The sequence below is a fragment of the Leguminivora glycinivorella genome, chromosome 24 (genome assembly GCF_023078275.1).
Source record: "Leguminivora glycinivorella isolate SPB_JAAS2020 chromosome 24, LegGlyc_1.1, whole genome shotgun sequence".
In the NCBI taxonomy this organism is placed as follows: domain Eukaryota; kingdom Metazoa; phylum Arthropoda; class Insecta; order Lepidoptera; family Tortricidae; genus Leguminivora; species Leguminivora glycinivorella.
In genome coordinates, this window is record NC_062994.1 from 35,437 (window position 1) to 157,332 (window position 121,896).

Sequence of the window (121,896 nt, forward strand, 5' to 3'; positions counted from 1 at the left end):
GGAAATACAGCAAGTAAAATGAACTGTCATTGTAGAGGTACAGTCGACCACAAAGAGATGTATCCACTTTTTCACCTTATTGCATTGTAATAAGGTGAAAAAGTGGATACATATCTTTGTGGTCGACTGTACAGGTTAGCTGCGTGAGTTAGGAATTTCTGTTTACATGTCAATCTGGTAAAGTGGAAAGAGTTATTGACAAGTTACCGCAAATAACGCGACTCGTGTCACCGCAATAACGCAAGTGCTCACTTTCCCTACATCATGCGGGCGGTAAATTAAATAATATTAGTACCTACCACAGAAAAGAAACTTGATAGCTTGATACAATACCGAAGTTATTTTATCTGTAGCGCATGTAAAGGAACGTCAAGTTATGCCAAAACTAATAATTGCTCAGAGCTACGCTGAGCCATAACTGCCACGCACAAGAAGCCATGATCGAGCGAAGCGAACAGATTATCGCCACCACTGGTGTTTAATTATTACTTTGCCATTACCTTACCTTCCTTTGCTTTTCGGCAGGGCTAGCACATGAGTCCGCGACATAGAATTACTCGATCTGAGAAAAAGACTTGTGACCTATGTCGCGGTGAGATACTGTCGCGCTAGTCGCTTCTTCTTTATCTAAACACCAACCTATTATAAATGTACTGTTCTGCAGTTTATCTAAACACCAACCTATTATATGTGTTTATAAGCAATATTTATAACATGTCAACTGGGGAAAGGCTTGGGCCGGGGCGAGGTCGGTCAGTTGCACGCTACGTAGGTACAGACAGGCGCACCTAATGTGCTTGAACTGATTATCCATATGTGGCTAACACAATCTATGTATAATGACTAATGTGTTGTGTTGAACACAGACTTAAATATTGTCCAACTAGGGTACTCCGCAGTAATTGTGATATCACAGTGACAGTCCATCGCCCACATTACAATTGTACCCATATCCCACAGTCGACTTCTCTGACACGGGGGAGAAAAGGTGTGGTGAAATCCTTAGCCTGTCACAACTCGGGGTAAATTTATCATTCCTCTTTCTTAATCGAATAATAGGGACAGATAAGTTCAAATGAAAATTGTCTCAAATATCAGAACACGCCTCTATTGTTAAGACGTTAGTGCGTTTCAACATTATCCGATCCGATATCGGATGTAGGACCGATATTCTGTACATAAAAGGCGCCATCTTTGATTTTTGCCTTTGAAATCCGGAAAAATCGGATCGGATAATGTGATAACGCTCTTAGAGCGCGTGTTCCTATATTTTTGAGAGCTTTGGCAGCTCCGATATATCTGACGACTGTACTAAACCCCGCGCACTTACAAATTGTACCGAAGTGGAGTCCTCGTCTAAGAAATATCGATTGTGTACATTGGCGGGCTATTTCGGTTTTTGACGCATCACCCACTCCCCCCGCTCGACTCGGGTCAAGAACGAGTCGCGTTTCCAATACTTCCATTGTTTTTTTACCATTCTCATTTCAAAATGTCTACTTATTATTTCCTGGATGCCAACTACTTAGAAATTGCAGGCGCAATTCTGCCGTAACTTTTTAAAAGGCTTCTTCTTAGAACATTTTCTTAGATCTTTACTACCTTCACTATTTCGTAACCTCATTGTAGGGCCGATATAGACGGACTGAAAATCTGCAATTTTGTATGGGACTTGCACCGGCCCTAGACTTACGGCTTCGACTGCTATACAAATAATGTCGTTTAAGCAGTCTGATTGAATCTACTTTTAAGCAATGCCGTTTAACATTGGATGTTTATCAGATACGGTTATTAAACTGTTAAACAGTAATTTACACTCCATTTTCCACCAAAAATACGAAAGTTTGAAGCCCCCGAAACCGTGAAAACTTGTTGCTGCGAACTTATCAAAGGCTCATTATTTGGAGGACTTTAGGAGTGTCTCGCGAAGCTCATGAATCATGGCGGCCCTAACTGACACGCACACTTCTACACACTGTAAAACAACACCTTAACACTACTTAATACGGTTCAATTTACATAAATAACTGGATAGGTCGTTATCGGTCATGAAAAACAAAAGAGCATCGATGAATTCATCGCTCCGTTCTGATTTTCAATCTAATTTGTACGTGTATAGTGCCAAAACAGTATAGTGCCAAAAATATGTGCAGAGGATTTTATTGCCTGAACACTAAAATAGTTAATTTAAAAGTGGAAAACTACTGCCTTGGGTGGGACCCAAGAGATCGTGAGTTCCAAGTTCCAAGCAGCGATTTTCCACTTTTACATGTTATTGTAAGCCTGGTAGCATCGACTGCAAGGCAAACGTTTCTGCTTCTCGAAAAGTAGGTACTTAAGGTTGCGAATCCACTGGGCCTAGTTTGGGAGTAAATACGTTTTAGATTAGGAACGGGAATGTTATTAGGTGTAATAAAATTTGAGTGTTATTTATAGTGGTGTAGGGTTGGTATTGCGGTGGGCGCGCGGCAGGTTGGTTGTCACGCGATGCCAGGGCGAGGTTATTGAACAAATATGACAAGACATGCCTGTGTACTTCGATTTCAGGGAGTGGAAATACATCCTAATGTAAGCATCACAATGAATAACATTCTGTATAGGTATATAGCCTTATACTGATCGTAGCTCATCTGTGCATGGGCTTAACGAATGTCAACAGTAAACGTCAGATTTGGCGGCACTTCACTTTTAGGTTGTAATAGTTTTTTGTACGGATTGTGACGACTGATAGTAGATGATTAATTGATATTATATTCCTGATTAGTAATTGGCACTGTAATTGGAACAATCAATGTAATAAAGCAAATTTCATTTCATTTCATTTATTTCTCACATATAAGCTAACAGTGTTTCACCAAAACGCTTACACGGTATACAATAAAAGACTAAGAGCTAAACAATTATAAATAACATGCAGGAGATATACAATTATACATTTAAAAAAATATCAAAATAAAAAATGTCAATAAAATTATCAAGAATCACTAAGTATTAAATAATATCAGGTACCAAATTTATACGTTATAAGTCAGGACAAAAATAACAATACAAGTACAACTACGCAGAATCAAGTACCGGCATGACAGCTTTTAAAAAAACACCTAACCGGTCAGCAAATATGTCGGCATCCTGGACCTGCATTAATACCTCATTTATTAGCGAGACGGCCCGGGCGGACGGCGCATTCGCAGCACGCACAGTACGCGTGACAGAGGCTGCCAGTAGGCGTCTACGCCTTCGAGCAGGACGTGCACCACCCGAAACCGAATCTTCCCCCAATGGGCAAAAACTGGGCAGAGGAACAGCCAGCCCTACGCGGCCCAACACACTGGGATTGTCGACCCTACCCCAGAACAGAGAATGGTAATGCGCTATGAGGAGCTTTTTACGCCTGAGTTCTAGAGAGTCAAGGCCAACCATCCCTAGGACGAATTGGGAAGGGTACAGAAAGGGATAGTATCCATAAACCTTTTTATAGGCAAACCTTGCAAATTTGCGCTGCACCCTTTCGAGCATAAGTGTATACTTCGCCTCGTGTGGGTCCCATACCATAGCTCCATACTCCAACCGACTCCGGACATAAGCATAGTACAGCGCCAACGATGGCCTGAGACCTGAAAATTGGGCAGATATTCTTAGGATAAATCCTAAAGTTTTGCACGCAGTTTTACAAGTCACCGTTATTTGCTCACGGAAATCAAGTTGAGTATCCATTATGAGCCCGAGATCCCGTATCTTACAAACTCTTTGCAGCTCACAGCCATGTAGGTGATAGGGATTAATGATAGGGTGTTTTGCCCTAGAGAAAGTGATCACTTTACATTTGGAGATGTTAAAGTGGAGGTGATTTTCTTCACTCCATGCCACAACTGCATCAATATCACTTTGCAATTGTTGACAGTCAGAATCACCTTTAATATCTAAAAATAATTTTAGATCGTCCGCAAACAATAAGCATTTGGCAGCACTAACGACCTTCGGCAAATCGTTGATCATAATTAAAAATTGTGTTGGGCCGAGAGTGCTACCTTGGCTTACTCCAGAATGCGTAAAATACGGCCTAGAGCAATAGCCTGCCAGCCTCACGAATTGATTCCGATTACTCAAGTAGTTTTCAAAGAAGCGCAACAATTTGGGAGAAAATCCTGCCATGGCAAACTTTTCAAGAAGGATGTCATTATCTACGACATCAAAAGCCTTCTTAAAATCAAAATAGGCAGCGTCCACCTGGCGTCGGCCATCCATCGCCATCGCGACATAGTCCACAAAGTTGCTAAGGTTAGTGGTAGTAGAGCGACCTTTGCGGAACCCATGCTGGTCATCGTCGAGCTGGGTGGATATCTGCCGAGTTATTTCACTGTCAAGGATTGTCTCAAATAACTTTCCAAAAACAGGCAGCACAGCAATCGGCCTATATCCCGTGACGTCCGAGCCTGAACCGCTTTTAGGCACTGGGGTAACCCTGGACCTTTTCCAGCATGCAGGGTAAGTCGCAGTTTGCAGGGAAAGGTTATAGATGTGCAGGAGTGGAACTTCCAGAGCCGATATGCAGTCCTTAGCCAGAAAAGGAGGAACCGCATCGGGCCCAACCGAAGAGCGAGGTTTCAGCTTTCGTGATGCTTTGTGCAGCTCCGAAGCACCTACACTGTCAATAGAGACACACATTGCATCGTTCTTGCTCTTATGTGCAGCCTTGACTGGATCCAGTTGTGGCTCCTCCGTCTGGAAAACACTGCAGAAATAACTGGCAAAAGCATCAGCGGCATCTTGCCCCGTTACTGTAATATCCTGGTAAGTATACATGTTAGATTGCAGTCGGTCATTCCGCTTGCTTTTGATGTGTTCCCAGAATTTTTTAGGATCGCGTGTGATGTCATGTTCAATTGTTTCCTTATAACGCTGATACTCTTTCTCTATTAAAAATTTTGCTCGTCCTCTGTAATATTTATAAAGTTCGCGGTTGTACATTGAACCGGTTTCTTTATATTTTTTAAAATGCGTAAATTTATTTCGGATGTTTTGTATTATTTCCTTAGTGTACCACTTAGGATAACAGTACTTACAATTATTACTTGGTAGCCACTGTTTCTTTATGGGGACAAAGTTGGAAAAACAAGTTTTTAACTTATCATAAAAAACATTACAAGCCAAGTCAACTTGTTTTTCCTGACATACTTCACTCCAGTCAATGTTAGCAATCGCTTCGTAAAGTGCTCTGAGATCAGATTTCCTAAAATCCCATTCTAATTCAGGTAAGGGGTTAAAACTTAATCGTCTTTCGACCGACTTCTCACGTCGATACAGCTTAACCGTGGCCGATAATGGGGGGTGGTATGCGTCAGGGGGCACCAGTGCACTGACGTCACCTGACACACCCACACGTTCAGGACACAAATCACTCAATACTAGGTCCAGAATACCTCCATATGAGTTACATATAGAGTTGTACTGACAAAACTTGGTAAATTCAATAAACATATCATATTGTCTTTTAACATTGGCACTGCAAGAGTTTAAATTAAAATCGCCAAAAATTAAAATATTTAAGTTAGGAAATTTACAAGGAATATCTTCCAAGCAATTTAAAGTTTGAATGTAAAGACTATCACTAATATTAGGGGGTAGATATATTACACAGCAAACAAATTTAATATCTTTCCATCTCACGATTGTAACTGTAGCTGTTAAATGTAGCTGGAAGCAGTGGTTTAAATGATAAACCCCTATACCGGAGCTCGATGGCCATGCCATGCCATGGAGTCATGCCCTCAAATGTAACTGGAAGCAATGGATTAAATGATGGACTACTGTAACTGAGCTCTTGAGCCTTTGCGTGGCTCACACTAATAATATGCGGCGTTCCATGCCTGAAGAGTCTTCGTGCTTCGTGTGTAGGAAATAGCTTTATAAAATAAACATATAAAAATAAAATGCATTTATTTCAGACTACTTCAGTCCATAATTTTGTTAGACATTTACAGTCAATCTAAACATAAATGTGTAGCTGAGACCAGTATTTAATTAATGACCACTGTTTATATCAGGTATATCAGGATTTATGTATGTGGAGCATTTGGATATGGAAGGTAGGGTTGCCACTGTTGCCAGATGGCCGAGATTTGGTAGGCTTGAGGTGCCATAATAATAATGGTCACTTAAGTATGTAGGTCACACATCAGTCAAAGTTTCTTATCGTTTCGCCGAACATTATCGCAAACAACGCAAATGTCGTAAGTGTCGTAATCGTAACTGTATTGTGCGAGCGACTGTTGCGAGATGTTACCGACATCGCGTCATCATAAATAAATGACGCAATGACGATTTGGTGATTTACGAAGTACTTTCCTGTTGGAGCAAAACAATGCGAGTTTGTGAATTCAAAAGAAGGGACAAATGATACTCGTCACGAACTGGTGGAATTGGGCCAAAATTCAACTTTGATTTGACAGTGACTGTACCTATTACCTTATGCTGCAAAGTTATGTGATCCCCTCCCTCCCTCATGAAAGCAAATGTAGGGACACAGCTACGTAGGCGGTAGGTGCATATTCCCCCACCTCTAAAATTGGAGGGTAGAAGTTTGTATGGACAATCCACAATTTTCGAATTTAGCGAGCGGAGCCGCGGGCAAAAGCTGCTATTTCTTAAAGCAAACGTTAATCAAAACCAACACAACACAACTATCAGACATAGTTTAACTATGTTGTTTTATGACCTTTCCTACCTCCGCGCGGGTTGTTGACTCCGGGAAAGTGAAACCGCTTATTGCAACACTTCAGATACAAAATGGCGGACACTGCACGAGTTGAAGATGGACTTACGTTAGCGTGCTGTGATGTGATATGATACGTTCGATGTATGAGTGACGTATGATGTAATGAGCATGTTAGGTTGCTTACATGCGGCTAATCTTGTCTAATTACTTGAATGGCATATTCGTATACATATGTTTTCTGATAATGAAAAGACAAAATACCTATACGTACTACGAATACTTCGACCGATGCTGTGTTGGTTTGAGTTTATTTTTAGCCAAAATTTGTATCCATCTTATCTTATCTTAAATCTGCCGAGGCCCTTACGGATACACTTCGACCTATAGTACACTGGTCAAAAAGAGAAATAAAAAAACAAAGTGTGATGTAAAGCTGCATTTTTGGTATGTTATTTGGGGTCCTTGGGGGAATGTAGGACTATATTTTGCAAGCAAAAAAATGGTGTGCTAACTTCGTAATTTAAAAAAAAAAGTAAAAAAAATCAGACTTTTTTTGGTTTTTGCCGTTTTTTAAAAAAACCATGCATTTTTGGTCAAAAGTTGCTATGTAATGTTGAAAGCGCATTAAATTCCAAACAGTTTGACATCTTTTTTATCAATGTACGTCAAATATTTTTTGAGATATGAAGCGTCAAAAAAAGAGCATTTTTCTCCTTTCTATGAAAATATTCGTTTTGCTAATATTTTGAGACAGATATCAGCAAAACAACTCAGGCTATTTCATAAATTGTAAAATAAAAATGAAGAATATTTCACTAGCTTTCATTTAAGATCAAAAGAGTGCCAGTTATTTAAAAAAATAGGATTAGTCTAGTATAACTGGATCAGAAATAATCGGTGGATGATAATGGCCAAATGGGATAGTTTACATATATTTACAGGAGGCGTAGCGGAGAACGAATTATTATTATTTGGGGGCTGTTCAAGTATTACTCAGACACATATTTGCGTATATCATATCAACATTTATTTAGTAAGTTAAGTTTACGGTCAGAAAGACCTCAGTATCGCCGCTTGGCGGAAAAAAAAAATTACGAGTAGAAAACCCTCATTAATTGAATCAGATTGTTCCGAAATTGTTCTTGTACGGACTGGTTTTTAAAGCATATCACTGAGGGTCAATAACATCGATGCAATCTCACGAGCGTTGTCGTGGACGTGCCCGAATCATAGTATTCTCCGTTTAACGAAATATCAGTACATAGTACGTGTTGTATTGCACGCGCAGGTCTCTCACCGCCGCGCAGGTGTAGTCGGACTATAACTCGACAGTATACACGCTTGTACAAACACTGAGGAACAGCTGTCTTTTTACGCTGTCACTACATTTGGCGAATCTTCTAGCCAACATGATGTTTGCCCTTACTGCGGTGGCTCGCCTCTGCCTCTCTATGTCCTCCTGGTCTTTTAAACTGGACAACAAGATGTGGCCAAGATATTTGACTTCGTGTACTCTCCGAAATTGAACTCCATCAAGCAAAAGAGGTGGTACTTGTGTGGGCATATGTGCTGCCCCCATGAGCATAAATTCAGACTTGTCCGGATTTTATCTCATGTTATGCTGGCTGGCGTATCTCTCGCATTCTGCAAGTAACTTACGCATGATGAGTGTTCCCACAGATGGTGCTAGTAGGACCATATCGTCTGCATATGCGATGTGATTTATCATTTGCCCATTGATGGAGCAGCCAACCTCGGTACTGGTCAAAGCCTGCGACAGCCCATCTATGTACAATTGTACACGCTGTAGAGAGCCGGAGACATACTGCCTCCTTGTCTCACGCCACAGTTTAGCCCGCTGGCTGTGGACAGAGTTGACTTCCATCTTACTACGTTCTTCTGCTGGGAATACCACTTCTCCAGTACCTTAATAATTGGCGTGGGCGCTTTCCGTTCCCGTAGTTTATTCCACAGCAATTGGTGGTCAAATACAACTCAAGTGGACTTTCTATCACTACAGGAGTTGTGCCATCAAAATGCAGAACCAGGACCCTCAAAAAGGAAAAAGTAAAATGTAACTAATTCTGTTTTATTTTTCTAATTTACTAAACTTCAAAATTTTACTGTATTTTATTTCTTCATTAGTAATAGTCCAATCGATGCAAAGTTAGTTTAGACAATTTTTTAAGATAAACGGATATCAAAGAAAGTAAGATCGAATAGATAGCACTTTCAACCTAAAACTTTTAGCGTAAACTATTTTACCTTAACCAATCTACCAGACTCTTGGCTTCTCTATTTATAGATTTTTTTTTGTTTACCAAAGTAACTATTCGTCTTACTGACCTTTATTTGCACTAAAACTAAAGCAAAATAAATTTTATAAAATGTTATATTGCAATATATATCATATCATGAAATATTTTGCAGATATTTGTCTATAAATATTGGCAAAACGCTACATTTTATAAATGCGTCAAAAATTAACCTTTTTTGACGCTTCATATCTCGAAAACTATTTGACGGACATTGATAAAAAAGATGTCAAACTGTTTGAAATTTAATGCCCTTTCAACATTACAAAGCAACTTTTGACCAAAAACGCATAGTTTTTTAATAAAAAAATAAAAACCAAAAAAAGTCAGATTTTTTTACTTTTTTTTTTTAATTACGAAGTTAGCACACTTTTTTTTGCTTGCAAAATATAGTCTTACATTCCCCCAAGGACTCCAAATAACATACCAAAAATCCAGCTTTACATCACACTTTGTTTTTTTAGCCGATTTTCATGTAAGATTTGACCGGTGTATAGGGATCTTTTGTGTAATTACCTCATTTACCCCCCACGATCCTAAGATCCTTCAGCTATTCAGGAGCTTCTCGACCATCTCCACGTATCGGATGATGAGGCTCATGGGTACTTCTCTGAAGTCCTTTGGCACCAGGTAACCTGCTCCAAAGTTCTTCATTGTTTGTCTGAAAATTTGAGTCCATAGATGTGATTGATATTATTTATGACATACGTATGATTTTATTTATATGAGATGTAATTCATTTCCAATCGGAATTTCCAGACGCACTGCAATCTAACTGCAACTGATATGAAAACTGCATACCGACGTCCGGCAAGTCATATGTATCGGCCCTAAGATAAGATAAAGACACTTATGCATAACGGCCTTCAAGTTCGTAGAGCTTGTGATTGATAGGAATTTCACATCCTTTCTCTTTAAAAATCTCTAATCTACAGATTTACAGAACCATTAATATCCAAATCCGACTCAAGCTGATCCACTGTTTTGCATAATTATCGAAACATCGTGGGAAAGCGTTCCCAAACAGTCGCTCAAGCATATTGAATATCAAATACATAACAACGAATGTTTTAACACGGATCACACGGACATAATTGACTAATCATTTATCTACCTTATCTCTTCGCACTTAGAGTTAATAGGAAAGGTCAGTCTTATGTCTACCATGCGTGTTGAAATCTGAACTTTATCTTGATATAGATAGACTTACGCTTGCTTGATGGTTTATTGTTTTAAACGTTTATTGATCTATTGATAGCCATTAGCCATTGATGTAATATCAACATGAACCGCGCGTTACGATAGACTTAACTTTATGTAACACATACTAGTATTTATATTTGATGTTGTATGAATGATGGCCGTTATGGGATGGGCGATTGTTTTGAATCATTGTTCCTTGACCTTGACTGAGTGATACATCGCTATTTCCGTGTTCGATTGATTCCCATATGGCAGTACAGTTAGTTACCGAGTTTATTTTTAAACGAAGACGAACTAGGACCGGTCGATAGGACGAAAGAGGATATGAGAAAGGAAGAAGTGATAGAGGAGAATGGAAGAGGAAGCCAAGTTGTACCGACCCCGCATAACGTGGGATAAGGGTAGGAAGAAGACGAACTAAGATCAATTGAAAAGACTCATTTTTTTTTTTATACTACGTCGGTGGCAAACAAGCATACGGCCCGCCTGATGTAAAGCGGTCACCGTAACCTATGGACGCCTGCAACTCAAACAGTGTCACAAGCGCGTTGCCACCCTATTAGAAACTTGTACACTCCCTTTTGCTGTGTTAAGTACACAGCAAAAAGGAATGTACAAGTTCTAAGGAGGGTTCGGGTTGCCGACGACTCAAAGGACAATAGACGGAACAAGTTAGTTCCGTAAGTCCTCCCGTCATCAGCACACCGCACCCTCGTTGAGCTCTGGCAGCCTTACTCACCGGCAGGAACACAACACTATGAGTAGGGTCTAGTGCTATTTGGCTGCGGTCTTCTGTAAGGCGGAGGTACTACCCCAGTTGGGCTCTGCTCTAGATTCGAGCGAGACGATATCCGCTGTGCTGTGCCCTACCACACAAAGCGGAATATCATTCGCTATGCCCTACCTCCTCTCCTATGCCCTACCTCCTCTCATATGGCAAACATTTTCGTATTTGAGTTTGAAATAGACACATTCAAAAAGGAAGAACTTTGCTGCTTTTGTGTATGCAAATGCAGGATGAAATAAAATAACTATTAGACGGTCTTCCTTTGCCATATTGACCTTCCGGGGGTTGTCTATTGTTTGCCCGACAGTCATCTAAATATATAAAAGAAGAAGACTGACTGACTGACTGACTGACTGACTGACTGACTGACTGACTGACTGACATATCAACGCACAGCCGAAACCGCTGGTCCTAGAGATTTCAAATTTGGCACGTAGGTTCCTTATATAGTGTAGAGGAGCACTAAGAACGGATTTTCCAAAATTCGCCTCCTAAGGGGGTCAAATGGGGGTTCAAAGTTTGTATGGGGAAACAAGATTAGTTTGACTATTTTATTCGAAACTTCACAGGAAGATTCCTTAAGACATATGACTGAATACGTGTTTCAGGTTTTTTGAAAATTTAACCCCTAAAAGGATGAAAAGGGGGTGATAAAGTCAAAAAATCAATATGGGTATCGTTTTTATGGTTTATCGGGTCGCTGATCACGATAAATACGACGTTTTTAAAATCGAACGAGGCGGAAGTGAAATACCTTCTCCCCTGTTGTGGTGCAATGGGGTTTAAATATCAAAAAAATATATAAAAGAAGATATTGACTGACTGACTGACATATCAACGCATAGCCGAAACCGCTGGTCCTAGAGATGTCAAATTTGGCACGTAGGTTCCTTATATAGTATAGAAGAGCACTAAGAAAGGATTTTTCAAAATTCGCCTCCTAAGGGGGTCAAATGGGGGCTCAAAGTTTGTATGGGGAAACAATGTTAGTTTCACTGTTTTATTCGAATCTTCACAGGAGGGATCCTAAAAACATATGACTAAAGACGTGTTTCAGGTTTTTTGAAAATCTAACCCCTAAAAGGGTGAAAAGGGGGTGATAAGTCAAAAAACTAATATGGGTATCGTTTTTACGGTTTATTGGGTCGCTGATCACGATAAATACAACGTTTTTAAAATCTAACGAAGCGGAAGTGAAATACCTTCTCCCCTGTTGTAGTGCAATGGGGTTTAAATATCAAAAAATATATAAAAGAAGAAACTGACTGACTGACTAACTGACATAATATATCAACACACAGCCGAAACCGCTGGTCCTAGAGATTTAAAATTTGGCACATAGGTTCCTTATATGGCGTAGAGGAGCACTAAGAAAGGATTTTTCGAAATTCTCCTCTTAAAAGGGTGAAATGGGGGTTCAAAGTTTGTATGAGGAAACAAGATTAGTTTGACTATTTTATTCGAAACTTCATAGGAGGATTCCTAAAGACATATGACTAAGTACATGTTTCAGGTTTTTTGAAAATTTGACCCCTAAAGGGGTGAAAAGGGGGTAAAGTCAAAAACACAATATGGGTATCGTTTTTATGGTTTATCGGGTCGCTGAACACGATAAATACAACGATTTTAAAATCTAATGAGTTGGAAAAGAAATTTTTATGGGTATCGTTTTTATGGTTTATCGGGTCGCTGAACACGATAAAAATACAACAATTTTAAAATCTAATGAGTTGGAAAATAAATTTTTTCCCCTGTTGTTGTGCAATAGGGTTAAAATATCCAAAATAGCCATAAGTATAGGTTTAGTTTTTATCTATACTTCTGGTTCAAGAGATTTCATATTGACACGGAAGTTCCTTAGAGGACCACTAAGAAAGGATTTTTCAAAGTTCTCCTCCTAGCATGATAATTTGACAGGTAAAGGGACAGGAACGGGATAGGGTTAGGGTTAGGGATAGGTATAGGGATAGGGATAGGGATAGGGACGGACAGGGACGGGACGGGGACGGGGACGGGGACGGGGACGGGACGGGGACGGGGACGGGGGGGGGACGGGGACGGGGACGGGGACGGGGGACGGGGGGACGGGGGATAGGGACGGGGACGGGGACGGGGACGGGGACGGGGATAGGGATAGGGATAGATAAGGATAGGGATAGATAAGGATAGGGATAGGAATAGGGGACGGAGATAGGGATAGGGGAGGGACGGGGACAGGGACGGGACGGAGACGGGGACGGGGACAAGGATAGAGATAGAGACGGGGATAAGAATAGGGATTGGGGTCGGACTAATCGGTTGGCAATCGATATCTAGGCAGTGTAAAATGCAGGTGGCTCAGTGCGAAGGGATTAGTAAGTAGGCATCGGCGAGTATCCTGCATCCGTAATAACTATTTGCGGTTTTGTAGTTGTCGTTTTTATTATGTAAATATATATTTAATTTATATATTATATATGTATATATTTATGTTATTTGCTATTTGTATAGTTGTATATTATGTATTTATTCGTATATATTGCATGTTAGTGTAAGTTATAATTTATTATTACCTAGAATCCGTTTCCTGCGCCGTTTGTACTGTATGCCTACCATCTCCAATTCTCCCTCAATTGCTCAAAGGTTAACTGGAAGAGATCCCTTAAAGGGATAAGTTCGCCTTTGTACTTATAATAAGCTCTTTTTCCTGTGTGTTGTATTATTTTCTGGTACAATAAAGTGTTTTACTACTACTACTACTACTACTACTACTACTATTACATTCAATGTGCTGTAAGAAGATCGTTGTTTGCTTGCCTTTTATATGTTTACGTTTGCAATAAGTATAAGCAAAATGGAAAAAATTGTAAGCGATAATGCAAGGAAGTACTTTTTACCCTACCGACCATAGCGTCGAGATACTGGCTATGTGGGTTGTATGAAGTTTCCCCAGTATAAATATTTATATAGGTAAAATAAAAACATATTCGTACCTACTACCTACGCTGTGGTCGCTGTGTAACAATTCTACAATCATTGCAAGAATTTCTTTTAAAACAATAGTAATATGTGTAAGGTACAGTCAGCCAAAAAAGTGGTTTACCACTTTTCGATCAATAGAGTCGAAAAGTGGTAAACCACTTTCTTGGCTGACCGTACAGCAAATAGATCAGTTACAATGGCCCCCCAGGCGAGAATTGCCCCACTTTACCTTAATCGAAGTAATCGCGGACAGATGTACCTACAAAGAAACCTACTGATCCAAATGAAAATCTTATTTTTTGTAAACGTTTCAATAAACCTTCCAAAAAAGTGGTTTACCACTTTTCGATCGATAGAGTCGAAAAGTGGTAAACCACTTTCTTGGCTGACCGTACAGCAAATAGATCAGTTACAATGGCCCCCAGTCGAGAATTGCCCCGCTTTACCTTAATCGAAGTAATCGCGGACAGATGTACTCGTACCTACAAAGAAACCTACGGATCCAAATGAAAATCTTATTTTTTGTAAGCGTTTCAATAAGAATACTTTTATTACGCGGGCGAAGCCGCGGGTAAAAGCTAGTTTAACATAATATTCATTTGCCCGAATCTAACTTGCCTGAATTTCATTTGCCCGAATGATTTGTTTACCATAAAAATCATATGACATACTCGTTGTTTATCCGAATATTACCTTCCATAATCATACAATGCCATACTATTTGTTAGCCATATTATTAAGTGCAATAATATGGTTTCATAGAATATTCAAACGCCATAAGCAATTATTGCCATATTAATTGTTGCCCATATTATTACCTAACCTAACCTACTTTCTGATAGCAGTTTCATTTTCCAGGGGTCACAGTTCTAACCTAACCTAACCTACATTTCCAGCAGTTTCATTCTCCAGGGGGTCACAGTTCTAACCTAACCTAACCTACTTTCTGATAGCAGTTTCATTTTCCAGGGGGTCGCAGTTCTAACCTAACCTAACCTACTCTCTGATAGTATTTTCATTTTCCGGGGGTCACAGTTCTAACCTAACCTAACCTAACCTAACCTAACCTAACCTACTTTTCAAGCAGTTTCCTTTTCCAGAGGTTCACAGTTCTAACCTAACCTAACCTACTTTCTGATAGCAGTTTCATTTTCCAGGGGGTCACAGTTCTAACCTAACCTAACCTACTTTCTGATAGCAGTTTCATTCTCTAGTCCTTCTAGTACCTATTATACTAATTATATAGTAGTTTTCGATTCTGCCAAAGCACATTATGGAAATTGACTTTTCTGGACGCTAATTTGTATGACAAATGATGGTATGGAATGTGGTAATTACGGATTTCGATGATTCTGACAAATGACATTATGGAAACTGACTTTATGGGAAACAAAGTTTCTGGCACTAGATTAATATAGTAAACAATGATTATGGCATAAGATGTTATGAGAAACAATATTATGATTGTTGAATAGGATGGCAAATAAAATTATGGCAAATGAAATTCTGGCAAATGGGGGTATCCCGTGCTCATCTCATCACACAAATAAATGCCCTTACCGGGATTCGAACCCGGGAGCGCGGCATAGCAGGCAGGGTCACTACGCGCTAGGCCAGACCTGTCGTCAAAATAATAAGAACATTTTTATCAATACTTCATATGGAAAGGACTTTTATTACTAGAAGAAAGGGTAAACCTCGTAACTATAATAGGTATATCCATATCCTGACATGTAATATAACCATACTGTTTTGTTTGTTACAGGGGCGCGGAGCTGGGCGATGTCAGCCTGCTGCGACGGATGCCAAACGTCGAGGTGCTAGCATTCAGGTAACATACTTGAAAGAAGCTATTTGACTTCCTTTGCTTTTCATGTTTTATAATGAGTGTTTGCCACCGTGTGAATGTGATATAAAAAATGGAAACTCGGAAACCACAGAATTAGATTTACGTAGAAGAAACAAAAAACGTCATTAAAAATAAATATATAAATCATTAAAAACGTCCGGCTTGAAAATTTATTTTTACCTATCTTACTCCTGGTATTTTGGAATAGCAAATGTGTGCCAGATTGCTAAAACACACGTCGATAGTATATATTTCAGACAAAACTGCATTTATACCCAGAAAAAGCGTCACAACGAGAACGCAATGCTCCCGGTTCGCAATGACAGCCGTCAAAGCCCCTATCACAACAAATATAACTTTTTAACAAAAAATAAAACCGCCTTCAAAAATAAGCGCGTTACAAAACACGGAGAAACTAAAAAGCAAAAAATAATAAACCTTTGAATTCAGATTTCTTATCGTATTGCAATAATCTAAACATCCAAATTATAAACAAATCAATTATTTTTGTAGTCGGTACCAGACCTGTTCGTCGCCTTGCTATTGCCTGTTTGCCCCACCCAACCATACACAGGCTGGTACCGACTCCAAAAATAATTGATTTGTTTATAATTTGGATGTTTAGATTATTGCAATACGATAAGAAATCTGAATTCAAAGGTTTATTATTTTTTGCTTTTTAGTTTCTCCGTGTTTTGTAACGCGCTTATTTTTGAAGGCGGTTTTATTTTTTGTTAAAAAGTTAATTTATTTGTTGATTTTTAGTGGTTCCTAGTGATATTATATGTATCAGTCCGAATATATGTACAGTAGTGAAAGAATTATCCTTTAACTCCTAACCATTGAGGAGTTGACCTTCCATCATCAGCTCAGCCACATAAAATTACTACCGTCAGGCGTAAATACTGGTGTACCTTTGAAAAATACACCAAAAAACATTACATGTGCCTATAACATTTGAAGAGTTCCCTCGATTTCTCCAAGATCCCATCATCAGACCCTGACTTGGTGTCAATGGGACCATCTCGGGGTTATACCCGTTCGATCAAAAAAAAAATTTTGAAAATCGGTCCATGATTCTCGGAGATATCGAGTAACATACATACAAAAAAAAAAAAAACATTCAGTCGAATTGAGAACCTCCTCCTTTTTTGAAGTCGGTTAAAAATAATTGATAAATAAATAGTGTTTATAGCGAGTATACAAAGCTGTAAATCTCATTTTTGTAGTGTATCTGCTCAAGCGGTGTGCTTGCGATTTAAATCCAATCTATATAAGTTGGAAGTGGAAGTGGAGGAATCGACAGAAGTGACCTTTCTGCCTAAAAGAACCCCTGCAACTGCACTGCAGCACACAGCGGGGGCCCAGGCCCGCTGCCGCTGCGCCTGGGCCCACGGCAGGGAATCAAGCCTTAATTTTTTTTTCTTTATACTTTTAGTTAATTATATATTTAAGTGCTGTTTAGATTTATATTTAGTTTAGTTTTAAGCATTTTATATATATAATTTTTTAAGACCAGTTATTTGCTGATGCCTCTTTCTAACTCTGCTCCACCTGCTGCATCGTCAGAAAGCTATGTTCGTTGCCCAGAATGCACAAAACCCAACTACTTTAAAGGCTCTAGGGGCCTCAACATTCACATTACTAAAAAACATAAAAAAAACAGCCACAGCCAGCCTGCACCTACGTCGTCACAGCCTAACATCGCCGCCACGCCACAGGTCTCTACCTCTGATTCCCAAAATATAAATGTACCTTTTTGGAAGACTTTAAGTGACGCAAAAACCACGCGGCCAGTTCTAAAACGCGTACCTCGTGGTGCACGCGTGACTGTGGCTAAATTCCTCTCTGAGACAATCAAACAAATTATTTCGAACAATTCCGTCCACAGTTGGGAGAACCTTTTGATGTTTACGTTCAAAGTCCTCCATATTAAACCTGATAAGAGTAAAGAATCTAAATCACTCACAAAAATTATAAAACAAAATTGCTGCAGTGACAATACAAATAATCACCCTGCGGATAGTTTTAAGCGCCCTAGCGGAAATTTGTTTAAAAAAGTGGAAAGCAAAATCTCTGACGGAGACATCAAAGGAGCTGCCCGTCTTTTGTTTTCTGACGATGCAGTGGCACCGGCCAATTCAGACACCCTCGCAGCTCTTCTCGCTAAACATCCACCTTCAGACCCGAACCTGGATCTCCCGGATCCCCCTCAACCTGATGATCCCACTCTAATTGCATCCACCGAGGATGTTCTTGGAGCCATTCTTTCTTTTCCCAATGGTTCAGCAGGAGGCCTTGACGGTTTATCTCCACAACACCTCAAGGACCTTTTGTACTGTGGCTGCGGTGACACCAAGGAAAATCTCTTGAGGGACTTGACGGCTCTTGTAAACATCATGCTTGCTGGTCAAGTCCCTCTAGAGATCACAAACATCTTATATGGTGCAAACCTATGCGCCTTAACTAAAAAAGATGGCGGCATCCGGCCCATAGCGGTTGGCTCCACTTTGCGCCGCCTTGCAGCAAAAATAGCTTGTCGCTCTATACTTAAAGACCTAGCTCCCGAACTTCAGCCTGTGCAGCTCGGTTTCGGGTCCAAGAGCGGCTGCGAAGCTGCTGTCCATGCCGTACGGACCTATATAGAGCGCCAAGCAGGAGAGGTTCTTCTGAAGGTGGATATCTCCAACGCTTTTAATTCAGTAGACAGGGGCGCCTTGTTGACACAAATTAAAGATAAAATTCCTTCTACCTACAACTTTCTCTGGCAGTGCTACAGTTCCCCTTCTAAATTGTTTTACCAAACTGACCCTTTGTTTTCTTCCGTAGGTTGTCAACAAGGCGACCCTCTCGGTCCAGCAATATTCAGTCTCGCCATTCATCCCATACTTAAAAATCTAAATTCTAAATTGAACATATGGTACCTAGATGATGGCACCCTCGGAGGTGAAGCGATTTCAGTTCTAGATGATTTAGTGAAATTAAAAACTGATCTACAACTTATTGGCTTATCCCTTAACTTTTCAAAATGTGAACTCTTTGTTACAGAGACCTGCTCTAACAAAGAGCACATAATACAACAGTTCGAACAAGTAGCTCCAGGAATCAAAATTATTAATAAAGAAACGCTTCAACTCCTTGGTTGTCCCATCATGGACCAATCGTTTAATCGTTTCATAGACACGAAAATCGAAATTTTTAAAGCATCATCACATCGTCTGGCTAATATTAACATACATTCGGCATATTGCATCATAAAACACTGTTTATTTGTACCCAAATTCACATACATCCTTCGCGGCTCACATTTCTGGAAGCATCCTTCTCTGATCTCAAATTTGGACAATTTAGTTTTGGAAACTCTCACCACCATCTTCAATATTTCCTTTGGCGAAAGATCATGGACCCAGGCTAGCCTACCCATCAGGTTAGGCGGCTTGGGCGTCCGTAAAATTTCTAGTGTGGCGCTGCCTGCGTTCTTGGCTTCGGTACACGGTGCTCAAAACCTCATCGGGAAAATTTTAGCCCCTTCCATTGGGGTCCTAGAGGCTGCACACTGTACCGAGGCCAAGAATGTTTGGCAGCTAACATGCCCAAACACAGACCTGCCTGTCAACCCATGTTCGCAAAAGCAGTGGGACGGGCCTCTCTGCCATCTAACAAGGGACCACCTCCTAGAGACGGCTCTTGATTCGGCAGATCGGGCTCGCCTCCTCGCTACCGCGGAATGGGAGTCAGGTCTGTGGCTACATACACTCCCATCCACCACAATAGGAACATTGCTGGACAACACCACATTCCGGTTAGCCACCTGTCTCAGAATAGGGGCGTCAACAAATGTGCCCCATCGCTGCCAGTGCGGAGCTACAGTGGACAGTCTTGGCCACCACGGCCTCTCATGCAGCCGAAGTGCCGGGAGAATTCCTCGCCACGCCATCCTCAACGACGTCATCCGGAGGGCCCTTGCTAGCGCAAAAGTGCCGGCCGTCCTCGAACCCAACGGCCTGGCCAGGGTTGATGGCAAGCGGCCTGATGGAATGACGCTGGTGCCTTGGAGTATGGGTCGGCCGCCGCTCGTCTGGGATGCTACATGTGTAGACACCCTAGCTCCGTCCCATATTCCAAGCACTAAAGTTGGTGCTGGTGCGGCTGCATCCTCGGCTGAAGACCTCAAACGTCGCAAGTATGCCAACCACGGCAGTAGCTACATATTTGCGGCGTTTGGGGTTGAAACCCTGGGGCCGTGGGGGCCTAGTGCGCGTCGCCTCTATGAGGAGCTGTCCAAGCGCCTCATAGACGCATCTGGTGACCAGAGGGCTGGCCAGTATTTCGCTCAGCGGATAAGTCTAGCTATCCAGCGGGGCAATGCGGCCAGCCTTCTGGGCACCTTACCCACTGGCGACGATTTGAGCCAAATTTTTTATTTGTAGTTAAGTAGTATAAGTTTTTATTTGTAAGATTTTTAGTATAAGTGTTTAGTTGTAAGTTTTTACTATGTTGTTGTTTTGATGATAATTAATGAATTGGTTTTGAATAAAGTATATTTTAGAAACAAGTTCATCTATTTGTATGGCGGCCGAGCGTGTCAGATTTTGTACTGAAGTTGTTACTTGCCTGTGATTTTAAATATGTCTCAGGCCCTTGAGTGTTTATAATTTTTGTGTTGTATCAATTAAATATCACGTAACGAGGCATTTTTAATGTTTATATTGACTTCAACTTACAAAAATTTACGCCCGAAAGCTGCAAGCTGCGATCAAAGACGGACAACTCAGTGGATTTCACTGAGTTCATTTGACACGCTAAGTAGATACATTTGCTTGATCTATGGTATACAGGGTGTCCCAAGACCATGGGACATGAAGGGAAAGTACCTAAAATATCACAGATAGGATATATTGCTGAAAGAAGACTTTATTTTATTTTTAAAACTTGGTAAAACTGCATTCAAAAAAAATTTTTTTTTTTTTTTTAATGTATGGACAAATTTTAAGGCTAAGGAGTCTGCCATGTAAAATGTTAAAATTCATGGTCTTCCTTTTATCTCCGACACTATGTTATTTAGAGAAAGATAATCTTTATGATGAAGCCTATCGATCGGTATGACAAAATTACAGGATGTTTTTTTTTTCTCGTGTAGCGGGTTTGATTCCCGGTTTAACCATGTAATTATTTAAAAATCTATGAATGGAGTTTTACTTAGTTTTAAAAATAAAATAAAGTCTTCTTGTAGCAAAATACCCTATCTACGATATTTAAGGTACTTTCCGTTCATGTCCCATAGTCTTGGGACACCCTGTATATGACATCTATGTCGGAAACTCAAACTTCAAAGTTGTTTAATGTCTACGTCATGTAGCTAAATCTGATGATCTTAATATAATCACCATGCCAACTCAGTGTACATACTAGATAGGGTTTCTGCTCGAGAGTCTCGAACTCGAGACTTCTCGAGACTTTCGGCTTCATTCGAGACGAGAAAAAAATGACAGGTACTCGAGACGTCTCGAGGCCCGAATGTAAAGTACGACCTGAAGTGAAATGCAACTTTTTACCTTCTGCCCGGTCTCATCGCGAGGCGGTGGGGACGGTGTCGAACGGCGGTCATAAATTATAACGAGATAAAGCGATCTAACCTCTCATTCCAACGTAAGCTGGCAGCGACTTTGGCTAGTTTTGACAGCCTCATGTTATTTAAAAGCAATTCGTCATTACAAAAAAGTCAGCGCGTTTATGTATCTTGGGTCATTGATAACCTGCGAAGAGTGCTATGGCTAACTTCGACAAGATTTGGAAGAACAGAGGAATCCGACATCAAAATAAAGTGCGATTATTTCAATAATCTCGATATTTATGGACTTGGACCCCGAAAAGTTTTGATGTGGCTAAGATTGACGCTATTGAGATGTGGTGCTGGCGAAGACTGCTACGAGTATAACTTGAAAAGCTAGAAGAACTATCAAACATCTCTATTTTGCAAGAACTGAATATCACCACACGGCTCTCTAAAATATGCCAAGAGCGACCCTCAGATTTTTCGGACACATTATGAGAGCACCAATGCATAATATGGCGAATTAATGGTAAACATTCTTGGGGTGGGGCTCGTAAGAGATGGTCTGACTGTGTGAAGAAATCGTGTGGCGACAGCGTATACTGTGCAGTCCACATGGCTTATGACCGCGTTCAATGGAGACACGCTACTTGTGGTCGCGAACCTCGGCAATGAGGAAACGAGGAAGAAGAAGAAGTTATTTTAAACGTTTAATTTCAATGACATTATGATTTAATACATGACATTTTAATTTACTTAACCCGTGCACAGGCGGGGAAGTTAAAGGATTAGGTATTATTTTCAAGACTATAATTGTAGTTTTCTTGTAAAAATTTGATTTATGTTTATTTCAAATAAGATTTTTATTGCTCTTACGCATTTTTTTATGATAGTGTGGTGCAATAAAAACTACTAATCATATTGTTGTTTATTGTTTTATCAAAATTTTACCATTTATAAAAAAAAACTCGAGACTCGAGACGACTCGAGACTTTGGGCTCGAGATTTCTCGAAACTCGAGACTTCTAATAGGTCGAGAAATCAGAAACCCTAATACTAGACTGCAAAGGGAAAACCTTCGAGACAGATGCTATTATCCGGAGCTTATCAGAAGCTAGACTGGCGAGCATCATGCCACATAATCCAATCAGCTGGTCGCGACCTGTCTGCCTTGCATACTCTACAGACTCGGACGGTTCGTCTGTATTATGTATCAGTCTTCGATAGTCGGGGTGAGTCTGCGACGTGTGTTTAAAAGGTGCAGTTCTTTCTCGGCCAAAACTAACTGATACCTTGTAGGAGGTAGGGCATAGTGAATGATATTCGCTTTGTGTGGTAGGGCACAGCACATCGGATATCATCTCGCTCGAATCTAGAGCAGAGCCCAACTGCAGGGGAAGTATCTCCGCCTTACAGAACACCGCAGCTAATAAATAGCACTAGACCTACTCAAAGTGTTGTGTTCCTGCCGGTGAGTAAGGCTGCCAGAGCTTAACGAGGGTCCGAGGGCAGGTGTCCATAGGTGACGGTGACCGCTTTCCATCAGGCGGACCGTAATATGCTTGTTTGCCACCGGCGTAGTATAAAAAAATCTGAATAACTAATAAAAAGACCCAGAATATGTATCAATCAAACAATACATCCACCATCCACACCTTGATTCAAACATTATAACAACAAAAAAACAGAAAACATCCACAACACTAATATATACATTAAACGATATGTATTGGTCTTGTCATTTTTCTTATTATAAAATGTAATAATAAACTTCTTTGCGAGACAAGCCATATCCTTCATTTCCACCGATGAGGTATAAATTTTTTTTCAAATATAATTTTTTCCTACATGAACTCATATGACGTCACGAATTCATTAGAGCACTCAAGTTCCCTCACGTTCCCTATTGGCCAAGAGCCTGTTATGATTGGGCAACGCCTTCCGCGCCACGCTCCGATTGCCCCAGCCTTGCCAGTTGCCGCCGCATGACCGCAGCCGCACGAAAGGGCGGAAGCTGGCACCGGCTACTTGGCTAGCTCAGACCAACCGTTCCATCCTCCATAATTTTGATATAAAATACCTAAGAGGTTTACTTTTGTGATATAATATATCATCACTTTAATGCAAATAACAATTCGATCAGTAATTTGCCGGCCGCTCCAGTCATTTATATGGTCTTCGTAGTTCACCTAACACGCTACTCCACGTTTTGCTCGTTGTCGCACCCATCTAGACCCTGACAAGTGATATCAAGTAATCTAATATCAATAAATATATGTCAATCGTGCAATTCGTGCATAGCTATCATTCTACCAAGCAAAAGGTTGTGGTTTGTGGTCATGAAAATTCATTTGCATAAAAGTGGTTCGCATGAATGACAACTTAAAAAAATCAATGATATGATTGAGATGGAGGGTCAAGATAAGATAAGGAGGTCATTTTGGAGGGCATGTACGGGTGTGAGTGAAGGTGGCCGGTAGCTGAGCTAGGGCTAGTAGAGCTCTTCCTTACGACCCGTGTTGGGTAATGCGCCACGCTCTAGTTAGTGGACCCTCGCTTGTTGCCACCCGACACCCGACGCATGCAGCATGCCGGCAATGGCGGAGGCTGAAAAACTGCGCTTCAACTACTCATTATTTCAAAGTCAGCAGAATATGAAACAATCAAAATTGCAATATATCCGCCTAGAAAAGATTCGGAAAATTTTAATTATTTTTGTATATTAAAAATTCGGAAACTAGTGACACTACTCACGCTGTATGCAGTTACGGGAACATTTGGGGAAAGGGAACGAGAACACGGCTAATATAACTTGAAACTTAAAATAAATGAATAAATAATTGAACCTACATTACATCCCACTGCTGATGCTGGTCACAGGCGTCCTCTCACACGGGAAAGGCTCGGGCTACCGTTTCCATGCTAACCCGTTGCGAATTGAAGACTTCACATAGTTCATATACTTACTTATACTTTTGGATTGATTGCAACTGGACACTAAACTATATTAAATTAATCTTGGCAAGCAAAAGCAAATAAAACTATAGAATATTGAGGGAAAATCGATTATGATAAAGTAACTAACGTATAATTTAAAACGGTGTGTTTTTGTTTCCAGCATAAACAAGATCCGCGGCCTCCAAGACTTCGCCGGCTGCCGGCTGCTACGGGAACTCTACGTGCGCAAGAACGAGATCAAAGACCTGCGGGAGATCAGGCATCTCAGGCACCTTCCAGCCCTCACGTCGCTCTGGCTTGATGAGAACCCCTGCACACACCACCCACAGTAAGTATTTAAAAAGCTCTTAATTATTTAATCCTGGCCATGGCACCAAATTGTAACAACCCCACCCTTCTAATAAGACACTTAATACACATAAAACTAGCGTTAATAATAAAATTACATTGCTACGAAAACGTTTGCAAAAAAGACATCTAATACCTGCGGGAGATACGTAATTTTAGATATCTTCCTGTCCTCACATCGTTCTAGCTCAATAGGAACCCATGCACTCATCACCCATAGTGAGTTTTAGTTTTTGTGTTAATTCATCCTGGTCACGGCATCAATTCGTTACAGGTCTACCCTATCCAACAGTTCAACAAGACACACACAATTTAGAATTAGAATAAATCATATAACTGCGATAACTGTACTTCGGCTACGACGGCAAGAACGTAATCAGTCTTGCGGTTTCGTTGACTCAGGATGACAATGGTTCATTTTACCCTTCTAGTTTTGGTCATATATATTTTTTGTGTTTCAGATATCGACTAACAGTACTCCGAAACCTCCCGCGGCTAGAAAAGCTCGACAATGTGGCCGTGCAACAAGAGGAGTTAGAAGAAGCACAACGACGCGGCTCACTCATAGATTCAGACGATGAAGGATATCCACAACAACAGGTAACTAACCAGTCGACTTTATGGGTCGATACGGACATTACGGACGAAGTGCAACCTAAGTGTAATTTGTATGGGGAAAGTTGCATTGCAGTCCGTTTGTATAGGTCCTATTCTTTGCAGTAAGGTCCATGACACGATTTCCCAGACAAGCAATAAATAATCGTTGCACTACCGGCCTGCAGAGTGCTCTGCTAGTCGCTCGCCACTTGTATTGTATTGTAGAACGGGCGATTTTCCGCAACTCGACGTCTAGCGCCTATTTTGCGTGATAAGAGGGAGGGGTTGGCTAGTCCTGCCATCCCAACTCCTCGAGAAATCCTACCAGACCCTTGATGTTGAGTAGGACCTCGGGGAGGTCTCTCGGAGATCCGAGATATTTTGCCCTGTATGGAGCCACCCCGCTGCACTCCAGCACCACGTGAGCAGCTGTTTCCTCTGTCTCCATGCACCCTCGGCACAGGGGACTGTCCGTAGCACCTGTTATGAAAAGATGTTTGTTAAATAGTCCATGACCTGTTATGACACTGGTTATCATTCTCAGACGGACCTTCCCTAGTTGAAGGAGCGTTCTTGTGAGTTTTTCACTGATGCTGGGCATGGCCATTTTCGCTTGCCTGCATCCAGTCTGGTTTAGTTAGCCAGTGTGATGTGTGTAGTTTCCCTGTATATGATAGTAGCATTGAGCGTACCTTGCTGAAGGGTATCGGGAGAATTGGTTCTGGGCCAATGGCTCCCGCACTCGACCCCTGTCTGGCTAGCTCGTCTGCAGCATCATTACCTCGGGATCCGCTGTGTCCCTTGATCCATTGTAGGATGATCTCGTTTTTATGACTTACCTCCATTAGTCGTTTATGGCATTCGTGTATGAGTTTGGATGTAATTAAATGGCTCCTTAAAGCCATAAGGACTGCTCTACTGTCAGAGAGTATGCGGATGGAGGATCCTACTACCTTCCTTGCAGTTCGCCACTTATTATTTATTAATTTATTAAGGATGATTAGGACCGACTGCCACCTAACTGTTTACAGTTAACAGTTTGTATGTCCCTTTAGAATGTTGTCGTACACTTTTTAAATCATAGCTATTTGATAGAATAATGTATAATTTCAGGAAGCCTACGCAGAAAGCGTGCGGAGCAGCGGCAGCGCGCGCCGCGCCGCCCGCGCGCGCTCCAACGACTCCAGCCCGGAGCGCGACGAACCCCACTACCGGGACCACAGGCCCGAGCCCGACTACCGGGACCAGCGGCAGGAGGAGTACCGCGAACACCATAACACCAGACACGAGCAGGACGCGTATCGGGATCATCAGAGACACGAACAGGTAACCTTAATAACATGTAAAGTGAGTCGATCTTGTTCGAGAGATCTCATTTACTATTTCCTTAACAGCAGCTAAACATAACTACGATTAATAGCATTTGTATGCCAGATGACAAAATTGTATGATTTTATCTATATTTGCTATGGATATTTATTATTTATTCATTTGTTTAACGTGTGTAACCCTGATAAAGAATAAAGTAAAATTATAATTGCTTGTATTTTTTTCGATATAAAAAAGATGTATGTAATTTTGTATGTGTTGTGAACTAACCATTGTCTGTCCCGAAGTCGAATTTGTGTTTCATTCTTTGTATGCTTGTAATTAGGGGAAATTTGTCTTTGATCTAAATACATCTACTTCGACTATTGTATGTGTGTGTGTGTGTGTGTGTGAGTGTGTATGTGACTAACCGGGGGGCATGTTGGCGACAGGGCAGCGACCACAGCTCGGAGGGCGCGCCGCTCGACGCGGAGCCCCGGCCGGAGAGACAAGAACAGCAGGTGAGAGTGGTGAGACCGAGGCATTTGATAAACGCGCTTCGAGTAAAAACCGGCTTGGATGACCATCATCCTGCCATTCCTGCCTTGACAGACATTAGTTCAGCAACACATTCTAGTCATTCTACTCGTAAAGCACTAAAACATTATCATTAATGAATAATGAGAGATTCAAATGATTACTTCTAATATAAAAATAATATACTGATGTGAATTTTACACCACTATGGTACTCATTATCCCATATACACAACCCTATCTCCACTACACCACCACCACAGTTCTATCACCCGTCCACTATCACTACAAAACTGCAAATGATCGGCTAACTAAACTAAAAAAAAACTAACTTCGTTGGTGTTCGGTAAATCCTGGTCACGGCACCAAATTATAACTGCACCAGCTTAGGACGCTTCATGTTTTGGTTCGATTCTTTGGTTTCCTGTTTATGTAACGTGACGCTACTGGCGGCTAAAGCGTTGTTTGGTCTCATGGATTTGTTCTAACATGTTTTGGTTCGACACGTCACATTCACATCGTTGTAAAATTGCACAAACTATCAGATCAAGGTAATTCAGCATCGATTTTGTAAAACTGATATTAACTTTGAAGCATGAAAAGGTGAAGGGTAAGATTGTAACATAGATGTGTAGTTTTGGGTTATAAACACTTCTCGCTTCGATTTATCGAGCGTCGAAGGAAAGCTTTTCTTTCGAAGCATTACATGTATATCAGTTCAAGAACTAATTTACCATGCATGAACCGGAACAGTTAAAGGAACCGATATTAAAATTTGCGTCTGTCGAGAAAAGACATGACCTTAAATCTCAAGTTTCGTGTGCAGAAAGCTAACCTATAGTTGTGTCGCAGTGTCCGCTGTCCCCCACGCGGCGCGCGCCCGACGACGAGCGGCTGGAACATCCCGCCGCCATGACAAGATCGCAGTACGATGTAAGTCGAAAAACTGAACTTACCCCACTCACACCCTTAACCATTTGACAGGTCCTTTCACGAAACCTGGCACGAGTGGAATTAACAAAGTTTTGATTACGTGTTACATCTGTATCGATATACAGTCGTAACTCTCGAAAGCCATTATTTTATTGGTTAATCGTTAATCTGTCACACACATGCATATTTTCATTCACTCATTTATACTATTTGTGCCAGATCTTGTGAATTGACATGTAAGTAAGCACCGGCGTCATACATTTGTGTGTACTAATAAGATAAAATAACACCAAAATCAGTAACACCACAGTATTTTGAGTGCATATCATAGTAAAGCTGAGAGTATATTTAAATTATTGGCTTTTTAAAGTTTTCATAATATTGTAAATTATAAACAGTCGTCAAATGTATGTTGTAGTAGTAATTATTTTGAATCATTCACGGTTAGCTTCATTAAACTTATATTGAGCGGGATTTAGACCATAATTACTGTTTTTATCTGTTTTGATTTTTGTTGAGTATCATGGACTATGGCACCGGTCTCATCAGAAGCGAGGAAGTTATGAGCTATCTATCGGCGATCAAAACGAACAAAAGGTAGTGGCTCCCGTGTTATAAAGACACGCGGTGATAGCGCGAGCGTCGCCGAGCTGCGAACTATAAATCACTCGTTCTCTCTTTTATTTACACTGGAGCCAATATCTTTTGTGCCTTTCTATCACCGATAGATAAAATAATATAAATAATAAATATTATAGGACATTCTTACACAGATTGACTGAGGCCCACGGTAAGCTCAAGAAGGCTCGTGTTGTGGGTACTCAGACAACGATATATATAATATACAAATACTTGTATACATAGAAAACATCCATGACTCGGGAACAAATATCTGTGCTCATCACACAAATAAATGCCCTTAGCGGGATGCGAACCCGGGACCGCGGCTAGCAGGCAGGGTCACTACCGACTGCGCCAGACCGGTCGTCGAAACTCAATCAATAGTCAGTGAATAGATAGGTCATAACTTACTCGTTTTAGATGGGGTCAGCGCCTAAATCCCCGCAAGTATAAGTTCCGCCGTAACCGCAGTAGCGTCGGTATAGTTGGTAGCTAGCGTAGAGCAGCAGTAAAGCAGGTGCGGTGTAATGTTGCAGCCGCGCTGGGCGCGCGAGCGCGACGCGCCGCTGCGCCACTCCGTGTCCGCGCACAGCGTCAAGGTACATATATACTATATCTATGCGTTTAAAGCTCGCCCACACATGCGCTTTTTGATGCGCTATCAAAACGGAGGCTTTACCGACGTATCAGATCCGACATTGAATGTAGGAAGGAAGAATGAAAGAACGCCTTTAATATGAAATGAAATGAAATATTTATTTTCCAAGTAGGCATATTACAATGCGCTTATGAACGTCAATACAATTATATACCTACATACATACCTTTTATAATACAGGGTGGAAAGATAAGTCAGGTCCTGGAGGCTCCTTATGCTGGCTCATTTTACTTAATGAAGACATTCCTTTATTTTTTAAACAGAAACGAAACTGCATTCAAAGATTTTGTTTATGTCTGTTCATAAAATATCGTTGTAGATCACACACACGCACACTAGCAAGCTTCTGAAGCTTATTCTCACATGCAGCTCACATTGAATGAATACCTACTAACATGTGATATGACACTGCACACATCGCTACATCATCGTTATTTAGTAACTGTACATATGAACGAGTATCTTTGTTCAAGAGCCATTAAAATAAGATTATAAATCACTATTTTGCCAACTTTAAAGAACTTTCTGTTTACTATTCATTCCTCAAACAAGATACAAAACATAACACTGTCATTTTTATCTGTTTTACTATTAGTAACTGTTTTCTCAGAAAAAAATTACACAACACCCAAGTCACCATACTCGGATTTATTAAATTAGTTGTAACAAATTTTACACAACATTAAACTGTTCAAAAATGTCATTAAATGAAATAAAATTATGGAAACGGATTATATCGCGTATAATGAATTTACAATTCATTCCGATGGTTCGAACACTTCCGTAAACCGTTTCCATAGTTTTATTTCGTGAGTAACTACCGCGGTAACCGCAGACAATGTCATTAAATGGTTTGTAATTTATAAATAGTATAATAATTATAATGATTTCCATTGCAGGAGTACGCATATGCGGTGAACGGCGACTGCAGACTCGGCGTGACGTCTCCGCACGAGCAGTACGGCGAGCGAGGCGACAACAGGTGCCTCTCCAAACTAATTCATGACATAAGGACGGGTCTGTCTCGCGGCGATGTAGCTCGCGCCGAGCATGTGCCAGCAGTGCTGTAGATTTACAAACACACATCTGTGATTCCACAAATATCTACAAGTATATGTGTCGTTTTGTTTGTCCGTCTTTCACGGCAAAAAGGAGCGACGATTAAACGTGATTTTTTAAGTGGAGATAGTTGAAGGGATGGAGAGTGACATAGGCTACTGTTTGTCTCTTTGAACCCCCTACTTCCCTAAAATGGGGGGAAGGGCATTCCGCAATTTTAGAAGCTAGTAAAATATATGTATAATTATGTTTGTACCTTCCAGATCGGACTACACCCCGAGCACGGTCGGCCGCGGCGACTGGGAGCGCGAGCGAGACAGGGAGCCCCCGCGCGAGCGAGACGCACATAGCGCAGCCTTCCCCTCGGCAGTCATGGGGGAGCATCGCGGGTTCACGCGCAGGCCGGTCACCAGGGTATCCACATTATTACGATCATCATTATTAACAACCCATGTTGCTAGGCAAAAGCCTTCCTCGATACACACACACATACACACACACTTTCACATACAGTCAAGTCCACCAATTGGAACACTAGGCCACTCTACAACCATGTCACCCCACATGGAGTACTGCTGTCACCTTTGGGCAGGAGCACCTGGATACCAGCTTGGACCCTTTGACTCGATCCAGAGACGCGCTGTACGAATTGTCGACGATCCCAAACTCACAGGCGGTATTGAACCCTTAAGTCTAAGGAGGGACTTCGCCTCCTTATGTGTGTTCTATCGCCTGTACAATGGGTTGTGTTCTGAAGAACTGTTTGACATGATGCCAACGGCCACTTTTCATCATCGCACCGCTCGCCATCGACAGGGCGCTCATCCACACACCTTGCAACCTAAATGGTCGCGCACCGTGCGGTTTCAGAGGAATTTCCTCCCACGAACGCTCCGGCTGTGGAATGAGCTCCCTGTCGAGGTATTCCCGATGAACTACAGTATGGGGTTCTTCAAAAAAGGAGTGTACAAGTTTCTAATGGGTCGGCAACGCGCACGTGACACCCCTTGAGTTGCGGGCGTCCATAGGTTACGGTGACCGCTTTCCATCAGGCGGGCCGTATACCTGTTTGCCACCGACGTGGTATATAAAAAAAAAAAAAATGTCAAAATGGCAGTGAGAGATTTCTTACAATCTGATTTATAACGTCAATATATATAATATGACAGAGCTCTACAGTGGCCTAGCTAGAGTTCCAATTGGTTGACTGTACAGCTTGGCAAAAAAAGAGTAAAAATGGCACTAATATTTTTACCATAGCAACACTAATATTAGTAATTAGTATACAGAAGCGACTCAGTAGTTGCCACATGCAAAACGGTTTACGTAGACGGTGGCGCCCCTAATATTTTGTACTCTTTTTTGCCAGACCCTCCAGTCTCTGTCAAAGGCGCCCAAGTCGTCCCTTGACGAGCAATAATCGAAATTAAGACTTACTTAATACTTTAGTATAGACTACAGATATTCACTTGATTAATATTAGATAGTCATGTAACAATTCCTTTTGGCCAGAACTCGAACCTGCTGTCGGCCGTGCTGTGCCTGGTGAAGGAGCTGGACTACCCGTCGCTAGAGGTGGCCGAGATGGCCGTCCGGTAATACACCAGAAACACTACTTTATAATACTTGTTTCTTTTCATCACAGAACGGCTACAAATTAGAGCGTCACTATCAACATTTCTGCTGAAATTCCAGATGGAAAGTCTTTACTACAGAACTGAACATTTAAACTGAATTGAAAGCAATAAGGTTTCAAAGCAAGTACTATTTTAATCATCCTCCTTGCGTTATCCCGGCATTTGCCACGGCTCATGGAAGCCTGGAGTCCGCTTTGACAACTAATCCCAAGATTTGGCGTAGGCACTAGATTTTACGAAAGCGACTGCCGTCTGACCTCCCAACCCGAAGGGTATACTAGACCTTATTGGAATTAGTCCGATTTGGTCACGATGTTTTCCTTCACCGAAAGGCGACTGGCAAAATATCAAATGGATTTTGCACATAAATTTCGAAAAACTCATTGGTGCGAGCCGGGGTTCGAACCCGCGACCTCTGGAACGAAAGTCACACGTACTTGCCGCTAGGCTACCAGCGCTTACCAGTAGTATTAATAGTTTTAAACTCTGTGATGAGTTTAAAGCGAAACGTCCGGAGGGTGTTACAATTTGGTGCCGTGACCAGGATTTTACAAGCCAAGTTATAATTTGTCTACATCGGTGACTTGACAGTGATAATTTGATGATGGAAGGTAACATGTTGCAGATGCCGCATGGACGAGCTCGCCAACGGCCAGTGACCCGCCGCCGCCGCGGACGCCGTGTAGCGTGGAGCCGCGTACAGTCCGACCAAAAAGAGTAGAAATTAAAAAGTGGCGACATTGCAGTGTCATCCCTTTCAAATCAATATTTGTGTGAGTAAACGGTACACTACGATGTTGCCACTGTTTAATTTGTACTCTTTTTGGTTAGACTATAACTGCGCCTGGCGGTGACGCTAGTGACACTGCGAGCGTACTGAACACTGTCAGCGAATACTTTCTTTGCCGTACGAATGATAAGCAAGCCAGACGAAAACAACTACTCCCAAAATAAAAGTTTATTAAGTTCATTAGACTCCCGATATTTCGACAGAGCTTGCATCATGATCACGGGTAATATCGGGAGCTCACTTTTTGGTGTAGGTACGGTCAGCCAAGAAAGTGGTTTACCACTTTTCGACTCTATTTTAAACTCATAAGGTCGAAAAGTGGTAAACCACTTTTTTGGCTGACTGTACCACGGCAAAGTAAAACAGTAGGCTATTTGACCACAGTGACATTGACACTGACAATTTAGTTCTTATTTCTGGATTGATAAGTAACATTGTTACTCAGCGTCAATATTTCCTGGTTGATCAGGTTATGAACGGCGAGGAGTCACTGTTGCGAAACAGCCCACTGGTAGCTGACAGCAGGTACACAGACTAGCCTGTAACCGGCAACATCATACCGAGTGTCACCACAAGTGCGGTGTGCGGTGTGAGTGCAGAAACGGACTGCGAATGTTGTGAGCGTCAAGTAGGTTGTGATCTACGTAACTACGTTCTCTACGTTAAACGTGAACTAACCACTAAATTTGTGTATAGTGAGCTAAAAATCTGATGTAATATGTGTGTACTATTGCAAATTGTAGTTCAACCAAAATTTCAGTTTCGGCACAAATACCACAATTTCTTCCAGAAATATGTTTGTGAAAAATTTAACCCTTAGATGCACATGGTATCAAAAATGTCTAAAAAATTATTGAAATCCACGTTAATTTTAATATAATATGATATAATATGACAAAGTCTCATATTGAATTATTGACGTCAGTCTAAAGTTATCATTTTGGTAGTATCTTTTAACCGCCGACGCAACGGGGTGTTATAAATTTGACGTGTCTGTCTGTCTGTGGCATCGTAGCTACCGAACGGATGAACCGATTTAGATTTAGTTTTTTTTTGTTTGAAAGCTGAGTTAGTCGGGAATGTTCTTAGTTCCATGTTTCATGAAAATAGCACCACTATGTCGGGGGTTTTTCCAAAATTTTAATTTTGTGGTTCGGTTATTATTTGATACATATGCATCTAAGGGTTACCTATTTCGAATGATACCGATTTTTTTCGAAACTTTATTTTTCCGTTACTATATAATATATATATATATATAAATTGTAACTAGTAACTACAGTTTCATCTACTTGAGGTAATAGATGTAATAATGTAAAAAGTTAATATTAAATATAGGTACATTGTAATTTGTAATGAAGTTCAAATTTCGTTTTTTCCATGCAATAGAGAATGCAGGTGCACTTTTTGAAATTGTTTTGTAACTTGTACTAAGTATTTAATTTATATTCCTTTTCTCAGTAACAATAATACTAACAATATGAAATACATATAAGTATCTTTTTATTAATTTTGACATGTCCATGAAATTATATCTACTATAAAAGGCAAATATTGAAAAAAGTACAGTCAACGTCAAATATTATGACTGACTGCACACTAAATATACTCTCGAGTTGGTTTCTTCTACACACTTCAAGAGTGAACAGGCATCTTCTGGGCGAGCTCACTCCATCGTAGGCCACGTCTTTGCCTTTAGCTAGTCTGTGGTCAAGAGTAAGCCCATTTATAATAAAAAAAAAAAAACTTCCGACAGCAAACATATCTATCCAAAGCGGGTCTCTATTGGTTTTGTTCCCATAAAGTTTTAATGTGTCGTTTGTCCACATTTTCGTTAGTCACAATTAGGTTATTCTCGGCAACGCGTAACTTTTCAGGATTGCCGTAAAACAAACCTAACCTAACCTATCTATAGATGATCTAAACGAAAACCCTGAAAAGTGAACCGTTACAGAATTATGACTAATGATAATCTGGCAGTCATTCCATAATATGACTTTCAATCATTATGTCAAACAAAAGGATCCGATCTAAACAGTGTTCAGATATTTTTGGTTGAGTAAATAAATAAATAAAAAAAAATAAAAAAAATTGAAAATTGCCTACTTGAGTTGTACATATTTATTTGACTTTGACTGTCCCAATTAAAAAAAAGTCAAAACGTGTCTTTACATTGTCATCAAATCACAGAAATGATTGAAATTATTCTAATCTGTGATGAGAACACTATGAAATGTGTTGTTAACTTCATTTTGTACGCGTGTTGTTACGCCTTGTTTAGCATGGTGATGAGTTTGTTATGTATTATAGTTTACATAGGTTTATTTTAATGTTTTTTACTTTATATTCATCGACACAGATGTAACACAGTGGGTTTATCAAATTGACATTTCTTTACAGTTTGTATCAAATCTGATACATTAATATATCTATGAGCTTGTTTTTACAAACCTAATACTGAAATTATATTTTGATTGCGTTACTTTTTTACCATTCTGTAAATTAAATAATACAAAAATAGAAAAATTAATATAATTATTCAATTTTATTATCAAAGTGTAGTTTTAGTATTGGAGATGTAGAAACACAGTTATAATATCTTTAGGCTGCCTGTCCACTGAGAAGCAGCGGAAAGGAGAATAAATTTGCTTCAGTGGTCAGACTGCATTATTAATCTGTAAGTCTAAAGCAACAAGTTGTTGCAAATGAGTAACAAATTAAACATACAAATTAAAAGTAAAAACACTTGTAATAAATACCTACAGTCAGCAATAGAATTGTTCCTAGAAGTTGATCTGAACTTTGCCTCCTGAGTCCCGGGAGCAATTATTTGTTTTTTTTTTTTTTAATTTAAAACCCTCACTTTTGTAACACACTAAAAGTTCAAAATAGATTTTGGATTATGTACAAAAAAAAATCTCGAGGACGAGGTTATGAGAAATGTGTGCAGATCATTTTAGAGAGTACACTCAGATTCAGTTGCTGACTGTACGTTGACTTGAACAGACTGGCTGTGTCCGGTTGAAATAAATCTACTTTTGTAGGCTGGCGCCCGTGTCAATAAACAAATACCCACACTTTTTGTTTTATTTTCCTTTACCCAATAACTCATCAAAAATGATGGATATGCTTATTAGTTATCACTTACAACATTTGGAAAGGAATATTGTTTTCAAAAGTGGCTAAGTCGATTCAATTACAAAGCACATTTAATTACAGTTATCAGTCAGTACTTGGTCAGTATTTCTTATTCTTCATGTGCCATCTCCGACCAGGAGGTCGGCGACCATATGTCCATATGTCTCTCTATTTTGGTCAGTACTAAAGGTTGCAAAATAAGATAAAAAAAAAATAGTAGAAAGTTGACTTCCCATCTTCCTATATGCTTCCCACTAAATATTTTCACGCCTTTCTACTGACAAAGTGGTTGCACCTGACTATAATTTACTAAGTCGATTGTGCTAATCGACGCCTGCTGTTTCCATAAAAAAATAAATCGTCCTAATGCCTAATGCCTAATGCAAAAAGGCCTAATGCCTCAGTATAGATTATAATCGATTATGATAAGAAACCGATTACCGATGTCTATTTCTGTAAGAAATAAGATGATTTTAATTTATTACAGCATTACTAGCCTAAAAAAATACAGTAAATAAGAGCTAAAAGCGCTTATATTAAGAGGACAGTTAACCGATTCGTTATGGAATCAATTGTATAAATCGGTTGTAATCGGCTCTAGCACAACGTAAGAGAACTATGGCAACATTGATCGCTGTCCGCCATCTTTCTTTTCGCTTCTGTCATATCCGTGATCCTCGCGATTATTTTAGGTTAGTGCGTGTTTTCCACAATAAAAATACATTAAATGACCCAAAAATCATTCTAAACAGTATAAAATTGTGCATTTCAGATAATCAAAATGCAGAACGACGCCGGTGAATTCGTTGACCTGTACTGCCCCAGGAAATGGTTAGTGTCATTGTTAGGTTATACTATCAACTTTTGCTCATGTATTTACGTATTTCTGAGCTAGTGAAGCTGTAAAAATGCGTAAAATACACACAAATATAGTTTAAACAGTGTGTTAGAAGTGTTTTATAATTGTTTACAGCTCGGCGAGCAACCGCCTGATCCACGCGAAGGACCACGCGTCCGTGCAGCTGGTGATCGCGGACGTGGACCCCGCGTCGGGGCGCGCGGCCGAGGGCTCCAAGATGTACGTGGTGTGCGGCGCCATCCGCCGCATGGGAGAGAGCGACGACTGCATCGTGCGGCTCACCAAGAAGGACGGCATTCTCACCAAGTAAGTATTCTTATTAAGTCTCTAGGCTCGTTTTATAGAGGTTTTGATGAGTACACTAAGTAATTTTGTTGCGTCTGTGTAAAGAATAAAATAATAAATAAATAAGTCGGATGATCGGACTGCAACACAAAAAGAGAAAAATATTGGGTTGGTAAGAAAGTAATGAGCGAATCATAACCAATATTGTAATTTTTATTTAATTTATTATTTTAATCATTTATCAAAAATATAACGGCCTTCGTTATCTACTACTTGTCTCCATCGTTCTGGTAAAGAATGAATAGCATCGGCGAAGAAGTTCTTAGGTTTAGATTCAAAAAACTCAGCTATGTACTGTCGTAGATGGGCTTGATCATCGAACTTGTTTTCATTCAAGGCATTGCTTAGCGATCTGAACAATGCGTAATCCGTAGGTGCCAAGTCTGGAGAGTACGGTGGATGAGGTATCACTTTCCAACCTAGCTCCAATAGCTTTAGCCGAGTCAGTTTTGCAATGTGTGGGCGAGCATTGTCGTGTAAGAAAAAAACTTTAGCATGCTGTGGACGATTCTGTCAGATTTTTTGGTTTAAATTTTCAAGCTGATTACAGTATACTGATGCGGTAACAGTCATTCCACTTGGTAGGAGTTCCCAGTGAATAATACCATGAATATCCCACCAAACGGACAGCATAACTTTTTTCGGGTGAGGCTCTGTTTTTGGTGTCTCTATTCCTTTTTCGTTTGGAGCTAGCCACTGACGTTTGCGTGTGTGATTTATATATAAGACCCATTTTTCATCTCCAGTGATAAGATGGTCCAACCAGTTGAATGTGCGGCGAAAAGACAGAAGTTGTATGCAGATATCGGCACGGCGGTTTAGTTGATCTCAATCAAGTTCGTGCGGTATCCAAACACTGTATTTGTAGTTTTTTCCCAACTCGTGTAAATGTGTTTCTATGGTGACATGAGAGCAGCCTAACTCGGTAGCAAGAGTACGACTCGTTAGCCTCGGATCTCCTTCAATTAAGGTTTTTAATTTGGCTACATCAATCTTCACCGGTCGACCAGACTTAGGTTGATCTGATAATAAAAAGTCGCCACTACGAAACCGCTGGAACCATCGTTTCGCCGTGGCCTCAGACACAACTTCAGGAGCAACACGCTGACATATATTACGCACTGCTTCGGCGGCTGAATGGCCAGACTGAAATTCATATAGTAAGCAATGCCTTACATGCACTTTTAATTCGTCCATTTTCTTCCTTATATTAGCTCGGCGACAGCTAGTGAATGACTGACGAGAAACTGTGCGACTCGCCCTTTATATACTTTCGACCATAGAAGATTCTAGAACTCTCAAAAATTTTATGTGGAATTCAATCGATCGCTCATTACTTTCTTACCAACCCAATAGTATCTTAATTCTGTCCTTTATTCATATTGATCAATTTTATTTACAAAAGAATGAAATTCTGAAGGGCGGCCTCACTTTTTAACTATATTTTAATTTGTTTCTCTTGTTTTGTTCTCAGTTTTCTGTGACTTTAATCAAACCTTACAATTTTGACTCACTTGACTTATATTGACAATGTATATTTTTGTTTGAACACTACAAGCAGTCATGGGATCTTGCAGCACTTTGTTAGCACTTTACAGAGATCTTTGCTTTTCTTGTTTTACCCCCCCCCCCCCCCCCTGTTCATAAACGTTCTAAAGTTGAGAAGCCATTTACACATTTGCTGCAGCATTGAGTTTGAATCGGCCTGATGTGTATGGATGTTAAGTTAACTAATTACCACAATGAATGTGTTAGTGATTGTTGGTCCTATTCCAGCATATTCATATGATAGAAATGGACATATATTATGATTATTTGTGTCATTATACAGCAAAACAGCCCATTTTGTGATTGATGTAAGGATGTCTTGGTAAAGATACTAGAATATTATATGTATATCATCCTTATGGTATCCGACAAAGTGGGACGTTTTACTAAACTTCTTCACATTTTTGACTTGTGAACTTTAATTATATTTAAGCACTAAATTCAAATTATTTTCGTTTGTTTCAGGAACTACTGATGCAGTTAGTTGTGTAAGAATAAATTTATAAAAAATAAAAAAAAGTATAAAATCTGACTTTGTTTGTTTTTATAAAATTTCATTCAATCAAAACCACCACCAGAAAAAATGTTTAACCTCTGGAATGCCTTGACAAAATTTTTCTACGGAATGAACTCGTCGTATTATTGCAATAAATTCAATAAATTTTTATCGTTGAAAAAGTGAACTTGACATTTAAAACAATAAATTAGAATTCCCACGCATTGCTCAGTACTTAGGCATACCAAGGGTAAACCATTTTGACATTTGTTCTACTCATTCGATTTTGAACTGTAATAGAGATGTGAAGTGTGTTGGGCAAGCAATTTTGCTGCTACCGATTATAAGGTTAGATTAGAAATATTAGTATTTTTTGAAAAAACCTTGTGGCCTGGAAAAGGGTTATTAATACATGCAGTGCCCAGCCACCATACCATGATATTTCATTTATTCAATATGGCAGCCTCGTGGGCCTTTGCCAATAACAAGTGTATTACATAGATATAAAAAACACCGATGTATGCAAGTAAGTGATTAGGCCTTCACGTTGCACTGGAGGATAGCTGGAGCAGCAGTACAAAGCATGATGGCGGCCGGGACCACGAACTGCCGAGTGATGTCTGTAGAATTGGATATTCGCATCTCCAAAGGAATTCTTCATCAACTGCACCCTTTGCGTAGGCTATTTACTGCATATTATCCTATCAAACATATACATGTATTAAACAGCAGAATGCAAAAATAAAAAATACATATTTGGAGAAGGATCCGCCATGTTCCATGGATCAATCGAAAGTCCCGTACCATGATACTACGCATAGATCATGCAAACGTATCTACTTGGCATGTCAAATGAGCTCAGTAAAATCCACAGAGTTGTCCGTCTCGTTACGTGCTATTTAATGAGGAGGCACACTGACATTTTATCCCGCCAGGCGGCGCCTGTGCAAGTGTCTAGGCATGTCACTGTCATTCATATGTGAGAAAGAGAAAAAACATCTCGCTCTCACGTATGGATTAATAGGGTGGCGCCATCTGTCATAACCTTTGAGTGTGCCTTATTGCAACAACACATTTAATTTAACACACACACAAAAATTATGAACACTCAAGGGCCTGAGACATATTTAAAATCACAGGTAAATGATAACTTCAGTACAAGATCTGACACGCTCGGTCCCTATACAAATTGATGAACTTGTTTCTTCTATCTAAATCTAGTTCTGTGGTGCCAAGTGTAACTCTATCATCACTTGAAATGTGTATACTACTACCACAGACATATGTAACTCCGTATAGACAGCTACAGTCTAAGAAAATCGTTTTGTTTTACACATCCGCTTCTGTTCCGGTTCTGTTATTTTTCAAACGGAAGTTATAGCGGATGTCGGAACCTAGCGCGACGGTGGGACATGAGCGGCGTAAGTAGATCAAAGACCAACAGGTCTATACCTGTCAATCTCTCATCTCTCCGCTTGCCACGTGCTGCGATACTAAACATCAATCGCTTTATTCCATTGCGCGCCAATATTTGTCCTGTCCACCTAGTTCTGTAGCGAGTGAACAACTATTCAGTGGTGCAGGGCATATCTACGGAGAGTTCGCCGCGAGCAGCCGTTGCGAGCGGTCGGGTCGAGCGGAGTGGATCGCTTCGTTTGCCTCGATACCTAGACTGTGTTGTTTTCCTTATTTCCGTGCGCATCGCAGGTGTGCGATAACGCATCAATTAGTGAGCATTGCGCCGCTTATCTTTATAAATGGTGATTAATGGACACTGATGATGAAAACTACAAAGAACCAACAAGTGATATTAGTTCTATGAATAATAGTACTAAAATAGTGAATAATCAATCAAACAATATGAACAAGTGCAAAGTAAATAACAAAGTAGTAGGGTCAATCTTAAAAGACTCGGATGGCAGATTTCCAGTCGAATGCTGGCACTGCTCGAAAATAAACAACGTAAAGAACTTTTACCAGTGGCATAGTGACCAAACCAATATTAAACAACTTAAGTGCAGTGATTGCCATAAAGAAACTAGTGTCAAATGTTTTCTGGAACTGATTCCCAATATAGAAAAAGATGAATTAAATGGTTGTAGCCATATTATACGAATCATTTCGTGCAATGCGGCTTCATGCCAAGTAAATAATAAAAATTGCCGTGAATGCAATAAACAATTCCACATTAAAATCATTCCGAATCTTGATTTGATCAGCAAAGAGCGAGTGATTTGTGAATGTAAAATAGTTAACGACTACATGATTTACCCACAAGTCAATAAAATAAATAAACAACGAAAATCGCGCGGTAAGAGTACTGAACCTAGCGCAAGGAACATCACACCCGGACGTCGAGATAATTCGAGAGGCCGGCCGGCGTATGCATCAAAAGACGAGGTGATAGATCACGTACGTGTGAATATTCCTACCACAAACCGTTTTGATACTTTTTCGCAAACTAATGAACAGAGTGCGTCAGAGGCACAGAAATCAAGCGACGAGTGGTCTGAACCATACAAAAGTAAGAAGAGAGCCCGAATGGACCACGCCGCACGAACTACAGATAAGAATGCGATCATGAAAGCATCCGACATAACCAATGGAGAGGGAAATGTTTCAACGCCAAATGCCGAGGCTAAGTCTGATCCTTGTCAGCAAACACCGGCACACATTCCAATGATCCGAATCACCGATCGTGAACTGATTGAAAACGCAGAAGCTGTTAAAAAGATAAGAGATATGGCTATCTCTCTTGGTTGCTGCTACAGTATTACACCAAATAAAAAAATAATTTGGATAAAGCCCAAAAATGGTGAATCCCGTAAAAAAATGATCGAAGCTCTTAGTGTGCTGAATAAAGAACTGAGATTTGTAGCCCCAGTCCCCAAAGGGGAGCAGCAACATGCAACGAGAGTCATTCTTCGTAATAATACATACGATGAACCACTAGAGGTACAACTTGATGAAGTTGAAAGATGTATAGGTATTCGTCCACTCAATATCAAGAAAATAAAGGATCATTTGCAACTGGTCATTTTTGATCCATCACATAGCTTCGACGACGTGGCAAGAGCAATGCGGAACACCTCTGACCACTTCTTTGGAGCTCCCAAAATGAAACCGGAGCCATACAAAAAAGATCCTAAGCGTATAGTGCAGTGTAAAAATTGCTACCTCTTTAACCATTCAACGTCAGCATGCCACGGCCGTAAATGTCCAGAGACGATCACCGTGCTCAATCAAGAAAACATGGAGATCGATGTGTGCTATGCTTGTCACAAACCAGGGCACGGAGCAAATCAGGCAAAATGCGAGCATTTTCAGGCCGAAATTAAAAGACAAATGGATCTTCATGCTGCACGAGAAGCGAAGAACAAAAGACCAACTATTACAGCCAAAAGAGTAATATCGAATAAGGCTAATATTAAACAAGGCGTATCTTTCGCGAATGTGACCTCTACCCTACAACAAATAAATAGCAACATAGATTTGCCCGAAGTCAGTAGATCATTACGGCAGTGCGGCAATCCTCAGCAGGCCTCTGCTTCAAACGCATCTATAGTCATACACCCAATCGACAAAAAGATGATGCTAATAGAAACCATGCGAAAACTATGTAACATACTTTTAGAGCTTACAAATGGCGACTTCTTATAACAACAAGCGATTTACAAAACTACGTATATTACATGTCAACGCTCAGGGACTAAGAAAGAAATTCGAAGAACTGAAAGCCTTGACAAATAAGTACAGACCGCAAATCATTGTCGTAAATGAGTGCAAGCTTGACTTTGATAAAGTAAAATACAACATCAAAGACTATGATAAAATCACAGATTCTAAAGCAGAACACCTTACTACTGCAATGTACATAGCTAGAGGTCTGAGATGGACTCAAACTCATCTTACTACCAACTGGCAGGATGACGATAGAAGGATAGAGGGTGTAGCTATCCGTCTCGTAGTTAATCATACAACTGGAGAATCAATTAACATCAAAGGTGTATATATCCCGATCCCAAATCAACATCACGCACGCGATGAATTCGAGGATATCCTATTAGAAAGTAGCGCCGTCGTGATCGGAGACATGAATCTTCAGATGCGACTTCTAGGTCACACAAGAGACAGAGCCCTCGGCACACTTGTTAAACGGCTACTCCAAGAAAACGTTTGCTCATTTTTCAACACTGGAGTCCCATCGAGACCAAATAGTCAAGGCAACGGCATACTAGACACCGCAATTCTCACGCATGAGTGTCAAAATATAGACAGAGTCACAGCGAAAGGCATCGAATCCATCGGTTCAGATCATTTGCCTTGGTTGCTCGATCTACACATTGACGTGGCTCGGGAGCCAAAGCTAGTACGAAACATGAAAGCGATTTACGACAACGAACAGCTATCCAAAAGATACGAAGCTATTTTTGTTGAAACCATGGGACATCTCGGCGAAATTAAGAGTGATGTAGATTGTGACAAGTTTATACAACGGTTGGAAACTTCCCTGACTACAGCGCTAAATGAATTGGCTCCATTAAAAGAAGATTGCAGGCGAGATCATTTACCAGCAGAGATTCAGCAACTCATTATGGCCAGGAACGCTGCACGCAACAAAGCATGGCGTTTGCGACACAACCAACTACGACAGCCGGCTCTACGCCAAGAACATAATAGACTAAAACGTGAAGTGTCTGCTGCATTGCGCGCTCTCCGAGAAGAATCTTGGCTGAAGATTATCGAAGATCCGCGAAATAATAGAAGTCATATGTGGCGTATCCAACGCAGTATGAAAATGCCTCCACAAAAATTACCGCAGATTCCAAACTGCACTACTGAAAAAGAAACGATTGATGAGCTCGTCGATGCGGCTATCGTCAAGGAAGCAATTATTGCACGAGAAGATGAAGGGACAGAACAGACAACTCCGTTTTATCCACTAGATCTGACATCAACTGATGAAATTAAAATAGCCCTTAGAAGGTTTAAGAACAAAAAAGCGCCTGGCCCGGACCAACTACGAGCGGACGCTCTTAAACTCGGAGGACAAGCATTTCTCGAGGCATATAAAAAGGTGGCAAACTATGTGCTCTCCACAGGCTATTTTCCGAATCGATGGAAGCAAGGCGAGTGTATCTTTCTGCACAAATCAGGTAAAAACCACAGAGATGCTAAGTCGTATAGACCCATAACCTTACTGAATATTATGGGTAAACTGTGTGAAAGGTTAATATTGACAAGACTACGAGACGTTAGCCGTCGACTACAACCACCGTTTCAACATGGATTCACACAAGCTCGAGGTACTGGCACACAGATACTACGCACCGGGAAGTTTATAACCGACGCTCTTGATGTGAAAGACAGCGTAGCAATGATATCGACTGACTTAAGTAAGGCATTCGATTCAATTAATCATCGTGGCCTTATCAAAAAGTTACAAACTAAAAATGTTGAGAATAACTTGATCAAGACCATAGAAAACTATCTGACAAACCGGACGGTGCGAGGCAAGTTTCGCACCACCATAGGAGAAGAGATGCACGTACCACACGGTGTGCCGCAGGGCTCCATACTTGGGCCTGTTATTTTCAATTTGTACGTGCACGATATATGGGACGAACATGACAGACTTCAAGGTATCAAGTTGTCACAGTACGCAGACGACCTCTGTGTGCTGAACAGGGCAGCCCGGCCAGATCAGGCGACAACCAGAGCAGAATGGGCAGTAGAAACTGTCATTGATTATTATAGGCGTTGGGGACTGAAGTGCAATGTTGAAAAGACAGAGTGCATCATGTTTACCAGAAAAAGGGGTTATAAACCAACGGTTAAACTGAAAGACCAGACTTTGCCGTATAAAAAAGAAACGAAGTACCTCGGAGTCATTTTTGATAAGACGATGACGATGGGACCACACACGAACTTGGTAACGACAAAGGCAAAGCGTATAAGAGGCGCCCTTAGCTCAATCATTGGCTACTACGCAAAAACGGACATCACAGTAAAACTTGCCATTATTCAAGCATGTCTGTTACCGGTGCTGGACTATGGTACCGTTCAACTTCTACCACGTTATAGCAAAACAAACTTGCTCAAAATAGAGAGGCAATATCGTATGGCTTTAAAATCAGCAGCACAGTTCCCTCGACGCACGCCTACTGAAATGCTGTGGGATACATTAGATTGGGACCCGTGGCATATTCGTGTCCACGATCTGCATCAAGACATGTTGGAGAAATTGAAACAGCTGAACATAGCGGACCTTGATACCCCGGGTGACGCATACCTCGGCTACGGTCAATTTAACCCTCTGCTCACTAACCATAGAATAGGAGATATCCCCTATATTGTTAACAGGCAGGACCGCAGGAGACCGCTCAGTATAAGATCAGCAGCTCCTAGGCCACATAGATTGTAAGTTAGTTTTAAGTAGTTATTAAGAATAAGAACACAACAAGGAATTATCAATGCTAGTTGTCCTTATATAAAGTAACTATCATAAATCAGATACACCAAACTTGCACTGATCTCACCTAGACTTAAGCAAGCATACACCCCTGAGACTCGATGGGAGCAGGGACATTAATTGTAACCAATATAACTATGAAAATAAACCATTCTGATTCTGATTCTGATTCATATCTACGATCCCCTTATTTAGAAGCAAGCTGCCGGGAGATAAAGCTGTTAAGCTTTTGTTTATTAAATGCAGTTTACTTCTTTTAGAATCACTCCATTTAATTTATAAATTTAATTGTGTGCTAACAATTACACATATAACTTTTACTGGTTAGTTTTGGATTGTATTATAGTACCTAAAGAGTAAGTTTTGCTTTCGTTTCTAAAACCTTTTACGGCATAATATAGTATTTTATGCAACTGGCGTTTAAAGGAGGTCAAAAAAGACGAGTGGCGTGGGTAACAATTTGAGGCGAAGCCGAAAATTGTTATTAAGACGCCACGAGTATTTTTTGACTCAGTTAAACACCGTTGCATACAATACTTTTTCTACGACCATGCACTTACTTTTGAATAGTTTTCTAGAATAACTTTCATGAAATTCGCACTGTTTCCTATAAGTATTTTGACTTGTCCTCATGTCCTCTGCAATGTTCCTGCACTCACCCTGTCGCTCGCACTCCCCCGCGCCGCCGCCCGCCCCCGGCTGGCGCCCCGCGGCCCGCTATATCCCTTAAAGGCATCCTCACAATGCTTTAAGAGCTATATCGTATGCGTGGGTGCGCGGGGCGCCGGGCGAGGGCGGGCATCTTTTATGTAGGGTTTTAACGATCTATGCACGACACGGTTAATGACGAATAACAACACGGGAGTAGAAAAAAGGTTTAAAAGGATTCTTATGTGATTTTTAGTGAGTACATACCAAGGACGATTATAAAGGACCAGCAGAGTCCATACTAAATACCGTACCCCGTTGGCAGCCGTAAATCTATGTCACTAGATGTCACTAAGAGTCTCATTTGAATAAAAATGTCGTTTTTTTTTTAAAATACGCACGCGGTAGTTCAACGGCATTACAAGTGATACAGTGAAAAGTATATAGATGACGCTAGGGGCCCGTGTCATGTTTCAGTCCCTGTTTACAACGCAAACCATCGTTCTTATTTTGAATTATGACAATCATGCAAAAGAGTACCATACTGTCAAATTTTCTATCTCTTTCATTTTGAGCGTGACGTCAATGATTAGTAATATTACTTTCAATATATTTAAAATTTAGATTTTAATGAGGCCATTTCGAACGGTGTTTATGATAGATATCATGTTGACAATCAATCTCCTGACCGTCTCGCTCATACCAATCCTATCCTATATTTGAACGAGTGCGACCGAAACAGTATTGTACTGAGTATTACTGAAGATTTTTGAATGTCTAAAATCTTATTGGTACTTAGTTGTCGAAAACCCGCTTTTTCCATAAAGTGTTGGCGCGACGTCAAGTGGGTGATAGGCGTACGAGCAAGTACGCGTTGGATGGTCGACTACTATGCGCAGCGGTTTTTACGCGTACTTACGGTGACACACAATCGAAAAAGGTGGTCGAGCCATAAGTACGCATACCTGCTCGTATCGTACGTTTATCACCCACTTCAGACTGCGTTTCGATCGGCGTTTAGCGTCAATGATTATCAGCTCGGCTTCATGGCTTTACGAACCTTAGCTCGGACCATCGAATATGAAACTTATAAACTTCTTTATACACAAGGGTATAAAGAAGTTTATAACCAGGTGCTCCATGACACCATTGCACCAATCTGTCGCCAGCACCGCTACACTTCAACGGCCAAGTCATACAACATCCATACTAATATTATAAATGGGAAAGTGTGTGTGTCTGTTTGTTTGTCCATCTTTCACGGCAAAACGGAGCGACGTATTGACGTGATTTTTTAAGTGGAGATAGTTGACTGGATGGAAAGTGACATAGGCTACTTTTTGTCTCTTTTTATATCCCCCCACTTCCTTAGAATGGAGGATGGAAGTTTGTGGAGAGATTTTCGAATTTAACGCGAGCGAAGCCGCGGGCAAAGGCTAGTTAACTATAATAATAAAGAAATCGCAGTAAGGAACTTTATGTAGATTTCATTACTTTTTAGAGATAAAACAAGCAGCTCCATCGAGACGGCTATTTTTTACAGAATGTTTTTGGTGGGATATACATAGGCATAGGTATATAACACTAACAAGGTATCTATTGTCTTAGTCCGTTTTCACATTATCCGATCCGATATCGGATGTCGGAAGGATTTAAATGGAAAAAATCCAAGATAGCGCCTGTAATGTATGGGGTATCAGTCCTACATCCGATATCGGATCGGATAATGTGAAAACGCATTTAGTCTCATTAATTATTACTTATATCAGAGTTTCACTAATTATTTCCTTTTATTCATTTATTATCTCAGTTTAGGTTTATACGAGTACCAAACGAGTATAGTATACGAGTAGAAAATATATTACCAAAACAATACAAACTATCATTAATTTATTATAAAAACGTAATCCAAAGTGCCACACCTGGCGGCCTAACTATCGGCGTTGTGTCCAAGACGAAGCCTGACCGACGAAGCTAGCAAGTCTCTCTACATGTTAGCTGAAATACTGTCAAACCATTCACTGTGATTACTCAGATTATTATAAGCAAAATGATCTTCGAATGAACTTTCTGGACAATTGAGATGCATGGGCGCAGTCGAAACCAGCTCGCCCCTTCAGCCGTGTCCCGTTGAAAATCGGAAAGATTCTTTTCCTTAGCACATTAAATTTAATGTTTACAAATTGGATTCGCCTTCTATCACCTAAACTGGTAATTTTATGTATGAGGTCATTGGTCATACAATTATTAATTTATACAGTTATTAATTCTGTATCTCTACTCGCATTGCTGCTGCGATTCTAAAGTATTTAATATCCATATATTATGAATATTCAATAAATCATACAATGACATTTGTGATGTGACATGGATGTCAGATGTCACTGGATGTCACATCTGTTGGCACAATGATTGCGTTTTGTTGAACGTATTTGAGCTCAACATATAGGTTTATTATCACTAGGTATATTATATTAATGAACAACGAAACGGATGTGACATTTTCCTAGTCCACCAACGTCATCTAGTCATTTTATTTGGCAATAGTTAGACAACATGCGAACAAACTTAGCCAGCGAAGCGATCACAACTACGTCGAGGCCGACCAAAAAATATAATTTGTAAAAATTATGTTTTGAGCCAATATTTTGATATTAAAATAAAGTTTTTTGATAGTTATTCATAGTATAATATAAAAACAAGTAAACATATGTGTGAAAATATGTTTTTTTCCACTCCCGGGTTACGAAACAACGCCATCTAGTTTTAAAGCAAAAACTAAGCTTTTTTCAGGGGTACGCTTTTTTGTATGGGCTATATCAGTCTAGTATTAAATGGTCCTTGGTACATACATAAACTAAACATCTTAAAGTTCAAGGTGATTTAAATTTTTCGATTGTAATGAATGATATACTTAAGATAGAATATCAGGTAACTTTTCTTTTCGTTTTTAAAACCTAAGTGGGCCTAAAGGCTGATTACAAACCTCCCGGACCACCAGGTTGAATTCCTAAAATGTTGAAATCCCGAAACGTTGACTTTCCCAGAATGTTGACTTTTTTCAGTTTCGCAAAATGTTGAATTCTCAGAACGTTGAAATATCAAAAAGTTGAATTCTCAAAATGTATACTTTCAACATTTCGGGATTTCAACATTTTAGGAACTCAAGTTTATATTCCTGGAATCTTTTTTTAACATGGGTATTTTTTAATAACTTGCAAATAAATCTAGACAAAACAAATTACATTCAATTTCATACTAATAAAGGCAACCCACTCCACTTAGATATACAATATGACGGCATCTCCATAAAAGAAGTACATGAAGCAAAATTCCTAGGTATATTTATAGACAATGAATTAAACTGGAGAGAACATGTGGATACACTATGTACCAAAATGAACAGGTTTGTATTTGCTCTAAGAAGGGTGAGTCAAACTGTATCTATTCAGGCAGCCTTAATAGCATATAATGGATATGTAAGTTCAAATTTAAGGTATGGGGTTCCAATATGGGGTAATAGCACCGACAAACTTAACGTATTTATTGTACAAAAGCACTGCATTAGAGCCATATTTTCCATTCATCCTCTAGACTCCTGCCGTCCATATTTTATAAAATATAACATACTTACTTTCCCCTGCCTCTATATTTATGAAACATCCATTTTTGTCCATAAGTATAAATATCTGTTTGTAGCTCAAAACACTGTATGCTCCAGAGAAACTAGACCTAAGTATAAACATAGATTGCCTAAGCCGTATGTAAACTTGTCACTCACCGCAAAAAACTCCTATATCATGTGTATCACAATTTACAACAAGTTACCTGATCGCTTCAAACACATGAATATAAAATTATTTAAATCAAAAGTAAAACTGTGGCTTATCGAAAGATGTTTTTATTCAGTCAATGATTATTTAAGTTACACATAATAATGTTTATATGTAAGTTTAGATATAAATGTATATATGCCTGAAAAGGTAAAGTCTCAGTGTAACTGAAAGTATAATTGTATATTTCGACCTGCAATGTAACCTGATTCTTATATACAATAAAAACTTTGAACTTTGAACTTTGAACTTAATATGATTTCTACTCTGAATCGCGAGCTTTTTGGTCCTAATAGGAGAAAAAAATGTACCTTTGATGGTCATGAATTTCATTCTTCAGACTGTATTTAACCCATTGCTGTAACGGGGAACAAAATTTTAAGGCATTATGCTTCGAAAAGGCTCATCAGTGGAGTCTTGGAACTTAAATATGCCCTGAAACTATATAGCATGTAACAAAAGTCAATAGGGTGCTTTGAGATAATTTCGACATACAGATATGCTCGGGTAATTTCGAAAGGGGAATCTTGATATGATGGAAATAATGGTGATTTTTATGTGACTTTCAAAATTAGACGACGTTCGAAATTACCCCAATGCACCTTACTTCAACAGCCCACAAGACCAATACCCTGATTGCTATTTAAGCGGAAAAAATCGAAACTCATTTTTTTCGAACTACGAATTTTTTTCACTTGTATCCTAAGGGTCATTAGTAACCCTATCAGCTGTTAAAGTATCACTCGGGGCCTTTGCTACACCCTGTAGGTACCTACTGCAAATTCAATCTTATGGAAATTCAAAATTTTAGGGTTCACCATACCGCAAAGTCAACTTTCTGCAAATTCAACATTTTAGGATTCAACAAGCTGCAAATTCAACTTAATGCAATTTGGACATAAAAAGAACTCAACATAATGCAAATTCAACATTTTAACATTCAACATCCTGCAAATTCAACTTTTTGCAAATCCAACATTTTAGGAATTCAACTTGGTGGTCCTGGAGGATTACAAACTGCTGATTACAGGCTGAACAGTAAACACCTAAAAGTTCTAGGTAATTTAATTAGTTTTGGTTTATGTTATACCTATGTGGTATTTTTTTTTTCGTTTTTAACATCTATAACTTCCGCTTCTGGTTCCGGTTCCGCTTCTGCTTCCGTTAAACTATATTCAAAACTTCTGCTTCCGCTTCCGGTTCCGTTAAAATCACATCCGTTACATCCCTGCTCAGAACCATACAGCAAAGAGGATCGAGTATTACGGAGTTATATATGTTTTTGCATATAGAATATAGGTACAGTCAACCAATTGGAACCCTAGGCCACTCTACAACCATGTCAAAATGACAAGCAGTACGAGATTTCTTACAATCTGATTTATAACGTCACTGTGACATAGTTCTACAGTGGCCTAGGGTTCCAATTGGTTGACCGTACGGTGGCCTAAATGGCGTGGCGTTACACCTTTGGGGGACGCTCGGCTAGATGGCGCTAATATTAATATTTGACATTTTAACACATGAAGCTAAGAATATGGGCCAGATTGTCAGAACTGAGGTTTAAGTTTTTTGAGTTTGTGTCGAGAGATGGCAGTCTATGCACTGTGATTACATATTTTACTTTGACAGTAACTCTCTACATAATAATACTCTCTGTATAATACTCGATCCTCTTTACGCACAGAACCCGACTATAGGCTAGTTTCCTGTACTTAAAAGTGCTGAATTATTATGTATGAAAAAAAATATCTCATCTATTCAATAAAAAAACCATGTAGTTAGGCTCCTTAGGTCCAATACTAATCGTTATTCAAATATTCGCCCGTATGGAATACACACGCTGTATAATACTCGATCCTCTTTACGCACAGAACCCGACTATAGGCTAGTTTCCTGTACTTAAAAATTAATATTTTATGCAGTGCACGACACAGCGCCGGCCCGTGCACTCGATCAGGGTAGAGCGAGTTTGAGTTTCGGCGCCCTTGGGAAGAAGGCTCCCTACGTAGAAAAATAAATCGCGAGCGTTGCGAGCGCGAAATTTTTTTCATAGTAGTGCCGTAATTTGAAGATTAACGCAATACCGAATTTATGGATTTCATCATACAGAGTGCGAAAGGGACAAATGCTTGAACTTTCGTAGTCGCACCCTAGTATAGTTACGTGTGAAATAACAAGCAAAATGGAGCACTATAGTGGCCAAGTCAGGAAGGCAGATTCGGAATTTGTCCTAACTAAAAGTAAGCGCGAGCGAAGCGAGCGCGATTTATTTTTTCCTATTGACTCAATTAATTATTCCCCGCCAGCGGGGAATCCGCGAACTTTCAAGCTTTTATCGTCTGCAGAGCTGCGGTCTTTGACATATTTTGGGGTATTTTGACTTCACAGGGCGCCTATGTTCCCGACTTTTAGGCCTTATATTTCGCCATTACTATTATTTTTATAATACTAAGAGTTAATTGGACGTATTTATGCAAAATGGAACCAACCCACATGAAATCTTCATTGAAATGTTTACTTCTTTGTTTAATTGTTTGTTTTGATTAATAAAGATCGATTTTCAAAATTATTCATCCGTGGATTGGTTCCATTTTGCATAAATACGTCCAATTAAGAGATTAACTGCGGACTCGATCGTCACCGTGGGGATGCCCATTTCGGTATTTTGCCACTAAGTGATCTGAGTGCTTTGAAATTCGCTCACCATCTGCTGTGACTCACAAAATTGCGCCTCTCTGAGACGTTTTGCGCCTTTGGCTTTATGAGGAACCCCGCTTTGGACTATCGGGTAGACTCATATTTTTGCATTGGGATAGCGACGTAACTTTGCCGTTCGCCGCACAACAACGTGGTTCGTCAAGGGCTAGAATCCTTCTTTTACGGCGCCCTAGCATCAGCGCCCTTATGAATGGCAATGTGGTGCAACTTTCCTCTAATCTGAATTACAAATCTAGATTTTCAATAGGTGGATTCATTTCCGACTCCTCTCGCCATTTTGTGATATGTGTGCGCCCACGCAACGTATAATTTTTTGTATGGATTTTTCCACATTCTCGATTATGGCGCCCCCTTACCATGTGGCGCCTAGAGCGGCCGCTCCACTCGCTCTACCCTTAATCCGGCCCTGGCACGACATAAAGCAACCACCTAATTAGAAGAAAAATATGGACAGTAGTTATGTTTAAACATAATTAATTATATTAATAAGTCAAAGAGAAAAATAGGTATAAAGTAAATGAATTTATCGTGACGTCAGTCCTCAGTATTTCATAGTAATTCCATATGAGCAAATCGTTTTGACAGTTCATAAAAAGAAGCTGATTTGACTAGTAGGAAAAAAAATAAGCCTATTGGGTCACAGCCTTTAAGCACATCTCGGACACTGGCGATCAATTATATGAAAGAGGCGCGTTCCTAGCACACAGTCTAAGCTCGTGTAGGAGAACGATAAAATAATTGATTGATTGATTGAACGCGTTCCATGCTTGTATGAGTGAAATATGACAGGTCGACTGTTCGCATTTTTGACAGGCGGTAACTGTGAGGTAACCGAGAGGGGGTGGGCGGTTTATTATGCTGTGCTTTAAGTAAGACCTGGACCAACAGTGCGGAGCGTACGGCCGGGGGGGGGGGGGGTTGACTTGCACGCCGCGCCCCGCTGCACGTGCACGCCCAGTGTGACCGTGCACTCAGCCCTTACACTAGAGGGGATCGGTAATAAATAAAATGCTGGCGCACTATTCAACAGAACGGTTTATTGACTTTGTGAATCATTTACTTAGCGGGGGGGCGGGTGTCGAGATCTGCGGACAAAACAATACAATATGTAGCACATTCCGAAATCAACGACGTCAACTAGTCGTTGTACATAGTTTCTTTATTAATATATAATATACATACATATGGAAAAGATAAACTAGAATTTAAAGACGCCGAAGCAATACTCGTCATTAGAAAAGGCGCCTTTAAAAATGTAAGGGGCATTGTTGCATAGAAATTCTGAATTTCGCGCTTTTTAGTGACTATTAGATTTGCTTGACCGGTCTATGTACAGTTACAGGGGTATAGGTTCGCTATATCTATAAAACAATCGCAGTCTTGCGCAGCTGCAGTGCAGAGTGTGACGTCTCGCCTTGCCTGCAGGCAGGCCACTTAAAGGCACACCAGAGAGTGGAGCACCTATACGTTTCTTGGAATTCCAACTAATTCCAGATCACATAGTCGCTGTGGTCGAAATCGGTCATGACCTCATGACAGCATCAAAAATATTCATGAATATTTGTTTAGGTCAGTTATTGACTGCCAGTACCTTGCCTGCAGGCGCGTGGCCCATCTTGACCCCTCACACCTGACCGAGCGAAGTCACTCACCTTGCCTGCAGGCGCGCGGCACATCTTGCTGCCTCACACCTGACCGAGCGAAGTCACTCACCTTGCCTGCAGGCGCGCGGCCCATCTTGCCCCCTCACACCTGACCGAGCGACGTCACTCACCTTGCCTGCAGGCGCGCGGCACATCTTGCTGCCTCACACCTGACCGAGCGACGTCACTCACCTTGCCTGCAGGCGCGCGGCCCATCTTGACCCCTCACACCTGACCGAGTGACGTCACTCACCTTGCCGCAGGCGCGTGGCCCATCTTGACCCCTCAGACCTGACCGAGCGAAGTCACTCACCTTGCCTGCAGGCGCGCGGCCCATCTTGCCCCCTCACACCTGACCGAGCGACGTCACTCACCTTGCCTGCAGGCGCGCGGCCCGTCGTGCCGCCCTCACACATGATCGTGACGTCACAGACGACTTGAGATGACTAACGCCTGCAGCAGGAGGACGGAGGCGGTTGGCTGACAGGCGGCTGGTCTGTATTGACAATTTCTCAATATTTAAACTTATGCATTTTATGGGCTATCAGAAAAGAACATTTAAAAAAATCTAAATTGAAAAAGAGTCGTTAGTTTAGAACAGACCGTCTGACAAATCAAATCGAAATCAAAACATCAAAAATCATGTCTGAAGTCGTACTTGATTCAGTGATGGAAGCGACGTCACACCTCCGATTTACATTTATAAATGACCGATTTTCTCCAAAATGAATACAAGAAAAACATCGAAAATATTTTAGGTACCTAAGTTCCTGAATCATTTTTACAGGAATGGTTTTCATTTTGAAATTTCCATAACGATTTTCCGGAAATATGAAATATTGTCAATTGCGACCCACCATCACACCTGAAACTGTGACGTCACACATGAGATTGTTTTTGACAGTCGACCAAATCTTGGTACTAAAACAGGCGCGAAATTCAAATTATCTATGGGAATCAAACCTACGCCTCGACATTTTCATTCCACAAGTGTTATGGCTCGTTGATCAGTGTATAAAATTTAATCAACGTCTGTTTAGAAAGGCACGCGCTTTATGAAGACAACAGGCCGGTGAGCCCTACATTTTTCAACTTTGCCGCCTTTTTAGTGCCACACATTTGGTTGACCGTCTATCTAAGATAGATTTGAACGTGTTTATGTGACGTCACGTCACTCACCTGTCCTGCAGGCAGGCGGCTGCCTTGGAGGAGGCGGCAGCCTTCTCACCTGACCATGTGACGTCACGGACGAGTTAGATCTGAACAGGGCCGGTTCTAGGGTAGAGCGAGTGGAGCGGCTTGCCAACCCATAGGAGGGGCGCAAAATGGCAAAGGATAAAAAAACAACCTCAGGCGGGCGGCTGACCGTATGACGTCACGGACGAGTTGTGAGCGGCTGGGATGTCCGTGTGACGTCACGGGCGAGTTAGATGAGACTGCTTGACCTGTAGGCTTGTGTCTTTTGTACTATTAGTACATGTACACTAATAGTACAAAAGACACGATTCTCTGCAGACCGAATTACTCCCAAATGATTCTGCTCTCTAGTACATTTAGTACACTTACACACGCGCAACAGAATGGGAGCGAAAGGAGCGAAGAGCCGAGGAGTGACAAGGACAGCCAAGCGATCCATGTGATCCGACCGCAACCGAACTAGAACCGACTGACTCGGACCGAGAGCGCGCGAAAACGGCCGATCCGCTCTCGGCTAGTACGAGCGAGCGTTACTGCACGCAATTGATTTGTCTCTCGCTCTCTCGTTGTACTACTGTACTAAATGTCCTAAAAGAACGAACTAGTACACTTCGGAGATCGTACTAGTTGGGAGCGATCTTTTCAGCGAACGAGCAGGCACAACTCTACTGACCTGGCCTGCAGGCGGGCGGCTGGCCGGGCGCGGGACGGCACACGAGCACGGTCTTCTTGCCGCACGCCGCCGTGGCCAGCGCGAGCCACAGCAGCAGCGCCAGCCTCGCCAGGACCCATGCGAACTGTGGGGTACAATCACTCTGCTGTAAACCCAATTAACTAACATTAAATAACCACAATACAACATTTTAATTTTGAAAAAACCCATACATGGCTATCATACATACATGGCTAAGAACACTTCCGTTCCGACTAAGTAAAACGAAAAATGCCGCCCTCTGCATTACAGCGTTTTTTTTATAATTCTGTTATTTTTAAGGGTGCGTACCTGCATGTCATTGATATGTCGTAGTTTTTAATTTTTTTGTGGATTTACCTGATCAAGGCATCTCTGAACCGTAGGCCGCGCGGGGGAGTATAGTGACTGGTGACTTAACTGACCACGAGATTGTACGTGGTGGAAGGGGACTCACTATGAGTGGAAAGCTGGAAAGACGGTCACCAGTACTTAGGCGGGGCAGTGAGGGGGCTACACTCCTGTGGGGGCTGTACCCTTGTGGGGGGTCGGGGGGGTAACTCACCATGAGTGGAGAGACGGTCACCAGTACTTGGGTTTGCAGCCGCCGGGGCAGCGAGGCGGGCTACAGGCCTTCTTCTTGCAGCACGTGCTGCAACCGTACGCTTGGCTTATGACCTGCCGACAAGCAGAACACGTTTGTAAGGGACAGGCGCCCATAACCACTACGGGATGTTTATTTAGTCATTGTAGACGTGCCTCGAGCGAGGCAGGTTGCTTGGTCGAGACGAGACAAACCCACACACTGCGTCGGCCGAGGCAAGTCTATAACACTTTTGCCGCGCGAGGAAAAGGAGGTGAATACATACGTAAATTTTATTACAGACCGCAGTCCGCAACCCAGAACATTGTATAAAAAATTTGGCAGTTTCATTTTGACAGCCTGGGCCCCATTTCTCGAAGCTACAAGTTACAATTTACAAGTGGTAGTCAAAGTCTAAAATGACAAGTTGGAAAGAGACTTCCGCTTGTAACTTGTAACTTTCAGTTTTGAGAAATGGGCCCCAGGGGCCCATTTCTCGAAAGGTACAAGCCTTGTATTACAAGTGCGCGAACTGTCAAATCGTATGGGTTGTCATGGAAACACACTTGTAATTACAAGGTTGTACCTTTCGAGAAACGGGCCCCAGATCTGAGAATTTTTTCACGATTTTCGTCTTGATATCATAATAATACTTTACTTTAATTACGATTGACTAAATAACCATCCTGTATTACAGGGGAAAAGCCAATTTGCGCTCTAGGACATCCAAAAAAAAAAGTACGAAATAAATGATGTGATTTACAAGTCAGAATCAGAACATAATACATAGGTAGTAGAATAAAGCAAAGTATCCGTTCATCTGTTAGCTTGTCAAAAAATTAAAATGTGTTAAATAATAACCTTGGACTTTAAGTTGAATTGCACATGATGCCCGATTCTCGCAACAGACGAAAGGATTCAAGTAAGCAGCTTTCTGGTTATCATTATCATAGTAAGTAGTTGTCGTACGCGTCTTTCGATATTTTTTTGGAATGTCCATCCTATAGGCAGTGGCGGATTCCTAGCCAATGCCACGACACCACCACTGCCTCAAAACTCACTAATCTAGCTTACAACTAATCCGCCACTGCACATAGGCTTCGCAACAAGTTGAGGTTAATAATAGAGAATCGATGGGAACAATCGCCCGTAAACGTCCTCTCTATTTTCGATAAAAACAACAAGTAAATGCAGAAATGAAAATAGAGAGGACATTGGATGTTGCGTGCCTCAGCTTACGATGCGATACCTATCCGCAGCCGCGGCGACACTCCGGCAAGCAGCAGAGCCGGCAGCAGCGGCAGCAGCAGTTGCAGCAGCCGCGCGCCTGCCCGACGAGCTGCGAACAGGCTGGTGTACAGGCGACAGGCTGCGATGTCAGGCTATAGGCTTTGTACAGGCTACAGGCTGCGTTGTTAGGTCATAGGCTACGCTGCCAGGCTAAAAGCTGTGTTGTACAGGTGACAGGATGCGTTATCAGGCTATAGGTATACAAGAAGTAATCTGTTAAACACAGTGCCGGATCTATAGACTTTTTGACGGGAGGGGGAGGGGGTTCAAAAAGTAAAAGAATCCGAATTAGGAGCTGCTCCTGGACTTGATATTCGGGTCTCGACACAGAAGAGAGGGTGGTAAATCAGATTTCGCATTCTCGATAAAGACCACTCTTTGGAATGTCCATCCTATAGGCAGCGGCGGACTCCTAGCCAATGCCACGACGCCACCACTGCCTCAGAAACTCACTAATCTAGCTTACAACTAATCCACCACTGCGTATAGGCTTCGCAACAAGTTGAGGTCCTTGAGAGACAGAATGGGAACAATCGCGCCAAAACTCCGGATATTAACATTACTGAAAATATTTATACACAATTTGATGTATTTTCATCACAGCTATCGCAATCGTTTATTATTTTTCAATTTAAAAAATTTAAGTGAGCCCCGTTTTTTCACTCTTAGGGCCAGTTGCATCAACCACATTTGACAGACACATCATCGTCACGCAGCAGACGTCTATGGAACTTGCCATACTATAAAATTTAACGAATGCTTTAACGGTGACAGACGTTTTGGTGCAACCAACCCTTAGTTTAACAAAACTAACGATCGGGCCTGCCTGCCTGCCTGCCTGGTATGCCTGCATTACATCAAACTGAGTAAAAAATGAAAAAATCAATAACGTCAATATCCAGGATGAAGAATGAGTGTTACGATAGTCCGCTTTAAAAAAGGCGTTGTTGAATGTTGCGTGCCTCAACTTACGATGCGAGACCTACTCGCAGCAACCCGCCGGCTGGCAGCACCCGCGGCAGCAGCGGCAGCAACAGTTGCAGCAGCCGCGCGCCTGCCCGACGAGCTGCGAACAGGCTCTTGTACAGGCTACATACTGCATTGTCAGGCTACAGGCTGCGTTGTCAGGCTACAGACTGTGTTGTACAAGCTACAGGCTGTGCTGTACAGGCTACAGGCTGTGTTGTACAGGCTACAGGCTGTGTTGTACAGGCTACAGCACTGACTTGGTTGTGGGCTACAGCCTATGAACAGTTTCAGTACGAAAACCAAATGCATTACGACTGACAACATGGGAACGTAGCCCTGATTATCAAAGTTCGACAAAACGCCCGCAATTCTGAAAACATAAGGCCCAAGTATGAGTCTAACTTTTTTTTTCACGGAACAGTGCCGGATCTAGACTTTTCAATTGGGGAGGGGGGGGGGGGGGGGAAGTAAAAAAAGACGAATTAGGCGCCCCTTAAGACAAATTGCCCTATTTGGAATGTCCGTCCTATAGGCAGTGGCGGATTCCTAGCCAATGCCACGACGCCACCACTGCCTCAGAAACTCACTAATCTAGCTTACAACTAATCCGCCACTGCGTATAGGCTTCGCAACAAGTTGAGGTTAAGAAATAATGTTAAGAAATGTAACGCCTTTTCCGTTACATTGGGAACAATCGCGCGAAAACCGTCCTCTCCATTGTTGTCTCTGGATATTAACATTACTGAAAACACTGATACTCAATTTATATTCAGGTCATAGCTGTCCCAATCGTTTTTATTTTATTTGAGTGAAACTAGTTTATCACTTCAATAACTAAAAGTAGCAGTTTTTCAATTTTAATTAATTGTCAATAAATGTGACAGAATGTAATTTAATGGTCAAACGTGTCGGGCACTATTAAGACTTGCCTTATAAGTCGAAAAACAAAAACTAACGAACGCGTCATACTTAACTATAACTACAATACACGGCTAAAAAAATCAACGTCAGTATCCAGGCAGGCAATTATGGTCGCACGATAAATGATATAAACATCAGGCCGTCCCTATCGCACTAGGGACGGCCCGATGTTTTATCATTTATCGCGCGACCATGATTGCCCTGCAGGTTGAAAAATGAGAGAGTGCGATAGTCCCCGTCTAAAATGGCGCTGTGCGGTGTTGCGGGCCTCAACTTACGATGCGATACCTATGCGCAGTCGGGGAGGCAGCCGCGGCGACACTTGGGCTTGTAGCACTGCCGGCAGCAGTAGCAGCAACAGTTGCAGCAGCCGCACGCCTGCCCGACGAGCTGCGAACAGGCTCTTGTACAGGCCATGCAAGTTTCCTTACGAAAACTACAGTCTTCGTCTTGTCAGCATAGCGCATCGCTGATAAGGTGATGAGAACGCGGTCATTACTAAGGGTCGAGAAATCTGTCCGCCATTTTGAAAAAAAAATACCATAACATACGACCTGATGATAAGGATTTTTTAAGGCATAATTAAACCGTTTTTATGTCACGTCAAAAGCAGCTTTTGAACTTAAACACAGTGCCGAATCTAGACTTATTTCGAGGGGGGGCAAAAAGTAAAAAAGATACAATTTGGCGCCCCTCTTGGACTTGATCAGCTCCCCTCCCCCTCCCCCCTAGAGCCGGCTCTGATTAAAAATGACGACCGTTTTTCCCACCCCTGTTAATTACCCTGATCGGAGGCTTGGATGTAATTGATCAGCGTCTAACGCCCACCACACGTCAAAACTTGCCAATAACCATGATTTCTTTAATCGTTCATACATATTATATCATAAAGACTCGAATTAAAATTGAATCGAATGGAATGACAGCACGGCCTGGCGGTCAGGGGAAAAAGGCTCATTTACACATGTTTTTCGATTAGTGTGAACTGTGTGTCCGCAATGTAACTAACGAAAATTTGAGAATGCGATTATACTTAGTTACTAACTATAATCGCATTTTCAAATTTTCGCCGTCTAAATGAGCCTTAAGGCAAATCCGCCACTGCACAGGTGCCAAATCAGCGTTCCTATAGGCAGTGGCGGATTACCAGACACTACGGGCCACCACTGCCGTCCGCCATCCGCCACTGCATATAGGCCTCGCGGAGGGGACTCACGCGGCGACACTATACGCAGCCGCGGCGGCACTCGGAGCGGCAGCACGGGCAGCAACAGGGGCTGCAGCCCTGCACCTGGCGGACTACCTGCAACAACCAGCCCACATATAGCAAAAAGCCGGTAGTGAAGCCTGCGAATGACAATCGCAGCTCTTCGCCAAATGCCCACAGTTTCAATTTTAGCGAGCGATATAAGACGTACAATATTCAGCTCATTTCTCATTCCAACGAAGTCTGCATGATAAATAAGACATGTTTTCGTTCTACCGGCAGCATTACGCTCGAGAAAAATAGTGTTAAAAAGTAAAGTATCAATTTAATTTAATCTGGAAGACGAAATTCGCTCGGAAAACATATGTGTTCACTCGAAAATGAGACCTAGCTAGATCGATCTTTATCTTCATTAGAGCAATTTCCGAGATCCTTTCGTTTGGGGCGAGATCCACAGCGGGCGCCTGTAACTGACCAATTCTTAGCTTTTTTTTTAACTTCAAGGGAAAAATATTAATATACACTTTGTACAGAGAAAACTAAAAGTTACAAGTTACAAACTGAAGTCTCTTTCCAACTTGTCATATTACACATTGACTAGGTACCACTTTTGTAAATTGTAGCTTGCAAGCTTCGAGAAATGGGCCCCTGCAATAATAGTTACTTTTCGAAGGGCGCAAAAATATGGAATCCGCTCTATAGCTTTTCCAAAACGACCGTGTCAACAGACAGATATTTTTGCGGCCACCCGTACTGTAGAATTATTGCAGGTGACTATCTACCCCCAACGTTTATTGAACCCCCATAGGCAGTGGCGGATCTAGCAAGCGCTACGGCCTCCGCCACTGCCTTTACGTCTACAGCCCGATCCGCCACTGCTTATAGGTGTCGCAATAAGTTGAGGAAAATCTAATACACACACAAGTAAAGGAGAGACGATTTCCACATGGATTTTCTCAGTGTCTGAGCTTTCTAAATATTCTTAGCATATTAGAGCGATAGGACGGGAATAAAACTTAACTGTATCCATTTTATATTACAATATTTTATATGGATTAGAAAAAATAATTGGACTTTGAAAAATTCGAGTTATGTATGGAGTGCAGGCCGACTTAGACCTAACCATTACTATTAAATGAATAAAAATAAACGGATATGTAGTTAAATCTATTTGAAATCTGGACATAAAGTTATATAAGTGTGCTATAACTATAACTCCCTGCGAAGTTGCATGTATCGTTTAAATAATAAACTTCTACCCTTCTTTTACCCATTTACAATATATTGAAGTTTTCGCGTTAAACATTTTTTTTCTCCTAAATGTGAAATCAGAACAACACGGAACAGGCATGTCCTTCAGATCTTTAATTGAACCCCACGTTGCATATGCTGCTCGCACCGACATTGCGATGTGTATAATAGTGCCAGCGCCAGCTCAGTGCCAGGGTACGAAAATCCATGTAAAAAACTTCTCTTGTTTATACAGAGTGGAAAAACTAAGGGCCCTGGAGGGAAATTAACTTTCATATTTCATTTGTTGTTAGGGTGATAACAGTTATTTGTTAATATACAAGGGGGCAAAGTTGTATTTTAACGCCGAGTGTGGAATTGAAAAACGAGCAAGTGAAAGGATTCTATAGTTGAACCACGAGCGAAGCGAGTGGTTCGAGAATAAAATCCTGAACTTGCGAGATTTTTAACACACGAGAAGTAAAATACATTTGCACCAGAGTGTAACACAAAACTTTTCCCCTCACTATAGCGAGGAAACTACAGCGCAAAAAATGCGTTTATCACTGCTTCCAGTAGTTTCACAGGTGGTAAATCATCTTTATTACTAGATTCACCTACTTTTGTCAATTTTAAAGCAGTTAATTTGATTTATTTCAAGGTCAAATTATTTTACCCACTAGTGGATAAAATGCGTTTTTACCCGCTGGTATTAAAGGACAAAACACGTGTTTCCGAGCTAGTGAGGGGAAAAAAACATTGTGTGTAACTCGGAGCGTAAGAATATTGCAAGTTGTCTGCAAGCGTTTGCAATAAACTTTCCGCCCGTAAACACCAGAGCGTGTTTTTCCACCTTGTACGTGTCTACAGCGTGTGGCCTCAACTTACGGAGCGATACCTAGCTGCAGCAGCCGCGCGGACGGCGACGGCAGGGCGGGTAGCAGCAGTCGCAGCAGGCCCACGCCGCGGCCGCTATCTGCGGACAACCGGCCGCTACAGTCACCACCACACACCGGAGCCAACGGGCTCTCTCTGGTTCCCATAAAGTCTTAACCCCTGGAACGCCGTTGTCAAAAATTTGCTTCCGAATTAATAACTTTCAATCTGTTAATTACAGTTTACATTGCCTGGGACTGATCTGGAACAAGGCGTTTGAGGGGTTAAGTGATAATGTAGGTATCGTTTATCCACATTTTTTTCAGAACTAAGATGAATCATGATTGATGATAATCTGGCAATCATTATATTATGACTTTCAATCATTATGTCAAACAAAGGGATCCGATGCCAATGGGCTCGCTTATATCTTAACACGCTTCTTCAAACTTTAATAAATTACAGCTCAATTCAGAAAAGCCGGCACGAATGGAACAGATTAGCGAATAAAACAAAGTTTCGTTTATTCCATTCGTGGATCCAGGGGCCGGGGGATAGGGGTCAAGGGAATGCAATCCTGGAGCCTGGGTTGGTTATATACAAATTGACCACGTTTCCCAAAAAGCCTGTTTTGTATACGTAATCCTATAAAATTAAAAGTATTGAAGTACAAATCTATACTGAGCATGTCTGATCGATGGTTTGGACTCCTATAGGCAGTGGCGGATCATTGTACGAGTAAATGTAAATGCCACATCCACCACTGCCTTTATAATTAAGTCTGCCTAATCCACCACTGCATATAGGTGTCGCAGTTGAGTTGAGGTAAAAATACACAAGTGTATGAGTCGCTTAACTTCAAACAGGGGAAAACTTATCGGTACTGATTTGGTTAATAAAAGGGTAATATGCAGGTAACTAGAATCAATTTGCAATGCACGTTACAAATATGAAACAAAGAAGGTGTGCTACATATGCCTATCTTTAAAAATTGTTTTTTCATAATTATATACCTAAGTAAAACATGGAAAGTTTGATTATTTTGTAATATTAGATTTAACAACAAAGGTTTCTCGGTCAAAGTAAATACGAAATTAGAAAAACTAGTATTGCCTTGGGTGAGCTAACTCGCGACCTCTGGATCAAGTGGGCGAGTTTAAATCTCAAATTTATTCTAAGTTTAGCGGCATCAATTGCCGACGTTTCTGCTTGTCAAATAAAATTTTATGAAAAATATATAAAGACAAGCAACTTCTTTGTGTCATATTTGCAAAACAGTTAAGCGAGTGCATACTGTGGCCTCAACGGAGCGATACCTATGTGCAGGTGCGGGTGCAGCAGCAGCAGCGCGTGCAGCACGGGCAGCACGGCGTGCAGCACGCTCGGGCCCCCCTCGCCACCTGCAAGCAGGCCAGCACGTCACCACAGACACACAGACACAGAGCACCGGCAGCACGGCGTGTACCACGCTCGGGCCCCCCTCACTACCTGCAAGCAGGCCAGCACGTCACCACAGACACACAGACACAGAGCACCGGCAGCACGGCGTGCACCACGCTCGGGCCCCCCTCACTACCTGCAAGCAGGCCAGCACGTCACCACAGACACACAGACACAGAGCACCGGCAGCACGGCGTGCACCACGCTCGGGCCCCCCTCACTACCTGCAAGCAGGCCAGCACGTCACCACAGACACACAGACACAGAGCACCGGCAGCACGGCGTGCACCACGCTCGGGCCCCCCTCACTACCTGCAAGCAGGCCAGCACGTCACCACAGACCACACAGACACAGAGCACCGGCAGCACGGCGTGCACCACGCTCGGGCCCCCCTCACTACCTGCAAGCAGGCCAGCACGTCACCACAGACCACACAGACAGCGCATTATGAAAGAGCACGGGCAGCACGATTTGTTCACAGAATAATAGAATTCTCAAAATTATGCTAGCAAAACTAGTCAGGTAAACAGTGACGGTTTTCAAAATAATCCAACTAAAACGAACTAGTGTTGGTCGTAGGCTGTACTGTCCCTAAACGTATTAACTGAACAAAAATAAATAGTTCTTTATCATTATCACAGTAACTTTCCCCCACATTGCAGAAAACCGCCAGATAAACACAGACGTAGTCTCCATAGACATAGAGTTGTGTACCTTTTGGTGAATGAGGTTGCTAGAGGTCAAAAAAACGAGTTAGTGGTTATCAACACGCATGCTTTGGAGTTGCAGGTGTCTGTTAGCTCCGGAGACCGCTTATCACCTGGCGGGATGTATGCTTATTTATTACCGTTGTATAAACAAACTTACCACACTATAATTGCTGAAAAAAATGTTTATAAACTGCACACAAGCTACAGAAATAGGCACAATAATATAAGTATAAATAAATACAGTCGCGCGGTCTGGCAGCAAGTTATTCTTATTCCTTTTCTAGAAGGTAAATAACATGAAAACCATAAATATATCCAAACACACTGTCTTCACATGAAGAATACCTATTTGAAGACATAAGAAAACTCACATTTCACGAAAGTACAATTTAAGATCTTAAAAAGGAAATTAGATAAAGTTAAAGTTTTATCAGTGCAAAATACGGTTTTAGGTATTAAGTCATAATATAAGTGTAAACTCTAGCCACTCAGAAACAAAAAGGTCTCTCATTCAATTCAAAGTTGAATATTCATTTCCACAAATCAAAATTTACATTGGTCTTGACACTTATCTTACGATGTCTGAATGGCGGCTATATACGCCACGACTAAGTTTCGAAGACTTCGACCATGCTAACCTTCATGCCAAGTCTTACGTCAAGGATGGTGCTATTTGCCAAGATACAAGAGGCATTTCGTAGTCTCTTCTATTTAAAACTGGAGTCAAATTAGATCCAATACTTTCAATATTTGACGTTTGACATTTCCATAAGAGAATGATGATTTTTGTGACAATTTTCACCACTCCTCCACGCACTTTGCTAATAGGGATTACTTCCAGCCAAATTTGACTCCCTGCACAAGGCTACCATGGTCACAATCCAAAACTTTAGCACATAGGAAAGTGAACAAAACTTACTTCGAAAAGAATGAAAAGTAGCCACCAGAGCAGGAGCCCCGAGCGATTCATCTTGCTGCTGTTTACCTGTCCTGGTTCATTTTCCGGTTTTTATTTAGTTTGAAAATTTGGGGTTTGCTGCCCGGCGGGCGTGATGGCCGAACTTCTTTTGTTTTTATGTCACAGAAGATACTTGAAAGGTTGAATTTCTTGACGGCGGTCAATGGCCAGTGAGGATGGGATAGGAAAAAGTTTTAGATGGTTTGGCTTTTTAACAAGGTTTTATTGTAGGCTAAAACCAATCAGTGTTGTTTGATCAAGTGATAAATTGTTCAAATTCATTTCATTGCGATGTAGTATTTAAAATCTGTGATGTTTAAAAGTTTGGAAACATACTTATAATAAATGCATAATAACTATAAGTACCTATATACCTTACGAAGAAGTGAGAAAAACTTTACAAAATTTTCTTTTTTGGTAAGACACATAAATAAACTGTACTTGCTAATTGGTAACTAAATTTGTCTGTAGTCCACATTGAAAGCACTTTATTTAATGTAATATTGGACCTTATTGGTCACCCTTGGTCCTAAACCTCCCCAGTGGGCTGACAGGCGGAAAGTTGACAGTCTGCCACCGGTGACAAGCTTCAGCCTCGAGCAGCATGCGGCGCCCTAGCCCTCCCAGCTCTTCACACGGCTCTTAATTCAACACAAACATGTAAGTACTAGTGGCTCCGTCATCTGTAGAATCAGCCATGTTAATTTTTTTAGTAAAATCTGTATTGGAAGGTGGGCATTTTCGCGAGAAAAATCACCAAAAATATTTTTTCTAAGGTAGGTCAATTTTATGTTTTTCCTACTCAGAATCACGAGCCCTTTCGATCCAGGACAAAAACAAGAGACAAAAAAGTGGTCTCAAAATTTTCTATAATTCTGCATACTTTCTACTTTGTAACCGCTGTATTTATGCTAAAAAATATCAATGAAGAAGCACTGATATAGATTAATTATAATAATTACTATAATATAGTATGTATTATACCTAGTTACTACAATCTTAGATTTTAAAGATTACTACTAGGTTTAAGAAACTGTAATATTATTAATTTGAAATAAACAGTAAAAAAAAAAAAAAAAAGTCTTTGCAAAATGGTAACGAAGTGGAAAAATTAAATTTTGGACGCTTTTTTCACCTATTAGGATCGAAAGGGCTCGTGATTCTTAGTAGGAAAAACTTTAAATTTACTTATTTTATCTGTGTGGTGACGGGTTAAGAATTTCACCACCCCCTTTCTTCCCGTGGATGTCGTAGAAGGTGACTGGGATATGGGTTAGATGGTGGCGTAGGCGAGGCTGGCAACCTGTAACTGCAATGTCACAGTTTCGTTTTCTTTAAACCCATTATTTGCCAAGAGTGGCACTGAAGCTTTATTAGTTTCATGTGCTCTGCCTACCCCTTTAAAAGATAGAGGCGTGATTGTATGTAAGTTGTACGAGTATGTATGTTATTTCAAATGATTTCGTAATGATCTGGTTATTGCAGAGCTCGTGACATGCTGTGACGTCATGACGGAGTCGTCGTCGTGGTCGGAGGACGCTCCGGGCGCCGACATCTTGGACCTGGACCGCTACATGCGCGGCTCGCGGCCCGCGCGCCGCCCGCATAGGAACACGTGAGTACCGCCGCCCGTGGCGACCGTGACAGGGCGTGACGTCACGACGGATGTGTGTTCTGTAGCTTGTGGACCTGGGCCGCTACATGCGCGGCTCGCGGTAAGCGCGCCGCCCGCACAGGAACACGTGAGTCCTGCCGCCCGTGGCGACCGTGACAGGGCGTGACGTCACGACGGATGTGTGTTCTGTAGCTTGTGGACCGGGGCCGCTACATGCGCAGCTCGCGGCTCGCGCGCCGCCCGCACAGGAACACGTGAGTCCTGCCGCCCGTGGCGACCGTGACAGGGCGTGACGTCACGACGGATGTGTGTTCTGTAGCTTGTGGACCTGGGCCGCTACATGCGCGGCTCGCGGTAAGCGCGCCGCCCGCACAGGAACACGTGAGTCCTGCCGCCCGTGGCGACCGTGACAGGGCGTGACGTCACGACGGATGTGTGTTCTGTAGCTTGTGGACCGGGGCCGCTACATGCGCAGCTCGCGGCTCGCGCGCCGCCCGCACAGGAACACGTGAGTCCTGCCGCCCGTGGCGACCGTGACAGGGCGTGACGTCACGACGGATGTGTGTTCTGTAGCTTGTGGACCGGGGCCGCTACATGCGCAGCTCGCGGCTCGCGCGCCGCCCGCACAGGAACACGTGAGTCCTGCCGCCCGTGACAGGATCACAGGACGTGACGTCACGACATGTATCTTAGGTGCTAATCAGGTCTATACAGAGCGAGGTACATCACGAGGCAATGTACTCGCGTAGCAAACGTAGGAAGACATGTGGTTGTGGGGGTACAGACCTAGACAGTCACACAGGAGTACAGGGCTACATAGATAGACAATCTTAATATGAATGACTTTCTCGCGGTGCCGTCCTCTCACAACGGACGCGTCACATACTTCACAATTTGCTCGTAATATTTAAATAAAGTTCACCCCTCCAAACTTGTACCAGACCAGGGCAAGTGATAATCCACTGCAATCCTCCTGCCCCGAAGCTGTGTTACATGATATCTTATCTAAGGTGACGTCACTACAAACACAGCTTTCAGCAATTCAGCAAATACAATCCGACTTATCGCAAGTCAAGTGCGACATAGCTGAGATGAGGTCGAGTATAGACACCAAGCTTGGGGACCTGGGTGAGAGGATCAATAATATCGAGTCCCGGGTAAGCATACTTGAGGAAAGCAAATCTGAGCTAGAGGATATTAAAAAAAACATCAGTGATGTCATCAATGATTCCAGAAGAAATGAGCAGTGGGTAAGGAGATCCAATATACAGATTAACGGTGTCCCGGAGATGAAAGGGGAAAATCTGTTTACTGTTGTCCGATCACTGGCCGAAATTAGTGGATTCCAGCTGAACACAAATACGGACATCGACTTTGTGACACGTGTCGCCGTAAGAAACGACAGGGACAGTACCATACCTAAACCAATAATTGTGAAAATGCAGGCTAGATATAAAAAGGACGATTTTATGGCATGCCTACGGAAACACAAAAATTTAAAAGCTTCTGACCTTGGAATTCCCAACTGTACTAATCGTATTTATGTTAATGACCACTTGTCTGCTTACAATAAACACTTACTCAGAGTTGCAAAAGAAAAAGCGCGTCAAAAAAATTACCAATATTGTTGGGTCCGAAACTGTACCATTATGGTGCGTAGGGATGAGAAGTCACCTATTTTATATATTTCCTCGGAGGAATCTTTAAACAAGATCACATAAGTGTTTATTCTACTTATTTAGGAAAGTTAAATCTGAATTTACACGTTTATAATATTAAGACCAGTTCAGTGTTTAAAAAAAATTGCAGAAACAAAAAAACATTAATTATTCAATTATTTGTATACCATATATTTTTTTACGTCATAAAATACTCTCGCCATATAATATTATATATGGGTAGGTACACCATTTCTTGCATACTATTAATACCAATACGCTTTGACAACATTATTATTTCCATTAACTATACTTTCAAAACAACAGAATCGTCCATAATATTTACTAATTTTGTTTTTCCCTGTGATTAATACGAGTTTAAGTATATATTATCAAAATGTACGTGGTTTAAGATCCAAAACCAATGATTTTCTTCGCAATGTAATAAGATTTGATTACGATTTAATTTGTCTCACTGAAACTTGGCTTTTACCAGGTATTTTTGACACGGAGCTTTTTGATTCGCGCTATACAGTGTACCGGACAGACCGCGATTATGAGAAAGTAGGCATGACACGAGGAGGTGGCACGCTTATCGCTGTACACCGTAGACTCAAGGCTAAGGCTTGTGATGTCCAACCGATGGTAAGCCTACCTGACGCTGATATTACTTGGGTCGACATACCTGTTTCTAAGGGCCCTGATTTTATGAAATTAAGGATATTTTGTTGTTACTTTCCGCAAAGTAGGTATCAAGTTGACTCACAATCTTCATTTTTTGAATTTTTATCCAATATTTTCACAGATTTTCCAAATGATAAATTTCTGGTATTGGGGGATTTTAATATCACTGGAGCATCCTGGGTTTCTGTCAACACCGGTCAAAGGAAATTAAAGATATCAAATCCCCATTTTGATAACTTAACAATACAACTATCTGCTTTTATGTCTTTTGTCGATTGGTATCAATTTAATGACATACCTAATAAGAACGGTAGGCAGTTGGATTTGGTTTTATCTAATATCGACTGCACCTTATCACCAGTCGAAGCGTTGGTTCCGATAGATGGTCATCACCCAGTCTTTTGTGTGAAGACTCATATAGGGTTGACTGATCACTTTTTAAAACCTAGTTCTCGTCTAGTTCGTCGTTTTTTCGCGGCTGACTATGACCTCATAAATGAAGAATTGAATAAAGTTGATTGGGAACACGTTCTATCACTCGATGATGTTGATAATGCAGTAGATATGTTTTACGAGATAGTGAATAGAGTTATAGATGATTTAGTGCCCACTAAAACGGTCAGCTCTAGTGATAATAAATTCCCGGTGTGGTACTCTCGACCTTTAATCAAACTTATAAAGAAAAAACTTAAGATACATAAGAAATGGAAAATTTACGAGAGAATAGCTGATTATATAAGTTTTTCAAATTTGCGAGCAAAAGTTAAAGAGATGGAGGCCACATGTTACAGTCTTTATATTTCTAGAATTGAAAATAATATTCGATTTAACTCCAAATATTTTTGGACTTTTATGAAATCTAAAACATCTATTAATGGTGTTCCAGATACATTATACCTAAAAAATAATACCGCGTCTAATGGGCAAGAGATTGCAGATTTATTTAACATTTTTTTTCAATCAGTATTTGAAGTAAATCAAGATATAAATCAAGATCCTACCATATGTTTTCCTGAGTCCTGCATTGGTAACGACTTTCCTAATAACGTTATCAGTACTGTGAATATAACTTGTGAGATAGTTAAAACATATTTAAATAACCTGATAGTATCTAAAGGCTGTGGTCCGGATGGGATACACCCGGTATTTTTAAAAAGCTGTCGAGAAACATTAGCGTTACCAATAACCATGCTATTTAATCTTTCTTTGTCATGTGGGTCTTTACCAAGCATTTGGAAGCGCTCAGTGGTAACCCCTATTCTTAAGAGCGGTGACAAACATGATATTCAAAATTACCGTGCCATTTCAAAATTATCTGTACTTCCGAAACTTTTTGAGAAAATAATTTTCGATAATCTCTGTGGCATAATTAGCCCTATGTTAATACACCAACAACATGGATTTGTCAAAAAGCGTTCTACCGAGTCTAATCTTTCCGAACTAATTGATTTTGTGTTGGAATCTATGGACAAGGGATTTCAGGTAGACGCCATATACACAGATTATTCTAAGGCATTTGCCAAAATTTCACATTCCATACTTATAAAAAAACTAGCTACTTTTGGCATTCATGGAAACCTTCTAAGATGGTTTACATCGTACCTACGTAATAGAACCCAGGCTGTAGCTGTCAAAGGTTACATTTCTAGTTTCGTTCCCATTTCATCCGGTGTTCCACAGGGGTCTCACCTCGGTCCTTTACTTTTTAACATCTACATAAACGACGTAGCCAAATGCTTTCAACATTCTCGACTACTGTTGTATGCCGATGATACCAAAATTTTCTCTATTGTTAAATCTGAAAATGACTGCCTTAATTTACAAAACGATCTTAATAGATTAAGTTCTTACTGTTCAGCTAATAAGCTCTTTTTAAATGTTGAAAAATGTTGTGCCATCTCATTCTCTCGAAAGAGTAATCCTATAGTTTTCAACTACTTTCTTGATAACAAGCCTCTTAAAGTCGTAACTGAAGTTAAGGATTTAGGTGTAACTTTAGATCGCGAACTGCAGTTTATTTCTCACATAAATAAAATATCAGCTAAGGCATATAAAATGTTGGGATTTGTATTCCGACAAAGTAAAGATTTTAAAAACCCCAAAACATTAGAACTACTTTATAATGCTTATGTCCGATCAAATTTAGAATACGCTAGTACAATTTGGTGTCCACACTTTAACGTACATATTGATACAATTGAAAAGATTCAAAACAAATTTATTAGAAGGTTGAAATATAAATTTTGGGATTTTGATAGTACACATATTGAACCTCTAAGTAAGCGTCGTGAAGTCAATGACCAGATACTTCTATACAAAATTTTGAATGGTTTGATCGATTCTCCTAATCTCCTCTCAAAAATCTCATATAGGTGTCCGAGTCGGCGTACTCGTTCTGTAAGTTTGTTTGCTACTCCGTCATGTCGTACAGCGTATGCAAGAAATAGGTTCCTAATAAGGGCTTGTAAAAATTATAACGATAAATACATTGACTATGATATAAACCATATGTCCGTCCAACAGTTTGTTTCTGCAATTAAAAAAAAAAAAAAAAAAAAAAAAAAAATGCTAAAAAATATCTAAGTATAACTTTAATAAATAACTGAGCATTCGTTTCTGTTTTATATTAATATAGTGTAATAGTGTAGTAATATAGTAAATATATATACAGTATAGTTTGAAAATATTGTATATTGTTTAATAATATAGTTAAGAAATATATCTGTTAGTAACCTAATAACTTAAGTCTTGTCTGAGCAATCACAAATGTTATTAGTTATAAGTGGAAACTGTTTTGGCTATGTATTACCTAAATTATCTTTTTTGTTGATGTAATAGTTTGCTTGTTTGTTTCCCAAGTTTAAATAAAATAAAAAAAAATAAAATAAATTCGGAACCACCGGTAATTAGATCGTGTGCCTATAAGTGTAAAGATCATTTTAAAAATCGTCAGCGATACACTTATGACATTTTCGTGCGTGCATCTTATCTACTGTGTGCAACGTTAACCTCCTCCAGCCGCATCTCCTTCAAGCAATTAGCTAATCTCGTGCCCGGAAACATGGTCGATAATCCTAAACTCAACACCGATAACCTGGGTGTAGGTAATCTGGCACGTAATGCTGGCTCGCAGCCGGATTTAAACAAATTAAAGGATATTTACCACAGTGATTCTCAAATTACAATTAGAAAACGCAAACAGCCTGATTTTGAGAGTGACATCACAAAAGACATTTTGGAATTTCGCAAGGATATAAAGGACCTGGTGGACATTTGCAAATCTCAAAAGTCTGATATATCGAGTATGAAGTCGGATGTCTCTGATATCAAGGACCAGCTCTCCAGCGTGCGGGCGACGACTGAAAACCTGGTCATCGAACACAATCAGTTCAAGGCCGATATCGCGGAATTTAAGGACTCTCTCAACTTTCACTCCCACCGTCAGGATGGTCTATGTACACGTGTCGACGCCATAGAAATTACTGTCAATAAGATAGAATCGTTAGAACGGGATGTCTCCACCTTGAAAGAATCTTACAATCATTTACAATTGGAACATCACGCCCTACAGCAACGCGACCGCTTACATAACCTAGAAATCTCGGGGATCCCGGAAAATAAAGCCGAAAATCTTTCTGCCATCGTCACAAACATCGCTAATATAGCCGGAGTGGATTTAACTACAGCAAGTATTCTGCATGCGAACCGGGTACAGCCTCGGGTGGCAGTGGCTGGCAGGCCACGTAACATCGTCGTACAATTAAACTCGCAAGTTATCAAGGACAGCATTTTATCCGGCATACGTAGGCGTAAAGGTATTACCACTACAGATATCGGCATGTCAGGTGAATCAACCAAAATATTTGTAAACGAACATTTGATTCCATTCTACAAGCAACTTCGCAAGGAAACCAAGGACGCGGCAGACGTGGCAAGCTATAAGTATGTGTGGGTACGCAACTGCAAGATATTCGCAAGAAAATCCGATAAATCTCCTATTATTCACGTAAAGGACGCGAACGACATAAATAAAATTAAGTGACTTTTTTTGCATAGTAATTTTATGTGCGAAATATTTGATAAATTACAACTTATTTTAATGTTGTTTATTCTATCTACGTTGTGTGTTTATCAGAGCTATACCTACCTATTTAAAGTCATACTAAATAATGTATCCTACGCAATTACCGTAAGTACTATCCAATTTATTTTTAAAGATCAGACACCAAAAAGTATACTTCCAATTATACCTATACCTAACTCTGTTTGTTTTGTTAAACGTACGAGTACACCACCGCCGACGACAGTGATGCAAGCCCCTAGCACCCACTACATAAACAGCTGTTCCTTAATGAGTATATATGCTAAATTATATCTTTATCGATCAACACTGAACTGGCATCATGTAGCTCATTTGAGTAAACCCGTTATCAACCTTAATCTGTTAGACACAAAACTTATATTATTCTTCTACAGGGATAGATTAATATATCAATACTTAAATGAACTCAACGAACACCAATCAATTAACAATTTAATATGTCTAACATTACACATAAATACGAATATTTTCCCTACTATTGTAATACATTTCCCCATAGTAAACTTCTACTCTTATACCTTACATTATATTAACGTACATAAGAATAAACATTGTATCAGGTTACTGTCACAAATATCACGAGACTTTTTACAAATATTAAGACGAATTTTGATCGTTATTTATTTCTATGATAGTGAATAACACGGTATATCCTAATATAAACAATAAGTTGAATATTTTTTACCAAAATGTTCGCGGTCTCCGAACTAAGTGTTTAGATATATACAATAACATACTACATAATGATTATGATTTAATATTTTTAACTGAGACATGGTTACAGAGCGACATTTTGGATTCTGAACTTTGTGATTTCCGATACGATGTATTTCGATGTGACAGAAATCTTCAGTCAACTAATAAGTGTACGGGCGGCGGAGTCATGGTATGTGCCCGCCGCAACCTTTGTGCTGCAGTGTACAGTGAGTGGTCCTGCGCAGGTATTGAATCGTTGTGTATAAGTATACCGAGCCGCGCTCTCGGCGCCCCGACCGATTTAATTGCTGTATTAGCGTATTTACCGCCCGTAGAGGAAAATTTGCCATCAAACTTAGATGACATAAAAAATAGTATAATGCGTACAATCGAAACATTTCCGTCGTGTACCTATCTTGTAATAGGAGACTTTAATATACCTTGTATATCCTGGAGTAATGGTGTAGGTTTTTCTTTGCTAAGTCAGGGCAGAACGGACTATCAAAGTGCGGCGTTATCTTTTATTGAGGACATGCAGTATTTAGGGTTAACTCAGTACAATTATATTAAAAACTCATGTGGCAATACTTTAGACCTGTGTTTTGGTAATATGCCTATGCTCGTGTCTCAATGTCAACCAATTTCTAAGTTAGACGTGTTGTTTTGTTAAATTTATATACGACTCATACCCTATTTGGTACAGTTCCTCGCTCATAAAGATAATTAAAGAAAAAACTAAAGTTCATCGAAGGTGGAAAAAGTTTTTAAACCCCCGTGATTACGACGAATTTTCTATGTTAAGAGCTAGACAAAAACTGGTTCAGAATGAGTGTTTTCAGCGTTTTAGTAACAATACCGAATCTTACATCAAGCGATCTCCTAAATTCTTCTGGAAATACGTGAAGTCTAAACGCGGAGGTTCAAATTATCCTAATAGTTTTAATTTAGGTAGCAATCACTACAACAATGGCGTAGATATTTGTAATGCGTTTAACACATTTTTTGAGAGCGTATTTGACACAACAAGCTCCTCTTGTAACCCTAACAATAGTCATCTAAGTAATAATCGGTGTGATGATCTGTCCAGTATCGATGTAACCTGCGAAATCGTACTAAGTTTGTTAAAGCGTCTAGATAAAACTAAGGGACCTGGCTGTGACGGTATTCCACCTATCTTTTTATCCTCGTGTGCTGAAAGTCTTGCATATCCCTTAACCCTTCTTTTTCAACAATCACTAAAAAGCTGCATTTTCCCCTCCATATGGAAAAAGGCCCATATTATTCCTATACACAAAAAAGGTTCTAAGTCCAATATCGAGAATTATCGACCTATCTCTATCCTCAATACCATAGGTAAACTTTTTGAATCCATAATATATAAACAAATTTACCCCATTGTGTCTCTTGGAATCTCGGATAAACAGCACGGTTTTTTAAAAGGACGCTCTACAGTCTCAAACTTGGCTTGTTTTACTAATCATGTTTTAACAGAAATGGAAGGTGGCGGTCAAGTTGACGTGATATATACCGACTTTGAGAAAGCGTTTGATCGTGTCAACCATGCCATACTTCTCATGAAGCTTGAAGCACTAGGAATTCATGGAGACCTGCTCAGATGGGTCGAATCATATCTTATTAACCGTTCCCAGGCTGTAGTTCTCGGTGGCTTCAGGTCAGACTACATCGATATACCCTCCGGGGTGCCCCAAGGCTCCCATTTGGGTCCCCTTTTTTATAATGCTTATATATATGATATTGATACGTGTTTTCTCACCGCGCGCCATTTGCTATACGCTGATGATAAAAAAGTTTTCATGCGTATAAAATCTATAGCAGATTGCGAACTGCTGCAGAATGATCTTAATAATCTAGTCGAGTATTACTGTCGTAATAAGATAACAATTAGTGTTACCAAGTGTCAGAGCATAAGTTTTACTCGCAGCCTTAAGCCAATCATTTATCCATACCACTTTAATGGCGTAACGGTGAACAGAGTAGATGTAGTACGTGACCTGGGAGTAATCCTAGATTCCAAAATGACTATGAGAGATCATGTGGACTCCATTGTAAACAGGTCATATCGAAGCTTGGGATTTGTTATGAGAACCTGTAAACCTTTTCACAGCCTGTCATGTCTAAAAGTTGTATATTACGCATATGTGAGATCCATCCTTGAATATGCATCACCAATTTGGTCAGTTTGCTATGCTGTTCATAAAGAACGCATCGAAAGAATCCAAAAAAGATTTATAGCTCATTTAAATTATAAATTTAAGAAGACATCTGTTGGGTATAAAGGTAACTGCCGGGAATATGACCTTATTTCTCTTGAGGATAGGCGCAAAATGTCTGATATGAGCCTGCTTTTTGATATCATTAGAAATCGTTTAGACTGTCCTGAACTGTTATCTAGCCTTTCATTTCGAGTCCCAAGGCGGCGAACCCGACACACAACTCTCTTTCATGTTCCCTTTCACACTACTAACTATGGTTCTAACTCCGTTCTATCTAGGATCCCTCACTTGTATAACACCGAATTTTCCTCTTCTGATCCTTTTATAGGGTCTAAACATAGATATAAAAAAGATATTTATGCAATTTTGCTCAGTGAAAACGAAAATTTTAATGAAACTGAAACTTAAATGAATAATAAAATCAAAAAATAAAATAAAATCATCGTAACTTTTACTGGGTACTAGGGGAATGCTATGCTGTTTATCGGCCATGGTCTGGTGGGTACTATTGTAAATTCTTGACGTAAGTTTTGTTGGTGTCTGACTTATGAGTATTTATGGGTATTTATACTAGTATTCTAATGAATTAAGTAGGTGGATAGCTATTGAAGCCTTAAGTTACGTAATTATAAGAATACTTAATCAACAACCTGTATGTACTTTAGCCGTTGGAGCATTTGTGTGTATTGCACATTTTGATTGTTTATATAACATTTAGTTAATTTAATTCTTACAAAATGTAATTTAATGGATGACTGTTATTGGCCTTCTTATACGTAAGCAGTAGTATGTCTTAGTTATATTTACGGCTGTTGTTATCCTGAATACCAATAAAATAAAAAAATAAAATAAAGCCGTCCGGGCCGTCCGACAAGCGCTTCTCTCACGACTCCGGTCTGTCCGATACTAGCTATAAGCGGGATAACCGTCAAAGGTATGATAAGATTGATAAGCTCTATTTGATTGGGTACTCTCTCCTCTCATAGTTAAGCTTTCAAAAGGAAAAAGAAGGAAGGTTAGAATCTTTACATTTTGATATTGAAGGTATATGGAAAGCTACATTAAACGCAATAGGTACTTATTTCAGAGTTGAAATAGCAATTTGAACATTCATATTATTTATCTTCTACTTATACTTATACAATATTATATTTAGGATGGGTATAGACTGGTGCTGTTACAAATTCGTCAAAAGCGGGCATTAATTAAGATGCCCCTATTTGTGCCTATTAACAAGTATTTTGTATCTGAAATAAAATAAAAATATCTCATGTGCCTTATTTATTCGCTCAGCAGACGTCATAGAACCGACCCCATCAAAAATGTTGACGAACCGCGCCGCGGCACCAAGAGCGTCGCCGAGAGTCGACGAGGCAAGAGCCACGCCACTCGGCGAGGCGAGAGCGAGACGCGACGAGGCAAGAGCCGTGAGACTCGGCGGAGCAAGACCCGCGAGGCGCAACGAAGTGACAGCAGCGGCACGCGGCGAGGCAAGAGTCGTGAAGCGCGGCGGAGTGACAGCGGTGAAGCGCGACGAGGCAAAAGTCGCGAGGCGGGGCGGGTTGACAGTGGCGAGAGCCGGCGAGGCAAGAGCGGAGCCCGACGAGGCAAAACTCGTGAGGCGCGGCGAGGCAAGAGCGGCAGCGTGCGCCGCTCGTCAGGGTCGCGGAGCAGCTTCCGTGACACGCTGGAGCGTGCGCTGCGGGATCAGCAGGCGAGATATTTTTTAGATTTTCAATAATACTGTAGGAGATATTATATACAACAGAATCTTATTATAGTGTCTTACCGACGTTAGGGGTATCCCTAAGTTCGTTTTCACATTATCTGATCCGATATCGGATGTCGGAAGGATATGAAAGGCAAAAATCAAATATGGCGGCTTAAATGTATGGGATATCGGTCCTAAATCCGATATCGGATCGGATAATGTGAAGACGTACTAAAAGCCAAGGTTCTACCTGTAGTAGGTAGTTCAATTGAAATCATATTTAAATTACCGGTAGGTAATTGTTGTACTTTCCATTATCAAATATTACCTACATTTTGAATTTACATAAAGTTTAAGTGTATCGTTCTTATGTAATAGATCTGTTGATTTTCTCACAGGCTCAAATCGCGCGGGTCGCTCAAATGTGCGAGCTACAGGCCCGCTCAGGCGCGCCAGCCAGCGAGCGCCGCAGCGAGCGACATAGCGAGCTCAGCGAGCGTCGCAGGCGGCCGAGCGAGCGGCGCGGCGACAAGCGCAACGAGCGAAGCGAGCGGGAAGAGAGCGGCCGGACGTCGAGCGAGACTACTGAGTTCTCGTCTTCTAGTAGCAGCGTCGATGCGGTCAAACGACGGGTAAATTCCTTACATAACTTACATTGTATTTGTATAAAACTATCTTTTACCCGCAGCTTCGTTAAATTCGAAAATTGCGGAATGATCCACACATATTTTCACCCCCCATTTTACGGAAGTGGGGGGGGGGGGGGGGGGGTTAGAAAGAGACAAAGTATTTTATACTAACTAATAGGTATTAGTAGCTATAAACACTTTAGTTCAAAATATTGTCCTAACATAGTTGCATGCTTTATCTCTACTAACAATAGTATTTACATAAGACTCAACATGTAAACAGTTACCTATCAATCAGTAAGGATTAAAGTTAGAACTGAGCGCAGCGCCAACAAACTGGTTATTCCCGTTTGGCGCATTAATTGTACAGCATAAGTGTAATTGTTTATTATGAATAAATAAATAATAATAATAATAATATCACTATCCATCTCTTCAACTATCTTCCCTTAAAAAATTACGTCAATTCGTCGCTCCGTTTTGCCGTGAAAGCAGGACAAACATAGACTTATATTGATCGAGATATAGACCGTGATTACCTTTTTGATTTTTGTCGAGCTCCCGATATTTCGACGCAGTTGCATGCATCATGATCACGGAAAAGTGACGAAGGCGGGTGGATGTCAAAGTTGCATAGACATTAGATTAGACAGCGCGCGAAGGAGGGTTCCTTCGCGCGCGTCGGCTACGTTCACTTTCAGCGTTACCACTGCTCTATATCCCGATCAATATGTGTAGGTAAAATGAAAATAACCGTGAACCATTCAATACTCTTGTTTTTTATCGATCCTAATACGAAAATATTTCGCAGACCTCTGAGTGCAGAACCTACAAGATTATAATGTCGAAGCTGGATGAGCTGAACCGCCTGTTCGTGGCTCGCCGCGCCGCCGGCGCCCCGGGGGCCCCGGCGCCCGGCGCGCTGGCGCCCAAGCCGCCTGGCGCCCTGGTGCCCAAGCTGCCCGCGGCGCGCGCTCACGACGACTCGTCGGTGACCGTGTCTGACAAGGTTGTGGGCACTGAGTCTCCGAAGCATACGGTATCCAAGTTTTTCTAACAGTAACCAGTTGCTTGGTCAGTAAATGTTCCAGGAACATTGTCATTAAAATATTCTCCTTATAACTGATTACGGTGATAAATATCACACGTAAAACTCCTCCGCCTCAATACATATTTTAGATAATGACCGGTCTGGCCTAGCGCGTAGTGACCCTGCTAAGCCGCGGTCCCGGGTTCGAATCTCGGTAAGGGCGTTTATTTGTGTAATGAACACAGATATTTGTTCCTGAGTCGTGGATGTTTTCTATACACCGTGTTTTTTTTTGTTTCCCGTTAAATTCGACTCGCAGTTAGGTTCATCATCAGGAACCACCCTGTATATCGCTTTTTGTTAAATTCTAAAAAAAAAATGTTTTTCTTTCCATTCATAATAAATGGATTAATTAGTGTGAGTGGGCCTTAATCATAACACTAAAGTCATTGTCAAGTGTTTGACGGCACATGTCAAAACAAATAACATTAGAAAGTGGTAAGGGATGCCACACACGTATCCAATAATATTTTTTTTTTTAATAATTCGATAACCGTAAGAGTTAAGAGGCTAGTTTCTTAGAGAAATTGATTGTGTTTGAATGAACTATAGAATCTTCCCTTAAAGTTAACGGAATTCAATAAAAGCAGGGTGTGTATATATATAAGTATGTATTAATCTATAAAATTAAGCATATCGTCGCCTAGCACCCATAGTGCAAGCTTTGCTTAGTTTGGGGCTAGGTTGATCTGTGTATGGTGTCCCCCAATATTTATTATTTACTTATTTAGTTGGCGCAGTCGGTAGGATATATGAACGTATGCGTAACGTACTATAATTAAAGTTTATCCCATACTCTCTAGGGAGACACCCTATTCCTCCTTGTGAGATTCGCATGTCTACGGAAGGAAAACAATATTCACGATTTGATGACGACTTTATGGGGACCAATAGAGACCTGGTTAATCTGCCAGTGGTTTGGACTGCGCTGTGCTATCTTCTAAGTACTAACAAAGAGGATCGAGTATTATAGAGAAGTTACTGTCAACGTAAAATATGTAATCACAGTGCATGACTGCCATCTCTCGACAAGTCGACACAAGCTTAAAACTTTCGAACCTCAGTTTTGACAAAATTTGGCCCATATTGTTGATATGTGTTAAAATGTCAAATATTAATATTAGCGCACTCTAGCCGAGCGTACCCCAAAGGTGTAACGCCATCTAGGTCACCGTACGTTTTTCTCTATGGCTTTGAGGTACGTTTATTTCTAGACGTTATCCGTCTATATGGAGTTACAGATGTAGTGCGAAAAGATTTGCCTTCGTATTGTTACGGAAACACAGACCAACCCCTATAGACATCCATTACAAGACGACTCGCGGTCGCCAGCCTTCCTAGTATTTGCACTGATATAAGCGCGGGCGCTCGCCGTGCCCGATCAGTATCGACCAAGTAACAGGCCCGAAAGCAGCGCGTGTTTTTCGCACAAAAAAATTGGAAAAGGGTATTTTGATGCCTTAAAGATGTCCACCTGTAGTGTGAAATGGTGTGGAAAGGTAACAAGAAGCTCAAATTTAAAAACAGACGGCATTACATTCCACAAATAAGTCATATTTATAATTTATTCAGAGCCGCCATAGGTCAACTTACATTGGCCACTTACGCGTCAGTAGAGGGACAGTCATACTTCTGTCCCTTTTCATCTGGCGCGACTGCCCGCCGTCCTTGAAACGGCCAATCACAGCGCGCTTAACACATTCCCCGCCCGCTCCTCGCACCCCAAACACTGGTGACTCGTATCGCGAACAAAATATACAAGATTGCCACTCTACAGGAGGTTCTCTGTGTACGGAAACGTACGAACGTGTCATGCTATTTCAGTCAGTCTCAGTACAAGATGTACTGACATTGACTGAACTAGCATGACAAGACAAATACGAACGTTTCCGAAGGAAACCCTTTTCGCACTACATCTGTACATATGTCTTTGGTACTAGCACACCGTACTCTCTATTATACTGTGGTAGTAATATGTGTTGTGTATAATGTTGGTAATGTGTGTCAGGCGCGGAAGGCGGAGTTCGAGCACAACCGCACCATCATCGTGGCGGCCGCCGCCGTCGACATCCCGCCCGCGCAGCGCCTCAACTGCAACGTCGTCACCGAGAGGTAACACCTCCTTTACACACACAGACAGGGTCCCAAGAACATTAACCCTTAGGCACTGGTCCCACCGCGAGCTAGTAAGCTATGAATTATCGGCTATAAAAACGAACAAAAGATAATCACTCCCGTGTAAATAAAAGAGACACGGCGATGTTTATAGTTACTCGCCCAGCGGTGAGCTATCAATGTCGCCGTGTCTCTTTTATTTGCACGGGAGTGATTATGTTTTGTTCGTTTTATAGCCGATAGCTCATAGCTTATAGCTCGCGGTGGGACCAGTGGCTTAGCATAGAGGAATAAGTACCTATTAAGGGAAGAGTTGTAACTCCACACATCAGTAAATGCGGGTTATTTGTATAGGCATAGTTAAGTGACATCTAGCGACAATCACGCGTCAACTAGCGTGAATTATCCGTACTGCTACTTGTCAATAGATGTCGCAATGAACGAAAAGTCTAACGCTCACCAATTTTTAGCCAATATTACAATAGTATTAATCAGTATTCTGTTTTCAATTCCTTCTGCATGTAATTAATATAAGTTGTAAACTGTTCTAATATTAAGTTTTTGGCAGACGAAACACTGTTGCCACCTAGTATCGAGTAGTGGTACTGATGATTCACGCTATTTGACGCGTGATTGTCGCTAGATGTCACTTAACTATGCCTATACAAATAACCCGCATTTACTGATGTATGGAGTTACAACTCTTCCCTTACTTATTCCTCTGTGCCCTCAGTGCGTGTTCATATTATCCGATCCGATATCGGATGTATTGATACGTCAGTCAGTCAGTTTCTTCTTTTATATATTTAGAAGATTTTATAGTTTTAACTTCTGATTAGCAGAAACGTCTGCAATCGATGCCACTAGGCTTGATTTTATAGTTGTTGAAAAACTTCCCTATTTACTACTAAGCTCAAGAATTTACAATTGACAAACATATTACTCTATCCAAGAGTATATGAAGTATATCCCTTGCATATGGAAGAAACACATTTATAATAAGCCTAATTAGTAAATATTAACTTTAAATACCTAGTATTAAGAACTGCCATACCCTACCAGGGTGCCATGTGATCCTATGTACTTATTTATAGGTATGCAAAAAACTTTGTAACCATGGTTCGCAATAAACGATTATCTTTTCTTATTTTATCTAATCTAATAATTCCGCAGCGTGGTGCGAGACGAGCGAGAGAGCGGGCCGGCGAGCGAGAAGGGCATGCCGGGTCACTTCCACCTGGACGACCCCGTGCGCGTGAGTGGCTCGCTACTCCCATTGCCGGTGCCGGCGCCGGCTCCACACTGGCCGCAAAGCTCGGCAAGATGGCGGGCTGGCGGCCCTCGGGCAGCTGTTCGAAAGAGTTCTGCACGTATTTATTTCCGTGGCAAGTAATGGCCGTCGGATTTAGGCCCGATATTCCATACATTTACGCCGCCATCTTTGATTTTGGCCTTTGAAATCCTTCCTACATCCGATATCCGATCGGACAATGTGAAAACGCACTAATTCGTGGTTTTCGCATTTTCTTTTAAATACGAATTAAAAAGAAAAGTAACTCATTCGTCACGATTCATGGCAATAAATATGTGCTCTCGTGCAGAACCATTTTGAACAGCTGACCGAGGGCCGCCATCTTGCCGCGTAAATTAGGTCGGGCGAGGCAAACGTGCGCGCGTGAGCACGGACTTTGCCTCGCGAGGCGTTTGCCAGTGTGGACCCGGCTTATGATTTCTAAAAAACTAACTGGCGATCCCTGTTCTATAGGCTCTGAGTATATTTCATAATCATTTATTTACTGCAACCATGATGTTACAAGATCCCTGTTCTATAGGCCCTAAGTATATTTCATAATCATTTACTGCAACCATGGTGTAACAAAGGTGTTTTTAATTCCAGTTATACCAGCAAGCGAAGCGCCTCGAAGCCCGCGTGACGCGCAACTCGAGCTCCGACTCCCCCGACTCGGGCCGCTCGAGCCGCGGGTCGAGCCACTCGGGCAAAGGCTCGAGCCACTCGGGAAAAGGCTCGAGATCTCCGTCGCTCTGCGCGCTTTGCCGATGTTACTGGCTGGTCGCGCGTCGTTACGTCGCTCAGCTCAATCCGGTGCGGGAGTGAAACTTAATCCTGGCATCTACTAGGCTCACCCAATCGAATCCCAATCGCCTTCTACATTTACTATGAAACTGCGTCCAATCACACACACAGACGTATCATTTCGCTTACGCTTAAAGACTGCTTAAGTGTGCGAAAGAGAAGCTGTCACGTATATGAACATGAGTGCAAAGGAAACAGACTACAAATTAAAACCGTGACCATTTTTGAAATCGACAGCGATCGATACTGGTCTACTAAACTTAAGTTTAACGGATTAACCCCTCACCCGCCTTGTTCCAGATCTGTCTCAGACAATTTATACTGTAATTAAAAGATTCAGGTTATTAATTCAGTAGCGAATTTTTGCAACGGCTTTCGAGGGGTTAATCGGACTTTTCAGTTTAAAAAATTGTATTTGGAGGATACAGGGGCTGATTTCCGTTTCGATTCACGTTTTTATATATAATTTCTGAATTTAATACACCCAATTTTGGTCTCACTTTCGATATTTAACAGCTCTTCTGATTGTATATACGGCGAATTTTTGCGATTCGATTCGACGAGCCTAGTGGGCGCTAGCCTTTATTGTAATGTCAAGTTGTCCGGTGCGCGAGTGAAACTTATTGTAAAGTCAATTTATTGTAATGTCCTAACGTCAAGTCAATCGCGAATGAAGTGTCCTGTCCTGTATTGTGTTTGTAAAGTACATTGGTTTCCCACTTGTTTTAAAACTGTTTTATTTCGTACTAGCTTTTGCCGGCGGCTTCGCTCGAGTTTAGTTCAAAAACTGCGGAATGTTTCATACAAAATTCCACCCCCCATTTTAGAGAAGTGGGGAGTTAGAAAGAGATAAAGTAGCCTATGTCACTCTCCATCCCTTCAACTATCTCCAATTGCAAAATCACGTCAATTCGTCGCTCCGATTTGCCGTGAAAGACGGACAAACAGACACACACACTTTCCCATTTATAATAATACTAGCTTGCTTCACTCGCGTTAGAAAGAGACAAAAAGTAGCCTATGTCAGTCTCCATCCCTTCAACTATCTCCAGCTAAAAAATCACGTCAATTCGTCGCTCCGTTTAGCCGTGAAAGACGGACAAACAAACAGACACACACAGTGCCCGCGGCTTGTTAAGTTCGAAAACTGCGGAATGTTTTATACAAACTTCCACCCCACATTTTAGAGAAGTGGGGAGTTAGAAAGAGACAAAAAGTAGCACTTGTCACTCTCCATCCCTTTAACTATCTCCACTTACAAAATCACGACAATTAAAATAAAATACTAGTTTTAGATCCATTTTTTATTAATACTTTTATCAATCAGTCTGTCGGTACTTAAAATAGTACAGATATAAGTAGTTTATCCTTCCTGGATTCACAATAGATTATTCTAGGAACCAAGCTTAAAATGCACGCAATCCAAATTTTAGTTCGATCCAGATAATTTCATAATACTATATCTAGATTTCAGATTCTAACTTCCAAATGATAGACATGTTTAAGGCCAGTGCAACCAAGCCGTCCAACTTGATCGATATAAAATTGTATCTACTGATGTAGTGGGTTTTATCTGTGTGGTGACGGGTTAAGAATTTCACCACCCCTTTTCTTCCCGTGGGTGTCGTAGAAGTCGACTATGGGATATGGGTTAAATTGTGGTGTAGGCGAGAGGCTGGCAACCTGTCACTGCAATGTCACAGTTTCGTTTTCTTTTAACCCCTTATTTGCCAAGAGTGGCACTGAAGCTTTAGTAGTTTCATGTGCTCTGCCTACCCCTTTATGGGATACAGGCGTGATTGTATGTATGTATGTATGTTTTCCGGAAACGTTCGTATTTGTCATGCTAGTTCAGTCAATGTCAGTACATCTTGTACTGAGACTGACTGAAATAGTACACGTTCGTACGTTTCCGGAACAATACGAAGGCAAATCTTTTCGTACAACATCAGTACAATCCTATTTAGTTCAATTTTGGAAAAAAAGGGATGTGAAAACATTGGCAATTTTTACGCATACTATGCGCGATAACGTAACGTAACGTAAATAACAATTACGCTATTCTTTTCTGATCGAATTGATCGATCCTCTTGTCTGAACATACCAATCTGAATCCTAGGCCACTGTAGAACCCTTTCACAGTAAAAGTCAAAAGCATGGACTTTCAATAGGGACTGAGCTCACACTTTTTTTGCCATACTAAATTGAACTTTATCACCGGTGCAGAAAGGCGTTCTTATCAGACTTGTAAAAGTGTGTCCACATGAGAGGGTCAAAGTTGGGGCTGGTGTCCCTCTCGCACGTGTGACCAGTGTTAAAGAGATTACTATAGTAGTAGTATTTTTACCTGTATGATAACTAAGTTTATAAACTTCATAATTTATTTTTGTATTATATCGAGGCAAGGATATTAATACCTTGTAACGACAGACTAGCGTACCAGATCTCGGTCCGGTCCGAAGCCTGTTTGACCGTGTGGTAGCTGATCCGCCACACGATATATAAGAGAGAGCAAGAACGGGATGACCGAACCAAAGTAGCGGTCCGGTAGGACCGTCTGTTACGGCCTTAAAAATGAGTATACATTTTAAGATTGGTTGGACTCTATCAAAATTACTAATGGAATGAGATTCCTTTGTGCCGCTATATATTTTACACCAGTTCACACAGAGTCAAAAACTTTATACAGGGTGGATTTTCTCTTCTCAGTGAGGACAAATACCACAGAGTTAGTGCTGATTCGCGAAAATGGTCTGAGTAGAAGACAGTTCATTCATTTCATCTATCAATAAGATTTTTTTTTAAATTTCATTTATGGCACAAGCTTTTATCGCCGACTGTACCTTTTTTTCAACAGTCATCTACTGCTCTACGAGATTCTTCTAAAACCCCTTACTCGATAGGGATACGACGTTTCATGACAGAGTTCCTATGACCACCTGTCTGCTCCATCATCAGATCAGCTCCATGATACCATAATATGATGAAGTAGATGTCACGCGATTTACATATGTGTGCCAAATTTCAGCTCAATTGGAAACCGGGAAGAGGGTCCAATTTAGCTTCTACGTATGGACCCAAACTTGAATATTTTGGGCAAGTCGAATAAAAACTTGTAACATATACAATTAGTATGAAAATGACTTATTGTTCAGTACATATGGCGCTTTATTTTCACACTAGATCGCAAAATAGTACATTTCTTGTAATATCGAAATTTCAAAGAAACTGAAAAAAATCGTACAATACACGTGCGAAGAAATTGGTAAATCGTGTCGATTCAAAACACTCTTTTCGGTCGTGTTTTAATTTATCGCCACTCGTTTCGAACTTCCTTTTTTCCGCACTTGTATCGTATTCGTAATGTACTCATTTCATACATGATATTTCATGATGATATTTCAAGTATCCAGTAAGAAAGATCCACCCTGTATTACATACGAAATTATAGCGAGTATATTATATTGTCTCTAACTATGACAAAATAACGATTCATAAACTATATTTGTAAATAATAAAAAACCTTAATACTAACATTTTGAACACATTTAGGAACCAACGTTTCAAGTAAATTGTTATACAAAAGTATATCAAAACTATTTTTGTAAACAAGATTAGAATACAGGGTGTAACATACGAGAAGTTTAATTTAAAAGTGCTTATTTTTAAGAGCTCATAGAGAAATAAGGGAACGTACCCAAACTACATGACACGTTTAGGAGGGGGGGGGGTTTAATCTCTTGTCACATATCCTGTGGAATATAGGCTGGTTATGGGATGAAAATCATTGTTTAAAGGACGGAAAAAAGATGACAAACACGCGTCATTAAAATCAAATATTAAATTTGACATAGACACACGAATATTTATTGACAACTTTCTGAGAAAGTTGACTTAAAACTTCATTTATGAATACTACGTGAAAACTACAGGGGGTGGGGGGGTCACTTGGTCACTCAGGGGAGGGCAAAAAACGGCACAAATATGGTCACATAGTTTGGGGATGTTCCCTAAGTCGTTTTGACAAGACAGCTATCTAAATTGGCAGCCATTTTGATTTTAACGTCAAACTGATGAAATTATGACTTGCACGGTAACACGACTTTCACTCATGTTAATGAAATTAAAACGGGACTTTATATTTAGCCCGACGTTTCGGACGTGACAAAAACACTACGTGAAAATCTGCCTGTGACCACGGACGTAATGTCACGACTTATATGGGCTACACACAGGGTTTTACCCTGAATATAGTGTCTCCCTAGAGAGTATGGGATAAATTTTAATTATAGTGAGATAGTACGCATACGGGCATACGTCCTACCGACTGCGCCATATAAAATACACGGTGAAAAAAAAGGAGCGTTCAAACTTTTCATAGTGACTTTTAAGGTCATAATGAACCACTTCTATTATGGGACCAATGCTGAAATCACAAAAAAATGGCTGTTCCATGGAAATGAACGGCATCAGTCGAAATGTATGAAACAGCTAAATTTTTTTTTTGCGATTTCAGCGTTAGTCCCATAGTAAATTTGAGTGTTAACGGGAAAACGTCCCACTTTGTCGATTGCTACAAAGCCGCTTTGTCAGTTTATTCATATAATGATACAAGTAAATCTGGCCTTAATGGTAACCGACAAAGTGAGACGTTTTACTGAACACACTCACAAATCTTGTTCATTATGACCTCAAAATAAACTACAAAGTTTGAACGGTCCTTTTTATTTCACCCTGTATAAAAGTAAGTGTTACACTATTAAGTCCCGTTTTAATTTAACAATATTTGTCAAATAATGTGTAATGTTTGTTTAATAGCCTGTGTGGTGACGGGTTAAGAATTTCACCACCCCCTTTCTTCCCGTGGGTGTCGTAGAAGGCGACTATGGGATACGGGTTAAATTGTGGCGTAGGCGAGAGGCTGGCAACCTGTCACTGCAATGTCACAGTTTCGTTTTCTTTCAACCCCTTACTTGCCAAGAGTGGCACTGAAGCTTTAGTAGTTTCATGTGTTCTGCCTACCCCTTTATGAGATACAGACGTGATTGTATGTATGTATGTATGTAATATTTGTCAAAATCGTTGCCATTTCGCTCAATTTCTTTTCACATCGCATTTGCGCGTCATTGCAAATGGCGCGACTTGTATGAAATCACCCTGTATTCGACAAAATTGTGGAGAACTTGCTCGTTACTTCAGTGCTGCTGCTCACAGCCGGTAGGGGCGGCCCATGCGGATCCCTACCTTGAGGCGGCCGCGCCCGCGCCCCGTCTCACCGACACCCTGAAATTAATGAAAAATTATAAAATAGTACATTTTATCACTGGAATAGAATAAACATTAAATTACAATGGTCTTCGGTTACCGCGATAGTTACTCATGAAATAAAACTATGGAAACGGATTAAATCGCGTATAATGAATTTAAAATTCATCCCGACGTTTCGAACTCTTTACAGCGTTCGTGGTCAACGGGTGACTGAGGAAAAATTACAATGTGAAAAAGCTACCCCCATACAAGAAATATTAACGAACCATGACCACAAATAATATAGATTTCTAAGGCAGGTTCACACACTATTAATAAAGCTAGATATACAATATTCAAAAAAATTACCATTACTATGTTAAAAAATAATACAAATTAAATAATAATATAAATTACAATGGATTCTAAGATTGAACTCTGGACTTCAAGTGTTAACATCCAAGATGGTATCATTTTGTTACCGGGTGACACATAGTGATTGTAATTTCAACTAATAGTTATTTTTTTCATATTTTACAATTTATATGAAACATTTTTAACTTCTGATTAGCAGAAACGTCTGCAATCGATGCCACTAGGCTTAGAATAAATTTAAAAGTGAGATTTGAACTTACGGAATCTGGATCGATACTCCACCGTTTCGTATTTCGTTTCTGCTAATCAGAAGGTAAAAATTTAGCACGGTTAGCGCATCGTAACTGGTGAATTTCCAATATGACTGGGAACTCCGGTTGCCGTTTAAGAAGTTCAACACTCTTACGGTAGATGTCGCTACGGGTCCCATTGACCTAAGTGGTGGAAAATTTCGCTGGCTTGGTTGAAGTCTTGGTGGCTCAGTTGGCAGAGCGCTAGAGTATCGATCCAGAGGTAGAGAAAGGTGATGTTAGATGGGTCCCTCTGTGATGAAACAGTGAAACGTACCTGTCTATCTTGCCCGGTCTGCCCCTTTAGATCCGGCATGGGTCTATAAGAACTCGCTACGATAGGGTCGTCGAACCGAAGGGGAAGGTGGTACTGGTCGGGCCCGGGGTCACGGACGGGGATTTCATCGTACGACGGCGCTTCTTTTGAGCACATCTGTCGAGTGGAAAATATAATTTAGCGGTGAATTTAGGCTTAGTCCCCCTTCGGGTGGGAAGGTCAGATGGCAGTCGCTTTCGTAAAATTAGCGTTTAAATCTTGTGATCAGTTGTCAAAGTTGAGAAGTGCTGGTAGCCTAGCGGTAAGCGCGACTTTCGTTCCGGAGGTCGCGGGTTCGAACCCCGGCTCGCACTCGAGTTTTTCGGAAGTTATGTGCGAAATGTCATTTGATATTTGGCAGTCGCTTTTCGGTGAAGGGAAACATCGTGAGGAAACTCGACCAATTCCAATAAGGCCTAGTTACTCTTCGGGTTGGAAGGTCAGAGGCAGTCGCTTTCGTAAAACTAGCGTCTACGCCGAATCTTGTGATGAGTTGTCAAGTATGGGGGCTGCGGAGGCTCTCAGTATGGGGGCTGCGGAGGTACCTACCTGCTGGCGGCGCTGCGCCTCGTGCAGCAGGCCGCGCAGCGCCGCCGTGTGGCGCGCCACCGCCGCCACTAGCGCCGCGCCCGTCAGCGCCGCGGCCGGCTCCGGCCCTGACACAAAATAACACTCATGAACGCACAGATCACGCCTGCTTGTCGGAAGGGTAGGCACAGCGCCGGCCCGCGCACTCGATCAGGGTAGAGCGAGATATAGTTTTGGCGCCCCCTTGTTTAACCTTTTTTGGGGGGTTCGTTGCCAAAATGCTCAGAGATTCGCTGTGTCCATCTGAAACGTCGCAACCATCTGACTAGGTTACTAAAATATGTCTCATGCATGCTAACTGATAGAAATTGTTAGCGAAGCGAGCGCGAAAATTTTTCCTATTATTTATGGGGGAGGGGGGCTTGATTCTATAAAAGCCCCTGGCTATCATAGGACAAACGTACGCGAGGTTAATGCTTTCCTGTGCGGCGTGTTCATTGAGTAGTGGACAAGAACAAATGGCTGTGATGAAACAAAAGAGGCCAAAAACCAAGCTCTAGCCCTAGACCAGCAAGGAACCAATAACTGATAACAGTCGGATTTGAGCTTTAGTTCAGGGCCAAGGCAAGGCATGGGAGAGAAAAGCAAATTTCAGCAATAGCCAACTTGGACAGACATTGAGATTATTGAGAAGTCGAGAAGTTCAACTCTAATTGCAAAACTGCAAAAGAGCAAAGCTTGGAATCAAATAGGTTAATAGGCGAGACGACTAAAAAAACTAATTAGTCCGTCAGTTAGATTATCAAAGAATTTTAGGCAAGTATTTTTCTTATTTCTCGTAAACGAAAAATGACAACGGTTCACTGCGGTAAAGTTACGCGTGAATTTACGCCTAGGTGCAATTTTTACTTAGAACCCCCACTCCGGAACTTTGATGTTCTATATCTTTGTATTTTTTCATTATTAGAAATAAAAAATTGCGCCTCTGTGAGACGTTTTGCGCCTTTGGCTTTAAGAGAAACTCCGCTTAGAAATGTGGATAAAAACTGGGCGTTTGGATAGCGACGCAACATTGTCTTTGTCGTTCGCCTCCCAACAATGTGGTTCGTCAAGAGCTAGAAACATCTTTCGCGGCGCCCTAGCAACTGTAGCAACAGCTCCCACCTTATGAATGTGGTACATGGTGGCATTGTGGTGCAACTTTTCAGATAATCTGAATCACAATTAAAAATCTAGATTTTCAATATCTGAATAAATTTCATTTCCGGCTCCTCTCGCCATTGGGCTATGTGTGCGCCCACGCAATGACGATTTTGGCGCCCCCTTACCATTCGGCGCCTAGAGCGGCCGCTCCACTCGCTCTAACCTTAATCCGGCCCTGGGTAGGCAGAGATCACGGATATCCATTTACTACGATCCTGACCACTTTCGCTTCACACATTTTTATATAAATAAATAAATAAAAATATTTTTACTGCCATAACTACCAACACAAATACATGAGAAAAATTACAAACAAAAACGATAAAACTTAAACAATGTAGCGGTAGAAATAAGAAATAAAAATAATAAAAAACCTAAAATTAACATTAACTACATCTTAAATTATATTTACGATTATACATTTTATAAGTAGGCTTAGGCAATGGGTACCCGTCTCAGCTTGTTGCCAGATATATATATATATATATATATATATATATATATATATATATATATATACACACACGCACAATAGACGGGGAAGATACGGGGTTCTGTCCTACCCATCCCGATACTGAACTACCGACCAGTATATATATATATATATATATACATACATACATATACATAGCGCTGGTTTTCTGATGGGCCCCTTTTCCTACTGGTCGGTAATTCAGTATCGGGATGGGTAGGACAGAACCCCGTATCTTCCCCGTCTATTGTGCGTGTGTGTGCGTACTTGGGGGGCGTCCATTAATCGCGTCATACGTTTTTGGCTTATTTTAGACCCTCCCCTCCCCCATGGTGATCTTTGGTGATATTTTCAGGACCCCCTCCCCCCCTGGCCAATATGACGTGTAATTTTTGGCAACTTAAGTAGACTTTTTTCCAACTCACGAATCAACCAAATCTTGGCGCGAAATTCAAATTTTCTATGAGAATTAAACCTTTGCCCCCTCATTTTTAAGGTTCCGTACCTCAAAAAGGAAACCACTGAACCGATTAACTTGTTTGGCACACATATGTAAACTTGTGAACCAAAGACGGGCATGTAATTTAAATAAAATAAAAAACAACTATAGGGGCCACTTTTGGGGAGTAAAAGTAAAAATTAGAAATCAAAGTTAGTACAATTATATTTACGGAGACTGACATAAATGTACACCAGGAGAATATTAATCAAGCTCTACATAGTATTATTGAATGGCTTAATAAAAATAACCTACATGTAAATATTGAAAAAACTAATTTCATGAACTTTCATTTGCGTACCAACAATGCACCTAATCTAGTTATTACTTACCAAGACCAAAGAATTAATGAAACTGCATCTACCAAATTTTTAGGTTTTAGTTTAGATAGTAATCTGACATGGAAAAATCAAATTGACACTTTATGTACAAAACTTAATCAATTTAGCTATGCACTATATAATTTAAGGAAAGTAGTTAATAAATCAGCTGTACTAACAGTATACCATGCACATGTGACGTCAACTTTAAGATACGGTATAATGTTTTGGGGCAATGCTACTGATCGTGAATTGGTTTTCATGAGTCAAAAGAAATGCTTAAGATCGCTATGCGGTATTACATTCATGGATTCGTGTAAACCCCATTTTATAGAACTAAAAATACTCACAGTCCCTTGTTTATACGTGTATGAAATAGCAACTTATGTTAAAAGTAATATAAATCAATTTACGAAATTCAATAGCCTACGTCACCAGGGAAAAATTAATTATAAGCTATCTAGAACCGCCTGTGTATCTAAAAGTATAATTGGTATGGCGCCTAGAATCCATCCATATCCATATTATAAATGCGAAAGTAACTCTGTCTGTCTGTCTGTTACGCTTTCCCGCTTAAACCACGCAACCGATTTTGATGAAATTTGGAACAGACAATCTTTAGACCCTGAGACAGAACATAGGCTATTTTTTATTTCGAAAAAAAAGGGATGAAGGGGTTGAAAAAGAGGTTGAAAGTTTGTATGGGATTTCTTAATTTTAAAAGATAAAACCATGAAACTTTATATTTTAGCACTTGATAAGAAATCATTAAACATATATTTATAGTCACATACAGGTCGAACGCGATTAATTAACATTATTTTTACCTTTAAAATAAACATGGTGGGAAATAAACATTAACTAAAAGCGGGTAGATTATATTTATTTGTCTACCCCGAACATTTATATAAATTAATATCGGGTAGTTTTGTGTTGTTTACATCTCCGGTGACATTTTGCTGGGACGTCAGTCTTCCGCGACCACGGCCAGTGCAACCTGGCCGAAACGTTGGGAAAAAAGGTAAAAATAATGTTAATTAATCGCGTTCGACCTGTATGTGACTTTAAATATGTGTACAAAGCGCGAGAACTTAAAGTGTTATATCATTAAACATCTTGATATGGGATAGGGATAGGGATAGCGATAGGGAAAGCGATAGCGATAGCGATACGGATACGGATACGGATAATATGGGTATCGTTAGCGGGATACGGATAATCGGTCGGCGGTCTCTTACAATCAATGTGCTCTAAGACGATCGTTGTTTGCTTGCTTGAAGATTACGTTTGCGATAAGTATAAGCAAAATGTAAAAAATTGTAAGGGATAATAGAAAAAAGTACTTTTTACCCACCGATCATAGTGTCGAAATACGGGCTATGTGGGATGTTTATAAAGGTTTCCCCAGCGTATATAGAATTACCTACGCTGTGGTCGATGTGTAATATTTCTACAATCATTGCAAGCAAAAGTATTATGTGCAATCGAAATAATCGCAGATAAATATACCTACAGAGAAACCTACGGATCCAAATGAAAATCTTAATGAATACTTTTATTACGCGGGCGAAGCCGCGGGTAAAAGCTAGTATACAATAAATTACCATTAAGCATCTTACAACTTGAAAATATAAAAGAATTTAAATCTACACTGTATAACTCTTTAGCGGCTAAGGCATACTATAGTATTAAAGAGTATCTTAATGATGTATAATAATAATTTAATAAAGTAGCTGATAAGTAATATAAATATGCATGCGATGCACACAACATTTTATAAATATTTGCATGTCTTTGTGACAAAACATGTAGCTCTATAAATTGAATATGCATGACCTTTTGTACCATGTTTTAGCAAATAAATGACTGATTCTGATTCTGATTCTGATTCTGAAAAAGTTTTTTGAAATAGTTTTTTAGCGTGTTACATATCAAATGAAAGAGCGTTAATTGGGCCCCACTTTTTTTTTTATTTGGAATGTTTTATGTGCTTTCCACTCAGAATCGCGAGCTCTTTCAATCCTAATAGGAGTAAAAAAGTGTCCCAAGGTTTTTCTCTATTCCGTTACCATTTTTTCATACATTTTGTATGGCGGTAACGGAATGGAAGGTCTAAAAAAAATATGGAAATCTTGGGACATTTTTAGGGTTCCGGAGTCAACTCTTAGGGACAGGCCACACTTAAGAGACGCATGTCCTGAGGTGCGGAACGGACGTACGCGCCCCGCCGCCTGGGGGCGCGTCTTACGTCCTTCCTATACAAAATGTACTGAGGAGACGTTTTTTGAATTACATTCAGGCGGCGTGGCGGAGACGTCCGTTGTGCGCCGCAAGACATGCGTATTATGAGTGTGGATGGTAGCTTATAATTTCTATCTGTCCGTCCGTCCGTCCGTCCGCGGATAATCTCAGTGACCGTTAGCACTAGAAAGCTGAAATTTGGTATCAGTATGTATGTCAATCACGCCGACAAAGTGGTAAAATAAAAAGTTGAAAAAAATGTTTTGTTAGGGTACCCCCCCCTACATGTAAAGTGGGGACTGATTTTTTTTTTCATTCCAACTCCAACGTGTGATATATTGTTGGATAGGTATTTAAAAATGAATAAGGGTTTACTACAATCGTTTTTTGATAATATTAATATTTTCGGAAATAATCGCTCCTAAAGGAAAAAAATGTGGGGGACACAACCCCCTCGAACTTTTGAACCATATGTTTAAAAAATATGAAAAAAATCACAAAAGTAGAACTTTATAAAGACTTTCTAGGAAAATTATTTTGAACTTAATAGGTTCAGTAGTTTTTGAGAAAAATACGTAAAAGTACAGAACCCTACACTGAGCGTGGCCCGACACGCTCTTGGCCGGTTTTTTCTCCTATTACGATCAAAAAGACCTCGCGATTCTGAATATGAATCGCGTAAAAAATACCCATGTTACAAAAAAAGTGGGGTGGACAACATTGAAAAAAATGTCCCTTATACGTACATACATACATACATACATACAATCACGCCTGTATCCCATAAAGGGGTAGGCAGAGCACATGAAACTACTAAAGCTTCAGGGCCACTCTTGGCAAATAAGAAAAATTAAACACTCTTGGTAAAATAAAAAGTGGAAAAAAATGTTTTGTTAGGGTACCCCCCCTACATGTAAAGTGGGGACTGATTTTTTGACCGTCTTTAACCGACTGTCCGTGTACACGTGATGAGGGCAAACTAAAAAAATCTTTGAGAATTAAAAATAACCGACTGCACACAGCTCTTGCGCAGCGCTGGAAGTCATCAGCAACACATTCCTTTCTGTTTGTGTTGTAATGTGTAATTAACTAATTAATCTTGACTGTGTTCACGAATAAATTATATTATATTCTATTCTGTTCTCTTTGCACTGCACAACGCAAGTTCTTACTGTAAAAGTTGATATAAAAATAGCTCAGAAATGTTTTTTCTTTACGTTAGTGTAACAAAAAAAATACACGTGATATGTTCCTAACCCCCCCACCCCCCATGGTGATATTTGGTGTTTTTTTCATGACCCCCCCCCCCCCCCCATGCAGTATGACGCGATTAATGGACGCCCCCTTGCGTGCGTGCGTGCGTGCGTGCGTGCGTGCGTGCGTGCGTGCGTGCGTGCGTGCGTGCGTGCGTGCGTGCGTGCGTGCGTGCGTGTGTGTGTGTGTGTGTGTGTGTGTGTGTATATCGTTTCTCATACACGCTCGTCGGTTTCGAGTACTTCTGAAAAGTTCACCTAGGTCTTCCGACTAACCCTTCCACTAAAGATCAATCATTTACCTAAAATCATCATTCACGAACACTACACTACACTGTAACAAATGTCCCTATCCTGCGCTGACTCTTGGAAGCATTATTTACTTTTTTAATTAGGAACCTTCTGTAACACAGTAAAAGTTCAAAATAAATTTTGGAATTCGGCAAATTTTGCACACGAGGACCGAAAGTTCAAAGTGTCCGAGAAAACTAAAATCGAGCATTTCTTTTTTTTGCCACTTTTATGAAGTGTGATATTTTTGAAAAAAAAAAGAAAAACTATTTCTACTCAGAATTACTAGCTTTTTCAATCCTAGTAGTTAAAAAAATTGTCCCATACGATTTTTTCTTATTTTTTTACCATTTTCCGTACATGTTGTATGGGGTAAAAAGAGGAAAGTAACAAAAATGTATGGAAATTCTGGGACACTTTTTGTCTCCCAGTGAGATTGAAAGTACTCGTGATTCTGAGTACAATTGACCTAAAATTCCCTAAAACAATAAAAAAAAATTATTGGCAAAAAAAAAGAAATGCTCAATCAGTGATCGAAACTATAGGAGCATAACTTTAACAAAACTTGCTAAGTAGACAATTTAGAATACTTACAGCCATGAAAATATTAATATCCTTGTAGTAATGTATTAGAAATCTTGGATTCAGGTATAGAATCAAATTTAACACTGATCTGAAAATAATAATCTTGGTTTTATTTTAAACTTATGTCAGTTCTAAGGTTTTATTTATTATTTGTTATTAAAATTTTGCTCCCATAGTTCCGATCACTGATTACAATATCTAACCATGCTATGGAATTTTTTTAAAGACACTAATGTGTACAAAACGCGAGAACTTTAAGTGTAACATGCTATGGAATGTAAATATTCTGAAACAAATTTTTGATTATTTGCTTGAATATTTATTTAGGTATTAAAAAAGAACTGACCGAGTAGCAAGTCTATCTGTGTGGAGTGCGGGGCCAGCTCGGCGCCGCGCAGGAACTCGCTGCTGGCCACCGAGGGCAGGCTGTCGCAGCGGGACACGGAGCTCTGATACAAACATGTTCTATTCATTAATCCAAAAGTAAACAGTACCATCAGCGACACTATTAGCTGTACGATTCACTGTTACCTTGCAGAAACTTTTTTCGCATATATTTACATACATACATACATACAATCACGCCTGTTTCCCATAAAGGGGTAGTTAAAGTTACAGTGCCACTCTTGGCAAATAAGGTTGAACGAAAACAAAACTGTGACATTGCAGTGACAGGTTGCCAGCCTCTCGCCTACGCCACAATTTAACCCATATCCCACAGTCGCCTTCTACGACACCCACGGGAAGAAAGGGGGTGGTGAAATTCTTAACCCGTCACCACACGGTCGCATATATTTGATTTGCATAATAGTTCTTGGCAGAAATCACGCTTGGCAAACACCTTACGCAGAATATGCTTTGGCATAAATCATTTCGCGGATTTCTATAATAGGTACCTACCGAATCGAACGTTGATGAGAATAAGTCTTCTAGTCGAATAGTACTTTCGCAGATAATATTTGTGCATAATATTTAGGTGGCATAAAGTTGCAATTTGCTTTTTGATAGCGAGTCAGATGTGTTGGGGATGCAAGATACCTAACACTCCTCCTCGCTTCGCTCGTCGTCGTACCTAAGGGGAGCTCTGGGACAGTATTTCCTTTTCGATAGCGTGTCATAATTCTGCTCTTTTAATAGTATGCTGTACGATTATTATGGTACATAAAATTATGCTAAATCAAAGTCGACCAAAGTAATGTTCTGTGAAACAATATTCTGCCAAATGTGTCATATGTGTGGTAGTAATAATGCCAACTAAGTTTTCTGCAAAATTACCATTCGACCGAAAGTTTTTCTGCGAAACATGTTATGCAAAGTGTGTTTCTGACCAAAATTATTCTGCCAGATGAGGGTTAACCCTTAGCTTACATTTGTAATCCTTATTACAAGAGCCTAAAGTCTTCTAATGGTTAGTTAAGAGTGTTAGCGTTAGTACCTAGTACACGGCAGAAAATAGACGAAAACTATCTTAAATTTGCATGTTAAATAAAAATCACATTTAATAAAGACAAAATGTTGTCTATCAATGCAACTAATTGATACATTAATGCGACGTGTGGTTAAATCTGACTGTGTATATGTATAACAATGCACAAGTCGCATAAGATATTAATTAAATATAGTATTAGCAAGTTGTGTTTGTCTGTAATCGGGTGAATACTAGATCGATGGGTGAATACTACGTCACGATTTTCGTGGTACGAGTTATTTTTTCATTACACCTGTTAGCAGACCTTAATCAATAATGAATAAAAAACTAATAAATAATATGGAATAAATGTAGTGCGACAAGATTTTCCTTCGTATTTTTCCGGAAACGTTCGTATTTGTCACGCTAGTTCAGTCAATGTCAGGTGCAGTAGCCGAATGGCATTTCTCCAACGAAACGAAACGAAAGGTAGTCTGGCTCCGTCGCGCCAATAGGCAAGAGCGATAGAGATAGATATCTACGAGCGTTTCGTTTCGTGAGCGTTTGTGCCATTCGGCTACGCACACAGTACATCTTGTATACTGAGACTGATTGAAATAGCACGACACGTTCGTACGTGTCCGTCAGAATACGAAGGCAAAGCTTTTGGCACTACATGTGTACATGTGTACCAACCAGGTCGTGCCGCCAGCCGCCGTCCACGGCGTCCTCGCCGCCCGGGCCCCCCGCGCCCAGCGCGAGCGCCTCTGCATATCAACAAAACAATAGTTATATGTTCTACAAGGGGCAAAGTTATTGTTTAATCGCACGTGCCAATATTGACACCCGAGCAAGCGAAAGATTCCAATATTTTTTCCGAGCGTAGCGAGTGGTTCAAAAAGTAGAATCTTGAGCGTTGCGAGGGTTTCAAGGCACGAAGGTTAAACAAACTTTGCCACCGAGTGAAACACAAAATTTTACACCACACCGACACGAACAAAATACTGACTATAAAACATCAAAATAAATCAAATCCATCGATTTATTCAATATTTATGATTAAAATTCATCATTTATAGGTAACTTGAACCAGCTGGCTTAAGACATCAAGTTAAAATTTGTATAAAATTACTTTGCACTCTTGTGGATAAAATGTAATTTTGCTATCTTCGAATAGTAAAGTAAGTCTTTACCAGTTGGTGTGGTGAAAACACATTTTTAGGTGTTTTAGAGAATTAGTATGTTCATAGTTTTCGAGATATAACCGAAATGTGAGACCTTCTAAGCGTCTTTTTCCCCCGTCTCTCTAAACTGGCCCAAAGTTATGAAAACCTTAATAACTCGTCAATCACTACTACGTTGTCTACATGTAGGAATGTCTACTAGCCTATCACAGGAAAAATAAAAAAAACGTAATAAAAACTAGCACCTCAACTCAAAGAATCTAATATCGTACCGGCCAGCCACTCCGGTTCGCTCCAGGCCGCGCCCTCCCCCGCGCACCACTCCCGATCATCCCACTCTTTTCCCGCGTTCACATCGTGGGGCAAGAACGTCTCACTTTGCCCCCTATACACTTCACTGTGCCCCCTATACGGTTCACTTTGCCCCCGATAGGGCACGTCCAACTCTTGGTAACACGAGTTGTAGTAAAACACACTGGCGTATTTAGGATCGAATTCTGTATGTTTAGCGTAATATGGGTAATTTGGATAGTTCGGATATTGGAAATTTTGATTTGAATACAAGTCTTGTTGTAGTCTATTGTAGTTGTTATCGAAAATAGGACAGTTGGCGTCTTGATAGTTTTGAGAGTATGTCGGACGGTTAATATCCTGCTGAGGGTGTATATTTTTAAGGTTGTGAGTGGGGCATAATGGTTCAGCGGGGCACGGTAGATCAGTGGGGCAGAGTGGATCAGTGGGGCACGGTGGCTCGTGTGTGGGTTCAGGGTTCCAAAGGCGGTGGCGCTCCGCCCAGCGCTGGATCGACCAGCGAGGGGATATCCAGGGGGGCTCCGATTGAGATGTAGATTTTCCTGTAAATCAATTTGGTACAGTCACCAGCAATAATATACTGATAAACATTGAAGGCCACAAAAATATCCGACACAGACTTATAAGTAGAGGAGTAGAGTTTATGGAGACTTTGAGGAGTGTTAAATATTGCACTTATAGATATAATTTTTGTAACTGTATTTTTTTTTACTGGTTAGAGTACGATCTACTTACTCTGTAGTACCGCCTACTAACCAGTAATTTCAATAAGTCATATAAAATCGAGGAGTAAGATACCTATTTTAATTTCAATTGTAATCTGGGTTAAGTATTTAATAACTAGATACTGTCTAGGTGTATTTATGAACTTATATTACCTAACGATTGGCTGGAAAAGACAAATTTACTATATAAACTTACTGGGTACTTACAGATAAAGGAATAAAAATAAAAATTGCAAAAGGTATTAGTACATTTACGATGCAAGTGCGAAAAAAAGGAAGTTCGAATGTTCCACGATGTTCGAATTGTACACGAGTTACGAATTTCCTTTTCGCACGTGTGTCGTACTACGTTTTTCAGTACAAATGGCTCTCCGAAGTTCCGACTAGACATATAATGAACCACTTCTCGCACTAGTGCGTAAAAAATAACACCATCTGTACTGTAAAAGTACAGATTACCAGATTTTTATCTGGAAATAATGATTACCAGAAAATCACACAGTCTTCTATTAACTACTTTTACTTTTTTTTTGGCTGGCAGAGTGATTCTAGAGGAAGGTTTACATGTAGGTATAGTACCCGTGCGAAGTCGGGGCGGGTCGCTAGTGTGGAATAAAACGAAAAGTTGTTTCTCTGTTTGAGTATTTTGCGCTGTGCAAAAGAGAGTATTGTATACCTGTCTCAGTTTCTAGTACATCCTTCAAGACATCCTTCCCCTCCGCGGGCTCATCGGACTCCGAGGCAGTCCCGGTCTCCGCCTCCACGAACGCTTCGTCCAGGTTCTGTTCCTCAGGCTCCGCGACTGCCAGTTCGGGCTCGGGAGCCTCTGGCTCAGGTTGCGCAGCGACTGGCTTTGGCTCAGGCTTCACATCTGTTTTCTTAACGACTGACGCGATGTTGTAGGTCTGGTTGAGTTTTGAACTGAAATGGGCTTTGTTTGTCAAGGTTTTAAATAGATATAGGTTTCGATTGTTCCTTTTGGTCACCCTCTGTTAAACAACTTAGGTAGCCAACACAGATTAATCTACATAGTTTTTTTAATTAAAGGAAAAATGGAAAAGTTCACTCCTCTGACAGAACTTGAACCTGCAACCTACAGCTTTGCCGGATAATAAAAAAACATAAAAAAATGTAATTGAAATTTATTCCGTGAGCAGGTATGCTATATTCGTTCGTAGAAACCTTAGTTTCAGAACCAGGATACAAGGAATTGTATAACTGATGTGATCTAGTATACTAAGTAAGTATGTTTTTCATATATCATAACCAAAGTTTATGTTGGTACAATAAACTAGAGTCAATGTAATCTGAGCTATCTATGACTTGCAGACTATCCACTTACTTGGTACTTTTAGTACGCTTCTTGGAATCCTTCGCTTTGCGTTCCTGAGCGCAAAACTTCCAGTTTTTCTGTTTTCTATAAAATTCAAGTTTGCAAATAGCCACCAACTCGGTTTTGGGAGGCTTTTTCGAGGCCATTCTGTGAAAAAATAACTCTTTGAGTTTTAACAGTACACGCCAGAGCTAAATATCTAGTAAGAAATTGAGGGTTTCGCGACTTTCCGAATAAATTTTGTTTATTTTTGCCGGTAGATTTTTTCATTTATTGACATTGCCGAATCGCAATCGCACCACAGATGTCAAAATAGAATCATTGAAATTAATAAAGGGCGCGTTCCAAAAATTATAATGTGCGAACTTTTTACAATTTCTGTAGAAAAAAATTAATTACCCGCCTCTTTATAAAATGAAGAGCAATGTGTGATTAGAAGAGAATTAAAGAAATATCCATTAATCGTAATTTGTTGAATTACTTCTAAACATCCTCTAAATATGTGACTTTAATAGAGGGGCATTTATTAAAGTTTCGATTTTCGAATTTTCGTCATTCGATTCGTCAACGATTCCGATTTTGAACTTTCTTTTACCTGGTAACACTGAACTTCCACGTTCTCTTGACAATGTCAGGACAAACTTCACTCGGTTCAGTTTTGACGTGACACAAACGGGGTCGGTCGACTAAAATGTTCTCAATAAAACTGTTTTTCTGTGCGTTAATACTATGCTTCACAGTGCGTGCCAACAGCCAGACCGTGCATAGACGGTTCGAGTACAAATACTCATTCAAACCACCTTATTTGGCGCAGAAAGATGGATCGGTTCCCTTCTGGGAGTATGGAGGCAGTAAGTTGACTTTTCTTACCATTATTACTGTAGTCACTTGATATTTAGCTCCTGAAGTGGCTGGAACTCGTAAAATAAACATATATCTAGGTTCAGTCTTCATATTTTGTGTCACAAAAGCGTTTAAAATAAATATTTTCCGTTTATTGTTACGCTTGTTATCAGATCAGTTAGACACGTCAGTAATATCTGTCAGTGGAGACAGGGACGGGAATATGCGGGGAGGGCTAGGTGGGAGAGAGATAGTCGATTGTCAAAAAATCGTGTTTTTTGCCTTCCAACTCGACAAATGAAATGAAATGAAATGAAATGATGAAATGAAATGAAATGATATCTTTTATTTCAGACAGATGTCCATATTTAGGTACACAAAATGTTAGTAAAACAATAACACAATAAAAATAAAATTAAAGAACAATAAAATAAAACATCTTACGCTAGAGTTAGTAGAACACATAATGCTCGTTAGATCTCACATGCATTGACATCCAATGAGTAATAAGAGGGCCATCAACCCTTTCTGCAATCACCCTCAGGAGAGTGTTGGTGCTGTCCCTGACGCGCTGCCACAATGACGCCACCCTCTTACGCAACACTGCGTGGAAGCCATCCGTGCTCCACTCGGCGAACATTCCCGACGCGCTGCAGCGCCAGGGCAGCCCCAACAATCCCCTGAAGGCATTGTTATATTGAACACGCAGAGCACTAAAAGTTCTTTTGGTATAGTTGCTCCACAGGTTGCACGTGTACAGGTTTTGACAGTAAGTTTTAAGGCAGGGTGTGAAATTACCCGCTTCTTGTATGAAAATTAGGCTGGTTTGCTAAAACACAGCGTTTCAAAACACATACGCGAAAAGACGATGCTAGCGTTTATTCAAATGTTAGAACACTTGACCTGTATTTTTTTACTTTCACATTTCAAGATGAATACTATAACAGTGATTTAATTTGTACCTCATTAATTACATGGGGTTTATGTACAATAATTTAGCTATATTACATGAAGACATTGCCTTTGTGTTTTTCTTAATAATGAAAATAAACATTTTACAATTTTTATATCAAGTTGAATCCATAGAAACAGTTTGTTTTTATGAAGGATTTTAATGATTGCCTTTTAATGTAGATTAATTGTTCTATTTTCCATCAATGCTTTCATTTTTGACCACTTGATATATAGTAAATAAAATAGTAAATCTTAAATATGCCTCGCAAATATTATTTTAAAAACCAGAGCTGGATGAAAAATTAGCAACATTCAAATGTGTTTATCGACTGTATATAAATATCCTACTATGTATTTAAATCTGTGCATTTTATACTATGTGTGTGCATGGGTTTATTAGTGTTTTTATTCTATTCGAGTTCATTCTCATTATAAATACACGAGTAACAGATGTCCAATTCTGATAATGTTCACAATGACACATTGTATAAAACAGACCTGGTATTCAAAGTGTTCAGTTGATGTTTATGTAAATATGTAAACCATTTCCTCGTTTTCCTCCATTTTACGGTGGCCATTGCATTTCACAACTTTTGCTGTTTAGTCCCCATCAAATATATCGAAGACGCCTCTATTGTTAAGATGTTTGGCAGTTCTGTACACAGTCACAGTATAATAAAGAGTACTATCGTACAGTATGGCCACTCCCGCTCCCCGCTGAAAGCACCGCCCATCCCCTCTCGGTTACCTCACAGTTACCGCCTGTCAAAAACGCGAACAACTGACCTGTCATATCTCACTCTTACAAGCATAACACGCATTCATCTACACAAGCTTAGACTGTGTGCTAGGTATGCACCAATTTCATATATTTGATCGCCAGTGTCCGAGGTGTGACACAGTTGTTAGATTGAAAAGTTAAAGTTAAACAATCTTAGCCGCTAAACCTTGACTAATTGATTTTCCTTGCAAGTTCATAATTTCATAATTGTAAACAATCTTGCTTAAAAGGAGGTTATTCATTGCCAGGAATGCTGGATGCATGCAAATTTTTCCCAGTGCAGAAGGTTCGGAGCCTGCCTTTAAAAATATGTATTGTATACTATGATTGTCAAGTTTAATAAAACATACCCAAGCCCAATTCGAAGGAACTATATATACATATAATAGGCTAGTTTCATTCTAGTCAAATCTGCTTCTTTTGAAGAACTGTCCAAACGATTTTCTAATGTGGAATTACTATGAAATACTGAGGAGTGATGTCACGGTCAATTCATTTACTTTTAGATCTTTGTCTTTGACTTATTAAATAGAAATTATGTTTAAACATAAGTACTGTCCATATTTTTCTTCTAATTATGTGGTGCTTTATTTCCTGCATGGCATGAAATATTTTATTATAAGTATAAGAAACTAGCCTATTTTTGTATTACACAATTGGACTTAAACAAATATGAGACTTATAACAAAGATATTAGAAACTAACATTGCTAGTTTTAATTTTTTTTAAATAACACTAAAATACATAAAATAGTAAAAGAGATAATTTCTAACATTTAGATAAAATATTATTCAGTAAACTCAAAAACAACTGCTTTAAAAAAAACAATTTTCATGAATTTTAAATGTCAAATACATTCAGAAATTTTCTGAAATTCATGTGAATCATTGTATCAAAACCTTGAGCATCCACTATTTTGCACGCAAAGCTATTTTTGAAATAAGAAATGACGCAATCTGAACAAGTATATAAGAAACTCTCACATGAGAATAATCAAACAAAATTGGACATTGTCGGTACATGCATTTTTTAATAGCTTATTAAACTGTTACCCTAGCAATATAAATTCTACTGATTGTGTTCAAAGTGCGATTGTCTAAGTAAGCATTCAATATTCGGAACTAGCTTTTGCCCGCGGCTTCGCTCGCGTTATATTCGATAATTGTGGAATGCTCCATACAATACTTCCACCCCCCATTTTAGGGAAGTGGAGGGTTAGAAAGAGACAAAAAGTAGCCTATGTTCATCCGTTCAACTATCTTCACCTAAAAAATCACGTCAATCCGTCGCTCCGTTTTGCCGTGAAAGATGGACCAACAAACAGACACACACACTTTCCCATTTATAATATTAGTATGGATAAACTGTTACTTGATACCAAAATGTACGTGCTTTTTTCGCCAACATAGCATTTTGGTGTGAACTAATTAAAAGTATAATTGTTTATGCATCATAATTTACCTATTCCGTCTCTGATATCAGTAATATCAACTAATTTATTGGGCAATGTATGTTAGTGTCATCGCGAGTTTTAGTAAAGATTTGTTTCAGAGCAGAGCGCCCAATAACCAACTTAAAGACTGCTTGCCAGGAGGAATATCATCCTCCTTGCGTTATCCCGGCATATGCCACGGCTCATGGGAGCCTGGGGTCCGCTTTGACAACTTAACCCAAGATTTGGCGTAGGCACTAGTTTTTACGAAAGCGACTGCCATCTAACCTTCCAACCCGAAGGGTAACTGGAACTTATTGGAATTAGTCCGGTTTCCTCACGATGTTTTCCTTCACCGAAAAGCGACTGGCAAATATCAAATGACATTTCGCACATAAGTTCCGAAAAACTCATTGGTGCGAGCCGGGGTTCGAACCCGCCACCAAGTCAGTAGGAACATATTTTTTTAATTTGATATCTAATTCTGTTTATCTTTCTTAGTTATTCATTGTTACGACAGTAGTTTCATTTATTTTATGGTCATCATTAGCTACAGTTGTAAAATGATTACGTACATTGATAAGGGTAATAAAATTTTGGATATTTATCTTTCTTTACTAAATTTTAGTCTTTATAACATTAAAAATAAGAAATGAATATGTACATATACTATAGTAGATTGGTACTGTCAATATACGATATTTGACTTTACAATTTACACCTCGTCTATTTTACTTCAATTTACTTTTACGAATTTTAGTTAAAATTTATAGGGCTCGTGCATGACAGAAAAATACATTTGCTATATTCTGACTCCTTAGATGGAGCAAACTCGGATAATAATTTAAAACCAAATGAAGGTCATCATCAGCCATCATCATCCTCCTTACGTTATCCTGGCATTTGCCACTGCTCATGGGAGCCTGGCTCCGCTTTGACAATTATCTCCCAAATTTGGCGCTGGCAATAGTTAGACTGCCATCTGACCTTCCAACCCAAAGGGTAACTAGGCCTTATTGGGAATTAGGTTGGTTTCCTCAAGATGTTTTCCCTCACCGAAAAGCGACTGGCAAATATCAAATGACATTTCGCACATAAGTGCCGAAATACTTATTGGCACGAGCCGGGGTTCGAACCCTCGACCTCCGGGTTGAAAGTCGCACGCTCTTACCGCTAAGCCATCAACACTTAGAACCAAATGAAGGTATTAACATGATTTCCACATCTCTTTCTACAGGCCTACTAAACTTAACCTAACACTCATGCCGTCCCTTTCAGATGCGATAGCGTCAGGCGAGAGCGTGCGCCTCGCACCGTCCCTCCGCAGCCAGAAGGGCGCCATCTGGACGAAGCAGCCCATCAACTTCGACTGGTGGGAGGTGGACGTGATGTTCAAGGTCACCGGTAGAGGGCGCATCGGTGCTGATGGTCTGGTGAGTTTGCCATAGGAGTCGGTGTTTTTTTTTTAAATATATATATTATAAACTGGCCAGTGATTCACCTTAATCGCACCTGATGGAAAGTGACAACAAGGCCGAAGTTGACTTGAATTCACCCAGATTGTATTCGGCCGGGAATACAGATGAGGGGAGCATGTTCCATTCCTTAGCAGTTCGCATTAGGAAAGAAGAGGCAAACCTCTTCGTGCGAATGAAAGGTAGGTCGACAACGTAAGGGTGAAACCGCTCCCCGCGCCTGGTTTTCCGGTGATGAAACGGGGATGGAGGAACCAGGTCATGCAGTTCCTGTGCACACTCTCCAGAATGTATCCGGTAGAAGACGGACAAGGACGCAACTCGCCGGTGATGCTCGAGGCTATGTAATCCTTGCCTGCCGGAACGTCGCCAATGAGTCTTCGAACTCGAATAGAACGCTATTGAGTCCAACTCCGTATTGAGTCCGCTCGTTAGCGTGAAGACACTTAAGCGTCGTCGTCGAACGCACGTTTATACTAACGAGAGATTTCTGGTTGGCAAAAGCCGATTCCACTTTTTTTTTTTTTTTAATTTATTGAGAAACAAACAGTCTTATAAAACATGTATGTAAATATGCTAAAAGCTAGAATTTCTTATAGAATAGACCTATAGTTTCATATATGTAAATATACTTTTTTATAAACTTAATACTATGAATACTATGAATATTAGTTACATGACAACTGCAAAAAATCTAATACAAAAATAAGATAAGACCGAGAATAGCTGACCATAAACTTTAAAAACTTTAAAATCTAACTCAGTAAAGAAGAAACACTTTTCTTAAATATTTCTAACGAACTGCCAAAAATATCAGATATATATACTTTGGTGAGATCCTAACATAGCACCTGTTTCCAGGCGTTCTGGTACACGTCGGGCCGCGGGGATTATACGGGCGAGGTGTTCGGCTCCTCGGACCGCTGGAACGGGCTCGCCGTCATCTTCGACAGCTTCGACAACGACAACAAGCACAACAACCCCTACATCATGGCCGTACTCAACGACGGGACCAAGGTGTTCGACCATAAGAGGTGAGTTTGATCATTTTGACATATTTTGATGTTTTAGACAGTTTTTGAAATTTTAGACTGTTTCCGACATGTTAGACAGTTTTCGACGTTTTAGACAGTTTTTGAAATTTTAGACAGTTTTCGATATTTTAGACAGTTTCCAACATTTTAGACGATGTGTGTTCGACATTTTAGACTGCTTTCGCCTTTTTTGATACAGTTTTCGAAATATTAGACTGTTTTCGGCATTTTGGACAGTTTTCGACATTTTTGTAATCTTTTTATAGTTTCTCTAGTATTATTATAACGACGGACGACCACATTTTGACAAAAATACTCAAAAAAAAAATCTCAGTTCAAAAAAAAATCAAAATAATTATTTATTCAGCAAATGGGCCACAGGGGCACTTTTACACGTCACATGTACATATTTAGAAAATATTTAAAATTGAATTGAAATTACAATTGATACTATTATATACTAATTCTAAGTTCTAACTAAAGTTAACTCTATACAATTAATTAGAGATGTAGAAGGTCTCTAAATGTCGAATTACAACCAAGAACTACACTAAATATAAAAAGTACAAATACAAAAAAAAGTCTAAAATTACTTTAAAGTCGCCGTCAATGGAACTTCTAAACAATGTAAACAAACGGCATCACATTGTTTTGTTACTGTTTCTCCTTGAATTTTCACGCTACCTCATCAAACACCACTGAAACCATACATTACTGAAACGATCCTATTATCGTAACATGCAAAACCTTATATTAATAAGTTAATCTAGAGATTTCAATAAAAACTTGAAATGGTTTAAAAGTTAGGTTATTAATGACGAATCAAAATGACGTTTTTGTTTCTTTTAAGTTCTACAATTGTCTATGATGGATAGGGCTGGGACTAAAGTTGCCGATATTGTAAAGCCAGCTACACACTACCCAACTAACGCTCTATACCAACCACGTAGTGATTCAATACTCTTTGTACCAACCATCATTGTTTAGGTAGGTAAAAGAATAAAAAAATGTCGGTACTGACGGTTTCAATATTATTTTACTCGTTAATGGCTTTTATTGGCATGTACGCATGCCGATGCCGCGAACACGAGTGTGGACACTTTCTGCGTATCGAATATCGCGCGAGTGTGGAGAGCGCTTACTTGACATTTGGACATTATTTGACAGAGTATTTTCGCATCACTAAGAAATTCATCATTCAGAGACAATTTCAAAATGGCGGTTTGTTTACATTATTTGGAAGTTCCATTGACGGCGACTTTAGAGGTGCAAATGACTCTAAATGTCACAACAAAAGATAAAATATATATCTACTTAATCTAATTCTCCTTAGAGATGTATATGGTCTCCAAGAGTCAAAATCATATATTTAAAATATTCACTAAAAGAAAGGAAACAAACGACAACCGAACAAAGTGTATTCTACCATCGGACTCTTAGACGCACGGCCGGTCTCCATCCTTACTTGGTGGATATTCCACGAATCCGCACGAAGCGCTTTGCTTCTTCTTTTCTTATGCGCACTGCCAAGGAGTGGAATTCCTTGCCGGCGGCTATATTTCCGAGCTCATATAACCCGGCAACCTTCAAATCAAGAGTGAACAGGCATCTTCTGGGCGAGCTCACTCCATCGTAGGTCACGTCTTTGCCTTTGGCTAGTCTGTGGTCAAGAGTAAGCCCATTTATAATTAAAAAAAAGTGTCCTAATTTAATAAAAATTAGAATTAAAGTTACTAAGTTATAACAGCCCCAGTAAGCTTAAACAGACCGGTCTTCACAGACGGCACCCGTTCACGAGTATGGCGCGTATCTCAGCCATCGCCTCGCTCAACCTTTATTCGGGAAGGTGGCAATGGAATCGGATTGGGTGCACATAGAACAAAATAACTCTCAAAATCTGTTTGACTTTGCATTAGGTTTCATACAAAAATGCCCTTGGTCGTTTTAAATAAGGTGGCCAGTAGATTAACTGCCTCGTTATATTTCCAGTGACGGCTCCCAGCAGATGCTGTCCGGGTGTCTGCGAGACTTCAGGAACAAGCCGTTCCCGACGCGAGCCCGCATCGAGTACTACCAGAACACGCTCACTGTGCACTTCCACAATGGTAAATAAATATTAATTTTTTCAGCAATAGCGAAAGCGGAAGGGTCATACTAAATGTGGTAATCCATGTTAAAGGTATACAAAAAAAAGCGTGACATAGGGGGGAGACCAGGAGAATTCAAATAAGTATATCCAAATTTTGCGTGATGCCGTATGTGGACGGCCCTTAAGGTGGTCATCTTTTTAGGTATATGCGTGTAATACAGCAACAGCACTCCCTACATCAGCGGTTCTCAAACTTATTTTCCCATGGAACCCTTTTAGAAAGCAAAATACCTGACGGAACCCTTAAATTAAATAAAAAAAATAGTTGCAATCTTTATTTTAATAAGTAATCCCATTAGTAAAATCTAATCATTGGATACTAATGTGAGGTATTACCTGAAACTGTTTTTTTTTATATTTTTTTAACAATTGGTGAATATTTGGTTTTTTGGAAGAGAATTGAAGTTGCATATCAGGTAACCAAAATTCACGCAGAGCCCCCAGAGAGGCTTTGCGGAGCCCTAGGGATCCGCGGAGCACACTTTGAGTATGGCTGCCCTACACAGTTAGCTTTTACTTGCATTAAAGCTTTGTAGTTTCGACTGTTATGAAATCAAAATTCTGCCAAAACTAAACAGATATTTCCCCATTTCGTGCAGGAATGACGAACAACGAGGCGGACTACGAGCTTTGCTTCCGCGCCGAGAACGTGGTGCTCCCGCGCGGCGGGTACTTCGGGCTCTCCGCCGCCACCGGCGGGCTGGCCGACGACCACGACGTCGTGCACCTGCTCACTTCATCGCTACACAGCACGCAGCAGGCTGGTAAGAACTATTGTTTTTGACAGAAAGTTTTTGATTGTACAAGGTGAGATAAAAAGGATCGTTCAAACTTTGCATAGTGACTTTTGAGCTGAAAATGAACGAAAGTTGTTCATTACGTCCTCAAAAGTCACTATATATGCAAAGTTCGAATGGTCCTTTTTATCTCACAATGTATTTAGACGTTTAAAAGTGGTGCCGTGACCAGGATTACAAAAAATGTGTCTTGGTTGGTTTTTCTATAAATAGAAGCAGATATAATCACAGCGTTCTAAATTCATTCAATGTGGTATATTTAACTCAACACAAAACATTGGAATTTCGAAACAACATTGTGTACTTTTTTTTAGAAATAATTGCCTCATTAACTAGATTTTTAAATTAACATGATATTTGTATCAAAAGCGCTTGTATCATGGCGTAGTTGAATGAAAATGTTTTGTAAAACATATTGAGAGGTCTGTTACAATTTGGTGCTGTGACCAGGATGTCCAGGATACGGGTTATCGGGACCGCAATAAAAATTAAAAAGGTAATCACGGTCTTTATCCCTATCAATATAAGTTTAATGAAACTTCCGTGACTCTCGAAACTCTTAATATACATATCATTCCGCAATTTTTAATTTAACGCGAGCGAAGCCGCGTCCAAAAGCTAGTAATAAATACATCTATTGAGAGGGTTGTTACATTTTGTTGCCGTGACCAGGATACCTGTATTCTAATAATCGGAATTTTACTGCAATCTTGTGCAGGTGGGCAGCAGATCAGCAACGACGAGCAGCAGAAGCTGTCGCAGGAGTACCAGGAGTACCAGCGCAAGCTCGACCAGCAGAAGGAGGACTACAGGAAGGAGCACCCCGATGAGGTACGCTCGGCAACACTAGCAGCTTTGCATATAATAAAAAAAAAAAAACATTTATTTCGGACCACAAAATCCATACAAGGTTAATACTTACACCTAATACTACCACTATGTTAGTTGCCTTAGTAAATATAATAGGTAATATAATAGGGATGACGACTACATAAAAAAATGACATTCTGTTTCGTCCGTCAGTTAGATCGTCCAAAAATACTAAACACGTATTTTTCACTTTTCCCTATTAATAAAAAAATACAAAGATATAGAGCATCAAAGTTCCGGAGTGGGGGCTTGTGACGTCACTTCTAAGTAAAAATTGTACCTAGGCGTGACGTCACGCGAAACTTCAACGCACTGTACCGTCGTCATTTTTCGTTTATGAGAAAAAAGAAAAAAAATGTGTCCAAAATTCTAAACGGACTAATTAGTTTATTTTATTCGTCTCGCCTATTCCCTTATAAAATAATATATCCGCATGTATAATTATCGGATTGACTTAAAATCTATACCCTAATTTGATATTTCTCTTAAATGCTTTCTCTAAAATAAGTAGTTCATTCAGCAATACATCAAATAAAATCGTTTCAAAAATATAAAGTGATATTTGAGTCGATTCATTTTTGATGTTTTGATTGTTAAAGATTGAGTCTTGAGTATATTTTTTTTTGTTTTCAACTACCGGTCTCTTAATTCTTCTTTGTTAGCTATTATTTAATTTTGAACCATAATCATTTAAGGTCCTTCAACGATAACAAAACTATATAAAACTATTTAGCAAATAGCTACTATTAACACTCAGATTCGACGACCGGTCTGGGTCAGTCGGTAGTGACCCTGCCTGCTAAGCCGCGGTCTTGGGTTCGAATCCCTTAGCACCCATAGTACAAGCTTTGCTTAGTTTGGGGCTAAGTTGATCTGTGTAAGGTGTCCCCGGTATTTATTATTTATTAGATTACGATAATTTGATTAGTTTCTATATCAATTTGTACTATAAATAGCATAATATATTTGTGTCCTTATCTTTCTATAGGTGCGCGACAAGGAGGGAGAATTCGACGACTGGTTCGAATCAGACGGGCAGCGGGAACTCCGGCAGATCTTCCAAGGACAAGGGCAGATACATGATGTCCTCAGAGAATTGAACAAGAAAGTGGATGAGGTGAGTACACACCATCCAGTTTACAACCTATGGTTCGGTGTTAGGTAGTTATAGACCGTCAACCAAACCTTGTCACTAGAAAAAGGCGGCAAATTTGAAAAATCGCGGGCTAGCAACACTAGTTTTGAAAATCGATGGATATTCGCGTGTCATTTGTATCTTATCTGTGGAAACCTCCACCCTACGAAAAAAAGAAATAACTAGCATATATCCGTCCCTTTTTAATACATTATCTAATTCGTAAGGAAGTAAAGGATGAGTATACGCGTTTCATATGCTTTTTTCATTAGGGAGGCATTCCAATGCTGCAGGCCCAATGAGCCCCTTGAAAAAAAAAATCTGTGGCTGTTCGACGTACATTGCTGGTTTTTGTTCGTTTTATAGGGATACCATACTTTAGTTCGATGTACATTGCTACTGCCAAACTTTGGTTGACAGGCTATAGTTGGGCTACTTTTTCAAAGTTGTCCACCCCATTTTTTAGGGTTCCGTAGTCAACTAGGAACACTTATAGTTTCGCCATGTCTGTCTGTCCGTCCGTCCGTCCGTCCGTCCGTCCGTCCGTTCGTCCGTCCGTCCGTCCGCGGATAATCTCAGTAACCGTAAGCACTAGAAAGCTGAAATTTGGTACCAATATGTATATCAATCACGCCGACAAAGTGCAAAAATAAAAAATGGAAAAAAATGTTTTATTAGGGTACCCCCCCTACATGTAAAGTGGGGGCTGATATTTTTTTTCATTCCAACCCCAACGTGTGATATATTGTTGGATATAGGTATTTAAAAATGAATAAGGACTTACTAAGATGGTTTTTTGATAATATTATTATTTTCGGAAATAATCGCTCCTAAAGGAAAAAAAAGTGCGTCCCCCCCCCTCTAACTTTTGAACCGTATGTTTAAAAAATATGAAAAAAATCACAAAAGTAGAACTTTATAAAGATTTTCTAGGAAAATTGTTTTGAACTTGATAGGTTCAGTAGTTTTTGAGAAAAATACGGAAAACTACGGAACCCTACACTGAGCGTGGCCCGACACGCTCTTGGCCGGTTTTTTTGGATTTGGAATTCTGTATGGAGCATTCTGAAATTTTCGAGTTTAACGCAAGCAAAGCCACAGGCAAAAGCTAATAATGTATATCTTGTTTTTGTGCAGGTGATCGGCAAGCAGATGAACTCCCTGTCCATGTTGTCGGCCGTGTACACGCACGCGCAGGGGCAGCCCCTCGCGCAACAGCAGCCGGGACAGGCTCCCGTGAGTATTACAAAAATGTATCAACATGTCAAATCGGGTAACTCACGTAAAATTTTCGAAGGTCGCTCGGCAGCGCGTGCTCAATGAATATGCTCCTCGTTACGGAGCGAAACACGTCGAGCGACCTTCGACAATTTACGCGAGTTACCCGATTTTACACGTTTAATATGTGTCTCACGGTAGTTTTATTATTAAAATTCTAAAAATGCATTTATCAGCGCTAGAAATAACGTCAACAGCTGGCCCAAAGTATAATATAAACCAGTAATAGCTCTTGTAACAAACGTACGCCGCACATAGGGGTATTTCAATAAAAAAGCTGGCCAAAATTATTTATACACATTTCTATAAGTAGTTCTATTGTGTCAATCCAAATATGCTATTTTCATCTATTTTTATTTTTACTTATTTATATCGACTAACAGCCAGCTTTTTTAGTGAAATACCCCTATGTGCGCCGCGCGGTGCACACAAGCGCGTCGTGTACGCACGCAACACATGCAAGCGGATTTGGATAAATGTGGATAAGAATAATATGCATAATGATATTTTTTGTGTTTTCTGACTGATATAATGTGGTATAAGCTACTCCGATGTGTTTTGCTAGCGATTGTACAAAGGTGTATTTAAGGGCCATATCCTCTTTAGGTCCAGGTTACCGAAGTTTCATTATTTTATCCTTAACTTCTGAAGCAGCTGACACGTCTGTAATCGATGCCACTAAGCTTAAAAAAACAAAAGTGAAAATTGTCTGGGTGTGACTTGAACTCACGGCCTCTGATTCTTCTTACAGATGCTGCAGGGTGGGTTGCCGGTGGCCCGGCACGACTGGGACGCGCTGGTGGCCAACAACCAGATCATCATCAACACCATCGCGGAGCTCAAGTCAGTACAATAACAAACACACACACTGAACATTTTCCACATCTTCCTATCTGAGTTTTATTTCAATGGTGTAACATGAGGAAACGGAATCATTTTAACTTTACTGGATATCGCCTACTTTCAGAGTTATAAGCATAAAAAAAAAAACAATTACTTATTATTTCTCAGAACAAAACGCTGTTTTGATGGCGATGATGCCGTTATTAGACATAATCTAACTATCCTTGTTGATAGATATCAATAACCACAAAATTAAAATTTTGAAAAACCCCCGACCGCGACATAGTGGACCGATTTTCATGAAACATGGCTAAGAACACTCCTGACTAACTCAGCTTTCAGACAAAAAAAACTAAATCAAAATCGGTTCATCCGTTCGAGAGCTACGATGCCACAGACAGACACACACACAGACAGACAGACAGACAGACAGACAGACATACACACAGACAGACACGTCAAAGTTATAACACCCCGTCGTTTTTGCGTCGGGGGTTAAAATTAACTGGTGACACATTTCAAACACTGTTTATTTTGTCCTCAGAAATGCGTAGTTATAATATTTCGGTTTCCTGATGTTACACCGTGTATATCGTTATTTCTTGTAATAGAATGTCATTACGCTAGCAATAATACATATTTATAGGTCTCACTCCACTCCAGGTGTCCATAAACCCCACGCCAAAAAAGGGGCGATACGCTTAGCGGGCGTAGCACACTAGTTGGATAAAACTTCGCATCGGTGCTTCTCTATCGCGCTTATAAATATTGCGAAAAGGACGGCCTGACGTATATCGTTTATCGTGTGACCGTGCTTCCATGCTAGGACATTTCATTAGCTATCAGATTAAGGGAATTTGACCTTAATGAAAATTTAATGGTTTTCGAGATATTAGCATTATTTACCATTTCTCTTTACGTTTTATAAATTAAACGGCTAATATCGGCGACGACCGGTCTGGCGCAGTCGGTAGTGACTCTGCCTGCTACGCCGTGGTCCCGGGTTCGAATCCCGGTAAGGGCATTTATTTGTGTGATAGGCACAGATATTTGTTCCTGAGTTATGGATGTTTTCTATGTATATAAGTATTTATATATTATATATATCATTGTCCGAGTACCCACAACACAAGCCTTCTTGAGCTTACCGTGGGTCTCAGTCAATCTGTGTAAGAATGTCCTACAATACAAAAAAAAAACTCAAAAAAAAACCATGATATTTTCCATTGACCCGATATTGTTTAATTTTAGTTTAAAGCAGTTATTTACCATATTTTTTCTTTTTAATTTCATGACAAATCACAAACTTTTGTGCTTAATTTCGACATTATTATCCTCAGAGGGTTCATAATCGAGGTGGCGCGCAAGACCGACGGCATCGCGGCCGCGGGTGGGGGTGGTGGTGGTGGGGGGAGCGCCATCAACCCGCAGCTCCTCTCAGAAATGAGGGATAGTCTCCAGCAGGTGCAGCAGACTGTCAACGGAGTCGCGCAGAGGTATGTCTAGTGTTTATATGTCTGGGACTATACATTTCAGTATTTGTTGGTTGATAACGCCTCGCGGCACTAAATTCTACCTTCGTACATTATTGTTTTTGTTTTTATTTAGATGTTGAAATGAATAAAAAGTGAAGGTTCCAACACACCTCCTTGGAGCACCCCATCTTTATATATTATTTTCTTTTGTCCCGATTAAATAATATGTATTAATTTTGTTTTATAAACGAACAAGGATTAATTAAACAATATTTTTTTTAATTATAGAATGATCTAATCAAACATTACAATTGATTTTAGATATCGTTCAATGATGTACTCAGTCAAAGGCTTTACACAAGTCCAACTGTAAAAAATCGACCCAAACCTAACTATTTCCTACAATGTTTTCTGTTGTACAGGATATCCTCCCCGGCGCACGCGTCGGCGCAGACGGCGTGCCCGAGCGTGGGCTGCGTGGGCCTCACGTCCTTGATCATGGTGGTCGCGTCGCAACTCGTCGTTATGTTCCTCTACAACCTCTACAAGTGAGTATTCTGGTTTAAGACATTTATTATCTCATAAAGAATTATTCAATACGCTCAAATGCATTCATTCATGTTCATGGGAGCCTGGAGTCAGCTTTGACAACTAATCCCAAGATTTGGCGTAGGCACTAGTTTTACAAAAGCGACTGTCATCTGATCTGCAACCCGAAGGGTAACTAGGCTTTATTGGAATTAGTCCGGTTTCCTCACGATGTTTTCCTTCACCGAAAAGCGACTGGCAAATATCAAATGACATTTCGCATATAGATTCCGAAAAATTCATTGGTGCTAGCCGGGGTTCGAACCCGCGACCTATGCTACCTGCGCTTTTTACGCTTAAGTATATAATTTTTTTAGTGAAACACGCCCAATGTGAAACTCTCCTGCAATTTTTATATTTGCCGCCATTTTCTCTGACATAGTATAAATTCCAAGTTCTCTGATACCTAAAGGACTAGCTTGCTAGAGTGACTAGATTTCATCAAAATTCGGCTTTTCAAAAGTGTGAGGATTGAGTGAGCATAAGAAACTATTTGTAAAAAATTAAATACGTAACTAGGTGATCTAATATTTATAGAGGTAGGTTGGCCTATTTTTTACTAAATGTTAGTATATAAATATTATATGTTAAATGAATATATTCACTGTTTTCGTTGGTAGTTTGTGAGAACTGAGTGAGCACATGTTAATGGCTGTATCTTTTGATTTATCTTTTTACAAATTCAGAGATTCGTTTTACAATTGTTTTAGAACTTTTACTAAATGATCAGCATATTTTTTTTTTATTTTCGGAAGGTGCTCACTCAATCCACACACACACCTTGCTAGACACCTTTTATTGAAATCTTACAACTGCTTAGTTCATTTTTTTTAATCTTTTTCAGAGAAAGAAAAGAAGCTCAAGCGAAGAAATTCTTCTAAGGTTGCTCCGTACCCCTCCCCGCACCCCCTCCATATAGTATAACACACACAAATTAGCCATACATACTCATTTGTACAACAGTGGTGATCTCGAAAATGTCTGCATATTTTTGGCCTATACAGGGTGACATAAAAACGATCGTTCAAACTTTGCATATTGACTTTTGAGGTCATAACGATCAACTTTTATTATGGGACCCATGCTGAGATCGAGAAAAAATAATTTGACTTTTCCATAGAAAAAATGAAATGTCGAAATGTATGAAACTGCCAATTATTTTTTTGCGATTTCAGCATTGGCCCCATAATAAAAGTTTTTCATTATACTTACTAGTATAGTCACTATGCAAAGTTTGGCTACTACTTACAAAATCACCCTGTAGTGTATTTCATAGAACATAAGTCTCAAATCATTCTGCTACATTTTATTTTAAAATTATAAATGGGCTTACTCTTGGCCACAGACTAGCCAAAGGCAAAGACGTGGCCTACGATGGAGTGAGCTCGCCCAGAAGATGCCTGTTCACCCTAGATTGGAAGGTTGAATCGAATATATAATAGTACATTACACCAGAGGCCGGGAAAATGAGGATTTCCGGCCAAGTGGGTATATACGGCCGAGCGAGCGTGCGAGCGAGGCCGGGAATCCGTTTTCACGCCGAGGCATGTATAGTGCTTTTCTCAAACATACAATGAAATAAAAAAAAATGCTCTAAAGGACAATATTTTATAAAAAAAAGTTACTTTGCAGGCCTAGGCCTAAAAAATAATATGAAATCCCTTTACAGTCCTCTCGAGTTGTTGCGCCCAAAAAGCGATACTTCCCAGCCCATTTTAAGGGACGTAAAGACAATATTTCACAGCATGTTTGAGAAAAATATATTGTCTCTATTGCAATTTCTAAAAATAGGGAGACTTTTTTATGGTAATGATTTTGTACAGTGTAAGCAGTATATCGTCCGATTACTTTAGGACGGACAGAAATGTGTGGATATTTTAGAGTTCTGTGTACATACCTATACTTATAATTCTCAAAACATGTAGCAATGCATATTGAAGTTCCTAAGCTCTAAAAATACACCATTATGACACGGTTGTGTTAACTTGTTTTTAGAAAACAGATAATTTTAACGTGCATGATATATTCACAAATATCTCTTATAGTATTTCCTATATTAAGTTTTCAAATAATTATGTTAAGGCCAGACCAGAAATATATCACTACTAGCTTTTCCCCGCGGCTTCGCTCTCGTTAGAAAGAGACAAAAAGTAGCCTATGTCACTCTCCATCCCTTCAACTATCTCCACTTAAAAAATTACGACAATTCGTTGCTCCGTTTTGTCGTGAAAGACAGACAGACAAACAGACACACACACTTTCCCATTTATAATATCAAAGAGGATCGAGTATTAAAGAGAGTTACTGTCAAAGTAAAATGTGTAATCACAGTGCATAGACTGCCATCTCTCGACACAGGCTTAAAACTTTTGAACCTCAGTTTTGACAATTTGGCCCATATTCTTAGCTTGATATGTTTTAAAATG

The 121,896-nt window shown here is 40.3% G+C and overlaps 6 protein-coding genes and 1 long non-coding RNA gene across 9 annotated transcripts; 4 read left to right on the top strand and 3 right to left on the bottom strand.

The window, feature by feature from the left end:
• Positions 1-2,760: 2,760 nt before the first annotated feature.
• Positions 2,761-4,803, bottom strand: LOC125238950. Its single transcript, XM_048146450.1, has 3 exons — positions 4,299-4,803; positions 3,485-3,614; positions 2,761-2,773 (listed from the first exon to the last, which is right to left on the bottom strand). The coding sequence occupies exons 1-3, from the start codon at positions 4,801-4,803 to the stop codon at positions 2,761-2,763; spliced, it is 648 nt and encodes a 215-aa protein (XP_048002407.1).
• A 1,983-nt stretch (positions 4,804-6,786) lies between these two features.
• On the top strand, positions 6,787-35,906 carry LOC125238951. The gene is made up of 12 exons (XM_048146451.1): positions 6,787-6,821; positions 15,747-15,812; positions 24,503-24,670; positions 25,152-25,290; positions 26,401-26,613; positions 27,048-27,116; positions 27,984-28,064; positions 29,222-29,284; positions 30,243-30,325; positions 30,666-30,816; positions 31,915-31,997; positions 32,665-35,906. Exons 1-12 carry the CDS (start codon positions 6,787-6,789, stop codon positions 32,696-32,698), a joined length of 1,185 nt encoding a protein of 394 aa, XP_048002408.1. The 3' UTR covers positions 32,699-35,906.
• A 664-nt stretch (positions 35,907-36,570) lies between these two features.
• Positions 36,571-39,251, top strand: LOC125238761 (40S ribosomal protein S21). 2 transcript variants are annotated; one of them, XM_048146190.1, is made up of 4 exons: positions 36,571-36,659; positions 36,740-36,798; positions 36,941-37,132; positions 39,185-39,251. In XM_048146190.1, exons 2-4 carry the CDS (start codon positions 36,749-36,751, stop codon positions 39,192-39,194), a joined length of 252 nt encoding a protein of 83 aa, XP_048002147.1. In that variant the 5' UTR covers positions 36,571-36,659; positions 36,740-36,748; the 3' UTR covers positions 39,195-39,251. The 2 variants fall into 2 exon arrangements, with proteins under 2 accessions (XP_048002147.1, XP_048002148.1); XM_048146191.1 differs by lacking the exon at positions 39,185-39,251 and having other exon boundaries at positions 36,941-37,136.
• A 14,655-nt stretch (positions 39,252-53,906) lies between these two features.
• Positions 53,907-67,014, bottom strand: LOC125238859. Of its 2 annotated transcripts, XR_007178478.1 has the most exons (6): positions 66,567-67,014; positions 63,509-63,596; positions 56,986-57,098; positions 56,403-56,526; positions 54,907-55,028; positions 53,907-53,974 (listed from the first exon to the last, which is right to left on the bottom strand). It is a non-coding gene; the product is annotated as an uncharacterized LOC125238859 (long non-coding RNA). The 2 variants fall into 2 exon arrangements; XR_007178477.1 differs by lacking the exons at positions 54,907-55,028; positions 63,509-63,596.
• Positions 67,015-77,396: 10,382 nt separating this feature from the next.
• On the top strand, positions 77,397-85,951 carry LOC125238952 (serine/arginine repetitive matrix protein 2-like). The gene is made up of 8 exons (XM_048146452.1): positions 77,397-77,426; positions 78,449-78,528; positions 78,888-79,308; positions 79,704-79,937; positions 80,746-80,973; positions 83,033-83,136; positions 84,313-84,394; positions 85,037-85,951. The coding sequence occupies exons 1-8, from the start codon at positions 77,397-77,399 to the stop codon at positions 85,253-85,255; spliced, it is 1,398 nt and encodes a 465-aa protein (XP_048002409.1). The 3' UTR covers positions 85,256-85,951.
• Positions 85,952-90,214: 4,263 nt separating this feature from the next.
• LOC125238642 lies at positions 90,215-104,067 on the bottom strand. The gene is made up of 8 exons (XM_048146009.1): positions 103,826-104,067; positions 103,160-103,404; positions 101,719-102,300; positions 100,959-101,029; positions 99,201-99,303; positions 92,012-92,118; positions 91,424-91,579; positions 90,215-90,517 (listed from the first exon to the last, which is right to left on the bottom strand). The coding sequence occupies exons 1-8, from the start codon at positions 103,960-103,962 to the stop codon at positions 90,443-90,445; spliced, it is 1,476 nt and encodes a 491-aa protein (XP_048001966.1). The 5' UTR covers positions 103,963-104,067; the 3' UTR covers positions 90,215-90,442.
• A 401-nt stretch (positions 104,068-104,468) lies between these two features.
• LOC125238641 (protein ERGIC-53) lies at positions 104,469-120,729 on the top strand. Its single transcript, XM_048146008.1, has 12 exons — positions 104,469-104,667; positions 109,105-109,259; positions 110,163-110,335; positions 112,325-112,440; positions 113,084-113,248; positions 114,000-114,112; positions 115,140-115,268; positions 116,424-116,522; positions 117,316-117,407; positions 118,748-118,903; positions 119,305-119,430; positions 120,315-120,729. The coding sequence occupies exons 1-12, from the start codon at positions 104,508-104,510 to the stop codon at positions 120,349-120,351; spliced, it is 1,521 nt and encodes a 506-aa protein (XP_048001965.1). The 5' UTR covers positions 104,469-104,507; the 3' UTR covers positions 120,352-120,729.
• The last annotated feature ends 1,167 nt before the right edge of the window (positions 120,730-121,896 follow it).

What these genes read in the sequence shown, in the direction of transcription:
- LOC125238761 (XM_048146190.1), top strand. Translation starts at nt 36,749, where the DNA reads ATGCAGAACGACGCCGGTGAATTCGTTGACCTGTACTGCCCCAGGAAA. An exon ending in CTGTACTGCCCCAGGAAATG is followed by an intron (nt 36,799 to 36,940) that starts GTTAGTGTCATT and finishes AATTGTTTACAG; the next exon opens with CTCGGCGAGCAACCGCCTGA.
- LOC125238642 (XM_048146009.1), bottom strand. Translation starts at nt 103,962, where the DNA reads ATGGCCTCGAAAAAGCCTCCCAAAACCGAGTTGGTGGCTATTTGCAAA. An exon ending in TGTACTAGAAACTGAGACAG is followed by an intron (nt 102,301 to 103,159) that starts GTATACAATACT and finishes ATTGATTTACAG; the next exon opens with GAAAATCTACATCTCAATCG. An exon ending in CGAACCGGAGTGGCTGGCCG is followed by an intron (nt 101,030 to 101,718) that starts GTACGATATTAG and finishes GTTGATATGCAG; the next exon opens with AGGCGCTCGCGCTGGGCGCG.
- LOC125238952 (XM_048146452.1), top strand. Translation starts at nt 77,397, where the DNA reads ATGACTATGAGAGATCATGTGGACTCCATT. An exon ending in GAGATCATGTGGACTCCATT is followed by an intron (nt 77,427 to 78,448) that starts GTAAACAGGTCA and finishes AATAAAATAAAG; the next exon opens with CCGTCCGGGCCGTCCGACAA. An exon ending in GTGCGCTGCGGGATCAGCAG is followed by an intron (nt 79,309 to 79,703) that starts GCGAGATATTTT and finishes ATTTTCTCACAG; the next exon opens with GCTCAAATCGCGCGGGTCGC.
- LOC125238950 (XM_048146450.1), bottom strand. Translation starts at nt 4,803, where the DNA reads ATGTATACTTACCAGGATATTACAGTAACGGGGCAAGATGCCGCTGAT. An exon ending in CCAGCATGGGTTCCGCAAAG is followed by an intron (nt 3,615 to 4,298) that starts GTCGCTCTACTA and finishes CCCAATTTTCAG; the next exon opens with GTCTCAGGCCATCGTTGGCG.
- LOC125238951 (XM_048146451.1), top strand. Translation starts at nt 6,787, where the DNA reads ATGGCGGACACTGCACGAGTTGAAGATGGACTTAC. An exon ending in CGAGTTGAAGATGGACTTAC is followed by an intron (nt 6,822 to 15,746) that starts GTTAGCGTGCTG and finishes TGTTTGTTACAG; the next exon opens with GGGCGCGGAGCTGGGCGATG. An exon ending in CCCTGCACACACCACCCACA is followed by an intron (nt 24,671 to 25,151) that starts GTAAGTATTTAA and finishes TTTGTGTTTCAG; the next exon opens with ATATCGACTAACAGTACTCC.
- LOC125238641 (XM_048146008.1), top strand. Translation starts at nt 104,508, where the DNA reads ATGTTCTCAATAAAACTGTTTTTCTGTGCGTTAATACTATGCTTCACA. An exon ending in GCATCGGTGCTGATGGTCTG is followed by an intron (nt 109,260 to 110,162) that starts GTGAGTTTGCCA and finishes ACCTGTTTCCAG; the next exon opens with GCGTTCTGGTACACGTCGGG. An exon ending in AACACCATCGCGGAGCTCAA is followed by an intron (nt 117,408 to 118,747) that starts GTCAGTACAATA and finishes TATTATCCTCAG; the next exon opens with AGGGTTCATAATCGAGGTGG.